General features: G+C 40.5%; 1 protein-coding gene and 1 pseudogene across 3 annotated transcripts; one reads left to right on the top strand and one right to left on the bottom strand.

Annotated features, from left to right (window-relative positions):
* The first annotated feature begins 46,185 nt into the window (after window positions 1–46,185).
* Window positions 46,186–130,843, top strand: Kif20b (kinesin family member 20B). 3 transcript variants are annotated; one of them, XM_045153621.1, is made up of 32 exons: window positions 46,186–46,253; window positions 49,116–49,263; window positions 53,074–53,160; window positions 53,251–53,367; window positions 54,819–54,957; window positions 58,494–58,678; window positions 60,147–60,183; window positions 60,801–61,025; window positions 61,756–61,867; window positions 64,253–64,324; window positions 64,553–64,699; window positions 66,762–66,924; window positions 67,856–68,137; window positions 75,433–75,572; window positions 76,323–76,461; window positions 78,205–78,313; window positions 80,292–80,332; window positions 87,470–87,611; window positions 90,609–91,848; window positions 92,825–92,963; window positions 98,619–98,738; window positions 102,185–102,245; window positions 106,716–106,841; window positions 110,366–110,493; window positions 113,499–113,654; window positions 116,534–116,710; window positions 120,295–120,408; window positions 121,792–121,989; window positions 125,965–126,066; window positions 127,600–127,750; window positions 129,645–129,787; window positions 130,630–130,843. In XM_045153621.1, the coding sequence occupies exons 2-32, from the start codon at window positions 49,117–49,119 to the stop codon at window positions 130,705–130,707; spliced, it is 5,217 nt and encodes a 1,738-aa protein (XP_045009556.1). In that variant the 5' UTR covers window positions 46,186–46,253; window position 49,116; the 3' UTR covers window positions 130,708–130,843. The 3 variants fall into 3 exon arrangements, with proteins under 3 accessions (XP_045009556.1, XP_045009548.1, XP_045009561.1); XM_045153613.1 differs by having other exon boundaries at window positions 78,085–78,313; XM_045153626.1 differs by lacking the exons at window positions 75,433–75,572; window positions 76,323–76,461.
* LOC105943716 lies at window positions 124,820–125,538 on the bottom strand (annotated as a pseudogene).
* Window positions 130,844–144,179: the final 13,336 nt, after the last annotated feature.

Raw genomic sequence — 144,179 nt, 5'->3', positions numbered from 1 at the left:
TTACTACTGCAACCCCCTTCCCAACAGAACCCAGATATAAGAGAATTGCACTGTATGTACTAGTGTGCTTTATGCCCTCCAAGTTGAAACGTTCCCCCTTGATAAGACTCAGGAAGGGGCTGGAGAGATGGCTTAGCGGTTAAGCGCTTGCCTGTGAAGCCTACGGACCCTGGTTCGAGGCTCGGTTCCCCGGGACCCACGTTAGCCAGATGCACAAGGGGGCCCATGCGTCTGGTGTTTGTTTTCAGTGGCTGGAAGCCCTGGCGCGCCCATTCTCTCTCTCTTTCTATCTGCCTCTTTCTCTCTCTGTCACTCTCAAGTAAATAAATAAAAATGAACAAAAAAATGTAATTTCAAAATGCCTTTAACGAAAAAAAAAAAAAAAGACTCAGGAAGATAAACTAAATGTAGTAGGCTCGGGAAGCTAAGGAGTCCTAAGCAGAGGCTGGAAAGATGGCTCAAGCACAAATCCACAACACCCATGGTAAATGCTGGGTGTGGTGATGCATGCCTATGATCCCAGCATTGGTGAAGACAGGATGATCCCTGGGGCTTCTGGCTTGTTAGTGTCACTGAATCACTGAACTATAGGATCAAGGCAAGACCCTGTCTTAAACAACAAGGTAGAGAGCGACTGACATCTGATAATGAGAAAGACATCTGATGTCAACATGTGGCCTCCACAACACATGCACACTTCCACACATGAACATGCATCCATGCATGCACACCACACCCATATGCACACCCATCAAAAGAAAAGGAAAGTTATAAGACTGACATGGTCCCTCACAATTGCTGGAAAGGGAAGAATTATGTAGGGAACTCAAGAGATGCAGCCTTTGTGAGTCATCATCCATGATGGGGTGGACTTTTCAGTCATGTAGCTGCTTTCAATCACTTATGCTTCTGTTGACATTGCCCCGTACATGCTCCGGTAAGCAAACACAATGCGCCCATTGGTTCACCGAGCTAGGCTTGAGTGGACTACTTCTTCGGTCTATTGTCAGTGTCCCATCAGTAACAGGGTTGGCTTATGTCTCTCCAGGAAATCACACATTGACACTAGACACACGTGGCTTTTGGGCTTCCCTCCTGGAGGGTCATAAGACTCAGGTAAATGCAATTAAGAAATGGAATTTACAATTTTTTTTATTTCACTTAACATTCAAATTTAGACAGCAACATGTGGCTAGAGGCTGCCATACTGTATAGTGGACAGTAGTAAGAATGTCTTCCTAAGTTGTTTTATTTATTTTTGAGGCAGGGTCTTACTCTAGCCAAGACTGGCCCAGAGCTCACAAGGCTTCTCCTGTATCAGCCTCCAGAGTGCTAGGCCTAAAAGTGTGAGCCACTATGCTCAGCATACCATCGTTTTTAAAAATTATTTTACAATTTGTATGTATGTCTCGCCACTGCAAATAAACTCTAGCCATTTGCATGTGGCTTTTCCTGGATTTATGTGGATATTAGAGAGTTGAATCAGGGATGCTGGGCCTTGCAAGTGAGTACCTTTGACCACTGAACCATTAGGCAATATTTATTATGAGGTTTTTTTTTGTTTTGTTTTGTTTTGTTTCTGGAGGTCCCCTGACCTGGAATTCACTATGTAGTCTTAAGGTGGCCTCGAACTCACAGTGATCCTCCTACCTCTGCCTCCCGAGTGCTGGGATAAAAGGCCTGCGCCACCACGCCCGACCCTCTGTTTCATTCTGAAATGGCTACTGTGGTGGTTTGAATGTGAATGTATGTCTCCCACAGCCTCAGGGATTTTTTTAAAAAAAATAACTTATCATTATTTATTTATTTGATAGAAACAGAGAAAGAGGCAGATGTGATGGTTAAATTCTCTTGTCAACTTGATCTAAGCAGGAATCTAGAGACACACTTCTTGGTTGGGACTGTGAGGTTGGGGCTTGCTGGCTAGTGAGTCTAGCCAAATCAGGAAGCTTCGGGTCTAGTGAGAGATCCTATCTCAAAAAATAAGGAGAGGGCTGGAGAGATGGCTTAGAGGCTAAACGCTTGTCTGTGAAGCCTAAGGACCTCGGTAAGCCAGATGCACAAGGTGGCACATGTGTCTGGAGTTTATTTGCAGTGGCTGGAGGCCTTAGTGCGCCCATTCTCTCTCTCTCTGTCTCTGCCTGTTTCTCTTTCTGTCTGTTGCTCTCAAATAAATAAATAAAAATAAAACAAAAAAATTAAAAAAAAAAAAGGAGAAAGGGAGATGGCTTAATGGGTAAATGTTCTTGTTTGCAAAGCCTGCTGCTCAGGATTCTACTCCCCAAGACCCACATAAAAGACAGCTGCACAAAGTGGCACATGGATCTGAAGTTGGTTTGCAGTTGCCAGAGGCCCTGGCACACTCATATTTATTACACTTTTTCTCAAATAAATAAGTAAAAAAAAAATTTAGAAGTAGGAATAAACTAGGTGAGGTGGTACACTCCTGTACTCCCAGAACTTGGCAGATGGAGTCTGAAAGATCATCATCTCTGGAGACATTTCCAGTTCAAGACAGTCTGTTCTATATGAGACTATGTCTCAAAAAATAAAACAGATTGAGAAAGACACTTGATGTCCACCTTGGGCCTCTACATGCATGTTCATCCATGTGAACACACATGAGTGCACAAACACAAACGTGCATTCACATGGCTTAAACTGCTTTGTAGTATGGAAGAATGACACTGAGAAAGTCAACACTGTTGCTTAGTCATCAAACTGTTACCATTTGGACACTTTTGAGAAGAACCAGAATGACTTGCTTTTCTTTTAGCCTAAAATTATAAGAAAGCTTTTGTTTGTTTGTTTGTTTGTTTGTTTGTTTGTTTATTTGAGAGCAACAGACAGAGCAAGAAAGAGGCAGAGAGAGAGAGACACAGAGAGAATGGGCACACTAGAGCCTCCAGCCACTGCTAACAAACCCCAGACGCATGCGCCCCCTTGTGTATCTGGCTAATGTGGGTCCTGGGGAGTTGAGCCTGGAACCGGGGTTCTTAGGCTTCACAGGCAAGCCCTTAACTGCTAAGCCATCTCTCCAGCCCATAAGAAAGCTTTATTGTGAAGCTAGGTCAACTGGCCATGTCTAGCTGATAGGAATTGAATGTTCTTGAAGCTGTGCTCAGAGTACTTGGCATGACCTGTGTGACCGCACCACGCCAGCCAGGGCTGCTGGTGACCTTGACACCTGCACCTCATTGGCACCACTGGCATGTTAGTAAAGTTGTTACTGGACAGAAATAGGGTCAGAAAACTGTCTTCATCTTGTAATGTGTCTTTAAATTCTTTTGGGAGTTCATCTTTAACCAACTTCAAAAATTGGAGAAGGGGGCTGGAGAGATGGCTTAGCGGTTAAGCGCTTGCCTGTGAAGCCTAAGGACCCTGGTTCGAGGCTCGGTTCCCCAGGTCCCACGTTAGCCAGATGCACAGGGGGCGCACGTGTCTGGAGTTCGTTTGCAGAGGCTGGAAGCCCTGGCACACCCATTCTCTCTCTCTCCCTCTATCTGTCTTTCTCTCTGTGTCTGTCACTCTCAAATAAATAAATAAATAAATAAATAAATAAAAATTAAAAAAAAAATTGGAGAAGGGGGCCGGGTGTGGTGGCACATGCATTTATTCCCAGCAGGAGGCAGAGGTAGGAAGATCACTATGAGTTCAAGGCCACCCTGAGACTACAGAGTGAATTAATTCCAGGTCAGCTCTGAGCTGGAGCGAGATGCTACCTCCGAAAACAAAAATAAGTAAATAAATAGATAAATAAAAATAATACAATGAGAGAAGGGGAGGTAACCTATGTATTCAACAAGAGAAGAGTGTGTGTTTATTTGTGTGTGTATGTTGTAGTGGTTAGATACATATCCTTTAGAGTCAGAATCATATTACATGAGTTGGTTGTGGTGGCACATATTTTTAGTCCCAGCCCTCAGGAGGCTGAAGTAGGAGGATTATCTTGAGTTCTAGACCAGGTTGAGACTATAGGATGAGTTCCAGATCAGCCTGAGCTAGAATGAGACCATGCCTCAGAAAAATAAAAATTACTGATTTTTAGGAATAACATTTTTGAGACCTACAATATACCAGATGCCACAGTACAGGGATCAATAAATTGAATAGAGCATGCACTTGTTCTTTAATTAATATGTTAATCTGAATATGTGTGTGAGAGAGTGGGCACATGGGTAGCTTAGGAATTGAACCTGGACCAGCATACTTTGCCAGCAAATGCCTTTAACAGCTGAGCTATCTTCCCAGCCCCTAGAACATATAATTTCTAATGTAGTGAGAAACAAAGGCAAGGAGCATACATGGAAAGTAGACAATAAGATGGACAGAAGTTCAAATTTATCTAGTCATATGGAAATTGTAATATCCCTGTGGTAGTTTGAATGGATGTCCCCAAATGATTCAAGAGTTACATTCAAGCTTGTAACTTGGTGTCACTGTGGACACTACAAGCAAATTCAAGGTGCATGTACCACTCTGTGCATTTGGTTTTATGAGGGTATTGTGGGATCACACCCTGGTTATTAGGCTTTGCAGGTAAATGCCTTAACTACTGATCCATCTTCCCAGCCTAGAGTCAAAGTTTTTTTTTTTAAGTTTATTTATTTATTTATTTGAGATAGTCAGAGAGAGAGAAACAGACAGACAGACAGAATGGGCATGCTAGGGCCTCCAGCCACTGCAAACTATGTGTGCTCCCCCTTGTACATCTAGCTTATGAGGGTCCTGGGGAATAGAACTTGGGTCCTTTGGCTTTGCAGGCGAGTGCCTTAACCGCTAAGCCCCCAGAGTTAAAGTTCTTTTTTTAAGATTATATGTAATATTTATAATATTCACATTATATCAACAACTCCCTCCCTCTCTCTCTCCATATATATATATATATATATATATATATATATATTTGAGGCAGGGGCTTACCTTAGTGCAGGCTGATCTCAAACTCATGGTGATTCTCTGACTTCAGCCTCCCAAGTGGGATTAAAGGTGTAAACCAGCTCAATTATACACACATGCGCACGCACGCGTGCGCGCGCACACACACACACACACATACACACACACACACACACGCGCATATTGCTTCCCTTTCACACCCTGACTCTCAGAAGACTGTTCACTTCATTCAGCAAAAGTCCCTGGATGATGGCCAGTCATGTTTATCTAATATAGATATGTTTCTTTTCTTTCTTTCTTCTTCTTTTTCTTTTCTTTTGTTTTCGATTGAATAATTGAAACTAAAAGGAAGAGCTCTCTACTTCCTTCACTTTTCTTATCACCAAATATACAGTGAGTAGAGACAATTTCACTGGCCCATTTTGAAAGGAAAAATGAAAGACATAAAGCTATTATTGACTTAAAGAACTTGGGCAGGCACTGTGAAGTTTTAAATTCATTGTTTAAATTTTTATTAGTGCATATTCATTGTGCACAGTGGTCGGTTGCATAATGACTTTATATATATTTTTCTCAAATAGATCATGTGCTTTAAACATATTTACTCCCATTATCCTCTCCTGTCCCTTCTTCCTTCCTACTAGCCTGGTTCCTCTTTTGTAGTTCTCCTTTTATTATCCTGTGTGTGTGTGATCCATATTATGAGTTAAAATGTGACATTTCTTTTTTTTTATTTTATTTATTTATTTTTTATTTATTTATTTGAGAGCGACAGACACAGAGAGAAAGACAGATAGAGGGAGAGAGAGAGAATGGGCACGCCAGGGCTTCCAGCCTCTGCAAACGAACTCCAGACGCGTGTGCCCCCTTGTGCATCTGGCTGACGTGGGACCTGGGGAACCGAGCCTCGAACCAGGGTCCTTAGGCTTCACAGGCAAGCGCTTAACCGCTAAGCCGTCTCTCCAGCCCAAAATGTGACATTTCTATATCTGAGTTTGCCTTATTTTCCCAAATATAACAATGATCTCTAATTCCATCCATTTTCCTGCAAATAACAATTGCATTCAGTTTGGGTGAATAAAACTCCATTGTGTATGTATAACACATGGGAAAATTGTTTGGACTTTTAGTTTAGTTTTTTTAAAAATATATTTTATTTATTTATTTGAGAGAGAGGAAGAGGCAGAGAGAAAGAAAGAATGGGTGCTCCAGGGCCTCCAGCCACTGCAAACGAATTCCAGATGCATGTACCCCCTTGTGCGACTGGCTTATGTGGGTCCTGGTGAATTGAACCTGGGTCCTTAGGCTTCAAAGGCAAATGCCTTAACTGCTAAGTTACTTCCCCAGCCCCCCCACATTTTTTTGTTTCAAGGTAGACTCTTGCTCTCTAGTCCAGGCTGACCTGGAATTCAGAATTCACTATGTAGTCTCAGGTGGCCTCAAATTCACAGTGATCCACCAACCTCTGCCTCCCAAGTGCTAGGATTAAAGGTGAGCACCACTACACACTGCTGGACTTTTAGTTCTGTGACAGGAATTTGTTTATTTGTTTTTTTGAGGCATGGTATCACTCTAGCTCCAGACTAGCCTTGAGCTCATGGCAATCCTCCAAACTCAAGCCCCGAGTGCAGGGATTGAAAGAGTGCACCACAATGGCAGACTTCCACTGACAGGTTCTGCTTTCTGGAAATTCTCTTCATAGAGCACCATTTTGTTTCTTTTTTCTTTTCTTTTTTTTTTTTTTAAAGTTACTGACTTTTTTTTTTAATTTTTATTTATTTATTTGAGAGCAACAGACACAGAGAGAAAGACAGATAGAGGGAGAGAGAGAATGGGCGCGCCAGGGCTTCCAGCCTCTGCAAACGAACTCCAGACGCATGTGCCCCCTTGTGCATCTGGCTAACGTGGGACCTGGGGAACCGAGCCTCGAACCGGGGTCCTTAGGCTTCACAGGCAAGCGCTTAACCGCTAAGCCATCTCTCCAGCCCACCATTTTGTTTCTTAAGTTTTGTTTTATTGACACCTTCCATAATTATAGAAAATAAACCATGATAACTCCCTCCTCTCCCACTTTCCCCTTCACAACTCCATTCTTCATCATATCCCCATTCCCTTCTCAATTAGTCTGTCTTGTATTTTGATGTCATCATCTTTTCCTCCTATTATGATGGTCTTCTGTAGGTAGTAGTATCAGGCACTGTGAGGCCAGGGATATCCAGGCCATTTTGTGTCTGGAAGGGTGCATTGTAAGGAGTCCTACCCTTCCTTTGGCTCTTACATTCTTCTTGCCACCTCTTTTGCAATGGACCCTGAGCCTTGGAAGGTGCGATAGAGATATTTCAGTGCTGAGCATTCCTCTGTCATTTCTTCACCATGATGCCTTCTGAGTCATCCCAAGGTCACTGCCATTTGAAAAGAGAAGCTTCTCTAACCAAAAGTGAGAGTAGCATTAATATATGGGTATGAACATTAAGAGAAATGCTTACTAGGTAGTTTGATTAGCATAGTATATACATTTAACCAGACACCAGCAGACATTACACCCTGTGGTAGTTTGAATAGATGCCCCCCCAATATATTCAGTGTTTTATTACTTTGTAGTTTGGATCTGTAGCCATCTGGCTGGAAGAGATGGATCTTAGGGCAGCCCTAAGGTGTGGTAGTGGATTTGAGATTCCAATATAAAGATATGCACAGTGCCTGGGTTCCTCCTGGAGCTCCTGAATTGTGCCAGGCTTGAGGCTTCTCTCTGTCTCTCTGCTTGGACTTGTGAAGGCAGGCCAGCTTCTTCTGCCATTAGAGAACTTCCCCTGGACCTGTAAGTTTTAATAAATTCCTTCCTCTATAACTGTGCCTGGTCTGGAAGTTCATCTCAGGGAACCTGAAGCTGTTTGGTATACACCCCTAGAGCTCATGACTTCCCCTATCATAGGCTTTCAATAACAGGTGTGTGTTACCTCCTGTGGAGAGGACCTCTACTCTAAGTGGAGAGAAGTTGGTTTTCTCAACAACAGATGTGCCAGTATTACATCTGTTGGCTCATTTGGCCTGGCTGGCCAAATTTAAGGCTTGCAGTGTCCATTGTTGCTTATCTCCACTGGTGATTTCTCTGTTTCCCATAGAGCTGCATGCATGCAGCATAGGTTTGTCCAGTTTTCTGTCAGCTGGCCTACACAAAGGAGGTTTTCATCTCAGTTCCAATAAGATTTCTCAGTGACCTTGCAGCCCAAGCATGTGAAATCTTCAGAAATAGGGTCTTACCATCTAGTCCTGGTGGGGAACCAAGAGCCTTGGCAGTGGCCTGAAATGTTTGGGGGCCATCAGGGACCTCCCTGACCAACACTCACTGGAAGGTATTCCATCTCTGGCACTGATAATTTTTTAGTAACAATCTGTGACTTTTGGGTCTGCCATTGTACAAAAGTTGTTTTCCATATGACTTACTTATATCCTCTTAGATTCTGATTAGCCCTCCCCTTACCCTACCTTTACTCAATTTCTTTCCCTGACCTAACTTAGGCCTTCCCACCCCCAGTAACCTGTTCATCTACTCACATATATACACTACTGTCCCCTTAAGTCCTCCTCTCTCCTTCCCCCATTACAGACCCTTTCTAGCTTACTGGCCTCTGCTACTGAGTTTTATTTCAATTCCCAGACAAGTCCAAACATTTGTAGCTAGAATCCACATATGAGAGATAACATATGGTGCTTGGCTTTCTAGACCTGGGTTACCTCACTAAGTATATAGTCCTTTCCAGGTACATCATTTCCCTGCAAATTTCATTTTTCTTTACTGCTGAATTGAACTCCATTGTATAAATGTACCACATCTTCATTATCCACTCGTCAGCTGATGGACATCTAGGCTGGTTCCATTTCCTAGCTATTTTGAATAGAGCAAGTATCTCTAAGGTAGTGAGACAAAGCCTTAGGATATATGCCTAGGAGTGGTATAGCTGGATCATATGGTAAATCTATTTTTAGCTGTCTTAGAACCTCCACACTGATTTCCACAATGGCTGTACCAGTGTACATTCCCAATATAGTGTAGAAGGGTTCCTCTTTTTCCCCATCCTTGCTAGCATTTAATGTTGTTTGTTTTGTTGGTGATAGCCATTGCAACAGGAGTGAGATGGAATCTCAAAGTAGTTTTAACTTGCAATTTCCTGGTGGCTAAGGCTGTAGAACATTTTTTTAGATGTTTACAAGCCATCTCTATTTCTTCTTTTGACAACTATTTAGTTCCATAACACATTTTTTTAAATTTTTTTTATTTTATTTTATTTTTATTTATTTGAGAGCGACAGACACAGAGAGAAAGACAGATAGAGGGAGAGAGAGAGAATGGGCGCGCCAGGGCTTCCAGCCTCTGCAAACGAACTCCAGATGCGTGCACCCCCTTGTGCATCTGGCTAACGTGGGACCTGGGGAACCGAGCCTAGAACTGGGGTCCTTAGGCTTCACAGGCAAGCGCTTAACCGCTAAGCCATCTCTCCAGCCCCATAACACATTTTTTTTTCTTTTCACAATTTTTATTAACATTTTCCATGATTATAAAAAATATCCCATGGCAATACCCTCCCTTCCCCCCGCCCCGCACTTTCCCCTTTCCATTCTCCATCATATTACCTCCCCATCGCAATCATTGTACATACATATATACAATACCAACCTATTAAGTACCCTCCTCTCTTCATTTCTCTTCCCTTTATATCTCCTTTTTAACTTACTGGCCTCTGCTACTAAGTATTTTCCTTCTCACGCAGAAGCCCAATCATCTGTAGCTAGGATCCACATATGAGAGAGAACATGTGGCGCTTGGCTTTCTGGGCCTGGGTTACTTCACTTAGTATAATACTTTCCAGGTCCATCCATTTTTCTGCAAATTTCATAACTTTTTTCTTTACCATTGAGTAGAACTCCGCCATAACACATTTTTTAATTGGGTTGTTTGATTTCTTATTATTTAGTTTTTTGAGTTCTTTGTATATCCTGGATATTAATCCTTTGTCAGATATGTAACTGCCAAAGATTTTCTCCCATTCTGAAGGTTGCTTCTTTGCTCTATTCACAACATACTTTGGTATACAAAAGTTTTATAATTTCATGAGGTCCCAGTGGTTGATTAGTGCTTTTATTTCCTGTGTAACTGGGGTTATATTCAGAGAATTGTTACCTATGCCAATATGTTGAAGGCAAGCTCTTAACTGCTAAGCCATCTCTCCAGCCCTGAACTTTTTTTAGCTGGGAGATTTTTGATTACTGCCTGGATCTTTGTACTTCTCATGGGTCTATGTAAGTAGTTTATCTCATCTTGATTTAATTTTGGTAGGTCATATAAATCAATGAAATCATCCGTTTCTTTCAGATTTTCAAACTTAGTGGAGTATATGTTCTTAAAGTATGTCCTGGGCTGGAGAAATGGCTTAGCGGTTAAGGCACTTGCCTGCAAAGCCAAAGGACCTAGGTTCAATTCCCCAGGACCCACATAAGCCAGCTACACATGGTGGCCCATGCATCTGGAGTTTGTTTGTAGTGGCTGGAGGCCCTAGTATGCCTGTTTTCTCTCTATTTGTCTCTCTCTCTGCTTCTTTCTCTCTGTCAAAGAAATAAATAAGGGCTGGAGAGATGGCTTAGCGCTTAAGCGCTTGCCTGTGAAGCCTAAGGACCCCGGTTCGAGGCTCGCTTCCCCAGGTCCCACGTTAGCCAGATGCACAAGGGGGCGCACGCGTCTGGAGTTCGTTTGCAGTGGCTGGAAGCCCTGGCGCACCCATTCTCTCTCTCTCCCTCTACCTGTCTTTCTCTCTGTGTCTGTAGCTCTCAAATAAATAAATAAATAAAATTTAAAAAAAAAAAAAGAAAGAAAGAAAAATTTTTTAAAAAAAGTATGTCATGATTTTCTGAATTTCAGAGTAGGAGTTTAAGGTGACAGGTGTAGCTCTTATACACCCAGAAAAGTGACCCTAGGAGTTGAGTTTGCCTGCTATTTTAGTATTCTGGTAGAGTGGGTGAAGCAAATTACTAGCAAATTACTGGCAAATTCTTAAATTCAACTGAGCAATATACACATTCACTCAAAAACAGCACAGAGTATTTATGCAAGCGTAGGGATTAAAACAAACAGATAATCTAATAAAGTTAAAGTCTCTAGCGTGTTGTTGTCCCACACCCTTAATCCTGTCAACTGGGAGGTTGAGATTGCTGGTCTGAAATGGGTTCCAGTTCAGCTGGGGCCAATTCAGACTCTGCCCCCAATAATTACAGAAGAGAAAAACAAAGGCCTTATAAATCAGGAAACATCAAATGCAACAATAGTCAGCAGCAAAATACACCTTATTTGAGAATGGGAAAGCTGACTAAGAATATATCAATCAAATCTAACATATAACCTGCCCTGGCATGAAAACAGAGATTAGCACTTCCAGTGCGGGCCTATGTACCTGGCTTGTGTAAGTAGACTTTGTTACCTTTTGGGATTTCTTCCAATCTCACTAATGCTAAAGGCCCACTTGATCCCTCTCTGTTTTGCTGTGGACTCGGGCTGCTTGGTTCATTGGATCTGGTGCTCTGATTGGCTGTGCTGTATGCTGTGTGTGGGGGTGGGGGGTGGGGGAGTGGATGAGTTCCCCAGTGATTCATGGCACTGGCAGTGGGGGATGGGGTCCGTGCAGTATGCCTGGAGTTGAACCGGAGCTGCTTAGCTGGTCCCCTTTGTGTTCTCCTTCAGCCGCTGCTCAGGTGCTCCCTGCTGTCTTCTCCTTCTGGCTCCTTGACATTTGTGAGGAGGCTGGTGTGAGTAGAAAAGTCACTTGATCTGGATTCTGCTCCTGCAGCTCTGCGCTGGCTGGGCAGGCACATGGATCCAGGCGACAGCGCCGCAGGGATATTCTGGCTGATTTCTTCCTTCCTAGAAGATCTGAGTCTGTCTTGCTTCTTGCCTATGGTTGATAATAACTTGCTCTTCTTCACTTTTAGGTAGAAGAGTATACTCTGCTGTTTTTCTGCTTATTACCATTCTTAGGCTGCTTTGGCGTGGCTGCTTTGCCACCATCTTACCTGAGAGCCCCATTGAGTATCATTTTGCATGGTGATATCTAAAGTGGGTGATGGTTGGGCTAGAGAGATGGCTTAGCGGTTAAGTGCTTGCCTTTGAAGCCTAAGGACCCCGGCTCGAGACTCAATTCCCCAGGACCCAGGTTAGCCAGATGCACAAGGGGGTGCATGCGTCTGGAGTTCTTTTGCAGAGGCTGGAAGCCCTGGCACGCCCATATTCTCTCTCTCTCTCTCTCTCTTTCCCTCCCTCCTTCTCTCTGTCTGTCGCTCTCAAATAAATTAAAAAAAAAAAAAAAAAACAACTTTAAAGTGGGTGATGGGAGCTGGGCAGATGACCAGCTGGTTAAAAGTACTCACTTGCAAACCTACTAGCCAGGGTTCAATTCCCCAATACTCATGTAAGCCAGATGTACATAGTGGTGCTTGTATCTAGAGTTTATTTGCATGGAAAAAGGCCCTGGCATGCCCATATTCTCTCACTCTCTCTCTAACAAACAAATAAAAATAAAACTATTAAAGAAAATAAAGTGGCTTTCACTGGGGCTAGGGATATTTTGAAATCTACTTCCTTTGGGATATCTGAGAACTGTTCCATGCCATGATCAATCCTTGTCTTTGTTTTTCTTTGGAAATAAACTTCTTTAGAAACGTAACAGATTGACCTCCTTGTATCCAGGTCCTATACCACAAACTATCCCTCAAATTACTTTTGTGATACTCCACTCATTCTTTGTCTATTTTGTTTTGTTGAGCTGTGATTTCCCCACTTTTCTGAGACAGCCTAGCTGGTGGCAACCATGGTCAGGCTGTCAGGACTAAGTGGGAAAGCCACAATTCCAAAGTGCTCTTTGGTGGCAGGCCTTTGTTGTTAACAGTTTTCTCAATATAGTTTCTTAGTATTTGAGATTTCAAAGTATTCTAAGACTTCAAATTTATATAATTTTCCTATTTTCTTTTCAGGTTTTTTTTTTTTTTTCTTATACACTGCCAGTGCTTGCCAGCCAAAAGCTGTTATGCTCAGTGTGTGGTTCTCTCCAGCTGCTTCTCTTGGTGCAGACAGATCAGTAAGCAGATGGCCTGACTTTTAGGTTGTCAGGACTCCTGCCCAGTGCTTTGCCACTTCGTAGAGAAGACTGTGATCTTTTCTGCCCCTGCATCACTTTCTTTTCTTCCCACACCTGGGATGCTAAGTCAGTGTCAACCTACTTCGGGCTTTTGTTTTGGGAGCACTCCACTTCAAGGTGCATGTGTGGCCCTATTTATGACCTCAGTGCTGGCTGAATGAAAAGAACCAGCAGTAAGCTTCAGTGCACTGAAGATGGTGGGGTCTCTGTTTGACTCAGAGTTCCCTCTTTCCACCCACACCTCCACACTAGACTGTACACTGAGACCAACGCCAGCCAGCAGACAGGACTCACCATGGATGGCCGTACAGGACATGTTAGCAGCGGGCTCATGACTAACATGAGGTGCTACTGACCACAGGGGAGATTAGGAAACTTAATTATGTGCTTAAGACAAAAATAAAATGGATTTAGTAAAAACCCAGCAGTACCCTGCCGCACCTTCCATTTCACCTTTCTGGTCTTTGCCTTTTCTTATTTCCTGGGCTGGGAGGAAGCTAAAGTTAATACCCACCCCATTTCTGTTTGTTTTTGAAGCAGGGTCTCCCTACAGTCCAGGCTGATCTCAAACTCACTCTGTAGTACCAGGCTGGCCTTGAAATCATGCCAATCCTCCTACCACAGCCTCCAAGGGCTAGGACTAAAGGTGTATATCACCATGACCAACTTTTTTTGAAGTAGGATCTCACTCTAGTCCAGGCTGACCTTGAACTCAAAGTGATCTATCTGTTTACCTCAGCCTTCCCAGTGCTGGAATCAAAAGCATGTGCCATTAAGCCCAGCATCTCTCTTTTCTTTTTTTCTTTTTAGTCAGGGTCTCATGTGATCCAGATTGACCTCTAATTTACTATAGCCTAGGCCACCCTTGAACCTCTATGATGTGGGCTTAGTTATTCTAATTTACTGGTAAGGAAATTGATGTTCAGAATAATCTACTTAAGATCACACAGCTAATATATTGGACCAATATGTGAATTTAGATTTGTCTGATTACAAGAAAACTCCTGTTCTTACTATAGTTCAGGTTTTAAGAAATCTGACATGGTGGCTTATAACTGTAATACCAGCACTTGGGAGGATTGTGATGAGATATAGGCTAGTTTGGGAAACATAGTGAGTTTTAGGCCAGCCTGAGCTACTGAGTGATTTCCAGGTCAGCTTGGGATATAGTGAGGCACTACATTGAAAAAGCAAAACAAAACAAAAAACCAAAAGTAGATTGGGGAAATGGCTCAGTGGTTAACAGTACTTGCTTGTGCTTGCAAAGCCTGCTGGCATAGGCTTGATTCCCCAGTACCCACAAAAAGCTCCATGCACAAAGTGGTGCATGCACCTGGAGTTTGTTTGCATTGGCAAGAGGCCCTAGTACATCCATACTCTCTCTGTTGGTCTCACACTCTCAAATAGATTAAGAAAAAGTGTTTTGAAGATGCAAAATATCCATCACTAAAAAACAAACAGTTTAGGTTCCCAAATGTTCATATCTGCCATAAAACATTCATGAAACCAAAAAATTAACTTTGATACCAAGCTATTAAACTAATATACAGACTTGTCATAGTTGATATTGATTGCTATTTTGACAGGACATAGAATTACCAGTTAGGAAGCTGGGCGTGGTGGTGCATGCCTTTAATCCCAGCACTCAGGAGGCAGAGGATCGCCAGAGTGAGACTTTACCTCAAAAAAAAAAAAAAAAGAATTACCAGTTAGGGATATTCTCTCTCTCTCTCTCTCTCAATCTCTCTCTCTGTTTTGGTTGTTGTTGTTTGAGGTAAGGTCTTAATGTAGCCCAGGCTGACCTGGAATTCACTATGTAGTCTCAGGGTGGCCTTGAACCCAGTTAAAGTTTATCTTGATTCGGTTCATAGAGGTGGGAAGACCAACCTTAACATGGAATTATAAACAGGAAGTTGAAGGTGAAGATATGGGAGGAGAGAGAATTAAAGGGTGAGTGAAAGGAAGCTTCAGATGTGCTGAGCATGGTGGCACACCCCTTTAATCTCAGCACTTGGAGGCTGAAGTATGATGATCACTATGAGTTCTTGGCCAGCCTGGGCTGCAGAGTGAATCCAAGTTAGTCTGGGCTAGAGTGAGAACCTATGTCAAAAACAAACAAACAAAAAACAACCCTAAACCAAGACCCACCTCCCCTACCCCGCAACTACCAACAACAAAAAATACAAGGTATAGAAATCAGGAAATTCTCATTTCCAGGTTGGGGAGATGGTTTAGCAGTTAAAGGCACTTGATGTTTTATTTATTTATTTATTTTTTTCTTGAGGGTCTCACTCTAGCTCAGGCTGACCTGGAACTCACTCTGGAGCCCTAGGCTTGAAAGGCACTTGCCTTTAAGACTGCTGGCCCAAGTTCAATTCCCCAGCACCCACACAGAGCCTGATATATTTTATATGTCTAAATTATTTACTAAAGGAAAAGTGAACAGGGTAAACAAAATGCTGTGGGTCTAAAAGCTTACTTTATAATAACCCCTAATTTGGGGCTGGTTAGAGGACTCACCCCACCTACACTATATCAGTTTTTAAAAATTTTGATGCTTTTAACAGCTGTGGTCATATAAAAATACTACTGTAAATATTTTAAAAAGACAGATCCAAGACCAAATGGTTTGGTTTTCTCTGTGGCTTAACTACTTATCCACTTAAGATTTTATTTTTTAAAATATTTTTATCCAGTTATTTGTGAAGAGAAAGAAAGAGAATCGGTGAAGCACGGCCTCTTGCCACTGCAAACTTTAGCTACATGCACAGGCCACCTTAACGTGGAGTTACAAACAGGAAGTTGGAGGTGAACTTGAGGAGGCACCCAGGTCTGCTTTGCTTCAGTGAAATGGTCTTTAATAATGCTGTCATCCTGTTTCTGGCATAGCTTGATGCAAGCATCAATCACAGGACATTTCAAGACCAGATGCACGTTATTTACCTAGTGAATGATGACAGAAAGTCTTGTGGGTGACCTGGGTTTGGATTACAACCCCGTTGGGTCCCTAAATCTTGCCCACTTGTATCTGCACCGGTATGGCACAGGGCAGCCTCCTAGAATCTGCAGCTGCTGCTGTGCCCGCCCACTCACCCTGTCCAGGAACAACTGGAGCTTGGCCTTCACATGAACTTCCGTTTAGCTGACAGGGACTTGATGAATCCTGGTACCAGTTTTTTATTTATTTATTTATTTTTGAGGTAGGGTCTCACTCTAGCCCAGGCTGCCTTAGAATTCACTGTGTAGTCCAGGCTGATCTTAAACTCACAGCCATCCTCCTACCTCAGACTCCTAAGTGCTGGGATTAAAGGCATGCACCACCACACCTGGCTTGCATGGCTTTTTAAAAAAAAATACATATTTTTATTTATTTGAAGAGAATGAAGAGAGAGAGAGAGAGAATGGGCACGCCAGGGCCTCCAGCCACTGCAAACGAACTCCAGATGCATGCACTACTTTGTGCATCTGGCTTACGTGGGTTCTGGGGAATTGAACCTGGGTCCTTTGGCTTTGCAGGCAAGCGCCTTAACTCTGAAGCCATGTCTCCAGCCCCTGCACTGCTTTTAAAAAATACATTTTTATTTATTTATTTGAGAGAGAAAGAAGAGAGAGAGAGAGAGTAAGTACGGGTGGGCCTCCTGGTACTTCAAACAAACTGTAGATGCCTGTGTCACTGTGTGTCTGGCTATGACCATCAGGGTTTGCAAGCAAGTGCCTTTAACTGCTGAGCCATTTCTCCAGCCCCCCACTTTTTAAAAATATTATTAATTTATTTGGGAGAAAGAAGGAGAGAGATAGAAAGGGAGTACGACACACCAGGTCCTGCTGCTGCTTTAAACAAACTCAGATGCACAAGCCACTTTGTGTATCTGGCTTTACGTGGGTAGTGGAGAATCAAACCTGGGCTATTTGGCTTTGCAAGCAAGTACCTGTAACTGCTGAGCCATCTCCCCAAACCCCAGCACTGCTTTTAGTACTGTGGGGCTTTGGGTCACTTAATTTTTAAAAAATATAATAGATATGTTTTTTGTTTGTTTTTTTGGTTTATTTTTATTTTATTGTTTTTGGGTTTTCAAGATAAGGTCTCACTCTAGCCCAGGCTGACCTGGATTTAACTATGTAGTCTCAGGGTGGCCTTGAACTCATGGTGATCCTCCTGCCTCTGCCTCCCAGGTGCTAGGATTAAAGGCATGAGCCACCACATCCAGCTTATTTTATTTTATTTTATTTATTTGAGAGAGAGAGAGAGAGAGAGAGAGAGAGAGAGGGAGAGAGGGAGAAAGAAAGAAAGAATGGGCATGGCAGGGCCTTCAGTCACTGTAAATGAACTCCAGGTGCATGTGCCAAGTTGTACACTTGGCTTACCTGGGTCCTTTGGCTTGCCTTAACCGCTAAGCCATCTCTCCAGCCCTTCTTTCTTTCTTTTCTTTCTTTTTTTTTTTTCCTGAGATAGGGTCTCACTCTAGCCCAGGCTGACCTGGAATTCACTATGTAGCCTCAGGGTGGCCTTGAGCTCACAGCGGTTGTCCTATATCTGCCTCCTAAGTGCTGGGATTAAAGGCCTGCGCCACCACGCCCGACACCTCTTTTTTTTTTTTTTTTTAATTATTTATTTGAGAGCGACAGACACAGAGAGAAAGACAGATAGAGGGAGAGAGAGAGAATGGGCGCGCCAGGGCTTCCAGCCTCTGCAAATGAACTCCAGACGCGTGCACCCCCTTGTGCATCTGGCTAACGTGGGACCTGGGGAACCAAGCCTCAAACCGGGGTCCTTAGGCTTCACAGGCAAGTGCTTAACCACTAAGCCATCTCTCCAGCTCCTCTTTTGGTTTTTTTGAATCAGGGTTTCACTCTAGTCCAGGCTGACCTGTAACTCACTCTGTATCCCAGGCTGGCTTCAAACTCACAGTGATTCTCCTATCAGCCTCCCAAATGCTGGGATTAAAGATATATGGATCACTTCATTTTTCTTGGCAGAAAAACATGAAATAATTTTACACATTTTCTGTATGATGTGCTCACTACTCTCTCTCTACACAGGAAGCTTGATATTTTCTTGTCCCAGGGCTTTTCTTTGTTGGTGCTAGGGCTCAAACCCAGGACCTTGCACATGCTAAATACTCCATCTAAGCTACAACTGAGCAACGGGTAAGATTTTTTTTTTTTGCAAAAGAAAAACAGAAAGTGCCATGGGTCTGTTTTTATTTTGTAAATGCTCAAGCTGTTTTGTGCTCCTGGCTTTTCTGAAGCAAACAGGAAAAGGGGAAAAAGAGGGCAAGGGGTTGGGGAGATGGCTTAGTGGTTGAGGTGCTTGCTTGAACAAGCCCGATGGCCCAGGTTTGAATCCCCAGGACCCATATAAAACTAGATGCACAACGTAGAGCATGCATGTGGAATTTGTAGTTGCAAAAGGCCCTTGAGGACCCATTCTTTCTCTGTCTGTCTGTCTCTCCCTGTTTACAAATAATAATAATAATATTTAAAAAAAATAAAAGAGGACAAGAAAAAGAAGAAAACAAAGTCACTGAAGAGTGGATGTCTGGGGTCCGAAGGTCTCTGAGATTCTGATTACCCTTGATGCAGTTCTGTGGGGAGGAAGCTAGCATTCAGAGAGGGCGCTGCAATGCAGTGTATACTGAGGGTCTGGATTTTAGAGGCCACCATTCCAGCTCCTCAAAGATCCCGCAGCACAGGCCACATGGAGAGCATGGAGCTCCCAACACAGAACATGCTTTTCTGGGTGTCTATTAGCCTTGAAGATGGAAGATGAGAATACAGGACTTCCCCCTGCCGTAGCACACTGACAAGACCCCAGGAGCTTGAGCCAACTATTTCTTGGCAAGTCCATGAATGACTGAGCCATTCCAGTTGATTCATGCCATCACTCAGTTTTAATAAAACCTAAGGAAATGAAATAGCAACTGGGGTTTTACAAGAAGTTTCAGTCTCTTTGATCACAGGGGATTAAGTTATTGCTTATGTAGAGCTTGTGGAAGAGGAGGCTGAAGGAATGTTAGCCGACAGATGAGCAATTATAGACACAGTGTGTACGTAAGCATGTGCATGCACGTATGTGTAGGTGCACGGGTCTGTTTGAGTCAGTGTGCATGTGGAAACCAGAGAACAACCTCAGTTGTTATACTCTTTCTGAAACTGGGTCTCATTGACCTAGAACTCACCAATTAGTCTAGACTAGCTGGTCACTGAGCTCCAGGGACCTTCCTCAGCTCCTAATTCAGTGCTGGGATTATAGATACTAGGGATTGATAAGGCCCTTATGCTTGTGAGGCAAGCCATTTACTCATGAAGCTATTGCCCCAGCCCACACAATATTTTTGATTAATAAAATAAGGTCAGAACTGAAGGTGAACCACTTTATTAACATGAAATGCCACCGTGGCATCATATCGCCTGTCCTCCAACTTTGGAAATGCTTGCATCTCTGGGATGAAGAGGAGGAGATAGTCAAATGCATATTACCATCAGCACAGTGTCGAAATGTCTCTTAGGTTGACAACATTTAAAGAGTGATCATCAATATTTCTATTAGGTCAACTTACTAATTTCAACATCTGAAATCTTATGAGTAGTCATGACATAATAGTGATAGCAGAGAGAATGGACATGTCAGGGTCTTCAGCCACTGTAACTAAACTCCAGGTGTGTGCATGTACCACCTTGTGCATCTGGCTTATGTGAGTACTAGGGAATTGAACCTGGGTCCTTTGGCTTCTCAGGCAAATGTCTTAACTGCTGAGCAATCTCTCTAGTCCCCACTGTACATCCTTTGTGGAAGGGCAAACTTGCAGAGAGAGGCTTAAGCATTGCCAATGTCCAGCACATCTTCACTATCAGCGTCTTCTAGTTTATTTGCACTTTTTTGTTTATATTTATTTATTTATTTATTTGAGAGTGACAAAGAGAGAAAGAAGCAGGGAGACAGAGAATGGGTGAACCAGGGCCTCCAGCCACTGCAAATGAACTCCAAACACATGCGCCCCCTTGTGCATCTGGCTTACGTGGGTCCTGGGAAACTGAGCCTCAAACCATGGTTCCTAGGGTTCACACCAAGAACTTAGCCGCTAAGCCATCTTTCCAGCCTTCTTTGCACTTTTGGCATGAGTGATGAGTTTTGTATCATCATCATTTCATTAGAATCTCTAAATCCTTCAAAAATCTTCATTGGCATGGTCATTTTTAAGCATTATTGTAGCCTAAAGTCTATGCCAAGCATTGATTAACATTGACTTGTAAACATCATTCCAGGCATTAACAACTTCATAGATGGCATTTTAAAGACTAAATTTTCTAAGGCAGTTCTGGATTTTTAGGCTTCTGTTAGCTGAAACAATTATACTATTCAAAAAAAAGGTGTTTATATCTTGTGGTAGTTTGATTCAGGTGTCCCCCATGAACTTAGATATTCTAAATGCTAGGTTCCTAGTTGATGGAGATTTGGGAATTAACGCCTCCTGGAGGCAGCATATTGTTGGGGGTGGGCTTATGGGTGTTATAGCCAGTTTCCCCATGCCAGTGTTTGCCACATTCTCCTGTTGCTGTGGTCCATCTTATGTTGGCCAGGGGGTGATGTCCACTCTCTGCTCATGCCATCGTTTTCCCCTGCCATCGTGGAGCTTCCCCTTGAGCCTGTAAGCCAAAATAAACCTTTTTCCCAGAAGCTGCTCTTGGTTGGGTGATTTCTATCAGCAATGCGAACCTGACTGCAACAATAAAGTGGTACTGAGGAGTGGGATTGCTGCTAGACACCTGACTGTGTGGCTTTGGCCTTTTGCAGCTGATTTTCAAGAGGGATGTGGAAGGATTTGAAACCTTGGCCTAAGAGATGCCTTGCAGTGCTATAAGTGCATCTTGATGGACTATTCTGGTCAGAGTTGAAGGAGCTGAATGCAGTAAGAACTATGGACTGTGAGGTTTAGTTTATGAGGATGAGAAAGATCTTTGCCTGGATTAGACTAGAAGCAGTTTGTGAGAGAGGCTTGTTGTTATGTCCATGTCCCTTGTGCAGGGTTCTTTTGTGTAGAAATGGACTAGTGTGAGCAGAGGAATATGGCACAGGAATGAAGTCTTTGGGCTGAAACTTCTGCCAGGTCAGCTGCATTTGTATGAGAGATTTCAACCATTGAGACTGGGCCAGCTGACTTCTATTGGAACAACAGAAAAAATTCAGTCTTTTGAAGGGGCCTGAATGCTAAAGGAGTGTCATGTTCTTCAAAGGCTGCTTTATTCCCCCTTGGATTAACAAATTAGTACCCCATTTGGTATTATGTTGGAGTAAAAGAAATGCAGGAAAGAAAAGGTCATTGAATTTGCAACATAATCTTGTGTTTTGGAAATGGCTATGGACAATGTGAAGCAGGTTTGCTGGATGCTGGCATGGAGACCCAATGGAGCTGTGAGGATGGACTGTGGGTTGCAGTGGAGAACCAATGGAGTTGCTGGGCCCATGAGATGGCTGCTAAGGAGAGTTGCTGGCCCCAGATGAAGTTTTTTTTAGGACTGACAATAGCCTAGCTGGAGGGGTGGAATTGAAATGCCAGAGACTTGTTGGTGGCTAGAATTATCGGACTTGGAGACTTGTCTGGTTTGAGTTGTTGGTACTTGGAGCTACAGAGTTTGATATTTGCCCTAGTTGTTTTAAATCTTGTATCAGCTGAATATTTCTGTGCTACACCCAATGCCATCTTTTGCAGTGTGAGTGTTTATTCTGTGCCATTATAGGTTTTTTGGTTTCTTTGGTATTATGGGTCAGTTAAAAGATCTTGGACCATGGGGACTACTCATCAGCATGTTGTAAGGGCCTGTCAGCAGTTAGCAGCCATTTGTACCTCATAGGCTCTTGAAGATGTCTGTATGAAGAAAATATTTGGAAGCTGTGTGAATACATCAAAACCCACAGCCAATACACTTTGGAAGATTGCTATGCTGTCTTCATATCAAACGAGAAGAAGATGGTACCTATCTGGAAACAGCAGGCAAGACCTGGGAATGGACCAGTGATCTGGGATTACCACGTTGTTCTGGTTCATGTGTCAGGTGAAGGACAGAGCTTCGTCTATGATCTGGATACAGTTTTGCCATTTCCCTGCCCTTTTGATGTTTACATAGAGGATGCCCTTAAGTCCGATGATGACATTCACCCGCAGTTTAGGAGGAAATTTAGAGTGGTCCGTGCAGACTCCTACTTGAAGCATTTTGCTTCTGACCGATCTCACATGAAAGACTCCAGTGGGAACTGGAAAGAGCCTCCTCTGGCATATCCCTGCATTGAAACTGGAGACTCCAAAATGAACCTTAATGACTTCATCAGCATGGACCCTGAAGTAGGATGGGGATCTATCTATACTCTGCCTGAGTTTGAACTATGGGAATGTTTGGATATCATTAGGACTGCTAAAAATGGTGGGGACTTTTCTTTTTTTTTAACATTTTATTTATCTATTTTATTTATTGATTTGACACAGGGAGAGGAAGAGAGAGAGAGAGAGAGAGAGAGAGAATGGGTGTATTAAGGCCTCCAGCCACTACAAACTCTAGATGCATGTGCACCTTGTGCATCTGGCTTACATGGGACCTGAAGAATTGAACCTGGGTCCTTAGGCTTCACAGGCATATGCCTTAACCACTAAGCCATCTCTCCAACTCACGATGGGGATTTTTAAAGTTGGACTGAATGCATTGCATTTTATATCAGGTATGGTTATCAGTTTATGGGGCCTGGGGCCAGGGCGGACTGTGGTAGTTTGATTCAGGCTCCCCCACACCCATAAACTTAAGTATTCTGAATGCTAGGTTCCCAGCTGATGGAGATTTGCTAATTAACACCTCCTGAAGGCAGCATATTATTGGGGGTGGACTTATGGGTATTATAGCCAGTTTCACCTTGCCAGTGTTTGGGGCATTCTCCTGTTTTTGTTGACCACCTGATGTTGGTGAGGAGGTGATGTCCACCCTCTGCTCATGCCATCGTTTTCCCCTGCCATCATGGAGCTTCCCTTTGAGTCTGTAAGCCAAAATAAACCTTTTGTTCCCCACAAGCTGCTCTTGGTCTGGTGATTTCTTCCAGCAATGCGAACCTTACTACAACATAACCTGCTTTACAAGGAGTGTAAAATTCCTTGGTTACACAGCTGTATTACAGACGTCATGTTGGGAGGAAGGTAGATGCTGAGAACATCACTTTTCACAAGGAGTTCTGCAGGCGAATGTGTAGAACAGTTGTCTAAGAGCAGTGAAATTTTGTAATTTCCTTTCAGTCCAACTTGCTTGCAGTGAGTTCATGCTGCTGGCACACAATGATTATTGAACCAGTCAGAAAATATTTCCCCTGTTGCTGATGCTTTCTTATTTGTATAGTAATGCACAGGTATGCTGCTCGCATCTCTTAAACATTTTGGGCATAGTCACTGCCAGTTTCATCTTGTGTATACCTGCAGCATTAGCACACCCAAGAACAGTTCATCTCTGCTCCACATCCCTGATATCTCTTTCACTGGCCGTGGCGAAGGGTTTTTGGGGAACATAGCACCAACAGAGGGCTGTTTCATCAGCAATGTAAATTTGTTCAGGGCTCAGGTTTTCATCAGATGTTTGTCATCTTAGCAAACTCATCAGTGAAATTTTTAGCAGTTTCCTGGTCTCCAGAAGTTTTCTTTTTAAAAAACAATAATTTATTATTTATTTATTTGAGAGAGAGAGAGAGAGAGGAAGAGGAAGAGGCAGATAGAGGGAAAGAGAGAATGGGCCTGCCAGGCCCTCTAGCCACTGCAAACAAACTCCAAACATATGTGCACCTTTGTGCATCTGGCTTACATGGGTCTTGGGGATTTGAACCAGGGTCCTTTGGCTTTGCAGTCAAATACCTTAACCACTAAACCATTTCCTCAGCCCCAAGTTTTCTTACCAACACCTAAATCCATGACGTTTTAAAAATGTTTGCAGCCAGCCTTTTGAATCCTCACACCTACTTTCAATGTTCAGTTCTTCATGGGATAGTCCATCTTGTTTCATGATCGACAAATCAGTCAGTGACCTATGTTCACTTCCTTGCTGTTGAACACATTCAGTCATCACACGACCAAGGCCTTCATTTTTGGCCCTATGCAATATTTTTCTGTCTTTTCTTTTTATTGGTTTTTCAAGGTAGGGTCTCACTCTATCCCAGGCTGACCTGGAATTCACTATGGAGTCTCAGGGTGGCCTCGAACTCACGATGAACCTCCTGCCTCTGCCTCCCAAGTGCTAGGATTAAAGGCATGCACCACCATGCCCGGCTATATTTTTCTATTTTTCATTAGCTCTTGGTTTTTGCTGTCACTGTAAAATTTTAGCAACTTGGGCTGGAAAGATGGCTTAGCAGTTAAGGCGCTTGTCTGTAAAGCCTAAGGACCCATGTTCAACTCTTCAACTCTCCAGATTCCACATAAAGCAGACACACAAGGTGACACAAGGTCGCATATGCACACAATATGACATATGTGTCTGGAGTTAGATTACAGTGGCTAAAGGCCCTGGCACACCAATTCTCTCTTGCCAGTCTGTTGGGTTTCCTCAAAAAAAAAAAAAAAAAATTAACAACTTTGTCTTTCTGCCTGTCAAAATCATATATGGGGCTAGAGAGATGGCTTAGCAGTTAAAGTACTTGCCTGAAAAACCTAAGGACCCAGGTTTGATTTTCCAGGTCCCACATAAGCTAGTTGCACATGGTGACGCATGTGTCTGGAGTTTGTTTGCATTAGCTAGAGGCCCTGGCGTGCCCATGGTCTCTCTGTCTTTCTCTCTCTCTCCCTCTCCCCTTTCTCTAATAAATAAATAAAATTAAAATATTTAAATCATACGTGGTGGTGGTTCACACACTGCACTCTTCAGGAAGATCTCACAGCCCTTCTAGCAGCAAGCTTGTACAGTTCCACTCTCTTGGCTGCTAATAAAGACAGATGCTTCTTTTTCTTCTCACTGTTCAAGAGGAATATCTTGAACTCTTTTGGACATTTTCTTTTCTTTTCTTTCTTTCTTTCTTTTTTTTTTTTGTTTTTCAAAGCAAGGTTTCACTCTAGCCCAGGCTGATCTGGAATTCACTGTGTAGTCTCAGGGTGGCCTTGAACTCACGGCCATCCTCCTACCTCTGCTTCCTGAGTGCTGGGATTAAAGGCGTGAGCCACCACGCCCGGATCTTGGGCATTTTCTAATGCAGCTAATGCTCGAGTCACCAAATGTTAGCAACTAAGAAAGACATGTGTGATGGATGGATATGAATGCTGAGACATCAGAGCCTTTATTCACAGTAGGTCCTGTTGCTAAATAGTTCAGGTGCCAAACATATATGACACTTTGGGGTTTGGGGGTGTTTTCTGCTTTTGTTTTATTTTGCAGTTGCAAGGTAGAAGCTGTGGGCCTGTATCACAGATACAGTTTTAATGGTGAGAAGCCTGGGCGAGGCTCAGTTAGAAACTCCCTCCATTGTGCAGCCGCTGCTTGTCTGCTCGTCTTATGTCCGCTCTCCTAAAACTTGGTCATGTGACTGGACAGAAGAATCTTTCTAATCACCTGCCAAGATGATTTGAGTTGGAATATTTTTAGCCAAGGAACCTGACGCTCTTGGCTGGGTGACCGACACGGTTGGTGGGTAAGCCTTGTGCTGATAACATGGAGATGTCTTGGCAGGAAGAGGTTGGAGAACCTAAATTTTATCACTGAGTATAGATTTTCCTTTTTGTACTATACCAGTTCATCTGTTTGGTACTTATCTACCTGGTTACTTATTGCCTTACGATATGCAATCATAAAATGCAAAAAAAGAGCTCGATTTAGTTACGTCCCCAACAGCCCCATCGATTCACACTCACTCATTAAAAGGGCTTTTAATTTTTCTTTTCTCTCTCCTTCGTTTCCTTCCTTCCTTCCTTCCTTTCCTTCCTTCCTTTCCTTTCTTTCTTCCTTCCTTTCCTTCCTTCCTTTCCTTTCCTTTCTTTCTTTCTTTCTTTCTTTCTTTCTTTCTTTCTTTCTTTCTTTCTTTCTTTCTTTCTTTTTCTTTCTCCCTCTCTTTCTTTCATTCTTTCTTCTATCCTCCTTTCTCTCTTTCTTCCTTTTTCTTGTTTTTTGTCTTTCTGCTTTCTTTTCCTCCTTCCCTCTTTTCTTTCTTTCTACATTTCTGTTAATGGTGTATTGTGGCTTTTGAATTAAGGATTTTCAGTTACAGTGGGCAGTGGGATGACTATGACTCTTTATTTCTTGGACTATGCTCAAAAAGTCAATGCTCTTGAGAGAAAAATCCTATGGTGACAAAAAAAAAAAAAAAAGACAGTTAAAAACATAAAAAGTACATTGGAGAGATGGATTAGAGGTTAAGGCACTTGCCTGCGATGCCTAAAGACCCAGGTTCAATTCCTTAGTACCCACATAAGCCCAATGCACAAGGTGGTACATGCATCTAGAGTTCATTTGCAGTGGCTATAGGCCCTGACGTGCCCTTTCTCTCCCTCCCTCTCTCTCTCTCTCTCTCTCTCTCTCTCTCTCTACTTCTTTCCCTGTATCAGATAAATAAATATTTTAAAAATATATATAACAAGTCAGGTGTGGTGGTGCACACCTTTAATCCCAGCACTCAGGAGGCAGAGGTAGGAGGATCGCCGTGAGTTCGAGGCCACCCTGAGACTCCATAGTGAATTCCAGGTCAGCCTGGGCTAGAATTAGACCCTACCTCAAAAAATGAGGCCCCCTCTGCATGAGAATGAAAATACTTAGTAGCAGAGGCCAGTAAGTTTAAAAGGAGACATAAAGGGCAGAGAAAGGAAGGGAGGAGGGTGCTTAATAGGTTGATATTGTATATATATAAGTACAATGATTGTGATTGGGAGGTAATATGATGGAGAATGGAATTTCAAAGGGGAAAGTGTGAGGGGGAGGGAGGGAATTAACATGGAACAATTTTTATAATCATGGAAAATGCTAATAAAAATTTTAAAAGTACATGTAATAAAATAAAATAAAATAAAATCCAATTCCAAGCTGAAAGAAAAAAAAAATGAAGCCCCCAGGCTGGAGAGATGTCTTAGTGGTTAAGCGCTTGCCTGTGAAGCCTAGAGACCTCGGTTCGAGGCTCCATTCCCCAGGACTCATGGGTAGCCAGATGCACAGGGGGCTCACGCGTCTGGAGTTCATTTACAGTGGCTGGAGGCCCTGGCGTGCCCATTCTCTCTCTCTGTGTGTGTCTCTCTCTCCCTCTTCCTTTCTCTGTCTGTTGTTCTCAAATTAAAAAATGAACAAAAAATTAATGGGAGGGAGTATATCCCTGATACTAAAAACTTAGCCCTAGGGGTATAACATCTGCTGATGTCTGGGTAAATATATATATTATGCTTATCAAACTGCTCAGTAAGCACTTCTCTTACTATTTATACCCTTATATTAATGCTACTCTCACTTTTGGTAGAGAATCTTCTCTTTTCAGATGGCAGTGACCTTGGGATGACCCAGAAGGTATCATAGTGCTGGAAAGAAGTGACTGGAGTACTGAGTAACATCTCGATCACACCTTCCAAGGCTCAGGGTCTAATGCGGAAGAGGTGGCAGAAAGAACATAAGAGCCAAAGGAAGGGTAGGACTCCTTACAACATGCTCCCTACAGACATAAAATGGCCTGGATATCCATGACCTCATAGTGCCTGACACTACCTACACAAGACCATCGTAATAGGAGGAAAAGATCATGACATCAAAATAAAAGAGAGACTGATTGAGAGGGGGAAGGGATATGATGGAGAATGGAATTTCAAAGGGGAAAGTGGGGGGAGGAAGGGTATTACCATGGGATATTTTTTATAATCATGGAAAATGTTAATAAAAAATTGAGAAAAAAATATAGGGTCTTGTTATGTAGAGTTGATTGGCCTAGAACTTGCTATGTAGATCAAGTTGGCTTTGTACTTGCAGCAACCTTTCTGCTTCTGCTTCTTGAATATTGGGATTATAGGCATTCTCAATACACCTGTCTTGTCTACTCATTTATTCCTCTAATATTCTATGCCTCTGCTATTTAAGACTCATAAATAATAATCCCTTAGATGACTGAAAACAAAATGTATCTAAAAATATATTTCTGCTGGACATGGTGACACACGCCTTTAATCCCAGCACTTGGGAGGCAAAGGTAGGAGGATCGCCATGAGTTCAAGGCCACCCTGAGACTACACAGTGAATTCCAGGTCAGCCTGGGCCAGAGTGAGACCCTACCTCAAAAAACAAACAAACAAACAAACAAAAAAATAACCCACCATATATATAGCCAGGCTCAGGCATGGTGGCTCATACATGTAATTCCAGCACTTAGGAGGCAGAAGCCAGAGGACCATGCTTGAGGCTAGTCTTAGCTACATAGTAAGCTCCAGCCCAATTTGAGCTACATGGTGAGATCCTATCTTAAATTGAAAAAAGTCAAACCAAACAAAATGGCATTGCATTCATAATTGCACAGTCCTGATGCTAGCTACCTATATAAGACCTGCATAATATGAAGGCAAAAAAGCAAAATGACATCAAGGGCTGGAGTGATGGTTTAGTGGTTAAGGTGCTTGCCTGCGAAGCCTAAAGACCAAGGTTCAATTCCTCAGGACCTGTGTAAGCCAGATGAACAAGGTGGTGCATGCATCTGGAGTTTGTTCGCAGTGGCTGCTCATTCTCTCTATTTGCCTCTTTCTCTATCTCTCTCTTTCAAATAAATATATACAAATTTAAAAAAATAATTTAACACAAAAAAGGAAGAAAATTCTAAAAAGATATATCAAAATAGAAGAACTAGGTGAAAAGAAGTTCAGTGAAGGGGGTGAAAGGGGAGTGTGATCAGGGTCCATGGTGTACATGTATGAAGGTTGTAAAAAAAAGTTTAAAATTAAGCCAAGCATGGTAGTGCACGCCTTTAATCCCAGCACATGGGAGGCAGAGGGAGGATCACTGTGAGTTCGAGGCCACCCTGAGATGGCATAGTGAATTCCAGGTCAGCCTGGGCTAGAGTGAGACCCTACCTTGAAAAACCAAAAAAAAAAAGTCTAAAATTAAGAAAAAGACATAACCTTCTAAAAAAGTAAAACAAACACAAAACTAACACCCTCCCCACCATCTTTCTTCTTCTGCCTTCTTTCTCATTTTCCCCCTTTCTTCCCTCTGGTTCTTCCTTCTTCCAAATATCATGAAGCCCTATTTGCTTACGTCAAACATTGTTGTAGTCACTTTCTCCTTGTTGACAAAGTACTCAGCCCAAAGTAATTTATAGGTGGAAAAGGTTTACTTTGGCTTGTAGACACAACAGGAAATTCCATGATGGCAGGGGAAATTGTGGCATGAGCAGAGGCTGGATATCACCTCCACCTCCTGGCCAACATCAGGTAGACAACAGCAGCAGAAGAGTGTGACAAACACTGGCAAGGGGAGGCTGACTGTAACACCTACACGCTGCCCCAACAAGAGATTGCCTCAGGTGACTTCAATTCCCAAATTGCCACCAGGTGGGGACCTAGCATTCAAGACACCTAAGTTATTGGTGGGGGCACCTGAGTCAAACCACCACACTGTTATTGTTTTGAATATTTTTATTTATTTGCAAGCAGAGAGAGATAGACAGAAGACAGACAAAAAGAATGGGCACTCTAGCTGCTGCAAACGAACTCCAGTTGCATGTGCCACTGTGTATCTGGCTTTAGGTGGGAACTGGAGAATTGAACCCCGGCTTTGCAGGCAAGTGCCTTAGTCCCTCAGCCATTCCTCCAGCCCCACACTGTTATTTTTAAAAATATATTTTATTTATTTATTTGAGAGAGACAGAGAAAGTGTGTGTGTGAGAGAGAGAGAGAGCTAGGGGGAGTATGGGCACATTGGGGCCTCCTGTGACTTCAAACTGCAGACTCAGTGCCACTGTGTGCATCTGGCTTTACGTGGGTACTGGGGAATCAAACCAGGACCACCAGGCTTTGTGAGAAAGTACCTTTAACCTCTGAGCCATCTCTCCAGACTGAAATACTATTATTTTTTGAGGTATTTACTGAAATTGGTTTCCTGACAATTGAATATTGTAATTCAGTGGGTTTCATTAATCAAAAATAATTATTCAGGACATTAGTTTTCCTAGCAATTGAAATCTCAAAAGCATATATTAAAGATCACATTTTCTAAGATAAAAAGGTCATACTGCCATAGATCTTACTTCCTTCTGAAGAAACTAGAACCCTAAGATAGCTCATCAGATACAAAACTGTGGAATAAGTAGATTCGATGGGAAGCTGAAAGATGTCTGTGTGAGGTCCACTAGCGCCACCTTGTGCCACCTTCAAACCAGTGCGACACATGATCTGTTACCAGAGCCCGTTTGGATATTAAATAATTTCATTTTGCTGATCTAAATAGAATAGTCTACTGGATCGTATGGTTTTACATACTTCCAAAATTGCGAATGATAAGGAAAGGGCTTGAAACATTGGTGCTGTGCTTTTCTTTCTTGCCCTTATTTTTATAATCAGACACACCTGAATTGACTTGTGGAGCGCTGAGATTGATCACAGACACAAAGCCACAGTCTGCATTGAATAGAATGACTTCGTGAAAAGAGCAGAGCGGGAGAGGGAGCATGGGGGGACATGGCTGCTGGCTAGTCATGGAGCTTGGAAGTCAAGCTAGCCTTTAGTTTTCATGAGCTTGACGCTGGGATGCAGGAGCCTCGGGTGCTGCTGTCCCCACAGTCAGGCCACGTTAGCCATCTGCTCTTCGTCTCTAAGCTCCTTTGATTAAGAATGACTACTGCTCCCTAAGACTTTGCTAAGAGATCTCACCTGAATTTCTGTGTGGGTTTCATCTTTATTAACAGTCCATGATGCTTATACTCTTTTATCGTGGTGATGGGGTTTGAACCTCGGACCTTGTGCATTCCAGATAGGTACTATATTACTGAGCTATGTTCTCAGCCCCTCACAATCTTTTGCAAAGCAGTATAAGTTCCTTATCCACCAGAGTATGCCAAAGGTGAAATAAGAAAGGTAATTTCTAGCTATGGCATTTAAACAGGGTCAGGAGCAGCACTCGGGAGGCAGAGGTAGGAGGATCGCCGTGAGTTTGAGGCCACCCTGAGACTACATAGTGATTTTCAGGTCAGACTGGGATACAGTGAGACCCTACCTCAAAAAACCAAAATAAATAAATATTAAATTAAATAAAAATAAGAAGATCTGGAGCATATAAAACCCATTCTGGGTTATATGAGTGTATACATACTCATATACACACTCGCACATGCAGGTATACACTGGAGGAATACTAGGGGGCACTAAATGAGGCGGCATATAAGAAAATCCATAGACTTGATTACTCATTTATAATAATGCAACACACTAGTATTGAGTACCTAATAATAGCTAGTTATTTTTAGCTCATACTTTAAAACTAGACTCTGTGGTTGACACTACATAGAAATACACAAAAAGAGACAATATCACTGATCTCAGGTAGGTCACAGGATATTGAGGTTCTAGGACACTTGTGAAAATTCATTCACTGAGCAGACATTTATTAGCACCTCCTATGTGCTAGGCATAGTTCCAGGTATGAAGTGAACAAATGGATGAAGGTATTGTCTTACAAGCTTATGTTATAATGGAGAAGAAATAGCACAAACAAGGTAGTTTTAGGTACTTTAAGTGTTATGAAGAAAGTCAAATACTAAGAGAAGAAAATGTGGTGGTGCCTGGTTGGGGAAGGTGAGAGGAGCAATTTCAGGTGGAATAGTCAAAGATAGCCTCTTTGAGGAGATCATGTGTGCAGAGCATACAGACAAGGAGTTGGTCATGCAAAGACATTTTGAAAGGGCAAATACAGGAAACAGAAAGTACAAAAGCTTTCAGGCAAGGACCAGTTTGGTGGGGTCTAGAAAGTTGCTATTGCAGTTAGGTTCACATTGCTGGTGGAAATCACCCAACCAAGAGCAGCTTGTGGGAAAAAAGAGGTTTACTTTGGCTTACAGGCTCAAAGGGGAAGCTCCACAATGGCAGGGGAAAACAATGGCATGAGCAGAGGGTGGGCATCACCCCCTGACCAACATCAGGAAGACAATAGCAACAGGAGAGTGTGCCACACACTGGCAAGGGGAAGCTGGCTATAACACCCATAAGCCTGCCTCCAACAATACTCTGCCTCCAGGAGGCTTTAATTTCCGATTGCCATCAGCTGGGGAGACTAGCATTCAGAATACCTAAATTTACAGGGGACACCTAAATCAAACCACCACATTCTGCCCCTGGTCCCCATAAACTGATAACCATACTCAGGGTGGCCTTGAACTCATGGTGATCCTCCTACCTTTGCCTGCCAAGTGCTGCGATTAAAGGCATGTGCCACCATGCCTGGCATCCCCATAGTTTTTAATCAATCCTAGTGCTAGTCAAACATCCCCATAGTCCAAGGTCTTTTAACTGAGCCATAACACCAAACCACTTCCCCAAACCCATAATGGCACAGAATAAGCACTCACACAGCAAAAGATGGCATTGGGAATAGCAAAGAAATATTCAACCAATACAAGATTTAAACAGGGCAAACATCAAACTCTGTAGCTCCAAGTCCAACAGCTCTAGTCAGTGACAAATCTCCAAGTCCACTCATTCTAACCAGCAACAAGTCTCTGGAGTTCCAATTCCACCCCTCCAGCTAGGTAGGCTACTCACAGTCCTGGAAAACTTTAGCAGGGCCGGCAGCTTTCCTTTGCAGCCATCTCATGGTCCCAGCATTGCCACCAAGTCTCTACTGCAGTCCATGGTTCATCCTCATGGCCCCATGGGGTCTCCATGCAGGCATCCAGCAAACCTGCTTCACACTGCCCATGGCCATTTCCAAAACACAAGACCACATTGCAAACGCAAAGACCCTATCTTTCCTGCATTTCTTATACTCCACAATACCAGGTAGGGCGCCAATTTGTTAATCCATGGGGGAATAAAGTAGACTTTGAAGAATAGGACACTCCTTGAGCACTCAGGCCCTTTGAAAAGAGTACATTCTTCCTATTACCCCAGTGCAGATCAGCTGGCCCAGTCTCAGAGGTTGTAATCTCTCAATTGCATCTGAACAGGTAGCAGTTTTGGCCTGAATGTTTCTTTCTGTGCCATATCTCTCTGCACACACCAGCCCATTTCTATGCAAAGCAACCCTGCACAAGTTCTCAGGACACAGGCATAACAGCAAGCCTCTCACACAAACTGATTCAAGCCCAGTCCAGGTAAAGTTCTTTCTCACCCTCATAATCCAATCCTCACAGTCCATAATTCTTACTGCATTCAGGTCTTTCAGCTCTTACCAGAATACTCCATCAAGCTGTACTTCCAGCATTGCAAGGTGTCTCTGAGGCCAAATTTTCAAATCCTTCCACATTCTTCTTGCAAATCAGCTTCAAAGGGCCAAAGCCACACAGTCAGGTGTCTATTAGCAAATGACACCCCTCCTTGGTATCATTTTACTATTGCAGTCAGGTTCACATTGCTGGTAGAAAACACCCAACCAAGAGCAGCTTGTCGGAAAAAAGAGGTTTATTTTGCCTTAGAGGCTCGAGGGGAAGCTCCATGATGGCAGGGGAAAATGACGGCATAAGCAGAGCATGGACATCATCCCCTGGCCAACATCAGGTGGACAACAGCAGCAGCAGAGTGTGCCAAACACTGGCAAGGGGAAACTGGCTATAACACCCATAAGCCTGCCCCGAACAATACACTGCCTCCAGGAGGCTTTAATTTCCAATCATCTGGAGAGACTAGCATTCAAAATACCTAAGTTTATGGGGTCACCTGAATCAAACCACCACATTGGCTAATACTAGGGAGAACATACTATTATTTTTATGTTCAATGGACAGGTGTCAAACAATCTTCTAAATTTTTATGTTTATATCCATAGATTAGTGCTTCTCTCAGCCTCAATCACATTTTTTTTTTTTTTTTTGCAGTGGACAGAGGATAATGAAGAGATGCACACATGGACCAAGTGCTGAGAATAAACCACTGTGTGTGCTCAGCTCCAAACAAAGCTTCTCTGTCATCCCCTTCAAGGCTCAGGGAACACTAGGGGAGAGGAGGTGGAAAGGATCTGTGCGCTGCGGGACGGGCGGAGGGAGTGCTGTGGAGATGACCGTTACACTCGGGAAGTCATGGCAGCTGTGGTTTCCTGCATGAGACTGATCCCACCAACATCCTATTATGGATATAGGAGGGGTTCATGAGACCCCCTCCTCCTCCCAGAGGAGCCCCTGGCAATTAACGGTTGTGGGGAGGGGAGTCATGTTCTGCAGTAGTGAGTCCCTGATAAATTGCCCATAGTTTAGTAAAGAGTCCTCCACCCATGCTCATACATGTAATCCTAATTAAACTCAGTGGGTCACAAGGGAGAAAAAAAGACGTGAAATTAGTAAGATTAGGCCGGAAGAAGAATGGGTTTAGCAGGAGTGGGAAGATAGGGAGGGAAACGTAGGGGGTAATATGATCAAAATACATCATACACATGTATGAAATGTCAAAACTAAAAAAAAAAGAATGATGGCAAATGTTAGACTTCCTGTAGACTTAGAAATGGGAGCCTCCTTCGCTATGGGGGTGGCAACTAACAGCTGGGCACGGAATAAGTACTTAATAAATGAGCACTCCTTTTCTTTGACATATCAGGTTTTAAAAAATGATTCAGAGCTTGCTCTAGCAGCACATATACAAAAAAATGTTTCAAATAATCTTAAAAAGAGCTTACAATAAAAAGACTGACCTTTTCACACATCCAGTCCTCTTTCCTAAAAGGCAATTACTTTTAGCTTTTAGTTATTATTTTGGCAGTTAATTGTAAGATTATCTACTTACTCTTTTGTTTGTTTCCAATGTAGCTTCTCATTTTAGTCTAGGCTGACCTGGAACTCGCTCTATAGTCCCAGGCTGGCCTTAGACACACAGCGATCCTCCTACCTTTGCTGGGATTAAAAACATGCACAACCACACCTAGCTTATGTATTTTCTTTTTACAAAAATAAACAACCCTCATTCTCTCCTTCCCCCTTTTCTTGAGAATGGTTCTTGTCAGGTAGCCCAGGCTGAACTTAAACACAGTATCCACCTGTGTAAACCTCCTAACTGTTGGGAGTTCAGGGATGTACCATTATGTGCTGTGGACAGGTAAACATGTAGCTTAAGGAGTAGCTTTTCCTCCACTCTACTGGTTACCATTGAGCCTGTGAATATTGTACTTAAAATTTTGTGTCTTCATCTCTTAACTCCCTCTTTGTAAAACTAAGACATTATAGACCTAACTTTTCCTGTTGCTTCTCTTCTACTTAAGCCTCCATACCTCTGCCTGGTAGTCTCCTGTATCTTATAGAATTTCATTCCAAGATTTGTTTTTGAGCATATTACAGAGTGATTTTTATGAGCTGCTAGCCTCTACCTATATATTTTTAAATATTTGAGACATAGAGAAAGAGGCAGAGAGATAGATAGGTAGATATGGAGAGAGAGAGAGAAAGAGAGTTAGAGAGAGAGAGCGCATAGGCATGCCAGAGGCTCCTGCCACTGCAAGTAAACTCCAGATGCATGTGCCATCTTGTGTATCTGGCTTATGTAGGTCCTAGGAAATGGAACCAGGCCATCAGGGTTTGTAAACAAATGCCTTTACCATTGAACCATCCTTCCAGTCACCTCTACATATGTGTGTGTGTATATATATATATAATCTCTTGCCTTTATTCTTTTTAGCTATACTTAGCATCATACTGAAGTTTATGTGCATTTATAGTTTTTGGAATTACTCATTTTTCCTTTTGCTTCTATCTTCTCTCTCTTCCTTTTTTCCCTCCTTTTGCACCCCCCCCCATCTCTTTTTTCACCATGTAGCTCTGACTGGCCTGTAACTCACTATGTAGACCAGGCTGGCTTTGAACTTTCAGCATTTCTCTTGCCTCTGCTCTCCAAGATTAGAGTCATGAGTCATGTGCCAGCACACCTGGCTGCTGTCTTTGTGTGTTTGTGTGTGTGTGTGACCCACTGAGCTTAATTACGGTTGCCTGTAGCATGGTATAGGGAGATTATTAACCAGAGAACACATAACACCAGTGGCTAAACCACTGTAGAAAATGTCTGCCTCTTCCCCAACAACCATTAACTAAACTGTCAACAACTTCTGAGAGAGGGATGGAGGCCTTCTGCCCTCTTTCATTGTCCATGAAGGAATATTGATGGGTCCAATATTGTGCAGGGAAGACACCAGTTGTTGTAAAGTCATGAATGCAATGGCCATTTATTTTTCTACTTATTGCTTCATATCTTTCCACTGCTTGGAATGGCCTCCTAGTGGCATTATTCACTTTAGCCTACATACTACTTCAAAAACTCTTCCTTGAAGGTTGTTATTCAATCAAAAATATTGTTTGAACACCTGTTGTGTGCAAAGTAGCAAAGTACTGATTTAAATGTCAGCACTACAGTGGTCCAAGACAGACACTCTGGAGCTTGCATTCTAGTGATAATAAACAGACTTCATAGACATAACCACCATTATGAAATGGGCTATGTACCTGGATTGTGCTAAATAACTCACATGTGCTATTTTATAGGACTTTCTAATACAAGCCCTTTTTTGCATATACTTGTGTGTGTTGTGTGACTGCATGCATTTATGCATGTTCATATGTGGGCAGGTGCACATGTATGTGCATGTGGAGACCAGAGGCTGACATCAGGTGTCTGTCTTTATCATGCTCCACTTTACTTCCTGAGGGAGGGTCTCTTACTTGAGCCCAGAGCTCATCAATGAGGCTAATCTACCCAGCTAGCCTGCTCCGGGGACTCCCTGTCTGTCTGGGATCGAGTGCTGGGTTGCTGGTGGGCCTCCGAGTCTACCTGGCGTTTGTGTGGCTGCTGGGGATCTGAACTCTGGTCCTCATGCTTGTGTGTCAAGTGCTTTGCCCACTGAGCCACCTCCCTAGTCCTCTCACATGTGCTGCTTTAATCTTTACAAGAACTGTGAGAGGCTCCGTAAGATTAACTTTTTTTTCTGGTGTCACTGTCTTATTTATTTATTTATTTGACCAAGAAAGAGGGGGAGAGAGAGAAAAAAAGGAGAGAGAAAGAGAGGGCACCAGGGCCTCCAGCCACTACAAACTAATTCCAGATGCTTGCGCCCCCTTGTGCATCTGGCTCATGTGGGTCCTGGGGAATCAAACCTGTGTCCTTCGGCTTTGCAGGCAAAGGCCTTAATTGCTAAGTCATCCCTCCAGCCCAGTCACTGTCTTTTTTTGTTTGTTTGCTTGTTTTTGAAGTAGGGTCTCATTCTAGCCCAGGCTGACCTGGATCTCACTTTGTAGTCCCAAACTGGCTTTGAGTCCATAGCAATCCTCTTACCTCTGCCTCCTGAGTACTGGGATTAATGCCAGGCTTGTCATTGTCTTTTAAATGGATGGGTTTGTATTCAATTTTAGTCTGTCTGACTTTAAGCCACTGCCCTTAAAGCTATACTCTGCTCCCAGTATTGTGTGCTTCTTTTAAAAATATATTACAAACTAGTGTATGTGTGTGTGTGTGTGTGTGTGTGTGTATTATCTGTGTGAGTGCAGGCACATGGGTGCCAGGGTGCGAGCATGGTGGTTAAAGGACAACTTTCAGATCAATCCTCATCTTCTACCTCATCGAGGCAGGCTTTTTCATTGTCCATTGGCCAGGTTAGCTGGGAAATTCTTCTGATGGTTTGTAATTTATTTATTTACTTGAGAGAGAAAGAGGCAGATATATAGAGAGAATGGGTATGCCAGGGCCTCTAGCCACTGCAAACAACTCCAGATACATGCACTACCTTTTGCATCTGGTTTATGTGGGTAATGGGGAATCAAACCTTGGTCTTTAGGCTTTGTTAAGCCATCTCTCCAGCCCTAACATATTTTATTTAGTTGTGGTGTGTGTGTGTGTGTGAGAGAGAGAGTGGGGGGGGGGAAGAGGAGAGAATTGGCATGCCAGGGCCTCCTGCCCTTGCATACAAAATCCTGACACATGAGCTACTTGGTGTGTCTGGCTTTACATGGGTACTAGAGAATCAAACCTCTGGTGGAAGGTTTTGCAAGAAAGCACCTCTAGCCACTGAGCTATCTCTCCAGCCCTCCTCGTGGCTCATTACTGGGGCCTGGGGATCCAAAGTCAGATACCTGTACTTGTGAAACCAGTGCTTTATCCACGGAGCCATCTTCCCAGTCCTATCTCTGTGCACTTCTGTCACAGCATTTGTCTCTTCATTTTGGAACAATGCATTAAAGCTCTCTATAAAATATTAAAAAAATTGTGATTCTTGTCACAAGATGCTGCAGGAATAGAATTATTCCAGGTGCACATGAGAGAGAGGTTAATATGTAATGGGCCATGGGTGCTTTAAGGCATTAGGGATTTTCTTTTAACTTTAGTCCAACCTGACCTGCAACTTATTCTGTAGCACAGGCTGACTTCAAATGCATGGCAATCTTGCTACTTTACCCTCCTAAGGGCTGGGATTATAGGCATGTGCCATCTTGCCCAGCTTGGGGTTATTCTAGAAACTCCTCCATGAGAAAGGTTTCTTTACAGGCTTCTTCAGAGTCTAAGTATCTGCCACATAGTGGACACTTTATACACTTTTTGTTGAACCTGTTATTTAAACCCTTGTACTTCATGTTTGGAATGAAAATCAAATTAGTCTTGCTAATGGGAGTAGCTTTGTTTTAGGAGTTAAGCACTCAGGCTATTCTTTTGAAAAATACTCTATTTATTTATTTGAGAGAGAGAGAAGACTGAGTGAGTATGAGAATACCAGGGCCTCTAGATACTACATATGAACTCCAGATGCATGAATCACTTTGTGCATATGGCTTTATGTAGATAATGGGGAATCGAACCTGGGTTGTCAGGTTTTGCAAACAAGCACCTTTAACTGCTGAGCCATCTCTCCAGCCTGCACTCAGGCTACTCTTACTAGATTTCCAAAGGTGCTGGACTCAAACTTGAAATGTGGAAGAATACATGGTAAATTATCCAGACTCTGGGGCCACACTACACAGATTCCAACGCCACTATTTGTGAAGTCAGCAAACTTATGCAAGTCATTATTAAATAAGCAGCAGGTAGTTTTGTAAGCTCTTTACAATGTCACCCGATTTCACCTGAATATTACTACAAAGTAGATGTATTTAACAGCTATGCTCCCTGGTTTCTTTCTCTGCTAGTTAAGTATAATAAATGATATCACAGAGTGTTAGTATTAAAATGAGCATAAATTGTTTAGAATATTATCTGATACATAGAAAATTACAAGTATGTCTTATTTTATTATGCTTTTCATCAGTACATTTCATAGTAGATATTGGGTGTTCTAAATTTTTCTATTTATTATTTGAGAGTGAGAGAGAGAAAGAGGGAGAGGGAAAGAGGCAAATAGAGAGAAAGAGAATGGGCATGCCAGGGCCTCCAGCCACTGCAAAAGAACTCCAGATGCATGTGCTGTCTTGTGCATCTGGCTCACATGGGTCCTTTGGCTTTGCTGGCAAGTGCCTTAACTGCTAAGCCATCTCTCCAGCCCTGGGCTTTTTGTTTTTGAGGCTGAGTCTTGCTCTAACTCAGGCTGACCTGGCTGGTTTTATTGTTGTTGACATTGTGTTTTCTACAGTTTTGCAGCAACCTTATGTCACACAAGTCTATCAATACCACCTTTCCACTACTGCAAAACAGGGTTTCACTTTAGCCCAGGCTGACCTGGAATTCACTATGTAGTCTCAGGGTGGCCTCAAACTCTTGGTGATTCTCCCACCTCTGCCTCCTGAGTGCTGGGATTACCACACCCGGTGTAAGGTATTTTTAAAAATTCTTCTTTGAGGTAGTCTCACCCTAGGCTGGCCTCAAATCCCCCACATATCGGAGGATGATCTTAAACTTCTGATCTTTCTGCTTTCACCTCCTGCATGATGGGATTACAGGCACATGTTCCATATCAGGGATCAAACTGAGGGCCTTGTGCTTGCTAGGCCAGCACTCTGCCACCTGAGCAATGTCCCCAGCCTTAAACTCTCATCATTGTATCTGTTACGGTGATCTTTGATATTTGATCTTACTATTACTACAACTGTCTCGGCCACCACAAGTCTCACCCATGTAGAGGGCAAATTTAGTCAATTCACGTGTGAATTCTCACTGCTCTACTAACTGGTTGTTTCCCTCTGCTCAAGTCTGCTATTCTCTGAAATTAGGATGATTAATAACTCTACAATGGCCTTCAAGTGTTCATATGAAAGGAAAGATTGAACATCTTTCACTATAAATCAAAAGGTAGACATGATTAAGTTTAGCGAGGAAATCATGTTAAAATCTAAGATATGGGGGTGGACAGGTAGCGTGGTGGTTAAAGTGCCTGCAGTCTGACAGCCTGGGTTTGATTTTCCAGTGGCCACTTAAAGCCAGACACATAGGGTGGCACATGTACCTGGAATTAGTTGGCAGTGGCTAGACGCCCTGGCATACCCATTCTCTCTCTCTCTCCATCTATCTGTATCTCTCTCTGCTTGCAAGTGAATGATACAATGTTTTTTTCTAAAAAACCAGGATAGGCTCAAAGCTAGGCCTCTTCTACCAAACAGCCAACTTGTGCTGGCAAAGGAAAAGTTATTGAAAAAAAAAAAAAGTGCTACTTTAGCTGGGAGTGGTGGCTCATGCATTTAATCCCAATATTTGGGAGGCAGAGGTAGGAGAATCACTCTGACTTCAAGGTCAGCCAGAGCTAGAGTGAGACCCTACCTTAGAAAAAAAAAAAAAGCCCACAAAAAGTGCTACTCTACCTAGGTGTGGTGGCACATACCTGTCATCCCAGTACTTGGGGGACTGAGATAGGGGATGGGGAGTTTGAAGCTACTGTCAGCTATGTAGTGAGCTCACAAATGATAAAGTCAAACAGCTTTATTTTTTAAAAATTTATTTATTTATTTGAGAGTGACAGACAGAGAAAGAGGGAGAGAGAGAAGAAGAGGGAGAGGGAGGGGGGGGAGGGAGAGGGAGGGAGAGAGAGAATGGCGCGCCAGGGCTTCTAGTCAGTGCAAACGAACTCCAGACGTGTGCCCCCTTGTGCATCTGGCTAATGTGGGTCCTGGGTTATTAAGCCTTGAACCGGGATCCTTAGGCTTCACAGGCAAGGGCTTAACCACTAAGCCATCTCTCCAGCCCTCAAGCTGTTCTTTTATGGTGTCATCACCTCTAAGTCTTTAAATAACTTAAGCTTTGGCTTCCTAAGATTAGGCTTCAATTTTAGAGAATGTATGGCTAGTTTGATGTTCTTCCCAGACCACTAAAACTTTCCTCATATTGTTAATAAAGCTGTTTGAGGGCTGGAGAGATGGCTTAGTGGTCAAGTGCTTGCCTGTGAAGCCTGAGGACCCCGGCTCAAGGCTTAATTCCCCAGGACCCACGTTAGCCAGATGCACAGGGGGTGCAGGCATCTGGAGTTCATCTGCAGTGGCTGGAGGCCCTGGTGCGTCCATTCTCTCTCTCTCTGCCTCTTTCTCTCTCTGTCACTCTCAAATAAATAAATAAAAATAAACAAAAATAATTACAAAAAAAAAAAAACCAGCTTGATGCTAGCAAAGGGTGGCCCATGAGGCTAAGCAGGGATACCAACTCCACTGCATAACAGTGCCCGTAGAAGCTGCTGCAGATGATCTGGATGTGGTCAGGGTCACTGATGGAGGTGGCTGTTTACTAACAAGAGATTCTCAATGTGCACAAAATAGCCTTCTGCTTCGGGGACTTTTCATTGCTACAAAGAAGTCAATGCCTGGCCTCAATCATTCTAAGCACAGCTGACTCTAGTTTAGGGCTATTGAAGCTGGTGACTTTACACTGGGAGTGCAGGCTGATTTTGCCGTTCTAATACAGAGCAGTGTCAGGGATCGGGTAACCTGACCCTAGTTTTTATAGAAGTACCACTATGTACAGTAAAGTGCTATTGAAAGTGCTTCATTCAACAAAGAAACCTTTTGTGAAAGGATGTGAAAATCAACACGGCAAACTTTATTGTCTTATTTTAAGAGATTATTACAGCTACTCGACTCAGCAACCACCACCCTGGCTACCTAGCAGCCATGAACATTGAAGCAAAACCCTCTACCAGCAAAAACATTATGGCTTTCCAAAGGCAAGGGAAATTGTTAATATTTTTAAGCAACAAGCCATTTTTAAAAGTAAGGTGTAGGGCTGGAGAGATGGCTTAGCAGTTAAGCGCTTGCCTGTGAAGCCTAAGGACCCCGGTTCGAGGCTCGGTTCCCCAGGTCCCACGTTAGCCAGATGCACAAGGGGGCGCATGCGTCTGGAGTTCGTTTACAGAGGCTGGAAGCCCTGGCGCGCCCATTCTCTCTCTCCCTCTATCTGTCTTTCTCTGTCTGTCGCTCTCAAATAAATAAATAAAAAATTAAAAAAAAAAAAGTAAGGTGTATATGTATTGAGGATTGAACTAGGGCTTCAAACATGCTACGCAACCATTCTGCTACTGTGCTGTAGCCTCAGACTTTATTTTTTTTCCAAAGTAGGGTTTCATTCTAGCCCAGGCTGACCTGGAATACACTCTGTAGTCTCAGGGTGGCTTTGAACTCACAGCGATCCTCCTACCTCTGGCTCCCAAGTGAGACTTTAAAATTTTTGATATAGGGTCTCATGTAGCCCAGGTTGTTCTTCTCTTGCTATGCAGGCCAGGCTGGTCCCCAAACTTCTAATTATCCTGCTTTTACCTCCCCAGTGCTGAAGTTATAGGTATGTTCTACCATAGTCAGCAAGGAATTTACTTTTTTTACATAACATAATGCAACATTTTATGAGCTGAGAATCTGAAAAATTTGTGACTGCCTTTACTATATATTTATTTTATTGTGGTAGTCGACAACTGAATTTTACTTACACTTATTAATGTATTATAAGGATAAAAATAAACAGTAAGATGAGGAGATACATGGGTTGAGGTCTGGGGCCTGGAAGGGTCTCAACCTCTGAAGCTTCTGCCCGTGAGGGATGTGCCACCCTTCCAGTATGTGGATGAATTCTTGTTTAGCTTTCTGTAATTTTCCTAAGTACAGTTTTCTGGAACGTGTCTGAGCTCTCTCTCTTTTTAAGTGGTTTTTATTCATTATTTTATTTTATTTTTTTGAGGCAGGGTCTTACCCCAGTCCAGGTTGACTTAGAACTCATTCTGTAGCACCTGACAAGTGCTGGAAATTTGCAATAACTTTAAGAAGCAAGAAGACACTATGAAGTTTGAAAGAAAGCAGATCAAAGGATAGACTTATCTGAAAATGGAATGATAACAACATAAAGCCCATTAAAGGCAAATGCAGGAAAATTTGGAGTTATAGGCCATCCTGGGCTACACAGAAAGATCTAGCCTTCAAAAAATGTGTGTATGTGTGTGAGGGGAAGTTGGAGAGATGGCTCAGTAGTCTAAGGCACTTGCTTGCAAAGCCTGACAGCCAGAGTTCAATTCCATAAAGCCAGATGCACAGGCATACACATCTGGAGTTCATTTGCAGTGGCAGGAGGCCTTGGCATGCCCATTCCCTCTCTCCTTGCAAATAAATATCACAAAAATCACAATATTATTTAAAAAAAAAAAAAAGGTGTGCCGGACATGGTGGTGCACGCCTTCAATCCCAGCACTCCGAAGGCAGAGGTAAGAGGATCGCGGTGAGTTCAAGGCCACCGTTAGACTACATAGTGAATTCCAGGTCAGCCTGAGCTACAGCGAGACCCTACCTCAAAAAACAAAAACAAAACAAACAAGCCGGGCGTGGTGGCGCACGCCTTTAATCCCAGCACTCGGGAGGCAGAGGTAGGAGGATTGCCATGAGTTCAAGGCCACCCTGAGATGACAGAGCTAATTCCAGGTCAGCCTGAACCAGAGTGAGACCCTCCCTCGAAAAACCAAAAAACAAACAAACAAACAAACAAAAAAAGATGTAGGGGGAGAGATAGCTCAGCAGGTAAGAGGGCGGAGTTTAATTCCCAGCACCCATATAAAAAGCCAGTCATGCTTGTAAATTAAGCACTGAACAGGTGAGGAGAGACAGGAAGATTCCACTGTTAGCCAGTTTAACTGAGAAACTTGGGAGTTCCAGGTTCACTGAATCACTGGCTCAGGCAAATAATGAGCAAGAGTGACAGAGGGGGCTATCAAGGGCCGTCCCTGGCCTCCATACACGTGCACAAGGGGCATCCCACCTGCCCAGACAGGTGCATTCCTCCTCCCCACCAAATGCCACACACACTAGATGCAAGTTCCAGCCAGGAAAGAAAAAAAGTTTCTCTTCTATTTTTAACCCTTTCACATCTACATTTCTTTTTCTTTTTTGTTTTTCGAGGTAGGGGTTCACTCTAGCCCAGGCTGACTTGAAATTTACTATGTAGTCTCAGGGTGGCCTTGAACTCCTGGTGATCCTCTTACCCCTGCCTCTCGAATGCTGGGATTAAAGGCGTGTGCTACCAGGCTGGGCTTCATATATACATTTCTTTGTTCATTTCCTCTTCTGATCTTTATTTTATACTCCAAACTGGTTCGCCTCTAATTTGAGGATGATAATGATTATTATTTATTTTATTTTTTGGTTTTCCAAGGTGGGCTCTCACTGTAGCTCTGGCTGACCTGGAATTCACTATGTAGTCTCAGGGTGGTCTCGAACTCATGGTGATCCTCCTACCTCCACCTCCCCAATGCTGGGATTAAAGGCGTGCACCACCATGCCAGACTCAATTTGATTATTTTATGGGGAAGGGAAGACAAATTGAGTGAGACAGTGAAGTCAGTGAAGGAGAGAGGATAGTTGATGAGGGATGTAAATACAAGCATAAGGGAAGTAAGACCTCATCTGGGAAGTGTTCAAAAAAATGCTTCTAATCTAGTAAAACAGCTGAAAATAAGACTGTAAGTAGAAGCAAGGGTCATGAAATTCTTCAGCTGAATCTAAATGGAGGCTCCATTTTGCTTTGTGATTACTACTTTAAGTGTGTGAACTGAAAATTCATAAAATGGGACGATCACAATATCTACCTTAAAAGGGTCGTTCTCAAGACCAGCTGAGACAATCCACTTTATAATCTTTGTAGTATTCGTGGTATAAGGTAACCGCTAAATTTGCCTGCAATTCTGTTTCTTTTTTCTTTTTTTTTTTTTTTCCCCGAGGTAGGTCTCACTCTAGTCCAGGCTGACCTGGAATTCACTATGTGGTCTCAAACTCACTGCGATCCTCCTTCCTACCTCTGCCTCCCCAGTGCTGGGATTACCGGCATGTTCCTTTTTTTTTTTTTTAACGTATTTTATTTTTTTGACAGAAAGATCAGGGAGAGAGATCATGGTTGCATCAGGGCCTCCAGTCGCTGCAGACGCAAGCACCACCTTGTTCATCTGGCTTACGTGGGCCCTGGGGAATCGAACCTGGGTCCTTAGGCTTTGCAAGCAAGCGCATTAGCCACTAAACCATTCCTCCAGCCCCCGTTCTGTTTCTTTAAACAAAATACAGCGGAGAGCACAGGGTCGTCAGCGCCTGTCACAGCGCCAGCGTCGCACTCCAGCCAGCGTTCTCGAGCAGCCGCAGAGGAGGACGCGCCGGCACCGAACACAGCACATCTCCTTGCAGCCGACGCTGCTTTATACTCTCGGAAAACCAGGAAAAGATGAGGAAGCCAACATGCCCATGACGGTATATTCTGAGGGCACACCTGCTTCCTCCAAGGGCCGCTGTCGGCTACAGATGGGGAAGTGACCCCGAGGGACAGAACCCCGCGACAAGCCCGCCGTTCTTAAGCACGAAACCCGAGACCTGCGCTCCAGCGAGCCCAAGGACACACCTCTCGCCGCCACGAGGAGTCCGCGGCACAGCTAGCCGCTCGCCGCCACGCCGCCCTCCAGCCCGCCGCTCCCTATTGGTCGCGCGCGGCGCCGAGTCCCGCCCCCAGGTTTGAAAACTTCAGCCGGAAGCTGGCGCCCGCCGCGTTCCCAGAGCGCTCCGGAAGCTCCGCCCACTCCCAGCGTCCCGTGCGGCGTTCCGGCCGCCATTGTTTGAATTTGAAAACGAAGACGCCTGCGTTCTGCTGTCGGGTCCGGAGCCGGGCCATGTTGCAGGTGAGGAGCTGACGGGTCCTTGCGACGGCGCCGTTTTCTGTCGGGGTTGGGGACGCCCCTAAGCCAGGAACTGGGAGGGAGGGAGCAGCCGTACCTGGATAGCCGAGCGACGCCAGGCAGTTGATTTTAAACTCTCTCGCTCAGTTGCGTCCTCTGCTAAGGAGATGCACTCTAGATCCCAAGGCGCTCATAACCTTCAGGTCAGAAGACCGCCTTTATGTCTCGTGAAGACCCGTGAAGGGTGAGGTGGTCGCGGCCACTGCCGGCTCGCTGTTCGCAGGACCGTTTGCCGCCGTTCACGTTTGTATCTCGGTGCTGGTTTCTGCGGCCGAGGACCCGGCTGCACACACCTAGCTCCCTGAGAGCTTCGCTGAGCAGCTTGTTGGGCAGGTGACAAGGTCTCTTTCTGGGCGGATCCCAGGGTGGCGTCAGCCTTGCTGGCCCTGAGTGGCCAAACTCTGCTTATGCATCAAACGGAGGAGTTCCCTATTTCACTTGGGTGCCTTAGTTGTCTTAGGAGTGTCGTTCTTTTGGGTTAATGACCCATCTTTTGAAGAATTAAACAAAAGTGGGTGCATGCCAACTATTCTCCAGCCAGTAAGCCCTAATTTATGAATCACAGAGTCAGATGTTTTAGACTCTTATCAAAAAGCACAGGAGGGGGCTGGAGAGATGGCTTAGCGGTTAAGTGCTTGCCTGTGAAGCCTAAGGACCCTGGTTCGAGGCTCGGTTCCCCAGGTCCCACGTTAGCCAGATGCACAAGGGGCGCACGCGTCTGGAGTTCGTTTGCAGAGGCTGGAAGCCCTGGCGCGCCCATTCTCTCTCTCTCCCTCTATCTGTCTTTCTCTCTGTGTCTGCCGCTCTCAAATAAATAAATAAATAAATAAAAAATTAAAAAAAAAAAGCACAGGAGGGCCGGGCGTGGTGGCGCACGCCTTTAATCCCAGCACTCGGGAGGCAGAGGTAGGAGGATTGCCATGAGTTCAAGGCCACCCCGAGACTACAGAGTTCATTCCAGGTCAGCCTGGACCAGAGTGAGACCCTACCTCGAAAAACCCAAAAAAAAAAAAAAACAAAACAGGAGGCTTTTTTTCCCTCCCCCCACTGTGGTAGAGTCCTACCAAATATATGTTTTTTAGTTAGGTTACCCTTAAGTTTACCTTTTAGTGATTTATCGTTTAATCCAGTTATAGTTTAGTGATACGTTATTTCATATTCAGTTTAAGATCTGTGATGTGTCAAGTACTGATCTATTTATTTTAATTTAATTATTTATTTTCGAGTAATGAAAATAACACAGGGTCATAGCTTACTGCTTAATTTCTTTGGTATTTGATTTCTGAGATATAAGTCAGTGAACATTTTGTATTTTATTTTATTTTTTTTAAATTTTTTGTTTATTTTTATTTATTTGCTAGTGACAGAGAGAGAAAGAGGCAGATAGGGAGAGATGAGAGAGAATGGGCGTGCCAGGGCCTCCGGCCACTGCAAACGAACTCCAGACGCTTGCACCCTCTTGTGCATCTGGCTAACGTGGGACCTGGGGAATCAAGCCTTGAACCGGGATTCTTAGGCTTCACAGGCAAGCGCTTAACCGCTAAGCCATCTCTCCAGCCCCTGTATTTTATTTTTTAGAAGTGTTTATGAGAGAGACAGTGAGAGAGGCAGATAGAGAATGGCATGTCAGGGCCTCCAAGCCACTGCAAATGAACTCCAGACCCGTATGCCACTTTGTGCATCTGGCTTTATGTGGGTATTGGGGGAATTGAACCTGGCTACTTAGACTTTGCAGGCAAGCTCCTTACATCCTAAGCCATCTCTCCAGCGCTTCCTTTTTTTTTTTTTTTTTCCTGAGGTAGGGTCTTACTCTACCTGGGCGGACTTGGGACTCACTCTGTAGTCCTAGACTGGCCTCCAGCTCACAGTAATCCTCTTACCTCTGTCTCCTTGTGCCCCACCACACCAGCTATATTGTCTTTCTTTACTGATTGCCTTTGGTCATATGAATAGTAGTAGGCTATATACAATACTATTAAATTCAGAATCTGTAAATATACTTTAGTCTCCTTTCTTTCTTTTTTCTTTTTCCTTTTTTTTCTTTTTTTTTAGTTGACTTGGAACTCACTCTAGTTTCAGGTTGGTCACAAACTCCTCATGGTCTTCCTATCTTTTCTGACTGCTGGGATTAAAGTTGTGCACCACCATGCCTAGAAGCTTAGTCTTTTCTTTTCCATAGGCCGTTGTGGTATAATTAAGCAGTCTAATGCTTTGCTTCTCTGAAGTCTAGTTGTCGAGGGTGGGAGTAAGTAGTTGGCTGGACTGTAGATTCTATTGATTCTTAAATATTTTTACTTATTTATTTGCAAGGAGAGAGAGAAAGGGAGAGAGAATGGGCACACCAGGGCCTCCAACTGCTGCAAATGAACTCCAGATGCATGTGCCATTTTGTGCATTGGGCTTTACTTGGGTACTGTGGAATTGAATCAGGGTCATTAGGCTTTGAAGGCATGTGCCTTAACCACTGAGCCATCTCTCCAGCCCTTTTGATGTTTTTTTTTTTTTTTTTTTTTGAGACTGGAGCTTCAGCCAATCTGGCCTTAAACTCCCTATATAGCTGAGAATGGTCCAAAGCTTCTAGTCCTCCTGCATCTACCTTCTGAGTGCTGGGATTATAGGTGCTTATATCACCATACCCAGTTCATATGGTGCTGGGGATCAAACCCAGGACTTTGTGCAGGCTAGAAATATGTTGTACCAACTGAGTTATATTTCAGGGCTCAGTCCCCTGAAATGTAGAGTTTACCCTGGGGACTTCCATGCTGACTTACTAGGTGACTAAAGAAGCTACTTCTCTTATTGCAGAATGGAATCTAATTTGAATCAAGATGGAGTGCCTAGACCATCTTACGTTTTTAGTGCTGATCCAGTTGCAAGGCCTTCAGAAATAAATTTTGATGGCATTAAGCTTGATCTCTCTCATGAATTTTCCTTAGTTGCTTCAAACCCAGAGGTAAGTGCAGTATAAGAGAAGCATTACGTTGACTAGCATGATTGAAGGGAAATACGTACACATCATTGAAACTAGGTTTAAGACAAACTTGTATCTCAGTAACTTTTCAATGGGACCCTGGGTCTAAAGAAATATGTAACACTTTTGTTGAAAATAACAGGTCCAATCTTAAATGTATCCATGCCCTAATCTGGTAGCTACCTGGAAAAAAAAAATAAGTGAAAAACATTCAAAATTTCATTCTTTGTTACACTAAAGTGTATGTGTGTGACTTGTTTAATTTTGATATCTGCTTTACTGTGGTGTTTTGGAACTGAACCTTTATTATTTCCAAGTTATGTGGATCTTTCTGGCTGTACTAAACTAACTAAAAGATTCAAATAAATCTCAAGATGAGGTGGTTGTCTGTGAGTTTCTTTTTCAAATTTGTTTGACTGTTTAGTATACTTTATCTTCCTATGTGAATTTGAAAATTGACAAATTACTGAATTTTTTCATAAAAACTTTCTGGGGAATAACAAAACTTGATTAGCTTTGCATTCAGTCTGTGTATCACTTTTGAAAAACATCCAGTTACCAGTATGGAGTCCACCAAACAAGATGAATGTAATTTGGTCCCCTTTAATTTCTCTCAGCAATATTCTAAAGATTTTAGTGTATGTATCTTTACATCCTTCTAAAAATTTGTGTGTGTATATATGTGTATGTGTGTATTTTTTTTTTTTTTTTATGGTGGTGTCTCACTCTAGCCCAGGCTGACCTACAACTCAACTATTCTCCAACTCATCTCTATTCCCAGTGTTCCTCCTACCTCAGCCTTCTGAGTGCTGGGATTGAAAAAATATTTTCTATTTTTTTGGATTTTCGAGGTAGGGTCTCTGGTCCAGGCTGACCTGGAATTAACCATGTGGTCTCAGGGTGGTCTTGAACTCACAGTGATCCTCCTACCTCTGCCTCCTGTGTGCTGGGTTTAAAGGTGTGCACCACCACTCCTGGCTTGAAAATATTTTCCTTCATTGATTCATTCAGTTATTTAGAGAAAGTATGAGTGCACCAGGGCCTCTTGCCACTGGAAACAAATTTTAGAGCTATTTTCCATGTTGTGCATTTGGGTTTATGTGGGTACTGGGGAATCAAACATAGGCTGACGGGCTTTGCAAGCATGCTCCTTTAACTGCTGAGCTATTTCCCAGCCTGAAATCTTTTTATTTTATTTTTAATTATTTTTTTTATTTTTTTTTAAATTTTTTTGTTTATTTATTTGAGAGCGACAGACAGAGAGAGAAAGAGGCAGAGAGAGAGAGAGAGAGAGAATGGGCGTGCCAGGGCATCCAGCCACTGCAAACGAACTCCAGATGCGTGCGCCCCTTTGTGCATCTGGCTAACGTGGGTCCTGGGGAACCGAACCTCGAACCTGGGTCCTTAGGCTTCACAGGCAAGCACTTAACCGCTAAGCCATCTCTCCAGCCCTAATTTAATTATTTTTAATGATCTTTTAATTTAACTTTTTATTTATTGGGGGGGAATGGGTGTGTCAGGGCTTTTAGCCACTGGGAATGAACTCCAGACACATGTACCACCTTGTGCATATGGCTTACATGGGTCCTGGGGAATTGAACCTGGGTCCTTTGGCTTTGCAGGCACGTGCCTTAACTATTAAGTCATCTCTCCAGCCCTTATTTTTGTTTTTTATGATTTATTGCTTGTTTGTGAGAATTTTTGAGACTTGTGCATAGTGTTGTTTTTAAAAATCAATTTTTGGGAGCTGGAGAGATGGCTCTGTGGTTATAGGTGCGTACTTGCAAACCCTGTCTGCCTTGGTTCAGTTTCTCAGTACACACATAAAGCCATATGTACCAAGATGGCAAAATCATCTGGAGTTCATTTGCAGTGGCAAACAACCCTAGTGCACCTGTTTTTTCTCTTTCTCTGTTTGCACATAAGCAGAAATATTTTAAAAAATTACTTTTAGGGCTGGAGAGATGGCTTAGCGGTTAAGCGCTTGCCTATGAAGCCTAAGGACCCCGGTTCGAAGCTCGGTTCCCCAGGTCCCACGTTAGCCAGATGCACAAGGGGGTGCACGCGTCTGGAGTTCGTTTGCAGAGGCTGGAAGCCCTGGCGCGCCCATTCTCTCTCTCCCTCTATCTGTCTTTCTCTCTGTGTCTGTTGCTCTCAAATAAATCAATAAAAATTAAAAAAAAATTACTTTTAAAAATGAGAAAAAGGTAAGCTCATTTTTTTTTTCCTGAAGAAAAGCAAGAGTCACAGAGTTAAAAACAATCTCAGAATGCATGATGGAATCTAGCATTTGGATTATTTTGATTGGTTTTGCACAACTACGCCCATCCTTTTTTTTTTTTTTTGGTTTTTCGAGGGTAGAATCTGCCTCTAGCCCAGGCTAACATGCCTGTCTTTTTTTTTTTTTTTTAATTTTTATTAACATTTTCCATGATTATAAAAAAATATCCCACAGTAATTTCCCGCCCCCCACTTTTCCCTTTGAAATTCCATTCTCCATCATATTACCTCTCCATCTCAATCATTGTACTTATATATATACAATATCAACCTATTAAGTACCCTCCTCCCTTCCTTTCTCTTTCCTTTATATCTCCTTTTTAACTTACTGGCCTCTGCTACTAAGTATTTTCCTTCTCACACAGAAGCCCAATCATCTGTAGCTAGGATCCACATCTGAGGGAGAACATGTGGCACTTGGCTTTCTGGGCTTGGGTTACCTCACTTAGTATAATCCTTTCCAGATCCATCCATTTTTCTGCAAATTCCATAACTTCATTTTTCTTTACCGCTGAGTAGAACTTCATTGTATAAATGTGCCACATCTTCATTATCCATTCATCTGTTGAGGGACATCTAGACTGGTTCCATTTCCCAGCTATTATAAATTGAGCAGCAATAAACATGGTTGAGCACGTACTTCTAAGGAAAGGAGATGAGTCCTTTGGATATATGCCTAGGAGTGCGATAGCTGGGTCATATGGTAGATCAATCATTAGCTGTTTTAGGAACCTCCACACTGATTTCCACAATGGCTGGACCAGATTGCATTCCCACCAGCAGTATAGAAGGGTTATGCCTGTCTTTTTTGATTGGTTTATTTTCATTGCTGTTAAATTAGTCTAGAATTCTATTTTCTAATGATCCAAAGTATGGATAATTATATTATTTATAAAGATTACTCTTTGGAGAGCAAGTTTTAATAAACTTGACAGAAATATAGGAGGTAGAAGAGATTGAGTCTTTTGCGATTTATATGTTTGTGTGCATATATGATATATTTGATTTTTGTTGTTGTGTTTTTTGTTTTATATTTTTCTTTGGAGGTGGGGTCTTCACTTTAGTCCAGGCTGACCTGAATCTCACTCTAGTTCTATGCTGGCCTGGAACTCAGAGTGATCCTCCTATCTGTGCCTCCCAAATGCTGGGATTACAGGTGTTCACCCCTATACCTAGCAAATCTTTCTTTTACTATATAAAATAAAGTGAGTGTAGTGGTGCAGAACTGTAATCCCAGTACTTGGGAGGCTGAGGTAATCTGAGGAGCTATCTCAAGAACAAAGCTAAAAAAAAGTTTCCTTATTTTAGAGAGAGGAGAGTGTGGGTATGCCAGTGCCTTTTGCTGCTGCAAACAAACTTGTGACACGAGTCACATTGTGCATCTGGCTTTATGTGGATACTAAGGAATTGACCCAGGGCTAACAGGCTTTGCAGTCAAGCATCTTTAACCATTGGAGCAATCTTCCCAACCCCATATTCTGTATTTTAAAAACAGCTGTTTTTCTCCTTTAGGCAAACAGTTTGGGATCTAAAGATTATCTTCAAGTTTGTCTTCGGATAAGACCATTCACACAGTCAGAAAAAGAACATGCATCTGAGGTTTGTGTTGAATTTAATTAGGTTTTAATATTTTGCTTTCATTAAATCGGCAACATCTCATTGTTCTTGTTTATTGTGGTTGTTTTCTAGGGCTGTGTGCATGTCCTGGATTCACAGACCGTCGTGCTAAAAGATCCTCAGAGTGTACTTGGCCGGTTAAGTGAGAAAAGCTCTGGGCAGATGGCACAGAAATTCAGCTTTTCTAAAGTAAGTACCCTGGAAAATGTGTGGGGGTGGGGATGGGAAGAGGGGGCATGTAGGGGATTGAATATAGGGCCTGGCACATGTCAAGCATGTGCTCTACCCTTGAGGTACATTGAAGCTTCTCCCCTCCTGTTTTTGAGCAAAGTGAGACTTGGCTTAGACTAAGGTATTATAAAACAAAGTGTATGTTTTGTGCTTGTGGTTACTTTAGTCCCTTGATGCTGGTGTTTTTTTTTCTAAGGCTAAGACGACTCATATTTCAGGTCTGTAAATACATAATTGGAAGTGAGTAAATCACCATATTGTTCTTTTTTATTTAAAGAAATACTCTTTTAAAAATATTTTTAGTTGTAGAGAGAGAGAGAGAGAGAATTGGCACACCAGCACCATAGCCACTGAAATTGAACTCCAGATGCTTGTGCTACTTAGTGGGTATGTGTGACTTTGCATCTGCCTCACCTCTGCATCTGGCTAACGTGGGATCTAGAGAGTAGAACATGGATCCTTACACTTCTCAGGCAAGTGCCTTAACCACTAAGCCATCTCTCTAGCCTGTGAAATACTCTTTTTAAAATTCATGAAATTTTCTCTCTCTCTACCTACCTATTCCTGTTTCTCTTTCTACCTGCCTATTTCTGTATCTCTCTCTCTCTCAAATAAATAAGTAAATATAAAATAAAAAATTGGTCTGGCTGGGCGTGGTGGCGCATGCCTTTAATCCTAGCACTTGGGAGGCAGAGGTAGGAGGATCTCCGAGAGTTCGAGGCCACCCTGAGACTACATAGTGAATTCCAGGTCAGCCTGAGCCAGAGACCCTACCTCGAAAAACCAAAAAAAAAAATAAATAAATAAAAATTGGTCTGGAGAGATGGCTTTGCAGTTTAGCGCTTGCCTGAAAAGCCAAAGGAGCCAAATTTGACTCCCCAGGACTCATGTAAGCCACGTGCACAAGGGGGCACATGCATCTAGAGTTTGTATGCTCTGGCTGGAGGCCCTGGTATGCCTATTCTTTCTCCATCCTTCTACCTGCCTATTTCTGTATCTCTCTAAATAAATAAATAAATAAAACTCATGAAAGAGTTGGGTGTGGTGGTGCATGCCTTTTATCCTAGCATTTGAGAGGCTAAGGTAGGAGGATTGCTCTGAGTTTGGGGCCGGCCTGAGTCTGCATAGTAAATTCTGTCAGCTTGGGCTAGAGCAAGACCCTACCTTGAAAAACAAACAAAAATTCTAAAACTCATGAAAAATTAGTTGGTTGCAAAGAGGAGGTTTCTATTTTGAAAACTTACTTGATAATAGTTAACTGTTCTTTTTATAGTGTAGTTATAATACTTTTTAAAAGAATATATCTATTAAAATCAATGTTTAAAAGTTTTGAAACATGAGAGAGTAGAACCATTGTGATTATTCCCTTGAACTTTTTGAATAAACTTGCCTTAAATACCTTTTCTTAGGTCTTTGGACCAGAAACTTCACAGAAAGAATTCTTCCAGGGCTGCATTATGCAACCAGTAAAAGACCTCTTGAAAGGACAGAGTCGGCTAATCTTTACTTACGGGCTGACCAACTCAGGAAAAACATACACATTTCAAGGTAAATATTGTTCATTTTGGCTAGAGAAGAAAAAGAAGCAATAGCTTTCATAATTGCATGTAGATGTATTTGCACCACCTGGCACATGGTTTTTCATTATAAAAGTTAAATATTTTATATATTTATTTGAGAGAAAGAGTGAGAGAAAAAAAGGAGGCAGATAGAGAATGAACATGTCAGGGCCTCTAACCATTGCAAACAAACTCTAATCCATCTCTCCAGCCCTGCTTTTTTCTTTTTCTTTTTTTTTAAATTAGTGTCTTGAATTGGCATACCAAGTATACCAAGTACTGGAGAGAGATCTTAGCAGGTAAGTCACTTGCCTGCAAAGCCTAACAACCTGGGTTTCATTCTCCGACACCCACATAAAGCTAGATGCACAAAGTAATGCATACATCTGGACTTCGTTTGCAGTGGCTAGAGTCCCTGGTGTGTCCATTCTTTCTGACTCTCTTCTCTACCTCTCTGTTTGCAAATAAATAAAAATATAAATTCAATGAATTAGCAGACCAAGTTTTGCTTTCATTGATGGCATTTTTATGACTGTGTATTATATTTGTTTTATTCATTCCTGCTCCATTCACATGTGCATCCTTGTGCCTCCCTCTTGCTGGATGCCTTTCTACCCCCAGTAGTCTTCTCTTCTGCTTTTGGGTCACATGTATTCCATAATACTGTCTTCTCTTCCCTCTCTCCTATGATTTCTCCCCTCTAATGATTCCCTTTCTACTTCATGATACACACACACACACACACGTATACATACATACATACACAAACACATGTAAATATAGATTGAGATTCTGCTTATAAGAGGATATAGAAAATATTGGGCATTTTGTGTTCAGCTTATTTAACTTAACATAATGAACGTCCAGTTTCATTCACTTTCCTGAAAAATGCCATCAGTTCATTTTTCCTTATGAAAAAATTTGTGTGTATGTACCACTCTTTTTTTTTTTTTCTGGGTTTTGAGGTAGGTAACTCAGGCTGACCTGGAATTCACTATGTCGTCTCAGGGTAGCCTTGAATTCACCGTGATCCTCCTACCTCTGCCTCCCAAGTGCTGAGTGCTGCGATTAAAGGCATGCACCACCACCACACCCAGCTTAACATTTTCTTTCATCTATCTCTTCATGCACGTGTAGGCAGGTTCCACTTTTTAGCTGTTGTAAATAGTGCAGCATAATTCTGGATGTGCATGTATCTCTATGGTATGACACGCACATACACTTAGGAGTGGGTCATAATGGTAGTTTTAAAAATTTTATTTTAGTTATTTGCGAACAGACATAGAGTGACTGAGAATGGGTGCACCAGGGACTCTTGCCATTGCAAACAAACTCTAGATGATACACAACTTTATGTACTGGGTTTAGGTAGGCACTGGCTAATTGAGCCTGGACCAGTAGGCTTTACAAATAAGTCCCTTTAACCACTGAGCCATCTCCTCAGCCACACTGACTTTCATAGTAGATGTATCAGTTTATGCTCCCCCAAGCAGTATATAATGATCATTTTATTTATTTGTTATCTTATAAAATTTTTTTCTCTTGAGCCGGGTATGGTGGTGCACGCCTTTAATCCCAGCACTCGGGAGGCAGAGGTAGGAGGATTGCCATGAGTTCGAGGCCACCTGAGACTACATAATGAATTCCAGGTCAGCCTAGGTAGAGTGAGACACAACCTCAAACCCCCCCCCCTGCAAAAAAAAAAATTATTTTCTCCTGAGACAGCTGGCTTCTCTATTACTATCTAGTTGAGGAGACCTTGAATTTCTGATTCCCCTGCCTCCACCTCCTTTGTATTTGGGTAGTTTGAACCGCCATGCCTGTGGTCATTTCTTTTTTTTTTTTTTAATTTATTTATTTATTTGAGAGCGACAGACACAGAGAGAAAGACAGATAGAGGGAGAGAGAGAGAATGGGCGCCCAGGGCTTACAGCCTCTGCAAACGAACTCCAGACGCGTGCGCCCCCTTGTGCATCTGGCTAACATGGGACCTGGGGAATCGAGCCTCGAACCGGGGTTCTTAGGCTTCACAGGCAAGCGCTTAACCGCTAAGCCATCTCTCCAGCCCTCATTTGTTTTCTTTTTTTTTCATTTTTTTTTTGTTCATTTTTTTAATTTATTTATTTGAGAGTGACAGACATAGAGAGAAAGACAGATGGAGGGAGAGAGAATGGGCGCGCCAGGGCCTCCAGCCACTGCAAACGAACTCCAGACGCGTGCGCCCTCTTGTGCATCTGGCTAACGTGGGACCTGGGGAACCGAGCCTCGAACCGAGGTCCTTATGCTTCACAGGCAAGCGCTTAACCGCTAAGCCATCTCTCCAGCCCTCATTTGTTTTCTTGATGTTAGTCATTCTCATTGGGATGAGGTGGAATGTTTTAATTTGCATTTTCCTGATTGCTGAAGGTGCTGAGCACTTTTTAAGATTTATTAGCCTGTTTTTTTTTTCTTTGTTCCTTTGAGAATTGTTCAGCTCACTAGCCCGTTTATTGATTTTATGAGATGTTTTGGTATTTAACTTTTTAGTTCTTAATGTATATGAAATATACATTGATCCTTTCTTGGATATATATATGTAGGTGGCAGTAGTTTTTTTTTTTCCCCCATTCATTAGTCTCTTTTCTCTGTGATGATTAATTTTCTGTGCATGGGCTTTTAAAAAAAATTATTTATTTTTTTATTGCAAGCAAACAGGGTGAGAAAGAGAGAAAAGAGAGAGAGGTATGCCAAAGCCTCCTTCCACTCCAAATGAACTCTAGATACATGCACCACTTTGTGCATCTGTGGTACTGGGAATTGAACCTGGACCTTGCCACATAGTGCCTTAACTACTGAGTCATCTCTCCATTTGTGAGCTTTTTTATGTAATTTCACTTACAGTTCTTGGGATTACTTTAGCCTATGCTGTTAGAGTACTTTTCAACAGTTTTTCTTAGTTGGGCTTGGTGGTATACATCTTTAATGCTACCACCTGGGAAGGTAAGGTAACAGGATCACTAAGTTTGAGGCCAGCCTGGGCTACAGAGCAAATTCCAGGTCATCCTGGTCTAGAGTGAGACCTTGCCTCAAAACGACAGTAACAAAAAGTTGTTTTTTCCTGATGTGGTACATGCCTTTAATTTCAGCACTGTAGAGGCAGAGGTAGGAGGATTGCCAGAAGTTGGAGGCAGGCCTGGGGGATACAGAGTGAATTACAGGTTAGGTTGGGCTAGAGTAAGACTCTACCTCAAAAAACAAACAAAAAATAATAAAGACAACAAATTGTTCTTGTCAGTGCCTATTTATGTATATATTAAGGTTTAATATCAATATTACTAATAATATTAAGGCTTAATGTGAATGTAAAATTTCAGGTTTTCCATCAGAATATAATTGAAATTTTATCAGTGTAGTGGTGTCTAAAATGATAGAAAACCAAATAATTCCTCAGTTTCTTGTACTTTTACTTGTTTACTCTTGCTTGTTGGTAGTATAAAAGCAATTGTATTATTCCAGAAATCTTCACTCTTTACTACTGTTTTATAGGCACAGAAGAGAACGTTGGCATTTTGCCTAGAACTTTGAATGTGCTATTTGATAGTCTTCAGGAAAGGCTGTATACCAGGATGAACCTCAAACCTTATAGGTGCAGGGAATACTTGCGGTTATCATCAGACCAAGAGAAAGAAGAAAGTGCTAGCAAAAGTGCATTACTTCGACAAACTAAAGAGGTACGGGAGTTTTTTAAGATATAAAATATATAAATCATGAATTTTTATTTTGTGGTCATGGTAATATTTTCTTTTTGAAAAACAGACTTGAAAGAGCAAGTAAGAATGACTAGATGAGGGTTGGGTAATGGGCCAGTGATGGGCTACTTGCCACATGAATTTGAAGACCTGAGTTCAGATCCCCAGAACCCTCAGGCTCCTGAATTCTGGCATTACAAGTAAAGGCCCCTACACCTGGCTCTGGGCGATGTTTACTAGTTCTTGGATAGTTGTTTGAGCAGTTGTCTCACTCAGTCTTAATTCATGTTTAACTATAAATGAAATGATTTGTGCGTAATTGAGGCTGGGGACTTTTAAAGTCCTTATCTTTTCTTGAAGTAGGGTCTCACTGTAGCCCAGGCTGACCTGGGCTAGACTCAGGGTGGCCTCGAACTCTTGGAGATCCTGCTACCTCTACCTCCCGAGTGCTGGGATTAACCTTGTGTGCCATCACACTCGGCTCCAAACTCCTTGTCTTTTCATCTTTTGCTATATACCCAATAAATTAATTAGGATGCAGAAGAAAATATACTGATGTTTGTTACAGCGTTATTTTTACTGGCAAAATTGCAAATAACCAGCAAATGCTTAATAACAAAGGAAAATTCAGTCATTTTATATATTCTAAATAGCCATCAAATGTTTATATGCAGTTTTTGTTTTTTGCTCATTTTTATTTATTTATTTGAGAGTGACAGAGAGAGAAATAGGCAGAGAGAGAGAGAGAGAGAGAGAGAGAGAGAGAGAGAGAGAGAGAGAGAGGGAGAGAGAGAGAATGGGCACGCCAGGGCTTCCAGCCACTGCAAATGAACTCCAGACACATGTGCCCCCTTGTGCATCTGGCTAATGTGGGACCTGGGGAACCGAGCCTTGAACCGGGGTCCTTAGGCTTCACAGGCAAGCGCTTAACTGCTAAGCCATCTCTCCAGCCCAGTATGCAGTTTTCAATTACAAAAGGAAAAGGTAGCCAAGCATGGTGGCGCACACCTTTAATCGCAGTATTTGGGATATAGCAGTAGGAGGATCACCATGAGTTGGAGGCCACCCTGAGACTACAGAGTGAATTCCAGGTCACCCTGGGCTAGATAGAGTGGGACCCTACCTCAAAAAACAACAACAAGACAAAAAAAGAAAGTAAAAGATAACAGTATAAAATAGATGCTGGAAAAGGGGGAGAACATATTTAAGTATTTATAATACTTATCTCTAGCTGGATATATAATAAATCTTGGCATTCTTGTTTAATATGTTAGCATTCCAAATTTCAATTTTCTTATTATAAGATATTAACTAAGAAAAAAATTAAACAGGAATCATTGAACTGAGTAGTTGACAGACTGAATTGTTTGGTGGGTTCATTATTAAATAAGTTTACTATTTAATCTTACTGAAAAATGTTTTCTAACTTTTAAGTGTTTTTTCTTTTTAGATTACTATACATAATGACAGTTATGATACTCTTTGTGGTAAGGTTTCCTTTCTTGATTTATTCATCATATGAAATATATTTGAAAGTTTAATTTTCAAATCATGCTATTGATTTAATTTCTCTAAAATTTGTACCTCCAAATGTTACGTAACTAAATGAATTGCCAGTTGTCTGTAAAATTTCATTTGTATTAAACATCACAGTTATAATTTTCCCTGGTTATAATTTTAATATTGAATTTACAAATTATTTTTTTCCTTTTTTCTTTGCTCTAATTTTTGTTTTTGTGTTTTGGTTTTTCGAGATAGGGTCTCACTCTAGCCCAGGTTGACCTGGAATTCACTTTGTATTCTCATGGTGGCCTTGGACTTACGGTGATCCTCCTATCTCTGCCTCTTAAGTGCTGGGATTAAAGGTGTGCGCCACCATGCCCGGCTGCTTTAATTTTTATTTGGTTTATTATCTCCAAAAAAGAGTAAAGTGAGATTAAAACAAATCAAGCTTTGGGTACTGTAAATATTTGTTCTTTGCGATGTTTAACACAGATGGTCAAAGTATTAAGAATACTTGATATTTCAAGTTTGAAGTCATCGTTTGTCTCATTTTTAGTCGTGCTTAATTTTGTGCTCATTTTTTCTTTTCTTTTTTTAATAGGAAGTTTAACCAACTCTTTGACTATCCCAGAGTTTGAAGAATCCATTAAAAATAGTGAACAAGCTAACGTCAGTATGGATAATATAAAATTTTCTGTATGGATTTCTTTTTTTGAGATTTACAATGAATGTGTTTATGACTTGCTTGTTCCGGTATCATCTAAATTCCAAAAGAGAAAGATGCTACGCCTTTCCCAAGATGTAAAGGGCTATTCTTTTATTAAAGGTATGCTAATGAATATTTTTGTTTTGTTGTACCAAGATTCAATTCTTAGATTTGTTATAACTATCGGAAAACACTGTATTTCAAAACTTGACTCACCTTGTGCCAGTGTGTGTGCTTGCATGTGTGATTGTGTTTGTGGTGGTACATTACAAGTATGTGCACACTTCTTTAGGAATACCTTTCACCTTCCTTTTTTTTTTTATTTTTTGGGTTTTTCAAGCTAAGGTCTTTCTCTAGCCCAGGCTGACCTGGAATTCAGTATGTTGTCTCCAGTTGGCCTCGAACTCATGGCGATCCTTGTAGCTCATGATTGAATAATAAACTATAATCTCCAGTGGCTCATAGCTAGGAAATTGTAAGATTCATCTGTATTCTGTTTTTTCCCCTTTCTTTTTAAAGACCTGCTTTATTCTTTTTTTTTTTTTTTTTTTTTTCCTGGTTTTGGGGATTGAAACTAGGCTCACATATGCCAAGTCCTCTACACTGAGCTATGGTCCCACTAATATACCTGTTATTTCCCTTGGACAAATTGTATGGAAGGACATTTATTTTGTGTATTTGTATAACTGACCCCCTTTTTTACATCTCTTATGGACTCAGTTGATTCCCATTAGGATGTGTGATTAGCAGGAAGATGTTGTCATATATCTTTAGGATAACACATTGGAAAAAATATATATCAACATGAATTCTCATTCTATAAGCTGATATGTACCTGTCTTTTAAAAAGATCTGCAGTGGATTCAAGTATCTGATTCCAAAGAAGCATATCGACTTTTAAAGCTAGGAGTAAAACACCAGAGTGTGGCCTTCACAAAGCTCAACAACGCCTCCAGTAGAAGGTAAGTGGGGAAGCCCAGGGAGTGATCATGAAACACTCGCGCTGTTCTGTGCAAACACAAATGCACCTGCAGCTCATTTCAAACAAATCATTCGTTTATTTGATTATTAGAGAAAGAGAAAGCATGGGCATGCCAAGCCTCTTGTCACTGCTTTTGCACATCTGGCCTTATGAAAGTACTGGGGAATTGATTCCTGGGCTGGCAGGTTTTGCAAGCAAATGCCTTTAACCAGTGAGCCATGTCCTAGTGAGCCATCAGCCTAGTGCAACTAATTTTAGATTGAAGTGCTCAGTAGGTTCTCTGATTACATGAATTTGTAACCATAAAATCGTCTATAAAGTTGGACTTTATGACACACAACTTGAATATCAGTACTCAGGAGAATCGCTGGGTTTTGAGGCCAGCCTAGGGCAACATAGTGAGGTTTAGGTCAACCTAGGCTACAGTGAGACCCTGCCTTGAAAAAACCAAAGACAAAACATTGCTTCTATACTATACTAGGCATACCGTACCATCACTATTTCTTGTCTTGATGTTAGGTTCACTGATTTGCAGGCTGCCTGAAGTATTTTCATTTTTCCTTTATGTGGATGTCCTGACTCATTTTCATAGTTGCTTGGAATGAGTCTCTGTGTTTAATCCCATGGACACTGTAGATAAACTGAGTCAGGCATAATTTCAAGTGATTAAGAAAGGATATTTTGCATGAGAGGGATTTGATACCAAAGACTAATAAGCTGCAGTAGTGAGATGTGTAACACTCATTTTCTTAAGCTTTAAAACCCTTTTCTCGGGCTGGAGAGATGGCTTAGCGGTTCAGCGCTTGCCTGTGAAGCCTAAGGACCCCGGTTTGAGGCTCAATTCCCCAGGACCCACGTTAGCCAGATGCACAAGGGGGCGCACATGTCTGGAGTTCGTTTGCAGTGGCTGGAGGCCCTGGCGCGCCCATTCTCTCTCTATCTGTCTCTTTCTCTCTCTCTGTTGCTTTCAAAAAAATAAATGAAATAAACAAAAAAAATTAAAGAAAAACAAAACAAAACCTTTTCTCCAGTCTGAGTTGAGCCTGGGATGATATTTGATCAACATCAGCCTTTATAGGACAAATTTTTTTTTTAGGTATATATTTGAAGTATATTAGCTGTACACAATAGAATTTTCACTAATAATATTATCTTGGCAAGAAAATGCTGTCATTTTCTTCATGGTACTGGAAATTGACCCTACGGTCTCACATATGCTAGGTACTCTACCAGTGAGCTACATCCATCACCAGCCATCTGTTTACATTTTATTTTATTTACTTACTTATTCATTCATTTATTGAGACAGAATCTCATGTAGTACAGATTGGCCTTAAACTCTTTATAGCCAATTATGACCTTGAACTTCTCATCTTCCTGCTTCCATGTCTTGAGTCCTGGAATTATAGACATGTGCCACCATGTTTGGTTTTTATGCTAAGTTAGGGATCAAAGCTAGTGCTTAGTGCATGCTAGGCAAGCACACAGTAAGCTGAGCTGTGTCCCTACCCCCACTTTTCAGACTTTTTAGTCAGGGTCTCACTAGTTGCACATGCTGGCCCTGAACTCACTATAGCCTACACTGGCCTGAACCTGTGATCCTCCTACCTTAGCCTCCCTAGTAGCTGAAAGGTGAGTCTGTAGTATAAATGATTTCATTAATGTAAGTTGGAATGTCAGGAATTGAAGGCTCGAGGGATTTGGGCCTAGGCAAATGATAGATGATTTTACATAGTTGGGTATATAGGTGACAGGAGTACTGGCTTAACATAACCGGCAGGTAGTTTCAGAATGCAGCATGATGGACTGCAGTTTGTGCTAGACTGTATGACTGTAGGCAGAGGTCCATTTATGTGCTTGTCTCCTACTTAGAATGCAGAAGTTGAAAATGGAATGTTAGGGGGCTGGGGAGATGGCTTAGCGGTTAAGTGCTTGCCTGTGAAGGCTAAGGATCCTGGTTTGAGGCTTTATTTCCCAGGACCCACGTTAGCCAGATGCACGCGTCTAGAGTTCGTTTGCAGCAGCTGGAGGCCCTGGCAAGCCCATTCTCTCTCTCTCTCTCTCTCAAATAAATAAACAAACAAAAAGGGATGTTATGGCTAGTGAGATGTCTTTGCAGTTAAGGCATTTGTCTGCAAAACAAAAGGATCCTGGTTCAACTCTCCAGGACCCAGGTAAGCCAGATGCACAAGTGGGCGCATGCGTCTTGAAGTTCGTTTGCAGTGACTGGAGGCCCTGGTATGCTCATTCTCCCCCCCACTCTCTGCCTCTTTCTCTCTCTCAAATAAATAAATAAATAAAATATATTTTTTAAAAAAAGAAAAAAATGGAATGCTAATTCTTAATCTTTGTGTATTTCTTTTAGCCACAGCATATTCACTATTAGAATTTTACAGATTGAAGATTCTGAAGTGCCTCAGGTCATTCGAGTCAGTGAGTAAGTTGAACGTTCCTTAGATTGTACTTATTTTAAAATGGCTTGAAGAACTTTATATGTATATACATACATATATATATATATATATATATATATATATATGCACCTAGATATACACATATATGTGCATATATACATATGTGTATATCTATATATGTATGTACATATAACATTATTACATTATATATATTATATATACACATATATAATTTTTTTTCGTTGATTTAGATTGTCTTTGTGTGATCTTGCTGGTTCAGAACGAAGCATGAAGACACAAAATGAAGGTGAAAGGTTGAGAGAGACTGGGAATATCAACACCTCTTTATTGACTTTGGGAAAGTGTATAAATGTTTTGAAGAATAGTGAAAAGTTAAAGTAAGTGGTATTAGCATAATAAATAGTAAAGTCTTTAAATTTTCAACATTGCTATTTAAGAAAGTAGTTCTATGTTATAGTAGTAGTACTTGTGTAATGACTGTATTGATTATGGTTAAAGTACTTAGAAGTCCAAATTTAAAGAAATGATAGTTAAAATGTTAAATGCCAGTATTATCAAATAAATGCAGTACTTTTCACAGCAGGTGTATATTGATAAATACTTTAGAAAATGAGTCTTTTATGATTTTGGTTTGGAATTTAAAACCACTTTATTCTTAAGTAATATATCGTGTGTATTTTTATTCTATTTATTTATTTGATTTTTTATTTTATTTTTAAATTTTTAAATTTTTATTAACATTTTCCATGATTCTATTTATTTATTAAATATATTTTATTTATTTATTTGAGACAGAGAAAGGGAGGGAGAGGGAGAATACATGCTCTGCCTAGAGTCAATCCTTTGGCTTTGCAGACAAATGCCTTAACTGCTAAGCTGTCTCTCCAGCCCTATTGTGTGTACTTTTAAAAAATATGTTTATTTATTGGAGAGAGAGGGAATGAGAATGGGTACTCTGAAGCCTCTTGGAGCTGCAGATGAAGTCCATGTGCATATACATGCATCACTTTGTGCATTTGGTTTTACATAGGTACTAGGGAATTGAACCTGGGTTGGTAAGCTTTACAAGCAAGTGCCTTTAACTTTGGAGCCATCTCCCCAGCTCTATTATGTGTATTCCTGTAGATATGCTAGATTTTTCACATTAGTATTTTAAGCTGATGAAATAATTTAAGTTTCTAGTTAAGGTATTTTATGAATTGTAACACATAATTGCTAAACACTAGGCAATACAACCTAATTAAATGTGATTTTAAGAAAAGTTTTTTTTTTTTAAATTTTTTTAAGTAGGGTTTCACTGTAGCCCTGGCTGACCTGGAGTTCACTCTGTAGTCTCTGGATGGCCTCAAACTCACAGTGATCCTCCTACCTTTGCCTCCCGAGTGCTAGGATTAAAGGTGTGCTCCACCACGCCTGGCTTAAAAAACATTTTGCCTAGTAGGTTATTGTTAGCATTATTTTTTCTTTACTTTTTATTGAACTTGTTAATGTTACAGGGGTCTCATTATTTTTAGCAACAGTAGTTAAAGTAGAGAAGGATTATTACAGTTAGAACTAAAAAATTATTAACCTAAAGTTTATCAGTAATAGCTGTGTGTTACTCATGATTCTCTAGAGGAGCAGACCTCATAGAATGACTATGTGTTACAAATAGGATTTATGAGATTAGTTTTCTGATTTGGGTTAGGTAGTTCAGCATTGTCTGTCTGTAGGTGGGGGGATCTGAGAACACAGCACTGCTCAGTACAGGGTGCTGGGTATTTCAATAGTCCCAGTTTGGGGCTGAAGGCCTGGATGATTCTTGGAGTGCTGCTGGTCTTTTGTCCCTGTTGTGAGGCTGAATAAGCTGACTTCCAGTGTCCACAAAGGATGGCATCAGCGTAGATGTTGTCTGTCAAGTAGCAAGGGCAGCTAAACACAAAGGCACTGCTTTTTCCTGGATCCTCTTTATGTAGTCTGCTATAAGAATGGCTGCCTACTCTGTAGAAGGAAGGTCTTTTTTCCCTGTCATTCTTTTCCTGTGGATTTCCTTATAGATTTGCCTTAGGAGGTAGGTTTCTTGATTTCCTGATTAGATCATGTTGACAAGAGAAACTTAACTGTTAGTTGCATTAATTTTTTTTTTTTTTTTTTTTCTTTTTCGAGGTAGGGTCTCACTCTAGCCCAGGCTGACGTGGAATTCACTATGGAATGTCAGGGTGGCCTCGAACTCACGGCGATCCTCCTACCTCTGCCCCTCAAGTGCTGGAATTAAAGGCGTGCACCACCACGCCCGCCCTGCATTAATTTTTTTTTAATGAAATTTTATTAGTAACTGTTAGTACTAGGGATTGAATCCAGGGCTTGGCATATGTTAGGCAAGTGCTCTACCATTGAGTAATTTTACTAACCCTGTTTGAAGTCTTATTTTAATTTATGATTTCAAAAATTTTTCCATAGGTTTCAACAGCATGTGCCTTTCCGGGAAAGTAAACTGACACACTATTTTCAAAGTTTTTTTAATGGTAAAGGGAAAATATGTATGATTGTCAATATCAGTCAGTGTTGTTTTGCCTATGACGAAACACTTAATGTATTGAAGTTCTCGGCCATCGCTCAAAGGGTAAATATATTTGGATTTCTGCAGAATTTATTAAACTATCTCAGAATATTAACAATTTTCCTTGATAGATTGTTTTTCTTCTTGCTTAAGACCAAGTCTCATTCTGTGTCCCAGGCTGGCCTGGAGCTTGCATACGTGACCCTGCCTTTGCCTTCAGAGTGCTGGAATTACAGTTCTGCCACCACCCTTGAAATAAATACTTTGTACATACTACTTAGGCTTAGGAAATATTTGAGTATGAAATGTAAATATTTGATCAGTAGGAAGATATGGCAAAAAAAAATTGAAAGTTGTCCCTGACAGGATTAAAATAACCTTTAAGTGTTTTATCATAAACATAGATAACAGATTAAGTATTTTTGGAATGAATTGTTTATTCTTTCATTCATCAGGTTCATTTAATGTTGGGTAATCAGAAAGCCCACTACTTAAGAACTTAACCTAGGAAGGCAGTTTCACCTGTTTTTTTGTTTTTTTGGTTTTTGGAGGTAGAGTCTCACTCTAGCCCAGGCTGACCTGTAATTCACTCTGTAGTCTCAGGATGGCCTCAAACTCACGGTGATCCTCCTACCTCTGCCTCCCAAGTGCTGAGATTAAAGGCATGCACCACCATGCCTTGCTCTCCTGTATTTTCATTAAGAAGTAGTTTTTTTCTTAAAGATACTAAATACTTTATACTTTTTTTTGCAGTAGGGTTTCACTTTACCCTAGGCTAACCTGGAACTCACTTTGTAGCTCTAGGCTGGCTTCAGAGTAACAGTAATCCTCCTGCCTCAGCCTCCTGAGTGTTTGGATCACACCTGGCTACTTTTTGTGTATTTCTTTCCATTACTTTAACTTTTAAATTGTCATTTGCCTAAATTTATAAAATTATTTTTAGAGTAAGTTCTTGACTTTTTTGTTTTAAATATCACACTGGAAATTTTAACAGGTTTATGTTCCTGATATTTTAAATTCTTCTCAAGAGAAATCTTGTGGATCCATCAAATCTTCTCAAGATGTCCCATTAGACAATACTTTGGATAATAAAATATTAAATGTAAAAAGAACCACGATATCATGGGAAAATAGCCTAGAAGATCTGGCTGAAGTTGAAGATTTGGTTGAGGATTTAGAAAAAGATGCAGAAAAGCAAAATGTGGAAACTGAACTTACTGAAGAAGATCTGGATAAAACAGAAGAATACAAGGTTTCCAAAAGCCATGAGAACACAGTAAGTATTGCTCTTGTGTGTTTGGCTTATTTTTCTGAAATTAAAGTTCACAGTTAAGAATCATCTATCTATCATCTAATTTATTTGAGATTTTTATTGTTATTTTTAGTTTTTGTTTTTTTGCAGTAGGGTCTCACTCTGGTCCAGGCTGACCTGGAATTAACTCTGTAGTCTCAGGGTGGCCTTGAACTCATGGCGATCCTCCTACCTCTGCCTCCCAAGTACTGGGATTAAAGGCATGTGCCCCCATGCTGGCTGAGATTTTTGCTTTTTATTTGAGTTTTTTTATATTTCCCTAGCTGGACAAAACCTCCTGGGCTCAGATGATCTAACCACCTCAGCCACCCAAACATTGGAACTACAGCCTCACTCTTTTTCTCTCTCTTTCTTTCTTCCTATCTATTTGTTTATTTGCCAGCTGATCTGGAGGGAGGGAGAGAAACAGAGAGTGAGAGACAGAGACAGACTGGGCATGCCAGGGCCTACTGCCACTGCAAATGAACTACAGATGCATGTGCCATTTTGCATTTGACTTTACATGGTTACTGAGGAATTGAACACCAGCCATTAGGCTTTGTAAGTAAGAACCTGTAACTGCTGAGTTATCCCTCCAGCCCTCTTATTTTTGTTTTTAAACCACTATGCTGAAATTTTTTTTTTTTTTTTTCGAGGTAGGGTCTCACTCTAGCCCAGGCTGACCTGGAATTCACTATAGAGTCTCAGGGTGGCCTTGAACTCACAGCAGTCCGCCTACCTCTCCTCCCGAATGCTGGGATTAAAGGCATGCTCCACCACGCCCGGCTATGCTGAAATTTTGAATCTCAAGTTTACTGTTTTCCCCTAACCTATGGAAAGACAAGTGTAATAAATAAGCATGCCCCCTTAACCACTAAGCCTCCTGCCACACCCTCTGCCCTCTGCCCCTTTTTAAAAAAATTTTTGTTTATTTTTATTTATTAATTTGAGGGCGACAGACAAAGGGGCAGATAGAGAGAATGCGCATACCAGGGCCTCCACCCATTGCAAACGACCTCCAGGTGCCTGTACCCCCTTGTGCATCTGGGTAACTTGGGTCCTGGGAAATTGATCCTCGAACCGGGGTTCTCAGGCATCACAGGCAAGCGCTTAACTGCTAAGCCATCTCTCCAGCCTTTTCTTTTTGAGACAGAGTTAGGCAGTGTGGCCCTGGCTGGTCATAAACTTGCAGTCATCCTTTTGCCTTCTGCCTCCCCCCACCCCAAGTGCTAGGATTATAAGCATACTGTCAACACATCCAACTTTTTTTTCTTTCAGGTGTGCTGGGACTTGAGCCCAAGGTCTTGCTTGCATATGCTAGCCAAGTGCTCTACCAGTTAGCTGCATTCCCAGCTCATATTCTAGAATGTGAAGGGTTTTTTCCTTTTCATGATCATAGGGCCATTTTATTTTTTGTGTTTTTGAAGTAGGGTTTTACTATAGCTCAGGCTGACCTGGAATTCACTATGTAGTCTCAGGGTGGTTTTGAACTCATGGGATCCTCCTACCTCTCTGTCTCTCAAGTGTTGGGATTAAAAGCGTGCACCATCATGCCTGGCTTCAGGACCATTTTATTTTATTTATTTAGAGTGAGCGAGCGAGACAATGAATAAGCCACAGAGAGAACATGAATGTGTATGGGTACACCAGGGCCTTCTGCTACTGCAGATGAACTCTATATGCATGTGCCAGATTGTATATATAACTTTATGTGGGTACTGGGAAATTGAACTCAGGCCATCAGGCTTTGCAAGCAAGCACCTTCAACAATTGAGACATCTCTTCAGCCCCACAGGACCATTTTAATACTCTGGAAAGAAATCTTGCTATAATCTGTCATACTTTCTGTGTTGACTTTTCAGTGGTACAAATATGTCCTCCTAACCACTTTGTTTTTGTGTGTAACTGATGTTAACACATTATATTTTATTTATTTTTGGGATAGGGTCTCACTATATAGCCCAGACTGTCCTAAACTCACTCTGTAGTTCCAGTGTGGCCTCAAACTCACAGTGATTCTCATACCTCTGCTTCTGAAGTGGTGGGATTAAAGGTGTGTGCCATCACACCTGGCTAACACATTTTTTGTGTATATGTCGTAAGTCATTCCTAATTGAGCATTAATTTTTAAAAATTATTTATTTGTGTGTATGTGAGAGAACGGGTATGCCAGGGTCTCCAGACAGTGCAAATCAACTTGATTCACGTATTGTCCTGTGCATCTGGTTTATGTGGGTACTGGGGAATCAAACCTGGGTCCTTAGGCTTTTCAGGCAAGTACTTTAACCACTTTGCTAATCTTTCTAGCCCTGATTTGTCTTTTAAATGTAGTCTGTCTTAAAAAACATAATTTGTTTAGAGTCATCTGAATTTTTTCTAATATCCAGGTTTAATTCTTTATGTAAGCATTATTATATGGGTGAAGTTAAGCATTTTCCATTATGTTACTTTGGGAGGTGCATGGATATTTGTTTTCTCCAGTTTTGGAAATGCTAAGGCTTACTTTTCTTTAAGGTGAAATTTTCCTGCTCGCTCGTTGTTGTAAAGCGTATATTTGTGGAGTGATAACTTGAATTCATATGAATTTTCTGTTCCTCAGTATCTTTCCATTAGTTGATTTTAGTATATTCCACCAGACTTTTAGTTGACAGAAGTGTTGGGAACATATGTTTTGTACCAGTGGTTCTGTTTCTTAGACATCTTGTTGATGTGGTAAATACAAAAGACCTAATGTTTCTTTTAGACTGTACCCAAATACAGTTCATGTATTGTTTAAGGTGTGTTACTCTTGTATTTAATTAATGTTTATATTATCTGCTCCTCCTATTAACTTGCCACATCTGCATATGTGTACATTGAGTCATCAAACCAATGTACTAGGAACACTGGAAAACTGTTCATATGTATCATTTAATGATTTTAATATGTTGTATGTCATCATGTTCATTTGGTAAACATAAGTTCAAGTACATAAATGATATCTAGGTTAAATACTCATTTTTGTAATTTGTATAAGTATCCTGGAAAACCACCCTTTTCTTATGTTGTGAAACAAGCATGAAAGCTTCACTGGCCACATGTGTCATTGTTTCTCCAGTCACTATACAGTTGGACTTTGTTAATGTGGCTTCTATAATGAAGTGCTTTCTTCAGTATTATAAAGTTCCATTAATAGTCCTGGGATTGTGGCTTAGTGGTTAAGATGCTTGCCTACACAACTGAAGGATCTAGGTTCTATTCCCAAGGACCCACATAAACATAAATGAACTCCAGTTCATTAGCAGCGGCCCTGGGGTGCCCATTCTCTCTGCTTCTTTCTTTTTTTTCTCTCTCCTTCAAATAAATAAAAAATTTTAAAAAGAGGTCCTGGGATTATCCAAAGGGTTTTTTTTTTTTTTTTTTTTTTTTGAGGTAGGATCTCTGGCCCACACTGACCTGGAATTCACTCTGTAGTCTCAGGGTGGCCTTGAACTCTTAGTGATCCTCCTACCTCTGTCACCCGAGTGCTGGGATTAAAGGCGTGTGCAACCATGCCTGGCCAAAGTTTTTAATATGATGGTCAAACTCAAAGTATTTAAAGTTTACTAGAGGAAAAAGTTGCAAAAAAAAAAAAAAGTATATAAGGAAGCTAATGCCTATAAATCCTAGCACTTGGGAAGCTGAGATAAGAGGATCTCTGTGAATTTGAGGCCAGATTGTACTATATAGTAAGTTCTAGCTCAGCCTGGCCTAGAGTTATATACTGCCTCAACAAAACAAAAGTAAACAAAAAAATTTAAGTACTGGGGTTTATTTAAAGGTGTTTTTTGCAAAGCCTTCCTGCCCAGTTTTAATTCCAGCCATCCTTGTAAAACTGGATACAAAGGGTACTTGTGTCTAGAGTGTGTTTGCAGTAGTGAGAGACCCTGGCACATCCAAACACATACATGCACACACGCCCACCTGTGTGCATGCAAATAAATTAACTAAAAATGTATTTTAAAGAAACTGGGCATAGAGGCTCATGCCTGTATCCTAGTACTAGGAAGGCTGTGGTAGGTGGATCACCATGAGTTCCAGGCCAAATGGTCTGGGCTAAAGTGAGACATTTCTTCAGAACTAAGAAAATGCAATAAAAATTTCTGAAAGAAAATTTAATTGGAAAATATGTAATGCTGTAGCTTATGATAGCGTATATCATATAAATAAACATAACAATAACAATTTTTTTTGGAGGGGTTGAGGTAGGGTCTCACTTTAGCCCAGGCTGGCCTGGAATTCACTCTGTATTCTTAGGGTGCCCTCGAACTCACAGTGATGCTACTACTTCTGCCTCCTGAGTGCTGGGATTAAAAGCATGTGCCACCATGCCTGGCAACAATAACAATTACTTTTAAGAGAAAAATTCTACTTTTTGTCTGCTTGACTTTTTTTTGGTGGTGTGGGGGACTGAACCCAGAATTTACACAAGTTAGAGCATTCATTCTCCCAGTAAACCATTAGCTCAATACTTTTCCTTTTTTTAAAAAAAAGAGGCAGAGAGAGAGAATGGGCATGCTAGGACCACCAGCCACTGCAAATGAATTCCAGAGAGAATGGGCATGCTAGGACCACCAGCCACTGCAAATGAATTCCAGATGCATGCCTCCCTTGTGCATCTGGCTAACATGGATCCTGGGGAATCGAGCCTTGAACCGGGGTCCTTAGTCTTCATAGGCAAGCACTTAACTGCTAAGCCACCTCTCCAGTCCACTTTTCCTTTATATTAATGTAATTACTGACACAAAAACAAAACACCAAACTGATAAACATTGTTATAGCCAGAACACTGGATAACTTTTTTCCTTTGTGTAAGTTCTTAGTTTAATTTTGAAGTCAGTATATCTGTAGATTTATTTTCAAATATAAAATTGAGGCAATGAAATACTTTCACTTTAAAAAATATTTATTTATTTATTTATTTACATGCACAGGGGGAGAGAGGAGGAAAGGGAATGAACGAATGGGCACACCAGGGCCTCCAGCCACTGCAAACACACTCCATATACATGTACCATTTTGTTCATCTGGCTTTATGTGGGTACTGGGGAATTAAACTTCAGTCATTAGGCTTTGCAGGCAAGTGACAAAACTGCTAAGCCATCTCTTCAGCGCACCATTACATTAAAAAAAAAAAATCATGTTTGTTTGCAAGCAGACAGAGAGCTAATGGGTACACCAGTGCCTTTTGCAACTGCAAACAAACTCCAGATGCATGTGCCACTTTGTTCATATGGCTTTACATGGGTACTGGGAAATTGAACCTGGGCCAAGAGACTTTGTTATAAGCAGCTGCCTTTAACAGCTGAGCCATCTCTCTAACCTAAATATAAATTTTGAGAGAACATAATGATTACTTTTTTTGTTGAGAAATAAATCAGAATCCTTAAAGAATACCAGGGCTTTGTTGTTGTTGTTTTTTGTTTTGTTTTTGTCTTTTCAAGGCAAGGTCTTACTCTAGCCCAGGATGAACTGGAACTCACTATGCAGCCTCAGGCTGTCCCCAAATTCACAGTGATCCTCCTACTGCTGCCTCCCGAGTGCTGGAATTAAAGATGTGCTACCATGCCTGGCCAGTGCCTTTCTTTTACTGCTGTAATTTATTTTACTATTTTATAATATGAATCTATACTGGCCATGTTTACTATATTTGTTCATTATATATATTATCTGATGGTACGTACGTTTTCAAAGGCTATAGAGTTTTTACTTATATCAGGATAGTAATAAAAGATTAATAAGGAAGACTACCTAATATCTTTTATATTTTGGAAAGTGGATTTCTTTATTATCATTTTTCTTCTTTGTGCAACACCGTTGGACTTGGACAGGACCCTGTTTTTAAAATTTAGTTTTATTTGAGAGAGAGAGAGAGAGAGAGAGAGAGAGGAAGAGAATGGGCACGCCAGAGCCTCCAGTCACTGCATACGAATGCCAGACACATGTGCCACCCTGTGCATCTGGCCTACATGGGTCCTGGGGAATTTAACTGAGGTCCTTTGGCTTTGCGGGCAAACACTAAGCCATCTCTCCAGCCCTGGACAAGATAGGACACTTATTTTTTTTGTTTGTTTGTTTGTTTTTGTTTTTTTCGAGGTAGGGTCTCACTTGGGTCCAGTCTGACCCGGAATTAACTATGTAGTCTCAGGGTGGCCTTGAACTCACAGCGATCCTCTGTCCCTACCTCCCACCCAAGTGCCAGGATTAAAAGCCACCATGCCCATCTAGGACAGGACACTCTTAACCCAATCTTCAGCATTTACCAAGGTCAGGTTCTTGTCCCACTTTAGAAATATGAAGCTACCAAGCTCAAGTTGTATGGATGAAATTAAATCAAACATGAAGCTTTTTATAGTAGTACTTAGTCGGTCATAAATGCACAATTTTTTTTTTCCTGTTAGTGTAGCTAGATAGGGAAATGTTTGGTTCCATAAGTCTATTTCTTTCTAAACCTTTTTTGTTTTGAGCATATTTCTACAGTGTGGGGAGAAGAGCTTGACTTTTCAGGTTAATGAATCCTTATAAATGCATACTTTTTAGTAAAAATATTAGCACTGTTGGGCTGGAGAGATAGCTTAGTGGTTAAGGCGCTTGCCTACAAAACCAAAGGTCCCAGGACCCACATAAGCTAGATGCACAAGGTGGACCATGTGTCTGGAATTTATTTGCAGTGGCTGGAGTCCCTGATGCACTCATTCTTTATCTGCCTGTTTCTCTCATAAATACATATATAAACAAATAAGTTCAAAAGAATATTAGCACTATTAAAAAGCATATATGTTTTTAAAAATATTATTTGTTTATTTGCGAGACAGGAGAGAAAGAGGCAGGCAGAGAGAGAATGGGTACTCCATATCCTCCAGCTGCTGCAAACAAACTCCAGATGCATGTGTCACCTTGTGTAGCTGGCTGACATGGGTCCTAGGGAACCAAACCTGGGTCCTTTGGCTTTGAAGGCAAACAAGTGCCTTAACCTCTAAGCCATCTCTCCATCCCAGTATACACATTTTTTTTTTTTTTTTTGAGGTAGGGTCTCACTCTAGCCCAGGCTGACCTGGAATTCACTATGGAGACTCAGAGTGGCCTTGAACTCATGGCGATCCTCCTACCTCTGCCTCCCAATTGCTGGGATTAAAGGCGTGCACCATCATGCCCAGCATTATACACGTTTTTAATTGATAATAGTTGTCAATGAACATTTGGACAATATTTTTCTTGGGATATACTTATTCTTTTCTAAGAAGTATATTTACATATTTTAGAAGCTATTGGATTTAATAGAAGATTTGAAAAACAGACTAATAAATGAAAAGAAAGAAAAGTTAACATTGGAATTTAAAATTCGAGAAGAAGTTACACAGGAATTTACTCAATATTGGGCTCAACGGGAAGCTGATTTTAAGTAAGTTTTTTCATAATCTGGTATGAAGTAATTTTTATTTATTTTTTGGTTTTTCGAGGTGGGGTCTCACTCTGGCCTAGGCTTACCTGGAATTCACTACATAGTCTCAGGGTGGCCTCAGACACACCGTCATCCTACTACATCTACCTCTCGAGTGCTGGAATTAAAGGCATGCACTATTTCACCTGGCCTATTTATTTTCTTATTTTATTTATTTTTTTAAATTATTTATTTATTTATTTATTTGAGAGAGATAGACACAGAGAGAAAGACAGATAGAGGGAGAGAGAGAATGGGCGCACCAGGGCTTCCAGCCTTTGCAAACGAACTCCAGACGCGTGCGCCCCCTTGTGCATCTGGCTAACGTGGGACCTGGGGAACCGAGCCTCAAACCGGGGTCCTTAGGCTTCACAGGCAAGCGCTTCACCGCTAAGCCATCTCTCCAGCCCCTATTTTCTTATTTTAGAGAAAGTGGCTTCTAAATGTGTTGACTTGATTTTAGATGATGGATATGTTATTTGGGTGTATTTATTCATTCCATGTGTACATAAATGTTATTATCTTATTCATAAATGTATAAAATTGCTTGTCAATTAAAAATAAAATTCAAAATAAAGTGTTAAAAGAAATTTTATACAATCTTGAAGATATTGTTAAAATATTTAGAATATTTTAAATATACTGTTCATCTAATTATAAAAGTTTAGAACATAAAATATTTCCTTTTATTTCTTAATGGTACTTATGAAGGGAAACGCTCCTTCAAGAACGAGAGATATTAGAAGAAAATGCTGAATGTCGATTGGCAATCCTTAAGGATTTGATGGGTAAATGTGACTCCCAAGATGAAGCAACAAGTGGAATTTATTCCAGGAAAGTTGAAACCAAAGTATGTTAATGAGGATATTAAAATGAATCAGTGAGATTTCAGTATCATGATTTGGTATTACCACATGAATGATGAGGTTAAGATAGTACTTACTTTGTAGCTTTATTGTAATTAGGTGTACTTTATGAGAAATTTATACCCAAATGTGAGTGGGGTTGAAAGCTTAGTCCCTGAAGTGCTGGCCTCCCACCCATGAGGATTAGAGTTAAATTCCTAGAACTCATACATAAAAGCTGGGTGAGGTGGAACATGCTCAGAATCCCGTTGTTGAGAGTCAGAGATAGGTATACCTCAGGGCTCACTGGCGGTGTTAAGTATAGCTTTTGTAGTGGGAGAAACATTTCTTTGTTACATTTATATTCAATTTGATATTTCTATTTAATTTTTTTTTTTTTCCGAGGTAGGGTCTCATTCTAGTTCAGGCTTACCTGGAATTCACTATGTAGTCTCAGGATAGCCCTGAACTCATGGCGATTCTCCTATTCCCGAGTGTTGGGATTAAAGGCGTGCACCACCACGCCTGGTTTTTAAATTTATTTACAAGCAGAGAGAGATACAGAGATGAGAGAGAAAGAGAGAGAGAATGGGCATTCTAGAGCTTCCAGCCACTGCACATGAACTGTAGATGTAGGTGCCACCTGTGCATCTGGTCTTTGTAGGTACTGGGGAATCAAACCCGGGTCATTAGGTTTTACAGGCAAAAAATGGTCGCCTTAATGGGATTTTTCCAGCATACCATTTGGTATTTCTTTAGTATTTGTATTTATTTAGGAAAAACAATCCCTTGGCTCACTGATTACAGAATACCTTTCAGACTTGTCTTAAGTCCTGAAAGAAAATGCATACAAAGGTATAAAAGAACTGCTAAGTCTAAGGAATCATTTATTTACTATTCTTAGTAAAGCAAATATTTTCATTTGTTAAAAATGGTAGCCTTCAATAGAAAATTTACCATTTTCTGCTGCTTCTACCCAAGCTGAAATTGATGAGGTTCTTGATTTTGCTTAGTTTTTCTGTGTGTGTGTGTGTGTGTGTGTGTGTGTGTAGTGTGTCTGTCTGGTTTTTAGATCACTTGATTCACAGACCTAGGACTGTGATCTCCAGGGTCTTAGCAAATCCCCCTTGTATGTTCTAGACATAGTTTGGGACGTGGACTGAGCTGTGAACATAGAAGCTGCTTTCGCTGGGTTATTGCAAAAAGTAATGGCAGATGCATGTAATTTAGGCTGTCTGAGCTAGGTGATTGTCGTTCCATAGTGACTGACATACTATAGTTTATGAAGAAATAGGTCTGATGTTCTGTATTTAGAAAATGAGTAGTGAGGGCTGGAGAGGGCTCAAAGTGGTACATACCTCTTAAGTTTGTTTGCAGCAGCTGGAGGTCCTGGCACACCCATTCTGTCTCTTCTTTCTGTCCCTCGCTCTACTTGGAAATAAATGAAGATTAACAAAAATATGAATAATGAAGCACAAAGATTTTATAAATAAATTCTTCGATATAATTTATTTTAAAGAATTTTCAATTGCAAAATTTGCTGTTTTTAAAATTGTTTAAGTTAGAAGTTACCACATGTAATTGTGAAACACTGTTAATATTAGACATGTGGTTTTTGCTGTTTTTAGGAAGCACATAATTATGTAGGATTTGAAGATATTATTGGTTCTCTTCAAGATGATGTCATTGGTATTAAGAAACAGGCTGAGCTTGCTCACTTATACATTGCATCTCTTGCTGATTCCCAGGAAGCCATTGCTTGCTTGCAACTAAAGTTTAATCAAATTAAAGCTGAATTAGCTAAAACTAAAGAAGAATTAATTAAAACACAAGAAGAGCTGAAGAAAAGAGAAAATGGTAAGTCATGCATTTTGCACCCATTTAGATATCTTAAATACATGAAAAATATAGTTTGTGAGCATGATATTTAACTGGATAATTCTTTTGTTTTTAATTTTTTTTTTGAGGTAGGGTTTTACTCTAGCTCAGGCTGACCTGGAATTCACTCTGTAGTCTCACGATGGCCTTGAACTCACAGTGATCCGTCTACCTTTGCCTCCCAAGTACTGAGTTAAAGGTGTGCACCTTTTGTTTTTAAATTTATTTACTTACTTTGTTCTTATTTTTTCTTTTATAAAATACTTTTATTTATTTACTTGAGAGAAAGAGACAGAGTATGGATGTGTCAGGGTCCCTTGCTACTATAAGCGAACTCCAGACATGCACTATTTTCTCTTTTGAGGTGTGGTGTCATATATCCCAGGTTGGCCTCAAGCTCCTTATGTTGCCGAGGATGGCCTTAATCTCTTGGTTTTCCTGTCTCTACCTCTCAAATGCTGGCATTATAGTCCAGAAAATTCTTTTAGGTACAAAATATATCTTAAATATTTTTTCTATTTTATAGATATAGAACTACAATTTTATTTTTATCTTTTCGAGGTAGTATCTCACTCTATCCCATGCTGAGCTGGTACTCACTCTGTAGTTCCAGACCAGCCTGGAACTCACAGTAATCCTTGTGCCTTTGTCTCCCAAGTACTTGGATTAAAGGTGTACACCATTATTCCTGACTTAGTAATATCTTTTACCATTTGTTTATCATTAGGCAAGTATTACTAGAGAAGATTTATGAAAGCAACAAAAATCCCAATAGGAATTTTTTTTTTTTTCCGAGGTAGGGTCTCACTCTAGCCCAGGCTGACCTGGAATTCACTATGGAGTCTCAGGGTGGCCTCGAACTCACAGTGATCCTTCTACCTCTGCCTCCTGAGGGCTGGGATTAAATGCGTGCGCCACCACACCCGGCTAAAATTATATTTTATATTAAATAAGTTATAAAATTAATAAATTAATTTCCTAAGTATTAATCTCTATTTAAATTGTAAAAGCGTTAAATTTTTTGGTCTAACATTCTTTATGAACTCTTTATAGAGTTGGAAGAATAAATGTAGGACTGGGGTTTGGGGTAGTGTAACTCCTGTGGAATGTTTTAAAATAATCTGTTATACTAATAATCTCTTTCCATACATGCATGCATACATTTAGGCTGTTAAAAATATATTTATTTGCTGGGCTGGAGAGATGGCTTAGCGGTTAAGCGCTTGCCTGTGAAGCCTGAGGACCCTGGTTCAAGTCTCGGTTCCCCAGGTCCCATGTTAGCCAGATGCACAAGGGGGCACACACATCTGGAGTTCGTTTGCAGAGGCTGGAAGCCCTGGTGCGCCCATTCTCTCTCTCCCTCTATCTGTCTTTCTCCCTGTGTCTGTCGCTTTCAAATAAATAAATAAAAAATGAACAAAAAAAATATATATTTATTTGTAAGGAGAGAGAGAGAGAGAATATGGGTATGACAGGGTCTCTTGCCACTGCAAGTGAGCTACAGATGTATGTGTTATTCTGTACAACTGGTTTTATGCGAGTATGGGGAATCAAACCCAGTGTTTCAGGATTGGCAGGCAAGCTCCTTAACCTGTAAGCCATCTCTCCAGTCGAGCACATGGATTTTAAGGGAGATGAAATATTCTGCCTTTATATTTGTGAAAGAAGCTATGTATAAAATTTCAGTCAGTGGTGTCTTCATAGTGGGTAGACCAGGCAGGTACTAGCTCTGTTTCCTCTCTGAGGATGTGCCACTTTCTGACTATTTACCATATATCAATCAGTCTGACCCTGAATTGTCAAAGTGGCTTTTCTCGAACATTATCCTTTATGGTTGAACTAATATTTGAATTTTGAGACCTGTGCTGTTAAAAATCCCTTGTCTTGAATGTCATTTTGTGATCTTAACTTTTTAGATGTGTAGATTTTTTTCCTCCAATATTCTTTATCTTTTCAGAATCAAAATCATGGCTTCAGGAACCCAAGGCAGCTAATAAGGTAATATTGTCAGCTTTATTATGTCTTTTTGAGGAACTCAAGGAATAAATGAAGTAATGAATTATAATGATGTACAATTATTTAAAGTTTTTTTTCTTAGTGTTTTCAAGGTAGGGTCTCACTGTAGCTCGGGCTGGTCTAGATCTCACTCTGTAGTCTTTGGCTGGCCATGAGCTTACAGGAGTCCTTCTACCTCTGCCTCCCAAGTGCTGGAGTTTAATGTGTGCTCAGGTTTTCTTTGCTTCCTGAGGTGGTCTCTATCCCAGGCTGACATAGAATTCACTGTAACCTTAGTCTGGCCTTGAACTCATGGTAGTCCTCCTACCTTAGCTTCGAGTGCTAGGATCAAAGGCATGCACCTCTATGCCTGGCTAATTTTTTTTTTTTTAAAGTAATGCATGAGGGTTTTAAGAAATTGAAAAGTGTATGTGTCTTCACTTTTCAATGGTGGCCAACTGAAACTTTCTTCAAATCTTCCAGATTTATGTGTGTGTACAACTTACACACCTTTGAACTTGTTTATATAGCAGGGATTATGATTTTTTTGTCTTTTTAAGACCATGTTTATTTATTTACTTATTATTTATTTACTTATTATTATTTTGGTGATCCTCCTACTTCTGTCTCTCAAGTGCTGGAATTAAAGGCATATGCCACCATGCCCAGTATCGCCTTACTTTTTTTTTCTTTTTTAAAGTATTTATTTAGAGGGAAATGGAGATAGAGAATGGGCCTCTTGCCACTGGAAACGAACTCCAGATACATATGTCACTTTGTCCATCTGGCATTAGAAGGGTACTGGGGAGTCAAGCTTGGGCTTTCAGACAGCTTCTGAGGCATCTCTCCAGCCCTCCTTTTGCTTGCTTAGATAATCATGGAAGGAAGTCTATGTCAGGACACAACATTCTATTTTTTTACAAGATGCATGGTGTTGATTAGACACATTAAAGTTGTGTTTATTTTATCTTAAATTACTGCAGTTACTTGTTTGAATTTTGAGATGGAGCCTAGGCTGGCTTGGATCCTCTGTAGTCTCAGTCTGGCTTAAACTCACAACAATCCTCCTACCATTGCCTCTTAAGTGCTGGGATTAAAGGCGTGCACCCACCACATCAAGCAGCTGCTGTGGTTATTTTTGGTTTTTTTGGGGGGGGGGGGCTTTTCAAGATAGGATCTTACTATATAGCCCAGGCTGACCTGGAATTCACTGTGTAGTCTCAGGGTGGCCTTGAACTCAAAGTGATCCTCCTACCTCTGCCTCCAGAGTGCTGGGATTAAAGGTGTATGCTACCACGCCTGGCTTTTTTTTTTTTTTTTGCATATTTTAAAAATATGGGATATGGCCCTAGCATTATATAGCTTGTGAACAAAGGCTTCTACTGGATGTTCTCCAGAATCTTGTTGCCTTTAGATCAGATAATCACCCCCTCTGTTTTAGGTAAATAGGGTGTTTGTAAGTGTAAGATTGAAATTATAACTATAAGTGAAAATGAAGTGAGTTTAGTGTTTTGTTTTTTTTTTATTTGAGAGCGACAGACACAGAGAGAAAGACAGATAGAGGGAGAGAGAGAGAATGGGCGCGCCAGGGCTTCCAGCCTCTGCAAACGAACTCCAGATGCGTGCGCCCCCTTGTGCATCTGGCTAACAGGGGACCTGGGGAACCAAGCCTCGAACTGGGGTCCTTAGGCTTCACAGGCAAGCACTTAACCACTAAGCCATCTCTCCAGCCTGAGTTTAATGTTTTAAGTCTTATTTTTTTCTTTTCTGTCTCTGACACAAGTGCTCTTATTTAACTTAATTTTATCCCAAGATCTGTAGCAGATGTTATAGCTACTATTTAGACGATTCCTTTTTTCTTTATTTTTCTAGTAATGAAAATAGTGGTAGTTGTACAAATTAAATGATACTAAACTATGTGAAAATTGAAAATGTAGCCCTCATAATGTAACTCAAAAGTTAAAAGTTCTGGTTAATTATCCTTTTACACTTTTCTTTATGTATGCTTATACTTATTTTTCACTAGAATCATTTTTCTAAAAATATTTTTATTTGTGAGAAGGCAGGATATGAATGAATGAATATGGGTGCACCAGGGCCTCTTGCCACTGCAGTTGAACTCCAGATGCACAATCCAGTTTGTGCATCTGGCTTTACCTGGGTCCTAGAAAATTGAACGTATCCTTGCAGGCTTTGCAGTTAAGTGCTTTCAACTGCTGAGTCATCTCCCTAGCCACCCCCACCCACCCAAATATGGAATGCTTCAGTAATTTGCATGTTTCTTAATTGTTCCAATTTTAGTGCATGTATTGCCGTGTGTGTGTGTGTGTGTGTGTGTGTGTGTGTGTGTATGTATACACGTGTGAGTGAGGGCATGTGGGTATTACCACTGCCCATGTGAGGAGGTCAGAGTACAACTGAGTGTTGATCCTCACTTTCCACTTTATTTTGAGATATTGTCTTTGTCTGCCAATTTACCATAGTAGGGCTGGGATTCTAGACCTATGTAGTCTCAGGGTGGCCTCAAACTCATGGTGGTCCACCTACCTCTGCCTCCCAAGTGCTGGGATTAAAGGCGTGTGCCACCACGCCCAGCTTATATTTCTGTTTTAACATATATACTTAAAAAATATTTTAATTAATTTTTGTATTTGAGAGAGTAAGAGGGACAGTGGACACTCCAGGGCCTCTTGCTCTGCAAGCATACTCCAGGTATATGGGCCATTTTGTGCATCTGGCTTCATGTGCGTATGGGGACTCAAACTCAGGCCATCAGACTTTGCAAGCAAGTGTCTTTAACCACTGAACCATCTCTCCAGTACTATGTTTTGTTTTCTTGAGACAGGATATTATATTTGTAGCCCTGGCTACCTGAGAACTCACTCTATAACTCATGCTAGACTTGGACACATTGCAGTCCTGTTTCAGTTGCCAGATGACATATTTTTTTTGACAGTTTTTATGCCTGTACATAATGTTTTTTTTTTTTTTTTTGGTTCTTTGATTTTTCGAGGTAGGGTCTCACTCTAGCCCAGGCTGACCTGGAATTCACTATGGAGTGTCAGGGGGGCCTCGAACTCATGGCAATCCTCCTACCTCTGCCTCCTGAGTGCTGGGATTAAAGGCGTGTGCCACCACGCCCGGCCATAATGTCTTTTGATCATAATACCCTCCCATTATATTTTTTGTCTCCCCCACCCCTGCCCACAGAATCCCTTCTACTTAACTAGTCCCTTTCCTACTTCGATATTTTTTCCCCTGTGTGTGTTTGAGCTTGATTAGGGTTGTTTGCAAATGCAACTTACCTGTGGATATACCATTGAAGAAAATCTCTCCCCTAACCCCAGCAATTCTTAACTACCAGTAACTCCTCAGGGAGGGGTGGGGCCCTCATGTCCTTCACCATACATGTTCACAAACCCAGTCATAAGAAGTCTGAGGTTCGAGGCTCGGTTCCCCAGGTCCCACGTTAGCCAGATACACAAGGGGGCGCACGCGTCTGGAGTTCGTTTGCAGAGGCTGGAAGCCCTGGCACGCCCATTCTCTCTCTCTCCCTCTATCTGTCTTTCTCTCTGTGTCTGTCGCTCTCAAATAAATAAAAAAAAAAAAAAGTCTGAGGTTATGTGTGCAGCAGCCGTGTCCTGTTAGGAAGGCAACATCTCACAGCACTCCTCATCCTCTGCCTATTCAGTTCCCTCCTCCCCTCTTCTGCAGTGTTTCCTGAGACTTGCAGAGGGTGATGAGGACCCTTCAGTTAGCAGTGAGCAATTCACAGTTACTCTGTGCGTTCTGATGAGTTGCGAATCTCCCAGGTAATTAGTGACAACTGCAAAAACAAGCTTCTTCACCACACTGAGAAAAGCACTGTTGTCAGCATGGTTTGGACTTGTACTGGAGTGGTGCAAGCGGGAGCCCGTGACTTCTTGCAGTCTTAGTTCCTGGTGCAATCAGGTTGGGACATGTTAATGCTAGTGTTCCCACTTGTGTCTGCTGGCCTTCCTGGCTTTTGTTTCTCCTGATCCTGCGAGGCTGGTTGGTATCTATGTGAAGAAGCACTTGCCCATAGTTTCCAGGGCTCTTGCAGGTTCCAGTGGTTAGTTCCAACAGGATAAGCATATCTGCTCTAGTAGTTGCCAGTTTCCTTCTGCTTCTCCTTGGAGATATCATCTGGCCAACCAGTTTTAGTGACTACATTATCAATAAAAATGTTTAGAGGGTGGCTGGAGAAATGGCTTAGTGGTTAAGCACTTTCCTGTGAAGCCTAAGGACCCTAGTTCGAGGCTCAATTCTCCAGGACCCACGTAAGCCAGTGTACAAGGTGGCGCATGCATTGAGTTCGTTTGTAGTGGCTGGAGGCCCTGGTGCGCCCATTCTTTCTCTCTCTGCCTCTTGCTGTCTCTGTCTGTCATTCTCAAATTTAAAAAAAAAAAGTTTTGAGGGCTAGAGAGATCACTGGCTCAGTGGCTAAAGGCACCCGATTGCAAAGCTTGATGGTCTGAGTTCAATTCCCCAGTACCCATATAAAGCCAGGAACACAAAGTGGCACATGTATTTGGAGTTTGATTGTAGTGGCGGGCGTCCCTGAAACACCCATACTCACTCCCTCTGCCTCTGTATCTTTGTCTTTCAAATAAAAACATAAAATATTTTTGAAAACCTTGTTGCAAAATTTCCCCAGAATTATACTTATTTTTATTGTATTGCCTGCATGCTCACTGTGTGAAAGATTTTTTAAGTAATAGTTTTTTTTTTTTGTTTGTTTTTGTTTTTCGAGGTAGTGTTTCACTCTAGTTTATAATGACCTGGAATTCACTATGTAGTCTCAGGGTGACCTCAAACTCACCATGATCCTCCTACCTCTGCCTCCTGAGAACTGGGATTAAAGGCGTGCAACACCATGCCTGGATTAGTCATTTTTTTTATGGACAGATTCTAGACCTTGTTTTATCAACTGATTTAGAAGAGTGTGCTCATTCTTTTCCCATGGACACATAAGCCCAAAATAATTTGGAAGTTAACCTCAATGTGCTGATTAACTGTTGGTCTGGGGTCACTGTTTCATAACTTGTGAAAGTAGATTTTTCAGTGATAAAGTTTCATTTAACACTAAGGTGTTCTTGTTTTTCTTTCCAACTACCTGCCCAACTGATGTTAGACAGTATATTTGGCAAGCATGATATCATTTTAAAAAGGGGAAAGTGACTGAGTCATTCTGGCAGGTATGAATGGGAGGAAGAAACAAAATAGCACTCAGAGATGGTTGAACTGCTGTGGAGCTAGCTCTGTCATAGTTGTCATTTCTTTCTCAGGATTTTGTCACCTACATAAACAAATCCTTTTTACTTAAATTTCATTTCATGACTCTATTTATTACTGTCTCCTGGGAGTCAAAGAACTACTGATTTTATAATATAAAATAGCATTTTTGTTTTTCCAAAATAGATGTTTTTTTTTGTTCTTTTTTGAGGTAGGGTCTCACTGTAGCCCAGGCTGACCTGGAATTCACTATGGAGTCTCAGGGTGGCCTCGAACTCATGGTGTCTTTCTACCTCTGCCTCCCGAGTGCTGGGATTAAAGGCGTGTGCCACCATGCCCAGCCCTAAAATAGATGAGTTTTAGTTCTTGCTGGTACCATATCCTTTTTTAAAAATATTTTTTAAATTTTTATTTATTTGAGAGTGACAGACAGAGAAAGAGCGCAGAGAGAGATTGGGGGGGGGGGGAGGGAGAGAGGGAGAGAGGGAAAGAGAATGGGCGCGACAGGGCCTCCAGCCACAGCAGACGAACTCCAGATGTGTGCGCCCCCTTGTGCATCTGCCTAACATGGGTATGAGGGAATCAAGCCTCAAACCGGGGTCTTTAGGCTTCACAGGCAAGCGCCTAACTGCTAAGCCATCTCTCCAGCCTGGTACCATGTCTTGATTGCTTAACAGCCTTGCATTTGACTGTTGAGTTTTACCCCTTGCTCTTACTTGATAAGACCATAGTCTGTGCTTCTGTTGCAGCTTTTTTAAGTTTGTTACCATCTTTGTCTTAAAACATAAAAATCTAAGGAAGTCATCTAGCAGTGAAGTTTTAAGCTGCTTGGAAACTCTTTCTTTTTGAATACACATTGTCTAAAAGTTTAGGTTAAAACTACTTTTCTGGGCATTCCTAAGCTATGAGACAGTAGTGGTTGTCTTTCAGAAATTTGGATTACAAAACAATTAATTGTTGAGTTTCTAGGATGGAAACTTAACTTTTAAATAAAAATATAAGAAGTAACCCAGGGTGGTGATGTGCTATAATCTCAGTACTTGGAAGACTGAGCAGGAGGATTGCTGTAAATCAAGGCTGCCTGGACTACATAGTGAGAACCAGGCCAGTCATGGGTACAGGATGAGATCCTCTTTCAGAAAACATGGGGAGATGACTCAGAGGTGAAAAAGTGCTTGTAATAGCCTGCCAGTCCAGATTTGGCATAGGTTCAAATCTTCATTCTCATTCTGTCTTTCTTTCTCTAAATAAAAAATATACAAAAAGAAAACTGCTAAAAAGTAAATGTGACCCATTTACAAAATATTAAATAAAGAATTATTATTTTAGTAGGATTTCATTCTAGCACAGGCTGACCTGGGATTCACTGTGTAGTCTAGGGTGGTCTTGAACTCACAGTGATCCTCCTACCTCTGCTTCCCTAGTGTTGGGATTAAAGGCATGTGCCACCATGCCTGGCAAAAAATAGAATTATGTATGAAACAATTTTGTTAGTGCATTCTTATTTTTCTTTTCAAAGTACATTGTGTTACTTTTGTTTTACTTATTCATTTACTTTTGAGTCAGGGTCTTAGAGCATTGTCTAGTCTGATCTTGAACTTGTGTGCTCATATGGTCTTTGGCGAACATGGACTTGTCACTGCACCTGACTGGCAGCACATTTTAAATGTGACTTTCCATATAAGGATCTTAGGCTTTTCAGTTATCTTCAAATGCTATTCCTTTGTCATTGTGATCAGTTGTTTTTAGGTAGAACTTCATTACAAAATAATTTAACAAATTTGGAAGTTAAGATTTTTTATGATATACTATTGAGAGGTAATTTGTATAGTTTTTATATTATAGCTTTCTATGTGGGATTTAATTTTAATTCTTTTGCTTTAGGTTGATACATCTTTAGTCGTCAGTAAATCAGCTTGTAGTGAAGCAGTTGGAATGCCTAAGAGCAGTAGGACTGAAGCCTATTCAGAAAGAAAAAGACTAAGTGAAAGTGAACTTCAACAAGATGAGCCACCGGTGAAAAAAGGTACTATTGTACTTTCCATAGGAAGCTTCTCATACAAAATTAGTAGGTAGAAAACTTGTAACTAATAGGAAATTGCTTAATGGAAAAAAATATTTAATTACATGAATTTTTAGGTTAACATGTTATAAACTATCTGGAGGATGAATATCTTGAAACCATAATCTTGAGAGGCCTAAGGATTTTATCAAGAGAAGTCATAAAATTAAAAAAAATTATAAAATAAGCGATCATGCAGTTTTCCCTTATATTTTGTAGTATCTGAAGGATCATTCATAAATGCTTATGCTTTTTCCTTTTTATAATTCACAGCTTCAGCTAATCATGTTAGTACTAGTGAGAGGGAACCTGATTTGTAAGTAGCATGGCAGAGTTTGATTGTAAAAGATCTTTTGTGATTTTACAAATTCTGTTCATTGAGCAAATTAATTACATATAATCCATGGGGTCCTGTCATCTGCCAAGTAGGATGTACAAGAGATGTATAACTATATACTATATTGATCAGGAAGATAATAACTAAAAGTATATATATATTTTTTTTCTTTTTTCCAAGGAAAGGCATCTCTCTAGGCCAGGCTGATCTGGAATTAGTCTTAGGTTAGCCTCAAACTCACAGTAATTTTCCTACCTGAGCCTCACAAGTGCTAGTACTGGGATTAAAGGTGTGCACCACCATATCCGGTTAAAAGATTTCTTTCTTTCTTTTGTCTTTTGGTTTTTCCAGGTAGGGTTTCACATTTGTCCAGGCTGATAGGTAATTCACTATGTAGTCTCACTGTGGCCTTGAACATTCATGGTGATCTTCCTACCTCTGCCTCCAGGGTGCTGGGATTAAAGGTGTGCATCACCCCACCTGCCTTGTTTCTTTTTTAGCAAAAGATTCTTTTTTTGTTTTTTGTTTTTCGAGGTAGGGTTTCACTTTAACTCAGGCTGACCTGGAATTCACTATGTAGTCTCAGGGTGGCCTCGAATTTAGGGTAATCCTCCTACCTCTGCCTCCCGAGTGCTGGGATTAAAGACGTGCGCCATCACGCCTGGCTAGCAAAAGATTCTTAATAAGCAAGATTTAAAGTCAAACCTCCCTTAGCTCTTTTGCTGTCATGATACTCATTTTACATTATGCTTTGCTTAGGGCTTATAAACCTAAGGAATTGGAGTCTTAGAAATGTAGCCGACTAGTAACAAATGTACGTGAATTCCACAAATAAATGACCATGAAAGTGAATCAAAGTCATAAGGGCATGTAGAATTGATGAATTGATTGTGTTGGAACAATGGCTTTCTTTTTTTTTTCTTGGTGGAGTTGCATAATTATGAATATGTGTGTTTGGATGTATTTAAAAGAAAATTCACACATAAACATCAGACCATAAAGTAGGACAACAGAAAATAAAAAGAAACTATGAATCAAACCCTTACCTGTTTTGAAGTGCTAGGATGTGACACAGTTTTACTGAAATAGAAATTACATGAAAATATAAAGGATTTGTAGGTATAGACTTGTGTATCTAGAAGATTGAGAATTATCTTTCAAGTCTTAATCTTATAACCCAAAAGGAAAACTTAAAGGAATGAGAGTTGTTCTAAGCAGTTGTATAGTGAGATTTGATTTATCAAAACGAATGTTAAGGATAAAATTGTGATTAGTAGGGGCTGGGGAGATAGCCTAGCTGTTAAAAGTGCTTTCTTGCAAAGTTGGCTTGCTTGGGTTCAATTCATCAACCATATAAAGCCAGTCAGGCATCTGTTTATAGCAGCAAGAGACCACGTGCACACATTTTAAAAATGTAGCTAATGGTATATCTCTGATTCTTCTTTTTCTGATAAAATAATTTTTAAAAATTTTATTTGAGAGAGAGGATGGATGGGCATGCCAGGGCCTCCTGCTGCTGTAAATGAGCCTACGACAGGTGCCATTCTGTGGAATTAAACCCAGGCTATCAGGTTTTGTAATCAAGCACCTTTAACCACTGAGCCAGTGCTCCAGCCTAATAAAAATCATTTTAATTTTTTGACAGTTTTCATTCACGTACATGATGTGTTTTGATCATATCCCCTCCCATTACTTGTTTCCCTTTTTTCCCATACCCCTTTAACTGAACCCCTTCTTCCTTCCAAGAAGTCCCTCTTCTATATTGAAAATTGCTTTATTTATATACCATTTAAAAATGGCTTAACATCTTATATATTCACTCATTTGAGCCTCTTAGCCCTAATCTTAAAATAAGTAGGGCAAGCAGAGATGTTCTTCTAGAAATGTAGATAATTAGTCTGAATAAACCATTTAACCTAACTGAAACGTCGGTACAGATGTGCAACTGTCTGCCTCTAAAGCACAGTGCTTACTGTCATCTTCACAATACCCATGATACAGGTGATGTTAGTACTATTTCCATTTGTGAAAACAATCGATTAAATACTGTATTGGTGAGTTAGTAATAGGCCTATATTCTATGACTTAGTATTATATGACTTCTGAGAATTTTAACCATTTCTCCTCCAATTTTAACAGAAAAAAATAAGGCATTCAATTTATAAGTCATTGCCATAGGATCATTATACATTAAGACTGTCATTTTTGGACACAGGCATTTGCCTAGAATGTTTCATTGTAATTCTTTTCCTTGTTTCTCATTTAAATAGATAGATAAAGGTAAGTAGTTATAGGTAGATAAAGGTTTGTGGAATAAAACTTAACACAACACTAGAAGGATCTGAGGGAAGGTAAAGCAGCTGATAGTACTGCTCAGAAGTAGTTGCTAGCGCTTGGCCATGCTTGTTCTACCTCTGCTGTGGTTCCTGAAACTGTAAGCTTTATATAAATGGACATATTTATGATTTACTACCCAGTATTTTTTTCTTTCAAAAGTTTATTTCGGTTTTTAATTAAAAGTTTACTTCGCTGTTTGTCATGTTTGAAGTTTAGATTACTTGTATGGTAACTTTTTGGTTTTATTCTTGTTTGCTATATTAATACCAGTTTTCTTATTTTTAAAGGATTTATACTTGTTACTTCAGTTACCACTGAAGATCAAGCAAAAAGGGGAGAAATACAACAGACCATTTCACAAGGTGTAGAAGACATTAGAGTTTTACAAGAGACCAGCGAAGAGCTGAAATCACACTTGCTTCTTGTTGAGAATGAACTTAAAAGTGAAATTGCAGAAAAAGTAGAATTAAATAAACAGATTGTTAGTCTTCAGCAGGAACTTGCCTCTTATGAAAAAAAGAGTTCAGCTTCAAGTACCGAGGTCCAGCAAATCCAGGCCAGTTATGAGAGTGCAATTGCTGAGTTACACGTGCAGAAAGGTGTGAATCAAGAGCAGGAGGAAAAGATCAGGAAGTTGTCAGAGGAGGTAGAAGCTGCTGCCAGAAGCATCAGAAACAACATTTCCCAAATAAAATTAATGCAAGCAATAATAGATAAACTACGTTCACTTGATTCAGCTTCTCAGATATCAAACATAGACTCACTTAATCTCCATGATCTGTCAAATGGTTCTCAGGAGGATAATTTGCTGAATGCACAATTCCACCTTTCGGGTGATGACATTTTGTTAAGTAAGCAGGTTCAAGAGCATCACATTCAAGAACTCAATAAGGAAGGTTATTTCCACTCTAGTATCGAAGCCATTTGGGAAGAATGTAAGGAGATTCTGAAGGCTTCCTCAAAAAAAAGTCACCAGATTAGGGAATTAGAACAACAAATTGAAACCTTGCAGGCAGAAGTAAAATGTTGCAAGGATGAAAACAATGAGTTGAAAGCAAAAGAGAGGGAAGAGAAAAATCAAGAGGACCTACTGCAGGAGAGAGACCGTCTTATTCAGCAGTTTAAAGAAGAGATGCAAGAAAAAGATGCTAGGCTTGATGTTCAAGTCCAACTTGTGGGTGAAGGAAAGAAAGCTCTTTCAGAGCTTACCCAAGACGTTACTTCCTATAAGGCAAAAATAAAGGAACTTGAAATAATGTTAGAGACTAAGAAAGATGAATGTGGAAATTTAGCTAAGTTACAGGAGGACATTTTGGAAAAGGAATCTATCATCTTAAAGCTAGAAGGGTATCTGGAAGAATCTCAAGCAAATCTCCAGGATTCCATCAAAAACACCAGAGATTTAAAGGAAAAGGATTTCAAACTGAAAGAAGAAATCACACAATTAACCATTAATTTACAAGATGTGAAAAATTCACTTCAGTTAAAGGAAGAAGAACAAGAAACTAATATGCAAGAAACAGAAAGGTAAGCTAAATCTTATTTACCTAAGATAGGCAAATTATTCATTTTATGTATTTTTATTATTTTTTTGGTTTGTTTTTTTCAGGTCGGGTTTCACTCTGGCTCAGGCTGATCTGGAATTTCAGTATGTAGTCTCAGGGTGGCCTTGAACTCATGGTGATCCTCCTATCTCTGCCTCCTGAGTGCTAGGATTTTATAAAGGTGTACACCACCATGCCTGGCTTATTTTATGTAATTTTTAATATATTTTTTAAACAATAAGATCGTCCTAACTTGATCTGTTAAAGTGTAGCATGTATGATGAGTAAACAACTTTGTTCATTAATCTGTTAGAAGACAAAATTTTAGGCAGTGAAATATACTTAAAAATCTCTTGATAACAATGGGGTGGCAAAGATATGAGGATTCCTACAGTCACTACACTAGCCAGTTAGTCTTGCTACATTGGTGGGATCCAGGTCAGTGAGAGACCCTGTCTCAGAAAGGTGGATGCCATACCTGAGGATAACACCTGAGATTGTCTTCTGACCTCTACAAGCTCGGGTGCATGTACCTCGCCCACACACTCACAATGCTAACTGCATGCCATGCAAAAACATCTCATGAAATCCTCAGAAGCACTTATTCATAGCGTGTGTAGTCTACAATTAGGAAATTGTTGCCAATTCACACAATATCCCTAAATAGTTAATAGTGTCTAACTATAGAAAAGTGCTTTGTGGGCTGGAGAGATGGCTTAGCAGTTAAGCGCTTGCCTGTGAAGCCTAAGGACCCCGGTTCGAGGCTTGATTTCCCAGGACCCATGTTAGCCAGATGCACAAGGGGGCGCATGCATCTGGAGTTCGTTTGCAGTGGCTGGAGGCCCTGGCACGCCTGTTCTCTTTCTTTCTCTGCCTGTCTTTCTCTCTCTTTCACTCTCAAATAAAAAATAAAAAATTAAAAAAAAAAGAAAAGTGCTTTGTGATTTCTTTTTTTTTAGGTTGACAGAGGAGCTGGCTGCAAGCTCAGCTCTTATTCAGAATCTCAGAGCAGATCTTGAAAGGAAGGAAGAAGATTATGCTGAGCTGAAAGACAAACTCACTGATGCCAAAAAGCAGATTGCACAGGTACAGAAAGAGGTAGGTCATTTCAGTTTGTGTTCAGTAGTTTAATGTGATAGATCATTTCTTTTCTTAAAATTCTTGTTGTTTGTTTTTTGAGGTAGGGTCTCACTCTAGCCTAGGCTGACCTGGAATTCACTAGGTAATCTCAGGGTGTCCTCAAACTCATGATCCTCCTACCTCTGCCTCCCTAGTGCTGGGATTAAAGGCGCCCGGCTTAAAATTTTTAAAATAATAACTACTCATTTATTTGACAGAGAGGGGGGAGGGAGGGAGAATATGAATGCATCAAGGTCTACTGCCACTGCAAATAAATTCTAGATGTATGTACCTCTTTGCATCTTGCTTTATGTGGGTCAGGCCATCATGCCTTGCATATAAGTGCCTTTCTCCCAAGATCAGTTTAGACATTAATTTTAGGACTAATAGAACATTTAAGAACTTAAGAATTATTTATTTATTTGAGACAGAGAGGGGGAGAGAATGAGAGTGGGCGTGCCAAGGCTTCTAGTCACTGCAAACGAACTCCAGATGTAGGCGCCATCATGTGCATCTGGCTTACGTGGGACTTTCAGAATTGACCCTTGGTCCTTTTGCTTTGTAGGCAAGTGTCTTAATGGCTAAACCATCTCTCCAGCCCTAGAATTTTTTCTTTCCTTTTCAGTTTTTTTTATTATCAACTTCCATGATTATAAAAAATATTCCATGCTAATACCCTCCCTCCTCCCACTTCCCCTTTGTAACTCCATTCTCCATCATATCCCTTCCCCTTCTCAATCAATCTCTCTTTTATTATTTTTTTTCCAAATTTTTTTTAACAACTTCCATGATTATAAAAAATATCCCATGGTAATACCCTCCCTCCCCCTGCTTTTCCCTTTTAAACTCCATTCTCCATCATATCCCCTCCCCTTCTCAATCAGTCTCTTTTATTTTGATATCATGTTCTTTTCCATCTCTTATGCTGTTCTTATGTAAGTAGTGTCAGGCACTGTGAGGTTATGGATATCCAGGCCATTTTGTGTCTGCAGGGAGCACGTTGTAAGGAGTCCTACCCTTCCTTTGGCTGTTATATTCCCTCTTTTTTTAAAATTTATTTTGGTTTATTTTTATTTATTTATTTGAGAGTGACAGCAAGAGAACGAGGTAGAGAGAGAGAGAGAGAATGGGCGTGCCAGGGCCTCCAGCCACTGAAGACGAATTCCAGATGTGTGCACCCCCTTGTGCATCTGGCTAACGTGGGTCCTAGGGAATCGAGCCTCGAACCGAGGTCCTTAGGCTTCACAGGCAAGCGCTTAGCCGCTAAGCCATCTCTTTAGCCCTTATATTCTTTCTACCACCTCTTCCACATTAGACCCTGAACCTTGGAAGGTGTGATAGAGATATTGCAGTACTGAACACTGCGGTCATTTCTTTCCATCACCGTGATGCCTTCTGAGTCATCCCAAGGTCACTGCCATCTGAAAAGAGAAGATTCTCTACTGAAAGTGAGAGTGGCATTAACATAAGGGCATGAACATTAAGAGAAGTGCTTACTGGTCAGTTTGATAAGCATAGTATATACATTTAACCAGACAGCAGCAGACGTTACATCCCTAGGGCTCATGACTACCCCTGTTTTAAGTTTTCAGTATCAGGGATGTATTCCCTCCAATGGAGTGGGCCTCCAGTCCAATTAGAGGGCAGTTGCTTTCCACCATGACAGACCTGTCACTATTGCACCCGCTGGCTCATTTGGCCTGGCTGCCAAAATATAAGGCTTGCACTGTCCACTATTGAGTATCTTCACTGGTGATTTCTGTCTCTCCCATTGAACTGCATGCAAAATGGCTTCTTCTAGCTTTCTGTCAGTTGGTCTACATGGAGGAGGTTCTCAGCTCAGTTCCAGCAGGATTTCTCAGTGGTATTGCAGCCCAAGTATGTGGAATCTTCAGTAATAGGGTCTTACCATCTATTCCTGGTGGGGAACAAGGGCCTCAGCAATGGCCTATAATGTTTTGGGGGCATCAGGGACCTCCCTGGCCAACAACTCACTGGAGGTATCCCATCCCTGGCACTGAAAATTTTCTAGCAACAATCTATGGCTCCTGAGTGTCCCACTGTCCCAAGAAGTAGGTTTCCATATGATTTATTTATATCTTCTTAGATTTTGATTAGCCATCTCTCATCCTTTCCTTTTCTCAATTTCTTCCCCTGATCTCACTTGGGCCTTTTCACACCCATTAACCTATTCTGCTTACATATATACAATACCATCATTTTTTTTTTTTAATGATGAAAATGTTTAATTTACAAAAGAAAATATAGAACGCTTAAACCATCTTAAAACAAATTGAAAAAGGCACACATTTAGAAAAACACAGGCCTTACATAGCACTAGAATCATTTTTTATTTTCTTTTATAACTGCTAAATTCAGGTCACTCCAAGAAATCTATTTCTTTTGTATATATTGGAAGGTACAGAATGATTTTTTTTCTTTTTCCTTCCCTTGAGGCTGTGCCTCTCTCAAGTCCAGAGTAGCCTGGAACTCACTAATCCCTGGCTGGTTTCACCTACCTCAGCTTCCCATGTGTTGGGAATTAAAGGAGTGTGCCACCATACTCACTCTGTATGACTTTTATTTTTTTGTGTTACTTTTATAGTAATGGTTTTTAAAAATATTTATTTACAGAGAAAATGAATGCCATGCCAGGGCCTCTAGCCATTGCAAACAAACTCCAGATGTATGCACCATTTTGTTTATCTGGTTTTACTTGGTACTGGTGAATTGAACCCAGACTTTCAGGCTTTGTAAACAAGTACTTTTCACTGCTGAACCATGTCTCCAGCTCAATAAGAGTAAAATTTTTAATGTAATTTTTTTTTTCAATGCTGGTGATGGAGCCCAGGGCCTTGTTTCGCAACACAAGCTCTCTACCCCTGAGCTGCATCCCCTGCCTTACAGTTTTAAAGTGAGGGATTCAGTAACACAATTCTCACTGTGAAATATACAGAGGTACAGTTGGTGAGAAAAATCCTCTCTACTTCTCCCAGTCATTTCCCTCCAAAGAATTAATTACCAACAATTATTTTCTTGGCCTCTATTTTTCTTCCTTCTATCATTTTATCTTATCAAAATTCTTATTTAATAGTATATTTAATTTTAGTATTATTCACAGCTTCTTGCAATTGATATTATGAAGAACCTGAGTCACTGGAGAAGTGGCCATAAATTTTAAACAACAAAACAGTTTGATAAATGTTTGATTTTCTTTTTCAAATTTTTTTATTTTTTATTTATTTATTTGAGAGCGACAAAGAGGCAGATAGAGGGAGAGGGAGAGGGAGAGGGAGAGAGGGGGGGATGGGCACACCAGGGCTTCCAGCCACTGCAAATGAAACTCCAGACATGTGTGCCCCCTTGTGCATCTGGCTAACATGGATCCTGGGGAATCAAGCTTCGAACCGGGGTCTTATAGGCAAGTGCTTAGTGGCTAAGCCATCCCTCCAGCCCTGCGCCACCACAATTTCAACAGTCACTTGTTCTCAGCAGCATACCCCATTAGGAATCTCTCCATTAGCAGTTACCACTTATGGCCCATTGCAAGCTCTTCTCCACCAAGGCAGACAGCAATAATCCTCTATGGGGACAAGCACAGATATTTAGCAGCCACTTTGACAGGACCATTCCATCCATTTAATAAAACAACAGCAGTGGCTTCCCTGCTAGGGCCTGTGACCTCCTCAGCCACAGGCTTTTGACAGAGTTTACAGTACCAGACATGAACTCTCTCCTGCAGAGGGGGCTTTGAATCCAATCAGAAAGCTATTGGCTGTACCCACCACAGTTGCGCCACCATTGCACAGGCAGGCGCATCTTGCCTGGCATGTTGGTGATGCAGCACTTGGAGTCCACAACTGGGCAGGACTGCTCATTGCCATTCTTTGCCAGCACCCTACATAGCATCTTCCAGTACCATAGGAGCCAGCCAGCAGCAAGGTGGCTTCCAGCTCCGTCCAAGCTTGGCTGCTCCATGTCTTATGACCAAAACGTGCCACTTCTACAGCAATAGGATTTTACCAACCAACAGCAGTGGTGATAGTCTTTTCATTTTGGGGGTTCTCAGGGACCTCCCTGGCTAGCAAGTCTTAGGAGAGGTAGCCCACCCCTGGCACTGTGACCTTGTATGTTTTTAGGAGATAGTTTTATAAAGTGGTTGATTATTGTAGCAGGTAGTTTGATGTAAAGATGGGACTCAATTTGTGAAACTTAAACAAATATAAATCGTTCAAATTAAACCGATTATCAACAAAAAATTCAACAACACATAATTTTTTTTTTTGGGAAAAATCTATACTCATGCTAATAAACCAGTTCTCTTAATTTAAGGTACTAAAAGGGTAATGCAACTCCCACTGCAAGTGTTTGAAGAATAATTTACATTTTTTCTAAGAGGAAATAAATAAACCATATGGAATCCTACTTTTTTGGACAATGGAACACTCAGAAGCCGTAGATTGTTGCTAGAAAAATTTCAGTGCCAAGAATGGGATACCTCCAGTGAGTTGTTGGCCAGGGAGGTCCCTGATGCCCCAAAACATTATAGGCCATTGCTGAGGCCCTTGGTTCCCACCAGGAATAGATGGTAAGACCCTATTACTGAAGATTCCACATACTTGGGCTGCAATACCACTGAGAAATCCTGCTGGAACTGAGCTGAGAACCTCCTCCATGTAGACCAACTGACAGAAAGCTAGAAGAAGCCATTTTGCATGCAGTTCAATGGGAGAGACAGAAATCACCAGTGAAGATACTCAATAGTGGACAGTGCAAACCTTATATTTTGGCAGCCAGGCCAAATGAGCCAGTGGTGCAATAGTGACAGGTCTGTCATGGTGGAAAGCAACTGCCCTCTAATTGGACTGGAGGCCTGCTCCATTGGAGGGAATACATCCCTGATACTGAAAACTTAAAACAGGGGTAGTCATGAGCCCTAGGGATGTAACGTCTGCTGCTGTCTGGCTAAATGTATATACTATGCTTATCAAACTGACCAGTAAGCACTTCTCTTAATGTTCATGCCCTTATGTTAATGCTACTCTCACTTTTAGTAAATAATCTTCTCTTTTCAGATGGTAGTGACCTTGGGACTAGTATTTTATTTACTTATTTATTTGAGAGAGACACAGGGAAAGAATGTTATGCCAGGGTGTTGGAGTCAGGTTCTCTTTGCTGATTGAAATCACCCAACCAAGAACAACTTTTGGGGAAAAGGGACTTATTTTGGCTTACAGACTCAATGGGATGCTCTACATTGATAGGGAAAATGATGGCATGAGCATAGGGTGGAAAACAGCAATAGGAGAGTGTGCCAAACACTGGCAAGAGGAAACTGGGTATAATACCCATAAGCCTCCCTCCCAACAATACACTGCCTCCAAGAGGTGTTAATTCCCAAATCTCTATCAGCTGGGAACTCAGAATTCAGAGCACCTAAGTTTATGGGGGACGCCTGAATCAAACCACCACACAGGGCCTTTAGCAAATGAATACCAGACACATGGGTCACCTTATGCATTTGACTTACATTGGTCCTGGAGAATTGAACCTGGGTCTTCTTGCTTTGCAAGCACCTTAACTTCTAAGCCACCTCTCTAGCCATTAAATTTCTTTATAAATATTGCTTTATAGGTTGCCGTGATGCGTGATGAAGAGAAATTATTGAGGAATAAAATTAATGAGCTGGAGAAAAAGAAAAACCAGTATTCTCAGGAAATAGATATGAAACAACGAACCATTCAGCAACTCCAGGTAGCAGTTTTGTTTTTGTTGTTTGAAGTCCATTCTGTGATTACATTTTCTTTTCTGATAAACTTAATGTTCACTTTTATTTTTCAGTTAACTCTCTAAGTGCTGGCTCACTGGGGAAGTTAAAGTAGGGGCATTGTGATTTGAGGGGTATCCTGGGCTATAATGAATTGTCGGTCATCCTTGGCTAGTGTGAAATTCTGTCTCAAAAATAAAACACAACATATATGAAATGAAAAATATTGAGCTGGAGTGATTGCTTAGCGGTTAAGCACTTGCCTGTGAAGTCTGAGACCCCGGTTCGAAGCTCAATTCCCCAGGACCCACGTTAGCCAGATGCGTAAGGGGGCGCATGCGTCTGGAGTTCGTTTTCAGTGGCTGAAGGCCCAAGCGCGCCCATTCTCTCTCTCTCTCCCTCTCTGCCTCTTTCTCACTCTGTCGCTCTCAAATAAATAAACAAAAAAATTAAAAAAAGAAATGAAAAATATGTGTCATACTGTACAGCCCATTCTGGACTGGGACTTAATATGTGGTTCCATGCTGGCCTGGATTTCATGGTGATTCTCTTGCCTCATCTTCTTGAATGCTAGGATTTGTGATTGCCTCTGCATCTTGAATGCTGGCATTAGAAAAAGTGGCTATTTTGCACTAGAGAAAGTGGCTATTGCACATCTCTTGTAAATCTAAAATTATTTAACTTAAAATTAAAGGGTAGGCTAGCCTGTATGTAACATTTATTTTTTGAAAACTGACGCATTAAAATTAGTATGCTGGATCGTTATATTGTGTGTTACATGAGTGTAGCTGGCAACAGTAGAAAGTGTGGATTTATATTCTTTTTATGCTTACTTTAAAGCAACCAATGAGTGAAGATTCAGGTAGAAACACACAAGACGTGCTTTTCTTTTTCAAAATTTTTTTTTATGATTTATTTGATGGAGGGAGAGAAAAATGCAGATGGGGGGGGGGGGGCAGAAGAATCTGGGCATGCCAGGGCCTCCGGCCTGTGCAAAGGGACTCCAGACACATGTGCCCCCCTGTGCATCTGGCTTACGTGGGTCCTAGGGAATTGAACATGGGTCCCTAGTTCAATTCCCCAGGACCCAAGTAAGGCAGATACACAAGGGACATACAAATCTGGAGTTCATTTGCAGTGGATGGAGGCCCTGGCGCGCACCAATTCTGTGTCATTCTGTTGTCTTGCCTATTTCTTGCTCTCAAATAAATAAATAAATAATAAATAAATAAATTTGATTTTATTATTTATTTACTTATAAGGAGTTAGGGAGAGAAAGAGAAACTGGGCATGCCAGGGCCTCTTTCTACTGCAGATGAACTCCAGATGCATGTGCGACTTTGTATCTGGCTTTACATGGGCATTGGAGAGTCGAACCTGGTGGTAGCAAGCACCGTTAGCTGCTGAGCTATCTGACCAGCCCTTTTTTGTTTGTTTGTTTGTTTTCTCATTGTCTTTCTAAGTAGGATTTCACTGTAGTCCAGACTGACCTGTAAAACTCACTTTATAGACCTGGGATGGCCTCAAATTCACAGTAATCCTCCTACCTTGGCCTCCCAAGTGCTGGGATTAAAAGGCATGTGCCACCATACCTGGCCACTCTTTTTTTTTTTTTCCTCTTTTCTGTATCCTTTCCTTATTTTATTGGGAATTTTCATACATGAAAAAACTATAATTTGTCATAATCCTCTCCTATTCCCTTCTTGTCCCTCCTTCTCTGTCCCCATTCTACTGACCACCCCCCCCCCCCCCCGCCTTTCTAACTAGCCCTTCTATTTTGATGTCTCTTACTGCCCTCTTACAGTCTGTTTTATGGTGCTAGTGGACTCTATATTTTTCATGTCTGTGGAAGTAACAACAGCTGCTATGAGGTTATAAAAGCACCAGTCACTTGATGTGTGGAGAGTAGTGTCCCAAAATCCTACTCATCACGCTCCTGCTTTTGTCCTGTCTTGTGAGATGTTCCTTGATTCTAGAAGGGTCAGATAGAAGCATCTCATTTGGCTCTGAGTTCTCAGTACATCTTATTCTCAATGCTTTGATTCTTTGTAGCTGTCTACAAAAAGAAGCTTCTCTGTTAATACATAATTTTAAAAAGTATTTTATTATTCATTATTAGTGAAAGTGAGAATTGGCACACCAGGGCCTCTAGCCTGTGCACACAAACTCCAGAAACATGTGCCACCATGTACATCTTGTTTATGTGGGTTCTGGGGAATTGAACTTGGGTCTTTAGGCTTTGCCAACAAGTGCTTTAACTGCTAAGCCATCTTTCCAGCCCCCATAATTTTAATTATTAGCAGCCTGTAGTCCTGATAAAGTAATTTGTCTTCTCATAGTAGGACTCAGTGATATTCAGGTTCTGTAACGATTCTTCCTAAAACACATCAGGTTAAAGGACTGTAATGAGTTTAGATAAGATTAAAGACTAAAGTCTTGATTAAATGACAAGTTTTAATTAATTGTAAGACTCTTACTCTTTCCAAATGTTACAATTGCTTTTTAGATGTAGGTCAGTCTCTCTCTTTCTCTCTCTTTTTTTTTTTTTTTTTTCTTCACATTTTGAGTTTAGTAAAATGGGGAATGTTTTAATGACTTTTCTTAATTATCTGTTTTTTTTTCCTTTTCCTGAAGCAGGGTATCACTCTAGCTAAGGCTGACCTGAAACTCACTCTGAACTTTCAGTCTAGCCTTGAACTCATGGTAATCCTCCTACCTAAGCCTCACAAGTGTTGGGATTAAAGGAATGTATCACCAAGCCCATAAATTTTCTTATTTTTTGTATATATATTAGACTTCTGCTTTCCTTCTTTTCCTGCATTTTGTGATGAGTGAGCACACATTTCCTAAAATCTTGAGCTGCTAAAAATGACTGAAATTGTGGGCTGGAAAGATGGCTCAGTGGTTAAGATGTCTGCTTGCAAAGGCTGAGTGGCTGGGTTTGATTTTCCAGTACCCACTTAAAGCCAGATGTACTAAGTAGCACATGCATCTGGAGTTGTTTATAGGGGCAGGAGGCTCTGGCCTGCTTATATACACACTCTCTCTCTCTTCCCAATGAATAAACATTTTTATACTATATTTTTAAATGGGGTATATAATAGATTAAAAGTATATTTTGTTGTTTCTTTCTTATTACCATTTTTACCTTCCCTTTCTTTCTAACTCAAGAAACTTGGAAGCTTGAGTGTGATAAGCCAGCCACTTAAGAGATAGATTTCAGATTTATATATTTTTTATAATTAATTTTTGAAGTTAGCATTACAAAGTAATGAGTTTGATTATGGCATTTTCATATATATTATTATACTTTGTTCTTATTAATGTCTCTCCTCTGACTTAATATTGAGTTTTATTTTCAAGATTTACTATTAAATATAGTTAAGTATTTGGATTATATTTGCTTTTAATGCATATTCTTTAATTTTTTTAGGATCAGTTAAGTAATCAGAAGGCAGAAGACACCATACAGCAATATGAGAAAGTGTGCAAAGGTCAGAAATAAATTTCTATTTTCAGTATTACAATGGCTGTTATATACTTAAAATAACAATTAACATTCTCTTTAAAAATTCTGAAGTGAAGTGAGGGCTGTGATGTGACTTTTTCATAATACTAAAGTTTTACTTCTAATGGATAACTTACATACTTGAAGCTTCACATTTTCTGTAAACCCCTCCAAACCATCACTTGCGTAAGAGCTGTGCATTCCTTCCTTCTCTTCAGTTCTGGTCTTCCTCATTTTCTCTAATACTCTTTTGCCTCTTTGATCAAGAGCCCTGATGCCTTAATCAAATTTTTTGACCATTAAAAAAAAAAACAAACCAATAATCAACATTCATTCAGAGCAGCATTGATTCCTTGGGAATGGTCAGTATCATGTAAAAAATAAAGTCAGGGCTGGAGAGAAGGCTTAGTGGTTAAGGTGCTTGCCTATGAAGCCTAAGGACTCAGTGTGAATTCGCAAGTGCACACATAAGCCAGATGCACAAGGTCGTGCACATGTCTGGAGTTTGTTTGTAGTGGCTTGGAGGCCTTGGTGTGTCCACTCTCACTCTCTTATCTGCCATTTCTATCTCTCTGTAATATATAAATTAAATTTTTTAAAAAGTTTAAAAAGCCGAGCATGGTGGCATACACCTTGAATCCTAGCACTCAGGAGGCAGGGATAGGAGGATGGCCATGAGTTCTAGGCCACCCTGATACTACATAGTGAATTACAGGTCATCCTGGGCTAGAACAAGACCCTACCTTGAAAAACAAACCAACCAACAAACAAAAAAATGAAAATAGTTTTTTTTTAATGTTACAAAGATTACAATGACTAGAATATAAAATTTCTGGACAAAAGTATATAAATAATTTAGTCAGTGAGGAAAAGTTTTCTTTAGTTATTTTTTTATGGTGTGAGGTATCCAGTCTCAGTCCTCATGAATGCTAAGTACACTCTAGACTGAGAGCTGCTCAAGCCCTAAAATGTTTTTCTTTCTTTTTTTTTAAATTAAATTTTTAAAAAAGATTTTTTTCTTATTTATTCATTTATTAGAGAGGGAGAAAAAGAAAATGAGAATGGTCACACCAGTGTCTTGCCACTGTAAATGAATTCCAGATGCATGTGCCACCATGTGCATCTGACTTGCATGGTACCTGGAGAATTGAACTGGGATCCTTTGGCCTTGCAGGCAAAGGCCTTAACTGCTGAGCCATCTCTCTAGCCCTTGCTTCTTATTGTTACTATTTATTAAACTCTTTATTGATGACCTCCATATAGATAGATACCATGATCATAATCCCCTCTCATCATCCTTCTTTGTCTTTCTTCCCCTATACTTCCCTCCACTGACTCCCTTTTTCCTTCCATTTAATCCCTGTTCTATTTTGATGTTATCATTTGTTCCTTTCCTATTATTATTATGTGATCTTGTAGCGGTAGAGCCAGCCACTGTGATGTCATGAATGCCATGACCACTTTGTGTCTGTAAAATAGCAGTTTAACATTCCTTGGGCTCTTACATTCTTTCCTCCGCCTCATCTGCAGTGGTTCCTGAGCCATAGAGGGTATGATGGAGATGTCTCACTTAGTGCTAAACATTCCACTGTCACTTTATCGCAGCGCTTGGTCAGTTTTGCGTCTCCTCTGTAGCCACCACCATTGAAAAGAGAAGCTTCTTTAACCAAAAGTGAGAGTAGCATTAATACATGAGCATAAAATTAAGTATTTAGTTAGAAGGCAGTTTGATAGGAATAATATATTCACTTAAGAGTATTAGCTCCCCCTCTCCCTCACTCACTCTCCCAGGGCTTATGACCTCCATAGCCATAGGCTCTTGATTCTGTTTTTAATACCAGGCAGGAATTTTATGGTACTTTGATGTTTATGTTTTTCTCATTTTTTTAAAATAATATTTATTATAAGTGTGTTTTATCTAAGTAGAAAGGAAAAGTCTTGCCTCAACTTTTGTGATGTAATTGTGCTGGTGACTCAACCTGTCTGCCAGCTTTCTTGAATAAGGTATCATCTTTGTTCTGCTTTCTCCTGTGACAGTTCATTCACTCCTGTGATTTTCGTTGTATGTGATGCAATATTCTACAAATTTTCTAAATTTCTGTTTAAATACTGAATGCTTTTCATTTAACTATCCTATTTAATTCTCCCTAAAAGTTAGATATAACAAATAATAAATAAATAATAAAAATAAATAAATTTTATAGTTTAAAATATTTTATTTATTTGAGAAAAGGAGAGAGAGAGAGATTGAGAGAGAGAGAGAAAGAGAGAAGGAGAGAAAATGAATAGATTTCCCAGGGCCTCCAGCCACTGTCGACAAACTCCAGACCTGTGTACCACCTTGTATATTTGGCTTAGATGGGTCCTAAGGAATTGAACCTGGCTCCTTTGGCTTTGTGGGCAAGTGTCTTTACTTATAAGCCATCTCTCCATCCCAATTCTTTAAAAGTATGTACTCATTAAAAGATTAGTAGGCTGACATCTATATACAAAGCAGTACATTTCTTATCACCAATTCTAAATGGTATTTGCTATTCCAAAACGAAACCCTTTACCTGATAGTCATCTACTTCCTTCTTTCTCTATTAACACCAAATAGCCACCAGTCAGCTTTTCTGTTTATATGGATTTACCTAATAGAATATTCCTGCTAAGTAGATCCATGCACTATTAAGCCTTTTGTGCTTGACTTCTTTCACTTGTTTTGAAATTTCATCCATATCATGAGTTCTCTGTTTATGGTTTAATAATCTATTTTTCAGTCACACCATATTTTTGTAGTATATGGACATTTGGTTATATGTATGTTTTGCCTTTTATGAAAAATTGTGTGTAAGTGGTCAGGTAAGTGTAGTCTCAGAATTTTGCAGATGATGTAAAACTGGGGAAAAAAAAATCACATAGTAACTTTTTATGAAAAGTTGCCAGGTTGTTTGCTTTTTAAGATTATTATTTTCTCTAAACTGCTTTCTACAATGGCTGCCCAGTATCTGCCAGCCTTGTTTGAGGGTTCTGACTGTCTGTATTTCCACAGGCTTTGAGCTTTATAGTGCTTCTGTCACTGCACCACGATTCTATGCAGGGATTGACAGGACTGGGTGACTGGGACTGACCTGAGCAAAGAATTCTTGCTTTTTTTGTTTTAAGCTTTTTGACAATTAATGGCTGATATTTTTTGCCTTGTAACATCATAATTCCAATTTTGCCCCTGTCTTCATATTATGTCTTACCTCTGTCTGTGTGTCTGTCTTCTGTCTGGGGTTCTATCCAAATTTGCTCTTAGAATTGTACCAGGCATATTGGATTTATGATCTGCTTTAATCTAGTATTGACAAAGTCTTTTTTTTTTTTTTTTTTTTTGATTTTTTGAGGTAGGGTCTCACTCTAGCCCAGGCTGACCTGGAATTCACTATGTAGTCTCAGGGTGGCCTCGAACTCACGGCGATCTTTCTACCTCTGCCTCCCAAGTGCTGGGATTAAAGGCGTGCGCCACCATGCCCGGCCAGTATTAACAAATTCTTTTTTTTTTTTTTTTGTTTCTAATTAATCTTTTTATTTCTTTTTTTTTTTTTTTAATTTTTATTAACATTTTCCATGATTATAAAATATATCCCATGGTAATTCCCTCAACAAATTCTTAATTTGATTGCAGTCAATGAAAAATCTCTTTCCAAATAAGATCACAATTGCAGTGGGTGGATATGATGCTATTCAACACAACATCCTAGTGGCTATAAAGTAGTATAGAGTGTAGAGATTTTAATTTGTGTTTTCCCAATAACTAGACATGTCAAGCATCTTCTTTTACAGCATTGATTCTATATTTCCCTTTGCATAATGCCTGTTCACGTACTTTGCCCATTACTTTTCCTCTTTATGCTGGTGATTGATCACTGGGCCTTGTCCACGGTAGCTGTGCATTTTACCACTGAGCTACATCACCATCATTTGCCCATATTTTAATTGCGTTGTTTGTCTTATTATTTGCAACATTCTTTCTGGGGCACACTAGATCTGAATGGGCATCGTGTGCTGAAATGAGCCCTGTTGTGATGTGCATCAGAAGGGGCAACAACCTCACCTTTCCCCTTTATCTGTTCCTTGCTGACAGGATGACGTAAGTCATTCATGACATAGTCTTCTTTCCAAGGGCCAGAAACAATGTAAGTCTAGTAACACTGTGATTCCTGAGGAGATGACTTAAAAAAAAAAAAGAAAACAGTAGACATACATATTTTATTTTGAATATTTTCAGAGAAAAGGACCTAATATTAAAAAAAAAAAAACCCAATAGGTTAGATAGGGATTTAGCCCTTTTTAGTTTTAGAAGAACAAGACAATTTCTGACTCTAGAACATGTTGTACTGTATTTACTAAAATTATGATTAAAGAAGGACATAAGAAAACTTGGATCTAGTTGTTACTAATTTTTAGCACACTCCCTGCAAATATTTAGATCTTAGCATGAAAGAGAAGATAATTAAGGACATGCGCATGACCCTGGAAGAGCAAGAACAAACTCAAGCCGAACAAGATCAAGCCCTTGCGGCCAAGTTAGAGGAAGCTGAATGGCTGGCCTCAGGTAAAGTAAGAGTGTTCATTGCATAGAACCACAATCTAGTCTAGTTTTACTTTCCTAGAGTTCTTTTCTTTTAAAAGTAGTATGGAGTTTGCAAGTATACTTGAAATGTGATTTTTTTGAAATAATTTTCAAAAAATTTTTGTTCACTTATTTGAGAGAGAGAGAATGAGAATGAATGAATGAATATGGGCAGGCCAGGGCCTCCAGCCACTGCAAACGAACTCCAGATGCATGCACCATCCTATGCATGTGGCTTATGTGGGTCCTGGAGAGTTTACCTTGGGTCTTCTGGCTTTTGCAGGCAAACGCTTTAACCACTAAACCATCTCTCCAGCCCTGAAATAATTTTTATTTATGTATTTGAGAAAGAGAGGTGAGGATGGACATGCCAGCTTGCTACTGCAAACGACCTTCAAATACATGCGCTGTTTGTGCATCTGACTGTATATGGGTACTAAGGAATTGATCCTGGGCTAGCAGGCTTTGCAAGCAAGCATGATTAGCCACTGGGCCATCTCCCCAGCCCCCATGCGATTTTTGAATGTCTTTACACCTTTCATTTTCTACTGTGCCCCACATTCTTTCATCTAGTTAAATAGTATTTTGTAAAGAAGGCATAAGATAGATGTCTGAGGATATTGCTCAGGTGGTAGAATGCTTGCCTAGCATGCATGCACCCCTGGTTTTGGTCAGTAGCATCACATAAAACAGAGTGTGGTGGCACATGCCTTTAATCCCAGCACATGGGAGGTGGAGATAGCAGGATCAGAAGTTGAAGGTCATCCTTGGATACATGATGAGTTTAAAGCTAGGATGGGTTACATGAGATCTTGATTCAAAACAGAAACGAAGAAAAAAAATAAAATAAAATGCTGTAAGGCCATTCCATAATCCCGTTGTGGGAGAGAGCTTTGGATGGGCTTAGAACTCTTCAAGCCAGTGACTCACAAAGACTTCTCCAAATTATTAGCAAAGAACTGAAATATCCATAGACAGGGAAAAGAGAAAATTATGAAAGATTTATTTCGAGAGTAAGAATAGTAGAGAAGAAATGCTTCCAACCCTAGAACTGGGCTGGAAAGAGGGAGAAGAAAAATCAGGAAAATTTCATATTGAGGCTTGGATCTGGTCCTTTTGTGAATTAGGCATCCAATAGGATGAACCTCATTGCCAAGTTCAAATGTGTATAAAGGACCTTTCCTGACTTTTGGGTCCAGAAGACATTATAGACGCAGAAAGAGTATGCCTTTAAGCCCATGCAAATGAGGAAAAATCAGGAAGCTGCTTCTAATTTCCATCTTTGATCAGACTGGAGTGCTAGTCTCTCCAGGGCATGGTGGAATCCATATTCTTTTGGGGGCCGTTAGCTGACGACCCTCAAGAGACAGTTACTTTACTCCTAATCTGAACCCATACCTTGCAAATAATTTGCAGTGTTCTAGCCATTAAAAATAACTTGTCTGTAAAAACAAATAAAGCAAGTTTTTTTTAACCTAAAAAGTTATTTATATATTTACAAAAGAGAGAAAGAAGTGGGGGTGGGGGCAAGAGAGAGAATGAGCATGCCAGGATTTCCAGCCACTGCAAACAAGCACCATACGCATGTGCCACCTTGTGCATCTGGTTTATGTAGGTCCTGGGGAATTGAACATGGGTTGTTAGGCTTTACAGGCTACTGCCTTAACTGCTAAGCCATCCCTCCAGCTCCCATTGTTTTTATTTTTTTGAGGTAGGGTCTCACTTTAGCCCAGGCTGACCTGGAATTCACTATGTAGTCTCAGGGTGGCCTTGAACTCACGTGATCCTCCCGCCTCTGCCTCCGAAGTGCTGGGTTTAAAGGCATGAACCACCATGCTGGGATATTTATCGATTCTTACAGATACAGGGGAAGTTCCATAATGACAGAAAAAACTGGCCTGCTTTCACAGGTCCAAGCAGAGAGAGAATCTGCAAGCCAAATCTCTGAAACCACACCACAAACAAACACATTTCCAGGCACTTTGTATATCTTTAGATTGGAATTTCAAATCCACCACTACACCGTAGGGCTGGACCCTAAGATCTGCTCAGTGACATCTCTTCCAGTCAGGTGGCTGGGAATCCAAGAAGTTTTAATACACTATTTAATCTATTGAGGGACATTTATTCAAACTACTACATAGAGCCTCTCACAGTATCTGGACCATTAGTATTTTTTTGGTTAGACTGGCTGACCACAGAGCCCAGTGGTCCTCCTTTCTCTGCCTTCCTCAGGGTAGTGGCATACATGGCCATGTCCAACTTTTTACATGGATGCTGAGGACTGTTGAGCTCAAGTCCTCATGTTTTCATAGCAAATGTTCTTTCCTACAAAGCCACCTTTCCCCACCCACCTTATTTTTTGAGGCAGGATGTATCACTGAATCTAGAGTTCAGTGACTTGACTGGACAAGACAGTCTGTATGCCCTGGGGTCTTCTTATTTCTGGAATTATAGGCATTCACCACCATGCCCAGTTTTTTATGTGGGTGATGGGGACCAGAATTCTGGTTCTCATTCTTGCATGGCAAGCATTTTACAACCTGAACCATCTTCCCATTCTACTTGGCTGTTTTTGTTTAATAAAGCTTCAAAACCAGGATACTTGAGATGATTTAGTGTAAGTGTCCTCATCTGTGAAATGTGGTAAATGATGACAATGCCATGGTTGTGATCAGAAATTTTTTTGTGGCAATCAAAAGAAATGATAAAGAACAGTGTGAAGTCCTGCTGTTACATACTTTCCTAGTCTACTTTTATGGATGTTACTTCTTTTCCTTTGAGAACTGCATGAAGTTAAACCCTATACAACTTAGGTTGAAATGAATTCATACCGGGTACGCCGACTCAAAGTGATTGGTTGGTCCTTTAGTTACTCTTTTCTGGGAACTTAACTAACAACCATCAAAATGTCAGCTGAGGGCTGGAGAGATGGCTTAGCGGTTAAGTGCTTGCCTATGAAGCCTGGGGGCCCCGGTTTGAGGCTCTATTTCCTGCACAAGGGGTCACTTGTGTCTGGAGTTCGTTTGCAGTGGCTGGAGGCCCTAGCGCGCCTATTCTCTCTCTCTGTATGCCTCTTTCTGTCTGTCGCTCTCAAATAAATAAAAAAACAAAAAAAAAATTAAAAAAATGTCAGCGGATAAAATAAGCTCAGTTCTCTGCTGAGATACTAACACACCCATCAAGACTCAGGGACTGACTGTTATGGAAAGGGGTCTGGAAAACTAAGAGCCCCACGGTGGGCAGAAATATCCTGAGGTAAAAGCTGCTCCACCCAGAGACTGACAAAGGCCCTTGTTACCCATCACACCTTGGACCCTATTGAGGAAGGTCCTCAGCAGACTGGGGCCGGGTTTCAAGAGATACAAGACCTATGTTAAATGAATATCTATGTAAATGTTCAAAAAGAATATTTTCAGGTCCATCCTGGTCTATATTCTAGATTGTTCTGAGACTTTGTAACATTTGAATGTTCCTTAAAAAATAATTTTGCATCTTCAAATTAGAACTGGAAAAATGGAAGGAAAAATGCAATGATTTGGAAAGCAAAAGTAAGCAAAGATCAAATAAAGAACCTGAGGATTCCCCAGATATGCTCAGCGAAAAGCTTAGGAAACTTCAAGATGAGTTACAGGTATGAGCTTTTTCCTTCTCTTTCTTTTATCTACGTTTTCATTACATTTCTGGTAAGTGGAGAACACAGTATTTAGCATTTGGTAGTTGATTTGGTATGGGTTAAATAAAATTGGGGATTAGTATTATATATATACACAAGCATTGAATGCAGATTGAAATGACAAAAAATTGTTAAATAATACAGTGAAAATTGTGTTTGAATCCTTAATTTTATATGCTTAACTTGCTTTTTTTAAAAATTTTTTTTTGAGGTAGGGTCTCACTCTAGCCCAGGCTGACCTGGAATTCACTATGGAGTCTCAGGATGGCCTCGAACTAATGGTGATTCTCCTACTTCTGCCTCCCAAGTGCTGGGATTAAAGGCGTGTGCCACTACGCACCACATTTGCTCTGTTTATACACATTTGTGTAATTCATAACTTTGTGTATATGTGTTTATTTATGTGTACATTCATGTGTGCATGTGGAGGGGTATAAGAAAACCTCAGTTGTCATCCTTAGGAACACTATCCACCTCTTTTTGTGACAAAGCAGCTCACTGGTCTGTAGCTTACTAGTTAGCTTAGACTATCTGGCCAGTGAGCTCCAGGGATTCCTCCCTCTCTCTCTCTCTCTGTCTCTCTCTCTCTCTCTCTCTCTCTCCCTCTCTCCCTCCAGCACTGGGATCACGCTGGCCAGTGAGCTCCAGGGATTCACCTCTCTCTCTCTCTTTCTCTCTCTCTCTCCCCTCCTCCCTCCCTCCCTCCCTCCCTCCCTCCCTCCCTCTCCCTCTCCCCCTCCCCCTCCCCCTCCCTCTCCCTCCCTCCCCCCAGCACTGGGATTACGTATACATACATCCACATCTGACAATTGATATGGGTACTGGGAATTGAGCTCACATGTTATAGTTAGTATGGTAGGCTCTTTAAGAACTCAGACCCATGTTCCATAATTTTCTCTCTTAAAAAATGTATTTATTTATGAGAGAGAGTGAGGCAGATAAACAGAGGGAGAGAGATTGCAAGAATGAGTATGGGCATACCAAGCTTCCAGCTACTGCAAATGAACTCCAGACATGTACACCATTTTGTGCATATGGCTTTACATGGGTACTGGGGAATCGAACCTAGCCACTGAGCAACCTCTTAAGACTCTCCATAATTTTCTTATTCAGCAAAATTTGCTCCGGAAAAGATGAACATCAGGAGAATTATTTTGCTGTTATTCAAAGTTATAATCAAACTTGAATAGGAATACAGTTGTATGTCTGATCACTAACATAAGAAAGTACTATGTAGAATATATTTAAGTTTTTTTCTCTTGAGGGTATGTGCATGTGTGTATGTTTGTGTGCAGATTTATGCATCCTATGTTCACATGTGTGGAGGCCAGAGGAAGGTGATGGGTGTCCTCCTCTATTGCTCTTTGGCCATATTCCCCTGAGAAAGAGTCTTTCACTGATATTGGGACTCTCCATTTTTAAGTCATTTTGGCTGACCAGGGAGCCATAGCAATCCTCCTACCTTCACGTACCTCAGGGCTGGACTTTTAGGCATTTGGGGCCATGCCCTGATTGATATATGGGTGCTGGGGATAGAACTCAGGTCTTCATGCTTACATAGCCAACACCTACTGTACTGCACCATCTTTCCAAACATGCTGAATTAACTTCTCAGCCCTATGCTTTTTTTCCTTTTGCACTTTTGTGTGTATATTTGTGTGTGTGCATGCATGATTGTGAGTATGGGTGTGAATGTCCATGGTGCATGTGTGGAGGTCACAGGACAGCTTCAGGTGTTGGTACTTGCCTTTTAGTTTTGGCAGGGTCTCCTGTCCTGTTACTCTCTGTTGGATTTGCTAGGCTGGCTAGCTGGTGAGGTTCTGGGAACTTCTCTAGCCTCTCCTCTCATCTTACTTTCAGCACAGTAGGATTGTAGATATTCACACTGCGGTATCTGGCTTTACTTGGGCTCTGGGTAACCTGGGTATCTGAACTTGGGTACTCATGTTTGTGTACCATACACTTTATCCACTGAGCCATCTCCTCAGTCCCCTATCCTAATTTTGTATTTATTAAATTTTTCTGTTCATCTTTAATGTGTTATATGTGTGATTACAATATATTAGGTAAGTTTTTCCATGTAATTTAGCAAGTACTATTTAAAAATTTCATGTATATATTTTACTTAAATATATTTATTTATTTGAGAAAAAGAGAGGGAGAGGGAGAGAAAGAATGGGTGAGCCAAGACCTCTTGCCTCTGCAAACAAACTCCATACACATGTACAACTTTGTGCATTTGGTTTTATGTGGGTTCAGGGGAATTAAACCCAGGCTATCAGGCTACAATTACAAGGTACCATTCTATTGCCAGGTTTTTGCTTTCTCCTGATATTTAGGAAGACTTCAGTCACCATAAAATTTTAAAATATTTCTTGGGCTGGATGGCTTAGTGGTTAAGGTGCTTTCTGGTAAAGCTGAGGGACCCAAGTTCATTTCCCCAGTACCCATGTAAAGCCAGATCCACAAGGTGGTACATGAGTCTGGAGTTTGTTTGCAGTGGCTAAAGGTCCTGTGTGTCCATTCTGTCTCTGTCTGTCTCTTCTTAGGCATACTGACAAAAGAAAGGTTTTAAATGTATTCTTTAGAAAAATAAAATTTGTAAATAAAAGCAAGTGTAATCTGGGCGTGGTGGCACACGCCTTTAATCCCAGCACTTGGGAGGCAGAGGTAGGAGGATTGCTGTGAGTTCGAGGCCACCCTGAGACTACAGAGTTAATTCTGGGTCAGCCTGGACCAGAGTGAGGACCTACTTTGCAAAACAAACAGAAAAACAAACAAACAAAAAAAAGCAAGCCTAGGTAATGTTTCTTTCTATAATTAGAAATAAACTTTGAATTATTTAACAAAAAATGTGTTTTGTGTTCTTTGAAAGGGTCAAAAGTGATACATTGTATAAAAATGCTATATAGATTTGCTGTCTACTTAGGCATATGGAAGTAACTTTTATCATTCTTACTCAGGACTCTGAAGAGAAATACAAAGCAGATAGAAAAAAGTGGCTAGATGAGAAAATGATGCTTATTGCTCAGGCAAAAGAAGCTGAGAATTTGCGAAACAAAGAGATGAAAAAATATGCTGAAGACAGAGAACGGTGCTTGAAGCAGCAAAACCAAGTGGTTGGTAACAGTTATACCTTTGAAATGTTTCACTTTCTTTCCTTGACTACTCATCCTTTATTTATTTGTTTATTGAGCAGGTTAACTTTCTGTGAGAAGTTTAACAGTTTATTTTGACATTCTCTTGTGGTTTTGTCGTAACTTTCTCTGTTTATTTAGCAAGTGGAGAAAATACCTCATTGCTTCTCACCTGTATAATGAACATAGAAATATCTTTTCGGCTGCAGTTGTTTTCTCTATAGTATTTTTAAGTATTGCATTTTGAGCTGTATAATCTAACATGGTATGTGCATTTATCTTGTAAACTAATTATATCAAATTTTTTTAAAAATTTTTATTAGCATTTTCCATGATTATAAAAAAATATCCCATGGTAATTCCCTCCCTCCCCTGTCGACACTTTCCCCTTTGAAATTCCATTCTCCATCATATTACCTCCCCATCTCAATCATTGTACTTACATATATACAATACCAACCTATTAAGTACCCTCTTCCCTTCCTTTCTCTTCCCTTTATGTCTCCTTTTTAACTTACTGGCCTCTGCTACTTATATCAAATTTTAACAGCTGAGTCAATAAATTTTTAGAAGATTCAGGGGACATAATGTTCAGTTTCCCATCGAGTAACTGTAACCTTTATAAATTCTTAATTTGAGTTTTGTTTCCTCTTGTTTTAATTGATAGTTTGTTTGACCTGTCTTGTGGGCAATCAAAAAAATCCATGATAATAAATAAGTGATTGTAAATGCAGTGTTCCATACCAACAGTTTACTATTATCTATTGTATGGCTAAATTTTAGACTTCATTTGAATTTTGCTAGTTTCTCCAGCAGTTTTTTGGGATCAAGATTTAAATGTTGTATAGCTGTCATATGTCTGTATAGTATTGATTCATCATAGGCCATTTCTTGTGAGACCAACAGCTGTTATTACTGTATCTCTGAGAAGCTTTTTTTTTTAAATGTTGTAATTCCATGTGATTAGAGGTATTTCTAGAAATAAATTAGTCTTCTTTTTGTTTCTGGAATAAGTACCTGAGATATTTATTGAATTTTTATTTATTTAATGAATTTATTGAATGAAAAGGTTTATTTGGATTTCTAGCTTAGAAATTGCAGTCATGGCCAGCCCATTGCTTTGGGCTTGTGAGGGCATGTTACGACGAGAACGTGTAGCACTTCATTCCAAGGGTATGACAGAAAGGTTGAGACCATGACCCATAACTCTCTGCTCAAGAAATTGAAGGAGGCGCTGGAGAGATGGCTCAGTAGTTACGGCACTAATGACCCAGTATACCCACGTAAAGCCAGATGCACAAAGTGGCACATGCATCTGGAGTTTATTTACAGCAGCTGGAGGCCCTGATGTACTCATTCTCCTCCCATCTTCCTTGTAAACAAACAAATAAATGTTATTTTTATGAAAATATCTTTTAAAAAAGAAAATGAATGGCATAAAAAAAATCTGTTAGGCTGTTGGGTGTGGTGGCACATGCCTTTAATCCCAGTACTAAGGAGGCAGAGGTAGGAGGATCACCGTGAGTTCAAGGCCAGCCTGAGACTACAGAGTGAATTCCAGGTCAGCCTGGGATATAATGGGACCCTACCTCGAAAAACAAAACAAAACAAAACAAAAAATCTGTTAGGCTCACCTCACAGCATTGTCGAACTGGGACTAAGCTTTCAATACATGAGCCCTTAAGGACATTCCAGATTTAAACTATAGCAAGAAATAATATTTAAGTTGAACAGAATTCTGATGTGGTAGTATTGACTACTGGCTTTATTCCTAGCCCACAACCTATTGGACATTTTGGCCATTGGTTAAGAAGGAAGAAGTAAAACCTGTTGGCTATTCCATCCCTGACACTGAAAATTTTTCTAGTGACAATGTATGGCTTGTGGGTGTGCCATTATCCAAAAAAGTCAGTTTCCATATGACTTATTCATATCCTCTTAGATTTTGGTTAGCCCTCCCCCACCTTTCCTTTACTCAATCTCTTCCCTTGACCTCACTGAGGCCTTTCCACCCCCCTTAATCTGTTCTACTTACATATATAATACCATCCTCTTAAGTCCCCCTCTCCCTTTCTATTCCATTTATATCTCCTTTCTAGCTTACTGGTCTCTGCTACTGAGTTTTATTCCAGCTCACATAGAAATCCGATCATTTGTAGCTAGGAACCACATATGAGAGAGTACATGCAATGTTTGGCTTTCTGGGCCTGGGTTACCTCACTTAGTATAATCCTTTCCAGACCCATACATTTTCTTGCAAATTTCATAACTTCATTTTTCTTTACTGCCCTGTAGAGCTTCATTGTATAAATGTGCCACATCTTCATTATCCACTCATCAGTTGAGGAACATCTGGGCTGGTTCTGTTTCCTAGCTATTGTGAATAGAGCGGCAGTGAACATGGTTGAGCAAGTATCTCTAAAGTAGTGAGACTAATCCTTAGTACACATGCCTTAGGAGTGCTATAGCTGGGTCATATGGTAGGTCTATTTTTAGCTGTCTTCTTTTTCTGTATTTTCGCCAGCATTTATTGTCATTTGTTTTCATGATTGTAGCCATTCTGACAGGAGTGAAATGGAATGTCAAAGTAGTTTTAATTTGCATTTCTACATGTCCATATTTAATAGGTATAATGGTAGTATATATTATGTACACATGAATACATGGTTTATTATATGTTGTATTCCTGGTGTTATGCATAATAAAAATTTTAAAGCATTATTAGATTGATATTTTAAAGTTTATGTTAATTTTTAAAATAAATTTTATAAAGCTAGCATTTAAAATGACTGGTATCAGTATGGCATTTGCATACACATATCTGTCAGTATACCTTACTATTTTCTGTATTTATGGATTAGGAAGTGCTGACCGCACAGCTGGCAGAGAAGAACGATGACCTTCAGAAGTGGAGAGAAGAACGGGATCAACTGGTTACAGCATTAGAGAGAGAGCTGAAAGCACTCATCTCCAGTAACAAACAGAAGGATATTGAAATTGAACAGTTAAAAAACATCACATCAGAGACTTCTGAAGCAGTTAGTGCACTCTTATTCATTCTTTCTTTTCCTTCTTGTTGAACATAAGAATTTTTCAAAATTATTTCTCAGCCAGCTAAATTAGATTAGAGAGGAGTGAAAAATTAGAACATTCTTACAGGTTTAAATCTTTAGCTTTTTATATTGATTTGTCAATGACTGAAGCATAGTACTTTCTCTTAATATTTTGGTCATACTTCCTAGAAAAAGTAATTAGAAGCCAGATGTGGTGGCACATGCCTTTAATCCCAGCATTCTAGAGGCAGAGGTAGGAGGATCACTGTGAGTTCAAGGCTAGGCTGGAACTACAGAGTGAGTTCCAGATGAGCCTGGGCTAGAGTGAGACCTTACCTCAAAAAACAAACAAACCCAAAACAAATAAAACAACAAGAAAAGAGAATTTAGCAAATTTAGAAAATATATATACTTTATATACTTATACTATATACTTATGATTTCATCTGTCTTTAAAATGTAGAAACTTGATTTGTTGTCAACTTTTGGTGATACTTTAATAATACTCAGGCCCACCTTTATGCTTTGTGTGTGTAAATACAGAATTTACTAAAAGTAAGTGCACTGATGTGGACACATTTCCAGTGGGCAAAGCTGTTACTTCTGTGACACTGTGTTAGGATTGGGAATTCTAAATGAGGAGTCAAGAGATATTTGAAGCTAGTCCTTCTGGAATGAATGATCTCATTTACATCTGCTGCTCTAAGCTCACTGGTTGGGTGCTTGCTTGCCTGGCATGTGCAGGGTCTTGGGTTCTGTTTCCAGCATCATAAAAGCAAAGCACATCTGCTACTGTAGCAAGGCATAGTTTTGTATACTGATACTCAGTTCTGGAGCTGTGAGGAAGTTCTCGAGATTGAGACCAGTCTGGGCAACATAGAAAGACAGTACATGTGATGTGCATTGTGTGTGAGAGATATTAAAAGATTTAATGATTCCTAAAGGATGAATCTAAAGAGACAGTGTCATGCCATATATATGTATATATATGTATATATGTATATATATATGTGTGTGTGTGTATATATATATATATGATGTGAGACCTTACAGTGATATATATAACACAGACTAGAAAGTTACAGAAACTTGGTATTGTGACTATTACTGTGATTTTGACATCTTTGGGGAAATTATTGAATATTTCTAAACTACCTAAAATCGATAACGCTGTCATCCTAAAAACATGGGTTGGAGAGATGGCTTAGCGGTTAAGCACTTCCCTGTGAAGCCTAAGGACCCTGGATCAAGGCTTGATTCCCCAGGACCCACTTTAGTCAGATGCACAAGGGGGTGCATGTGTCTGGAGTTTATTGGCTGTGGCTGGAGGCCCTGGCGTGCCCATTTTCTCCCCCCCCCCCCCCTTTGCCTTTCTCTCTGTGTCTGTCTCTCAAATAAAAATAAAAATAAAGGGCTGGAGAGACGGCTTAGTGGTTAAGCACTTGCCTGTGAAGCCTAAGGACCCCGGTTCAAGGCTCAGTTCCCCAGGACCCACGTTAGCCAGATGCACAAGGGGGTGCACGCATCTGGAGTTCGTTTGCAGTGGCTGGAAGCCCTGGCATGCCCATTCTCTCTCTCTCTCTCTCTCTCTCTCTGTCACTCTCAAATAAATAAATAAAATAAATAAACAAAAAAATTTTAAAAAATGAACTAATGAAGAGCATTGTGAAGTATTTAGCACACTTGTTATTACAGAAGAAGCCAGTACATGCTGGTTGCTTTTTCCATTATGAATTCAGTAGATTTTTTTTTTTTTTTGTCAGTTCTGGCATAAGCGATGTATTTGATTTTTTTATTTTGATAGCTGTGCTAAGATCCATATTAAGATATATGGATATGTTTCTTTCCTTCTTCCTTTGTTTTTTTTTGAGGTAGGGTCTCACTCTAGCCCAGGATGACCTGGAATTCACTATGTAGACTCAGGGTGGCCTTGAACTCATGGTGCTCCTCCTACCTTTGCCTCTCAAGTGTTGGCATTAAAGGCATGTTCCGCCACAAACAGCTTTTTAGTTCTTTATTATTTTTAAACAATTTTAAGTAGGATTAGAAATAGGATTTTCATTGTGGAAAAAATAGACGATGAGGGTTGTATTAATCACTTTCTTTTTTTAAAATTAATTTATTTGAGTGAGAGAGAGAGAGAGAGACAGAGAGAATGGACATGCCAGGGTCTCTAGCCACTGCAGACAAACTCCAGATGCATCCACACTTGTGCATCTGGGTTATGTGGGTCCTGGAAAATTAAACCTGGCTCCTTTGGCCTTGCAGGCAAGCTCCTTAACCCAAGTTACTTCTGGCTGGGGGTTTTGTCCTAGCAACAAGGAAGTGACTAGGGGCTGGAGGGAAAGCTTAATGGTTCTGAAGAAAAGGGTTTATTTTGGCTTCAAGTTTCTAGGGGAAGTTTTATCATGGTGGGGAAAGCATGCAAGAGCAGATAGCCAGAAAATGTCACATCTCCAGAGCAGCAGGAGGGAAGTAGTCTGAGTATCCGGTTTAGAACTGAGCTATTTTAACCCCAAAGTGCACCCCAGCTACAACCTTTTCCAGCAGGCACCACCTCCTGAAAGCCTTACAGCTTTCCCCAGTTGCCATCACCTTGGGACTAAGTATTCAAAACACATTAGCCTCTGTGGGACATATAATTCAAACCAGCACATGATTCTTGTGGGAAAAGATTGTGTTTCCATTATGACTGGAGTAGTATTCCCAATAAGTCTCTAAAGTTACATAAGCAGGATTTAGCACAGTGCATATCATGCCATTTGACATATTTGAGTTTCTGTTTCTTCATTTTAGAAATTAGGACATATATGTTTACCTTTTGCTTTTAAATTTTGTTTTATTTTTATATTTTTAGAGACAGGGAGAGGGGGAGAGAGAGAGAGAGAGAGAGGGAGGGGGAGAGAGAGAGAGAGAGAGAAAGAAAGAAAGAAAGAAAGAAAGAAAGAAAGAAAGAAAGAAAGAAAGAAAGAAAGAAAGAGAGAGAGAGAGAATGAATTGGTGTGCCTGGGCCTCAGCCATGGCAATCAAACACCAGACATTGGCGCCACCTGTAGTCATGTGTGATCTTGTAGTTGCCTCATCTTTGTGTGTCTGGTGGACATGGAGGATTGAACATGGGTCCTTAGGCTTTGCAGGCAAGCATGACTTAACTGCTAAGCCATCTCTCCAGTCCTGCCTTTTGCTTTTTGAGACAAGGTCTCTCTATATGGCCCAGGTTGGCCTTGAGCTCATGGTCCTCTATGTTTGCCTCCTGAGCACTGGGATGATAGGTGTGTGTTGTTGTGCCTACCGTAGGAGTAGTAATCCTTGCCAAGCCTAACTAGTGAATTGCAATGAAACTGACAGGAAGTAGAATGCAGTCTTTCAGATCTCCACTTAGATCAGATTCAAAAGAGTCCCATCTCTGAGTCTGTGAAGATGAAGGAAGGGAAGGAGTGTAAAATGGTTCCTGAAGAAGTCTGTATTTTACTATGTAGTCTATGCAAATCTTGGTTTTATATTGATTTGTTAGTTGTCTTTTTCAGGTTAACACTGTCTCTGTTTAAAAAAAAATTTTCTTATTTTAGGAAAAACAAACCATGAATCTCAAGCCTGGACATACTAGTTCAGCAGATCAAGGTGCCGTTGAAACTGAACCTCAGTCATCAGCAAGCTTTGAAATTTCCAGAGATGAAATGGAGGTGGATATTCAATAACATGGCCTGTATTTTGCTCTTTTTAAAAAAAATTTACTATTTTTTTATTTATTTGAGAGAGAGGGAAAAAATGGGTATACCAGGGACTCTAGCCATAGCAGGCAAACTCCAGATGCATGTATCACCTTGTGCATCTAGCTTATGTGGGTTCTGGGGAATTGAACCTGTGTCCTTAGCCTTAACCTCTAAGCTATTTCTTAAGTCCAGCAGTTTGCTCTCTTTACCTACTATTAATCATGAGTACTTATAAGTATAAAATAATTGTTATAGGTAACTTGCTGCAGAATTAGCTATATGTGCTTTTAGCTGTATAAAGGAAAGATACAAACTTCTGAGAAAATATTTTTTATCTCTAATATTTTTTTTTCTCAAGGTAGAGACCCATTCTAGTCCAAGCTGGCCTGGAACTCACTCTGTAGCCCCAGATTGGCTTCAAACTCACAGTTATCCAATCTTGGCCTCCCAAGTGCTAGGTTCAAAGGCATAATCCATCATACCCAGCCAGATCTCCAAATTTTAATATCATCGTCTTTAAATAGTAGCTCAATAAATATAAATAAACATGGTGGTTAGAAATATAAAATCACCTAACAGGCAAAAAAAAAAAAAAAAAAAAAAAAAGCCATGCTATGGAGAAGGCTCAGTGGGTCAAGCACTTATTGAATGAGTGAGAGGATCCCCAGAACCCGTGAACTGCAGACACGTGCACTCTCTTGTGCATCTGGCTTACGTGGGTACTAGGGAATTGAACCTGGGTCTCTAGGTGTTGCAGGCACTTGGGTCCTTGGGCTTTGCAGGCAAACGCCTTAACTGCTAAGCCATCTCTCTTGTGCTCCATGATGCTATTTCTGCCACTTAGTTGCCATAGAAATCAATATGGCCAGCCTAGATTCAGGGAAATGAGAATGAAAGTCTCTCTTTCTCAATGGGAAAAGTAGCAATGGATTTGTAGTTTACCTCTGACCTGTCATCACTGCAGTGAGTGTTAGAAATACCAGATTCTTCCTTGGGACATTTGTGACTGTAGTAGGTTTGTTATAAAACCTACTCTTTTGAGCATATTATTAGGTAATTATGTCATACCATTGTGGGTAATGTGGACCTCCTAAGCTTCCTCCACCATTTTTTGTTGGTATTAGAGATGAACCCTAATCTTGAGCTATACCCCAATTTTAGTATGTATATTTCCCCAGTGTTAATATACCGTATCTAAACCTGAAGGCCATTAACTCTGTCTTGCTGCTGCACAGGGTGTGCTTTTAGCTTCCCAATTTACTGTTTTGAAGAGGTAATTGAGAAAAGTAATTTGTAGTTTATAAATTCATACTATGTTGATTTTTTTCCCCCCCATATTCCCTTTTCATATAGGATGGATCTGTAGTTCTTGACTCGTGTGAAGTGTCAACAGAAAATGTACAAAGTACTCGATTTCCAAAACCGGAATTAGAGATTCAGTTTACACCTTTGCGGCCAAACAAAATGTCAGTGAAACGCCCTGGTTGTGCCACACCAGTCACAGTTAAGATTTCCAAGGCCCGGAAGAGGAAGAGTAATGAAATGGAGGAGGTAAGTAGTTAACTTATGAGTACATTTAACAAGCAAATATTACTATAATATGTGGTTAAGCTCTACTGTATCAACTTCTTCTCATAAGAACTGATGTTAGAGATTAAATCCACAATTTATGCCATATTTTGTACCTTTTGGGAATGGTATCATGGCTTAATAATCCTCAAACAAAGAGCTATTGGATATTAAAACACACAGTTGGGACTGGAGGGATGGGTCAACAGTTAAGGTTCTTGCCTCAGAACCTAATGACCTGAGTTCAATTCCCTAGTACTCATGTACATTCAGATGCATAAAGGGGTGCATGTACCTAGAGTCGGCTTACAGTGGCTGGAGGCCCCAGTGTGCCCACCTCCTCTGTCTGCCTCTCTTCTATGTCTGTTTTCAAATAAGTAAATAACAATAAAAACACATACATACGCACAGTTTTCCCCTGACTTTAGTCTGTAAAAGGGTCACATGATGATGGATTTCACTAAAGAGCTATTTCTGTGTACTAGTTGGGTTCAAATTTACTTTTACCCTCCAGTGGGTGAGGAAATAAGAAATGATTGATAAAGACAATGACCAACTTGCTTGATATAATTTTTATCAAATAACTAAAATTCTTAGGTCTCATTATCCTGGGAAGCTTTGGAAAAGTTTTTACTACCAGTCAGTATTGAGATGTGGGTCTTGCTGTAGTGGTGGGAAATCACTTTTACTGCCTGGTAGTGCACCCCCCTTCTATTGAAAACCATCCATGTTGATGGCTGAGCCCAGTTTCCTTCATTCTGAATTTACAGTGCTCAGTTTTCCAAGTAATTTGTTTTAAGCTTAAATTAGGACAGAATAATATTGTTCAGCTTTTCTGTTACTCCTTTAAAGAGCAGCATGTTTTCAAGCTGGTGAAAGAGAAGCTGGTAGCCATGCTCCTGAAGCTAGCTGTGAGGGAATGTATTTACTGAGGGAGTGTTAGTGAACACTTTCTCTGCTGCACATGTGCCACTTTTAGTGATTGCTTCGTAGCTTTAATAGTTAGGTTTTTAAGTTACTTAATTTATGTTAATTATGTTTTAAATACCATTAAAACATTGGAATTTCATCAGGCATGTTACATTGATTTTTCTTTGATCCCTTTTTTCCCCACATAAGTGAAGAGGAAAAATTGATAGTACTATTTAAGAGATGAGAATACAGATTATTTTACTTTTACAACTATTCTTCATATATATATCTCAGAAAAAATAAACTGATGCATTTATTGTGTTGAAATTTAAAAATTTTAACTGATTTTGTTACAGTGTCACTGATGTAGTGAGTCAACTATTTGGGTCACTGTGTAAATCTTTTATACAATGCAATATTCTAACCAGGAAGGCTCATAAAGAGCTCTTTACCAAGCACTCTGAAGGTGATAGCCAAGCCTCCAGTCTTTCTGTCTCCTCCTCCCATGATTGATATCATAGGCCTTTCACCTTTAGTGGAGTTCTGATGTGTACTCGTGACCATTCTCTGTGCTTCTTTTCTTTGCCTTTTCCATACTCCTTTTGTGATTATTTTCTTTGTAGCAATTGTGATATACAACAGGAAAATTCAGTGAATATACCTATAAAAAACACCTTGTCCTCTGTAATGTTATGTGGGGAAATAAGAAAGATTGTAATATTTCTTATTGTCACATTTGTCTTTATGAAGTTTTATGTTTGATGTTGCCACATTTCTTTGAGACATACCTTATTTAGGAGGTGGGGAATAGGTATATTATTTGCCTTATTTTAAAGCTAAAGTTCAAATGTTTTCATTATCCCTTCTAGGTTTTACATTGTGCTCATGGGATTTCATTATTAAGTTCACACTTTTGATGAATTCACATGTTCTCACCTTTAGCATGGTGACATTTTGAGCTGGACACTTCTCTGTTAGATGGAAATTGGAGTGCTTAGCAGCATTTGGGGCCTTTACCTACTGGTTGCTAATACTATGCTCTCTCTGGCAGAGACAACAAATAACATCTCCAATTTGCATTGGCTTTCAAGATCAAGACTGCCCCTCTTTAAACTAATATCTTTTTTTTGTAATTCTGTATTATTTATTTATTCTTACAAAAGACATTTAGAACAAATAAATATAAAATGGTATATGTCATATTTAGTAATGGCCAAAACATATTCTTTGTATTCCTCACAGAAATAAACCAATGAAATCTTCAAAAATATACTCATCCTGCCCACTTTCACTTTTTTAATTTAAAACGTCAATTATTTTAACTCCACAGTTTTCAACAATGAATTATCAAAATAAGTAATCTAAGACTACTCAGGGACTGAGACATTTAAATCAGTAATTAAAAAAAATTGTGTGTATACATACACACAATATCGATACAAGTCACAACTCTTTAGAAGTGTGAGTACACACCAGAAAGCACAAAGCCAGTACATCCACATGCACAGCCAGGAATCCTATGAAAGTCACAAGGCATTGAGACTTCACAAATTCATCTCTTCACAGGAAAAGACAGTGTTTCATAACAATGCAGATTACACCCACTGCTCAGGAGACACACACATCACTACTGCTGAGGTCATATTGAGTGACAGTTTAGGAATCCAAATTTACCTCCAGAACCTATAAACCTGGAGTATAAATTTGAAGATACACAGTACAAATAGCAGTTGAGTGGAACCTGCCTGCAACGATCCTTGATTTTTTTCTTTCCTTTAAGGTGAAAGAAAATCTGTATGCAAGCAAGGAATTAAGTCTCATAATAACACATCCCCTATAGAGAGAGAGCCAAGGGGTACAGTCAGAATCCAGGGTGAGAACATGTTGTATGTATCACATTCTATTCCATAGCTTTACTTTCTTGTGAATCTCCAGGTTTGGAATCTAGTCTCTCTGGAAATATTAGCTTCTCATAGACTGCTTCCTTGATTGGTAAATACTGTGATATTTCATTGGGTTCCGTGAAGAGGGAAGGTGGAACATGCATTAAGTTAGCAATTTTGCTTTCTCGTGATGTATATTCTGTAGCATGTAGGTGTTGTCAGCAATTTTCATACTCAAGCTTGAAACTCCATGATCATGCAGTTCATCTTCAAACAGGAGAACTTCAAAAACTTTAATTTGTTCTCTGGCTTTTAATTTTTCTGTATCTATATGATCTGTTGTAGGTACAACCTTTAACTTAAGAGATTCTCCAAGCAAAGTTCCTTTATAGTCTGTTGTATAGGTCCAATCATACGGTTTAATAACTTCTTTGGAGTGTTCACCTTCCGCCCTGCTTTCCTGCCACTCTTCAGCACAAGCTAGTTTAAGCATTCCTTGGTAGTTGTTTACACATCTTAGTGCATCTGTAGCATTGAACTCAATCCCAAAGCCAGAGCCATGCTGGATCCTTACAACGTTGTCCCCAAACATCATTTCGGGGAGAGATGGCATGTGCAACTCATCAGCTAACTTCTCCACATCCGCTGACTTCATGATGTGGGTCTTGGACGCCGTCAGCTTCCAGGGCCCGAACGAGAAGGCCTGGTGGCTGCTCTGGAAGCTGTGGATCATCATGGTGACGCGGGGCCACACGGAGCAGGCGGGGCGTTCTCTCCGCAGCCCAGCCCAGCCCAGCCCAGCCCCACCCCATCGCTGGCCGAGCAGTTACCATGCCCGGCAAGCCCCGCCCCCGGCCGCCTTTCCCTAAACTAATAAGTAGTGTAGCATTGTACAGATTTTCTTGTTTGAGCTTAAAGATAGTACTGAGTCATCGCCTCAGCCTAAAGAACGGCAATAATAGTTAAGAAATTAAAAAGTACTGGGGCCTGGTGTGGTGGCGCACGCCATTAATCCCAGCACTCAGGAGGCAAAGGTAGGAGTATTGCTGGAGTTCAAGGCCACCCTGAGACTACGTAGTGAATTCCAGGTCTGCCTAGGCTAGAGTGAAGCCCTACCTCGAAAGAAAAGAAGTTAAAAAGTGCTGAAATTCATTATTTTTAGGAGTTGGTGAAAAGTGAAAATACGAAGAATTCTACACCCAGGATTAATTTGAAGATCCCTGTTTCGGCGCATAGAAATTCTTCAATCAAAAAGGAACAAAAGGTTTGTCTTTAAATTTGCTGTAAGCTGACCATTTCTATCATTTACATTATAAAGTAGAAGCTAGAAGTTAAGATGTCAAATTCTCTTGACTAGTTTTCTAAAAATTCAATTGTGTCCAGCTACAAATCATTTATTTTGTATACATGCAATCCAGTTTGGAATGTAAACTTTAGCATTTGGCCAGCAGGAGACCTTTTTTTAAAATTTAGATTTGGCCCATTTTTATTTAATCTCGAATGCCTTCAAATCATTAGTAATAGTTATAACAATATCATAATATAAATGGATAAGCATATATGTAAAACATGGCTAAAAGCAAATTGTAACATTACTTGTATTATTGTTATTGTTATTATTTTTTTTAAAATTTATTTATTTGAGAGCAGCAGACACAGAGAGAAAGACAGATAGAGGGAGAGAGAGAGAATGGGTGCGCCAGGGCTTCCAGCCACTGCAAACGAACTCCAGACGCATGCGCCCCCTTGTGCATCTGGCTAACGTGGGACCTGGGGAACTGAGCCTCGAACCGGGGTCCATAGGCTTCACAGGCGAGCGCTTAACTGCTAAGCCATCTCTCCAGCCCGTTATTGTTATTTTTAATTAAGAATATGCTTTATGTGGGCACATGTGTTGGTGCTATCATTTCTATTCTCCCTGCCCCCAGTCCTCAGAGGGCCCACCTCATTGGGGTTGCAGGTTATGTCTTGTGAGAGCAGAAGTTAGTCATTGGGGTTGGGAATACCTCTGGGTATGCCCTCCTGATTTGTAGCTCTTGCAGTCTTTCTGTCTCCTTCTACAAAACTTCCTGAGCTGTAATGGATGTGTTTTAAGTCTACCTAAGTGTTAAGCTATCTCAGGAGCTTCTGGATTTCTGCTTTGGTATGTGTTGAGAATCCTTAGCATCTTTCTCCATCATCCTGGTACAGATTGTCAGGCTTGCCCTAATGGCAGCACTCTTGCTCATCTCACCAAATTCTCTGTGGTTTCACCTCAGCCTTGGCTGAAGTCTAAGAGGTTGTTTATCTCCTCTGGTCTTGGCTATCTTCTGAAAAAGAACAGATTCTCCAGCACAGAATGAAGTCAGCATAGTTAAATGTGATAAGAGCATTATTAATATAGAGAGGTTTGATGGACATAGTCCTTCTTTTGGCCAAAGGTTAGTGGGAGCTTGTTGTTGGAGACCATAGTCTTGGTTTCCATGGGAAGGTGAACTGGTTCCTACTTCCAGCCATGGGTTCCTTTCCACTGAGCAGATCTCTTAGCTAATCAGAAAGCAATTGGTATTCACCAAGACTGTGTGCCACCATTGCATGAGCCACTTTGTGCATCTGACTTTATGTGGATACTGGGGAATTGAACCTGGGCAAGCAAGCTTGCAATTCTTTATCCCTTTTATCCCTCTCTACAGTATCTTAATTCTAAATCCATTCCCCCCAAATTAATAACTCATTTCTGATATCTTTAATTCAACCCTAGACATAACTGTTTCCTTCAATATTTCTCATTGGTGATTAAAAAATGTTTGTTTATTAGGTTTCCACACGCCCATCATCTAAGAAAACATACTGTTTACGGAGCCAGGCACCCACAATTGGTCCAGATGTGGCAGCTAAGAAAAAAGAAGGGACCCTACAAAAATTTGGGGACTTTCTACAACTTTCCCCAACAATTCTTCAATCTAAAGGTTTGCAGAAATTTACCTGTTTTGCTAGGCTGTTTTTCTAAGATTTATTTATTTGTGTGTGTGTGCGTGCATGCGTGCGTGCATGCGTGTGTGTGTGAATGTGCCCACCAGTGTCTTGCTGCATTTGAACACCAAGCACTTGTGCTACTTTTTGCTTCTGGCTTCATGTGGGTGCTGGAAATTGAACCTAGACCAGCAGGCTTTGCCTGAAAACACCTTTATCTGCTGAGTCATCTCCCCACCCCTGAGTGTTTTTTGTCTTTTGGGTTTTTTGTTGTTGTTGTTTTGAGGTAGGGTCTCACTTTAGCCCAGGCTGACCTGGAATTCACTATGTAGTCTCAGGGTGGCTTTGAACTCATGATGATCTTCCTACCTTTGCCTCTCAAGTGCTGGGATTAAAGCCATGTGCCACCATGCCTGGCCATTAGTAATTTTTAATATCTGATTGTGTATAAATACAGTGGCAGTTCAGTATTATATTTTAAATAGGCATTGTCTTATTATCCTGGATACTGTGTGCAAAGACGGCATTTTATTAAAGGAGAAAGACTCATATATGTTATTAACTGATTGTAGCAGTTACCTCCTAGTTGAAAAGGTTATTCTGGTTTACAATCTGCAGGGGAAGTTGCATGATGGCATGGCAGAGCAGAGGCACTATCACATCTTGGCAGCTGTCAGGAAGTAGCAAGATAGTGCGTCAGCTCTGGCAAGCTACGCTTGGGCTATAATGCCCCAAGGCCTTCTCCAAGCAACACACCTCCAGCAAGTCTCTGCCTCACATATTGTTACCAACTGTGAATTGACTGAGGCTTAATCACAAACACATGAGGCTGTGGGGGACATTTCACATTCAAACAGCCACACTGATCTAGAAAAGTAGGTAGCTTAATATGATAGAGGTGTTGACAAGTAGTATGAAGCAGTGTTGGAGGAAGGAGGAAGCTAATAATGATGGGGAAAATTTTTAAGTGGGGGGATGGGATTTAGCAGAATTATACTTTTACCTTGAGAGGTGATTACTGGTAGCATTGGGGATATCCTGGTTTTTGTTTTGGTCCTGTGCATCTGTAAACATTATCTATATGAAAACTGTTTTGTAAATGTCTATTGAATTTACAAAAATGTGATTAATCCCTGTGTCCATATGAAGATGTATGCTGCATACATCCATATCCATACTCACATGCACATAGGCACATTTACCAGTGGAAATGGTTTGCAGGTGAGTAACAGAAAGGTGAGGATGTTCTCACAGTTCTAGATGGCATGTGTGTCTGGCATGTAGAACTTGGAGAGATTATTAGTGGGCTAGAGGGAGTGGGGATGTTGAAGGGGTTTTTGTGCTTGTGTGATAGCAGTGGGATGAGTTGGAGCTCAAGCATGGAGAAAACATTGAGGTGGGGGAGTTGAGACAAGGTTTCACTATCTAGCCCAAGCTGGCCTGAAACACAAGGATTTCCTGTCTCAGCCTTCCAAGTGCTGGGGTGATAGGCAATCATATTACACCTGGCTTTACCAATTTTTAATGTTGTACAGCCCACTGTATATGTATCTTTGATTTAACAGCATAAAATTGCCTGAAACTCAAATTTCTTAAGCTCAGCTTAGCCCTGTTAGGATTAGCTCAACTCTGGGTAAATAAATCAACTTAGTATAGTTTTTATTTTTGCACTGTAATTTATACACTAGTCAGGTATATTTACTTCTCTCTCCTTTTACTATAGTATCATTTTTGTGTGTATTTCTTACAGGCATTTAATTTTTTCCTTTATTGATTGTTCATGTCTTGAAACTATTTACATGTTTCATTGGCTTCTTTCTTGGTTTTTGTGTGTTCTGTATTAAGTTGAAGTTACAAGATTATGTCAGGAATTAATATTTTTACTTGTAGCAAAGAAGATAATTGAAACAATGAGTTCCTCAAAGCTGTCAAATGCAGAAGTCACTAAAGAAAACATATCACAACCAAAAAGAGCCAAACGGAAATTATATACAAATGAAATTTCATCTCCTATTGATATATCTGGCCAAGTGGTAAGTTAGCATTTTAGTTTTAATCAGTGTACAATTATTCAAATTCTTTTTAATTTTAAAGTATTCATGCCAGGTTGAATTTTATAATGACTTTAATTTCTGTTCTTTGTCTCTCTTAAGATGTGCCTTTAATGCTATATTATAAAGTTAATTCAAATACCACATTAATGCATTGTCAGTGTCAATCTCTCAGATGAATATATTTCTATTAATAGGATGATCACTATTTAGTAATTTTATTTACCCTGAAAATCAGTTCTTCCTTCTATTAACTTTATTACAAGAGTGGCACAGATGTGGGTCCAAGTGTGTTTATTAAAAACATAGAATTGAAATTTCATGGTTCGACATTTAAAGGCAACTGGGAAAGAATTGGTGTCAGGTAAATATGCTATTGTAATATTGTGTTTTCAGTCACACGTGATTACCATCTGTCTTGGTCATAGTTCCTTCCATTGGCTGAAGGCCACTTTCTTCTTAGTTGTAGTACAGTACACTTTCCACTTCCTCAGCAATATACTTGTTGCTGTGAAAGGTCATTTCTTAAAAATAGTTTGAAGCATTTGTGTCCAAATATTTTATTAGTTATTTCAAGCTTATGTGTATGCACTGATTTAAAGACAAAGTGAAGGCTGTTTAATTTTAGAATTAGTTAGTGTTAAATGAATCTTACAAAATCTATTTCCTTTTTGACTTTTTATAGATGGACAGAGATTCTATATATAATATATAATATAATGTACCTATTATATGTAAATGATTAAGCACATGAACTCATTACTTTTCATCATAAATGTTATTCTTTTTACCTATTTTTGAAAAACCCAAATTGTTAATTTCAGATTTTAATGGAGCAAAAAGTGAAAGAAAGCGATCACCAAATTCTCAAACGACGACTTCGCACAAGAATGGCCAAATAAGTCTCTTATTCATAATCACTGTAACTTGTATCTTGACTTTTTGTATATATTATGTAATAAATGCTTCTGTATAGATTGCTATTTTATATATGGTATGATTTTAATTCAATAAATGAATCAACAATTTCATACTTTATTAAAGCTTTTTAGTAACTTTATTTTTTTGTGGTGGGGAGGGATAATTTTTTTATTCAAGAAAGTTGTCAGATTTCTACCTTTCCTCTTTTCCTTTCTTCCTTTGTCTTGTTTTCATCAAGGCATATTCTTCGAAACCACTTTTAAATAAATCTAGAAAGTTGATTTTACTTGTTAAAGAAAAAAAAAAGTTTCAACAACATATTCTGAAGTAACCAGAAGAAGCATTCCCAGTGAGAGGGGATGATGATCAAAGTACATTATATGAATGCATAAAAATTGTCTATAAGATATACATAAAATGTTCGAGAAAGACGTACCCCCATTAAAATTCAAGCTGAAAACAGAGGTGCTTGCCTGGGCTACTACCACTTAGCACTGCGAAGGATGCCTGTGTATGTACTAATGAGAGCTGAGGGCAAATGAGATGAAATACAGAAATGGGATCAGAGCAGAAACTAGTTATTTATTGGCAGATGATTGACTTTAAATTTACATGCCAGGAGAATATATTGTTAACTATCATTCTAAGTAACAGTTAAAAGTAGGCATACCAAATCTGAATATACTGAAATCAGTATTTCCTGTTTAATAGCAGTAATTATAAACTGAGCAGACAGAGAAAAATGGGTCTCTAGTATAAAAGCAAGATAATGTGGGTGCCATTAGGTGTAGATTTGTAGACTTGTGTAAAGATATTTAGAAATTTATTTTGAACATAAAAATGTTCCCCCTGGGAACTCATTCTTAGACTTAAGAACAAAGGGAATTATAATCGTGAACCACCATGCTGAGCAATAATAGCTTCTTTTAAATTGTGTATTTTGTTCTTAGGTACTAGGACAGTATATAAGAACTAAATAGTGACAGCTTAAGGAGATAAAAGGAATTTTAAGTCTGTACCTTAGAAGTACATTTTCTTCATTTTACCAATGAGAAAAATCAAGACTTATAGTTTACTTTTGCTGTGGCATACAGTTAATGTATATTGAGCTAGCAGTTAAAAAACAAGAGGCAAAACAACTTTATTTGACACAGTGAGATAATGGGCATGCCAGCCACTGCAAACAAAGTCCAGACATGTGTGCCCCCTTGTGCATCTGGCTAACATGGGTCCTGGGGAATTGTACCTGGATCCTTTGGCTTTGCAGGCAAACGACTTAACTGTTAAGCCATCCCTCCTGCCCTGGGCTTTTTAACCTAAAAACATTTAGACAACTAAACAGTAAAGATTTCTCTAACCAATACTGGACATAAACATCGGTAGTTAAGGGGCAATTTGGTGGGCATTATATACCTGTTTAGTCAGACAACAGTAGTAGTTTCCTTTAGGGAAAATTTCCATCAAGATAGTTGTGTTGAAAACTTAAATGCATTAAAATATTTTCATTATGCTAGTTAACACAATTTTTTTTTTAATGGCTGGAGAGGTGGTTCAGTGGTTAAAGGCGCTTGCTTGCAAAGCTTGATGGCTTGGGGTCGATTCCCCAGTACCCATGTAAAGCCAGATGCACAAAGTGGCACATGCATCTTTAGTTTTACAGTGGCAAAAGCCCTGGACACCCATACTCACTCACTGTATGACTCTTTCTTTGCTCTCTGTTTCAAAAACAAGTATTTAAAAAAAAATAGTTGGTTTTCATTATTCACATATCAAATGCTTACAAATTTGCAAATTTAGTTGACTTCTAAAACTTAAACTTGTAACTCCCAAATTACAGTACTTTTGTGATCATGTATAGAAAAGAGCAGTGACAACAACTTAACCACATGCTTGCAAGCTGAGGTTGAGCATAGCTGTTCTCTGTCTTCGTAACATTCCAGAATAGCAGCAAACCTCAACAAGGGAGGTAGACTTTGGAGTGCATACTGCCAAAATAAAAGGTCTCAAGAAGTTAAATCAGACTGCAAACAGACCTGCCATGCTTTAGGGAACATTGTGGGAGGTGGGGCAGAAAGACTCTAAGAGCCATAGAAGTGAGTAGGAATATGCTGAGACACATGGCACCCCCCCCCCCAACTACTCCACTGGAACTGACTGAGGCCTTCATGAACCCACAGTGAGAAGGACTCTAGGGTAATGGGAGCAGGGGCAGGGGGATAAAAGAGTACAACCGGTTATCTCAAATACCTTAGGTTATCTATCCAGCCTAGCAAAATGAAATAAAGCCTACATAAAGTGAAAGTTATCACTCAGTAATCAAAATGCCCACTGGAATAATAAATTAATACTTCAGAAAAATAATCTCTATATTTTCAGTTTTATTTATTCAGAAGAAGAGAGAATGAATGGGTACACTAGGATTTCCAGCCACTGCAAGCAAACTCCAGATGCATGTGCCAGTAGGTGCATCTGGCTTTACTTGAGTACTGGGGAATTGAACCGAGGTCATTAGACTTTGTAGGCAAGCATTTTAATTCCTGACCTATCTCTACTGCCCAAGATACATTTCTTTTTTTTTTTTTTAACAGCTTTCATGATTGTAAACAATATCCCATGGTAATGCCCTCCCTCCATTTTCCCCTTTGAAACTCCATTCTCCATCCCCTCCCCCTCTTAATCAGTCTCTCTTTTATTTTGATGTCATCTTTTCCTCCTATTATGATGGTCTTGTGTAGGTAGTTTCAGGCACTGTGAGGTCATGGATATCCAGGCCATTTTGTGTCTGGGGGGAGCACATTGTATGGAGTCCTACCCTTCCTTTGGCTCTTACGTTCTTTCCGCCACCTCTTCCGCAATAGACCCTGAGCCTTGGAAAGTGTGATAGAGATATTGCAGTTTTGAGCACTCCAGTCACTTCTTTCTAGCACTGTGATGCCTTCTGAGTCATCCCAAGGTTACTGCCATCTGAAAATAGAAGGTTCTCTACCAAAAGTGAGAGTAGCATTAATGTATGGGTATGAACAATTAAGAGAAGTGCTTACTGGGCAGTTTGATAGGCATAGTATATACATTTAGCCAGACAGCAGCAGACGTTACATCCCTAGGGCTCATAACTACCCCTGTTGTAGGTTTTCAGTATCAGGGATGTATTCCTTCCCATGGAGCAGGCCTCCAGTCCAATTAGAGGGCAGTTGGTTTCTACCATGACAGACGTGCCACTATTGCACCAGTTGGTTCATTTGGCCTGGCTGGCAAAATAAAAGGCTTGCAGTGTCCACTGTTGAGTATCTTCACTGGTGATTTCTGTCTCTACCATTGAACTGCATGCAAAATGGCTTCTTCCAGCTTTCTGTCAGCTGGTCTACATGGAAGAGGTTCTCAGCTCAGTTCCAGCAGTATTTCTCAGTGGCCTTGTAGCCCAAGGATGTGGAGTCTTCAGCAATAGAGTCTTATCATCGATTCCTGGTGGGAAACCAAGGGCCCTGACAATGGCCTGTGATGTTTTAGGGGCATCTGGGACCTCCCTGGCCAACAACTCACTGGAAGGTATCCCATCCCTGGCACTGAAAATTTTCTAGCAACAATCTATGGCACCTGAGTGTTCCATTGTCCAAAAAAGTAGGCTTCCATATGATTTATTTATATTCCCTTAGATTTTGATTAGCCCTCCCTCCACCTTTCCTTTACTCAGTCTCTTCCCCTACCCTCACTTGGGCCTTTTCACCCCCATTAATCTATTCTTCTACTTACATATATACAATATCATCAAATATTTTATTTTATTTTATTTTATTTTACTAAGAAAGAGGGTGGGAGAGGGAGGGAGAGAGAGAATGGGCACGCCAGGGCCTCCAGCCACTGCAAACAAACTCCAGACATGCGCCCCCTTGTGCATCTGGCTAACATGGGTCCTGGGGAATCGAGCCTCGAACCGGGGTCCTTAGGCTTCACAGGCAAGCACTTAACCGCTAAGCCATCTCTCCAGCCCTCCATGATATATTTCTATAGTGCATGAGCCAGGTGTGGTGGTGCAAGCCTTTAATCCCAGCACTTGGGAGTTAGAGGTAAAAGGATCACTGTGAATTCAAAGCCACACTGAGACTAAATAGTTAATTCCAGGTCAGCCTGGGCTAGAGCAAGAGCCTACCATGAAAAAAAGAAAAATCACTAGGGATGTGATGAAATAGAAAAAAGAGGTCCATGGCAAAAATTAAATTGAAAAAAAAAAATGTTTTGACATGGCCAAAATACTGAATGTGGCAAACAGGTCGGGTATTATGCACGTTTGTGGACTTAAAGGAAACACAATGTTTTTGTAAATATTTTATTATGTTTAGGAAGAGTTAACACTATGAGCATGCCAGGGTCTCTTGCTACAAATAAACTTCAGATGCATGGTCCACTTTGTGCATCTGGTTTTATGTTGGTCCTGGAGAATTGAACTCAGGCATGCAAGCTTTGCAAGGAAGTGTTTTTCCATCTCTCCAACCCAGGAAATGTAATCTCGTTTTTTGTTTTTTTTTTGTTTTTTAACTTTGGTTTTTTGAGGTAGGATCTTGCTGTAGCCCAGGTGACCTGGAACTCACTGTATGGTTTCAGGGTATCCTGAAACTCATTGCGATCCTCCTACCTCTGCCTCCCAAGTGCTGGGATTAAAGGTGTGTGTCACCACACCCAGCTGGAAATGTAATCTTAATAAAATGATAATGTATTACAGCAGAGAAATGGTAAGTATAAAAAGTGGATTTGGACTGGAGAGATGGCTTAGTGGTTAAGGCACTTGACTGCAAAGCCTAGGGACCAATGTTCGACTCTCCAGATCCCCTGTAAGACAGATGCACAAAAGTGAGGCAAGCACAAGGTTGCACATACCCACTAGGTGACACAAGCATCTGGAGTTTGTTTTCAGTGACTGAGGCCCTGCTGTGCCAATTCTCTCTCTCTGTCTCTGTCTCTCTCTTGCTCTTAAAAAAAGAAAAAAAGAAATTTAACAGTGGATGGAAATGTCAGGAAAAGAAGAGAAAGTCTAAGGAAAAGAAAGGATATTGAAGAGCGCAGTGTCCTGTGAAACGGGGGTAAAAGGATTAACAGTGCATGCACTTGGAGATATACAGATCAAGAGTGAAAAAAGGCATTAAAAGAATATTTGAAGAAACAATGGCTCCAAATTTTCTAACTCTTAGGAAGGAAAATATTGGCTTGGAAACTCAGCAAATCCCAGTCATGGTAAGTCCAAATCAAAGTGTTCCTAGAAAGATCCCTGTTCAAACTGCTGAAAATCAACTAAAGAGAAATCCTTGAAACCAACGCAAGCTGCTGATCAGAAGGACATTATTTATGATATGTTAACTAGACAACCTACTTAAAAATCATGGGTTCCTTTAGTGGATTCATTCAGAAAAATTGATCCTTAGGTGATTCTTATCATTGTATCGAGTTCATAGGGTGTACTTACAGAAGTCTAGTCAGTCGCTCAGCCTCCGTACAGTCAAGAGATGTGGTGCGATGACATGTATACAATTGCTGCCAGCATAACATGGCACCCTATCATGTATTTTTAAAAAAAATAAGTGGGAGTACACTAATGATTATTACATAATTATGTACATAAACTACAGCTTCTTCTCATATGTACTGTTTATGATTGTATGCACTGTTTTACAACTGGCAAGCACAGGAGGTTAGTGCATACCAGCCTGCTGTGGTGTTTTTCCTCTGGGCAGTACATGAAGCCATCCTGAGAAGACTGCTCTGGCCAGGTGGCTTTGGCAACTTTGGAGCAGAACAATGTGGTGATACAAGGTTTATAGCAGCAGTAATGCAACTATTATGAACTCCCTAGTGGACAGAGGAAGGGGTCACAAGACCCTCACCTGAAGTTCCCTCCAGCCCCACCACCCCCAGCTGCAAGTGATCTTGGGAAAAAGTCAGATTATACAGGAAGTAGAAGGCTAACTGGAAGTTGGACTCCCTGACGCAGCTTCCAAGAGGCCCAGCCAGGATGGGGTGGGACCTTGTGGTGACGCAGCTGCCCTTGGGTTCCCCAGTCTCCTGTTGAGTAACCCCTCACCCATACTTGGTTAGTAACCTCAATAAACCGGATGATTCACCAGACCCATTTTGGCATCTGTGCCCTTTCTTGGGACAAGACGTGTGTTTTGTCACCCCAGGGAAACAGTTTCGCACAACAGTTTCACCATGTTCACGTGGTGCGCTACAAGTTAAGGGAGCTAAGGGGAGACAATGCAATGGGAGCTTCTTGGCTTTATTTTTATTTTTTATAGGTTTCTGGGACCACCATATTACCTGTGGCCTGTCATTGACAGAAACATATGGCCCAGGACTACAGAACAACACACTGGAAAACTGATTTGCATATACCAGAAGGAGTTTGGCAAAATATTTAAGTAAATGCTTCACTCTTGAAAATGCAGGCAGTGGTAAGTGTATGTAGGCAATGATAAATACATGTATAAAGAGATAAGCAAGGTCATTAAGAATGAGTGCAGGTCATTAAGTAAAGCCACAGGAGAAGCAAGACTTCAGTGACAAGGAGCTCCATGGTTAAAGGCATTTATTTGCTAAGCTGGCTGGCTTAGGTTTAATTCCCAGTGCCCATGTAAAGCCAGACATAAAACATTGTATATGCATCTGGTGTTCATTTGCAAAAGTCCCTGGCAAGAACACACACACAGATAATTTTGTTTTGTCTTTTTCAAGGTAGGGTCTTACTCTAGGCCAGGCTCATCTGGAATTCACCATGTAGTCCCAAGCTGACCTTAGATTCACAGCAGTCCTCCTACCTCTGCCTCCCAAGTGCTAGAAATAAAGGCATGTGCCACCATGCTCAGCAATATATATATATATGTATATTTTGTTTTTTGTTTTTTTGAGGTAGGGTCTCACTCTAGTCCAGGCTGACCTGGAATTCACTATGTATTCTCAGGGTGGCCTTGAACTCATGGCGATCCACCTACCTCTGCCTCCCAAGTGCTGGGATTAAAGGCATGCGCCACCACACCCGGCTTTTTTTTTTTTTTTAAAGACCATAATGAGAGAAGGAAATACTGATTGTCTAGATGGTGAAGGTCAGAAAAGGATTGAAGAATGTAAAGAAATTATGGAATCCGGTATGTTCTACATCTTGAGTGTTATATATTTTTATGTAATTTGGAAGAATTGTTGACTTAAATGAATTTCATTGTACATATGTAACCTTAAAAAACTGGAAAAATGTAACACACACACACACACACACACACACACACACAGATATCAGACTACGTAGATAAGAGTAGTTAAAATTAGGAAAAAACAACCTGGATATATGAAGTGAAAACTCATGGCTTCTAGTGCAGATATATCTTATTTTTGTTTATTTTTATTTATTTATTTGAGAGTGACAGAGAAAAAGACAGATAGATAGAGAGAAAATGGGCACGCCAGGGCCTCCAGCTAGTGCAAATGAACTCCAGATGCATGTACCACCTTGTGCACCTGGTTTATGTGGGTCCTGGGGAATTGAGCCTAGAACCGGAGTCCTTAGGCTTCACAAACAAGCACCTAACCACTAAGCCATCTCTCCAGCCCTATGTTTTTTTTTTTTTTTCCTTGCTATAAAGCTCACTTACTTTAACTTTTTTTTTTTTTGCTGGTGGGGGGCAGGAATGGAATATTTTTGTTAATATTGTTGGAATATTTTAAAAATAAAATTTTAGGTTAGTTGTCTATTTTCAAAAGTGTTGGAAATTTGTACCCTTCACATAGTTTCCTCTCTTGTACCATCTCTTTACCATGGTACATTTGAGAGACCCAAGAAACAACATTGCATACCACTATTAAGATTGCATTCATTTCTCCACACACTTTCTGTTTCAGGATCTGTTCAGAATCCCATCCAGAAAAAAATCATTATGACTAGTCATTTTGTCTTTTTAGTCTTGACAGTTTCTCAAATTTCTTTGTTTTTTTCATGGTATCGACAGTTTTAGGGAGGGGTACTAGTAAGACATTTTATACAGCATTTCTTAGTTTGGGCTTATCCAGTGTTTTTCTTGTGTGTTAGCCAGGTACATAGACTTCTAGGAAAACTATTGTAAGAGTAAAGTTACCTTCTCATAGCATTACAAGAGCTACTCTTTGCCACCTGGCCACGGTAATGTTGATGGTGTTCTCCACAGTAAATTGATTTAATTTTTCCTCCTTTCATCTCTTTGGAAGCAATTCACTTATGTGAGCGAGGTCAGGAACAGCATTTAAAGTGAATAATAAATTTTTCTCCATCACATTTGAGAGGAAACTGATCCCTGGCAACTTTTTATATTTCATATGAAACATTTCCTACTGGCTAATCCTGTATGCGTTATGACATTAAGGTTAAAATACATTTTTGGAGGCATCTTTTAAAATAAATATTTTTATTTATATGACAGAGAGAGAGAAAGAGAGAGAGAGAGAGAGAGAGAGAATATGTATGTGCTATCTTGCTGTTTAAGGAAATTCCAGACACATGAACCATATTATGTATCTGGTTTTATTTGCATACTGGTTAATTGAATTCAGGATGGCAGGCTTTGCAAACAATCACTTTTAACTGCTGAGCCATCTCCCCAGCCCTTAGAAGCATCTTTGATGTATCTGCAAGGTATGCTGACGGAGTATAGAATTTGTAATTGAAGCACTTGATTGCAGAAATTTATTATTTTTATAATGGGCATAGATTATTTATGTACATGTTTAGGTATTTAAGGTAAGGTTTCCCTATGTTGGTCCCCAAGCTGGTTTTAATCCTGAACTTTCGTGGTCCCTCTGCCTCATCCTCCAGAGTAGCTGCCACTATGCCCAGCTAAATCTCACTTTTGAATATGAGTGTTAACTTCACTTGCAGTGGTTACGAGAAGGTTTTAGACAGTTTGAAATTCTCTGGATGGTATTCAGAATGGTGTATGAAGTAAGTTGAACTAATCCTGAATGTCCTAAAGGGGGTTACTATTCCAAGGAATCTTGTGAAACCTTTCATAAGGAAGTATAACTAGTTAGAATAATCACTTTCTGACTGTTTTTCAAGTTTAAAATTGTTTTTTGTTTCTTACCATAAGCTACATCTGGCTGGGAAGGTAGTTCAGTGGATAAAGTGCTTGCCACACAAGCACGAAGGCCTGAGTTTGAAGCGCCAGCATCCATGTACATGCCCTGTGGGCACAGTCGTCTGCTTATAATCCCCGAGTGGAGACTGGGATCTCCAAGGCAGGCTGGCTAGCCAGACTAGCCCCATCTGCAAACCCTGGGCTCCAGTGAGAGACCCTTTTGTCTTAGGAATAATGTGGAGCATACTGGGGGAAGACACCCGATGCTCAACACCTCTGTCCTCTACTTGCAGCCACATAGGCACCGTGGCACATGCCTGTTACTCCAGCCACCTGGGAGGCTGAGGCAAGAGGATTGTGATTTTTGAGGCGAGGTTGGGCAATATAGCGAGATTCTGGAGAGGGAGGGGGAGAGTGCATGATAAACACATTCGGGCAGGGAGGAGGGGGGTAGGATCTCTCTGTGTGGACCAGACTTCCAGGCTGGCTTCAAACTTGAGGCAATCCCCCAACTCCCCCAAGTGCTGGAATTACAGGTGCGACCCACTGGACTGGACAGTAAGGACTAGCTTAAAGTACAAGACAGGAAAGACAAGACTTGCATACCTGGAGATGGAAAGAAGACAGGAGCTACTGAATTGTGTGTTTTCAAAAAATGTTTTTGTTTGCAGTTTGACTGTAATGGAGAAGACAAGATAGAAACTGTCTTCCTTCTGTTTTTGTTGTGTTTTTGTTTTTCACTCATCAGCATTATTTAAAGAAAATTAATGGAATAGATTAAAAAAAAAAAAAAGGACCTATTACCTATTGGTTGACACCCTGACAAGCTTGCTCTGCCACTGCCCTGCGTAGATGGCCTGGGCTTCCGGCCTCGCTGACTTCCTGACTTCCCACGGCGGTTTCAGCTTCCCTCTCAGTGTCACACATTGGGCTCCAGGCGCTGCTGCAGGAATCCTGACCCTGCCACACATCACCTGGCTTCCAGGCTGCCCTTTGAAATCCCGGTGGCAGCCTCCATGGTCCTGTAACTCTTCTTCATCCTTATTCCTTGGTCCACTTGGTTTTCACAGCCACAGTCACTGGGATGGTCATTGTGAGTGTCTTTGTGCACCTCAGTCTCCTCAAATCTCAGCCAGAATGAGTGAAATGCTCCTTGTGCTTGAATCTACCACATGAGATTCACTTCCCCTTCCCAGCATAGTTTATACATTTAGCCAGACAGCAGCAGACGTTACACCTCTAGGGCTCATGACTACTCCTGTTGTAGGTTTTCAGCGTCAGGGATATATACCTTCCCATGGAGCAGGCCTCCAGTCCAATTAGAGGGCAGTTGGTTTCCACCATGACTGATGTGCCACCTGTTGGCTCATTTGGCCTGGCTGGCCAAATATAAGGCTTGCAGTGTCCACTGTTGAGTATCTTCACTGGTGATTTCTCTTTTTCCCATTGAACTGCATGCAGAATGGTTTCTTCCAGCTTTCTGTCAACCCAGGCCCAGAAAGCCAAGCATCGCATGTTCTCTCTCATATGTGGATCTTAGCTACACATTATTGGACTTCTGAGTGAGTAGGAAGAAAACTCAGTAGCAAAGGCCAGAAAGGTAAAAAAGAGACATAAAGGGAAGAGAAAGAAAGTGGGGGGGGGGGAAGTACTTAATAGGATGGTATTGTATATATGTAAGTAGAAGAATAGATTAACGGGGGTGAAAAGGCCCAAAGTGAGGTCAGGGGAAGAGATCGAGTAAAGGAAAGGTAGAGGGAGGGCTAATCAAAATCTAAGAGGATATAAATAAATCATATGGAAGCCTACTTTTTTGGACAATGGAATACTCAGGATCGAAGATTGTTGCTAGAAAATTTTCAGTGCCAGGGATTGGATACCTTCCAGTGAGTTGTTGGCCAGGGAGGTTCCTGATGCCCCCAAAACATTATAGGCCATTGTCAAGGCCCTTGGTTTCCCACCAGGAATAGATGGTAAGACCCTATGGCTGAAGACTGCACATACTTGGGCTGCAAGGCCACTGAGACGTCCTGTTGCAACTGAGCTGATAACCTCCTCCATAACATTTAAAAAAAAAATTATTGATTTACAAGGGGAGAGAGAGAGAGAGAGAGGATGGGCATGCCAGGGTTTTTGCCACTGCAAACAAATACTAGATGCATGTACCACCTTGTGCATCTGACTGTGTATAGGTACTGGAGAATTGAACTCAGGCCATCAGCTCTGCAAGCCAATGCCTTTAATAGCTGAGCCATTTCTCCAGTCCTGCATTTAGGTCTTTTAAACTGTGACCAGAATAGTCCATCAAATTCTGCTTATACACTACAAGGCATCTCTTATGTCAAGGTTTCAAATCTTTCCACATTCCTCCCACAAATAAGTTCCAAAAGGTCAAAGCTGCATAGTTAGGTTTCTACATCCAACAACCTTATGACTCTACTCCTCTGGTACCAATTTTTTGTTGTATTTACTTTTGTGTTGTTGAGATAATACACCTAACCCAAACCAGGTGATGGAAGGAACGTTTTATTTTTTTTAATTTTGGCTTATTGTCTGAGGGGAAGTTTCATGATATCAGGGGAAATTTTGGAATAAGCAGAGGCTGGACATAACCTATACCTTAGCAGGTTGAAAATCTCAGCAGGAGAATGAGGCAAACTCTAGCAAGGGTGAGCTGGCTATAACACCCCTAAGCCTGCCCCCAACAACACATCTCTTCCAGCAAGGATCCACCCCACAAGCATTCAAAACGCATGAGTTTTTAGTAGGCATCTGAAGGAAACCACCACATGCCCATTCTCTTCTTTTTCTTTTCTCTCCCCTTCTTTCCTCTTCCCCCTTCTTTATTTCTTCCTTTTGGAAGACAGGCTCACTATGTAGCCTAGGCTGGCTTTGAACTCATGATCCTTTTGCCAACTTTGTCTCAGCCTCTCAAGTGCAGGGATCACAGATGTGTACTATCATGCCCAGGGAGCATGTTTTCTTAAAATACAAGGACACTTTCAGACAAGCTACATATTGTAGACTGCTAAGCTATAGAAGACTGGGCATCCACTAGGCCACTGGCCCAGACCTGTTCATTTACATATTGTCTGTAGCTGCTTTGTGCTACATGGGCAGAGCTGAGTAATAGTGATAGAAACCCTATGGTCCACAAGGCTTAAAATATTTACCATCTGGCCTTGTGAAGCAAGCTTGCCAGCCACTGCCCTAGATAATCCAACAGAGATGCCAGTTGCTAAGTGCTGCCTATCTGTGACAGTGCCAAACAGCATGTTCTTATCACTAAGAAATCTTTCCTGCCATATCAGGATGCTCATCTGAATTAAGAGAGGTGGTGTTAGCAGTGAGCAGGGAGGGTACTTATGTATATTGTGCATTTACTAGTTTTTACTGATTTCATGAGAAATAAATGCATGTTCTTATAATTAAGAACAAATTCTCACAAAACAAGAAAAAAGGCCTAATGGTATTTTTTTTTTTTTTTTTAGGAAGGGTCTGAGCCCAGGCTGACCTGAAAGTCACTTTATAGCCTCAGGCTGGCCTCATGGCTGTTCTTCTACCTCATCCTTCTGAGTGTTGGGATTAAGGTATGCACCATTGCACCTAGCTGTGTTTAAAGTAAATTTTCATTAAAATTTTAATGGTGGGGCTGGGTAGATGGCTTAGTAGCTAAAGGCACTTGCTTAAAAAGCCTAATGACCCAAGTTTGATTCCCCAGTACCCACATGAAGCCAGATGCACACATTGGCACCTCCACACCGGGCTACTCTTTTGATTTCTAACAGCGCAGAAAGCATCAAAATGTATAGATTTATTGTCAGACTTCATTTGTACAAAATTACATTTATCTCTATTGTAAGTATAGTTTTTCAGGGTTATTGCCACATAGTATTACATTGTACGAGCATATTGTATTGCTTATACATTCTACCACTAATGTACACTGGGTTTCTAGTTTTTAAGTATTTATAAATAATGCTGCAAAACATTCTCTGCACATCTATAAATACACATAGAAGTTGAAAATTCTAAGCTGTGGCATATATATCTTTGCTCAAATTTAGCAAATAGTTTCCTAGGTAGGAGATGAGGCTTGCAGCAGTTAGAACTATGGATCCTCTGATTTGGTATCTTCTGAGGAGGCATTTCAGGTAAATGCACTGTTGTTTTCATTTGCATTGCTATTATTACTAAGGAAATGAACAGAGTCTTTTTTTATGGTCTTTCTGAATTCCTTATTCTCTAAGTCCCTTGCCCTTTTGAAAATTGTGTTGGCAGTATTTTCCTTATTGATAAGTAGTTAAGTGAACTATGGGCATGAACTCTTGATCATAATGTATGTTACAAGTATTTATCACTCTGAT

This window comes from Jaculus jaculus, chromosome 1 (assembly GCF_020740685.1).
Source record: "Jaculus jaculus isolate mJacJac1 chromosome 1, mJacJac1.mat.Y.cur, whole genome shotgun sequence".
NCBI lineage: Eukaryota > Metazoa > Chordata > Mammalia > Rodentia > Dipodidae > Jaculus > Jaculus jaculus.
Note: the sequence above shows the minus strand (reverse complement) of the source record. Positions and strands in the feature narration are given on the sequence as shown.

What these genes read in the sequence shown, in the direction of transcription:
- Kif20b (XM_045153613.1), top strand. Translation starts at nt 49,117, where the DNA reads ATGGAATCTAATTTGAATCAAGATGGAGTGCCTAGACCATCTTACGTT. An exon ending in TAGTTGCTTCAAACCCAGAG is followed by an intron (nt 49,264 to 53,073) that starts GTAAGTGCAGTA and finishes TTTCTCCTTTAG; the next exon opens with GCAAACAGTTTGGGATCTAA. An exon ending in AGAAATTCAGCTTTTCTAAA is followed by an intron (nt 53,368 to 54,818) that starts GTAAGTACCCTG and finishes ACCTTTTCTTAG; the next exon opens with GTCTTTGGACCAGAAACTTC.